Genomic DNA, 142,074 nt, shown 5'->3' on the forward strand with positions numbered 1-142,074 from the left:
GGGCCTTGATCCTGCATCTTCAGCTTTTCCTGCTGGGGTGCCCATAGCTTTGCAGTCAGTCTGGGCACACAGTGTCTGCCTGCGTGGCTCAGAATTCATCATGTCTGTCCCCGCAGAGCTGGGAATGCAAATGCTGCTGTCACTCCATCCACCAAGTGTGTCGCTTAGACCCCTCTATCCTTTCTCTTCTACATTGTCAGAATTTTTGCATTTTAATTTGGTTTTACAAAAGCAATGGGTATTTTTGTGAAGGACCCCACCAAGTTACTAAGAGTTTTTTAAAGTGCTGGTTTTATTTAAATAAAAATATTAAATAAAAATATATATTAATTTTCTAAATATAAGTATCAATATCCATAACATGTAAACATTGTTAATAAGCTCATTAATACCCTTTCAGTACAGTCTTATAAAAATAGAAATTACACATAAATTAGGACACATGGTGATAAATTAGAAAACTGCCTTGCTGTTTGCCCACAGCAGTAAGAGTTTCTAACAGATTTCCAAAGCCACTGATAAAGCTGCTGGGCAGGACCCTGCACCACCATCCCCTTTTGTGTGTCCCCTCCAAACAGCAAGGCCCAACCCTCTCACAGGGCAGCTCCAAGCCCCACTCCCTTCTGTTGTCCTCTACCTTTTCTCACACTGCTGTGCCCATTTTGAGATGGGAGGACTGAGACTGCAGGTTGTCCACTGGCATCACAACACTTGTTTTTATTTGTTTCCCATTCCCTCCTCTTTGCCTTTGACTTTCTCCAAGCATCATGTATGGCACTGCAGAACAATCAGCGCAATTAAGCCAGCATCTCCTCATTAAATTGTCATAGCTCAGAGCCCATTTCTACTTTTCTGTAGCTTCCATTGGTATTAATTTGCATTATCCTTGTTTAGTTTCATTTTTTGTACCATTGCTTCAGTATCAGGCTTGCACTGGCCAATGAGTTTCAATGAGTCAGGTAGTCAAGTAAGTCATGTCTGAGCCCTCCTCTAGGACTTTTGGTCAGTGCCATCCCATACTGGAATTTGGTTGCCATTAATTTTATTTATTCAGCTTAAAGACTTCTCTGCTGATCTTCATTGTGAGAAAATTTCTCAATCTCATCCTTCTTAAAGAAGGGCTTTGATTTGGGAACCTCCATCAATTCCTCTGTAGGAAACAGTGACCCTCATAGGATCATAGAACCATTAAGGTTGGAAAGGACCTCTAAGATCCCCAAGTCCAACCCCATCCCACCTCCACCATGCCCACAGCCACGTCCTCAGTGCCACATCTCTACAGTTCTAGAACACCTCCGGGAATGGTGACTCCAACATCTCCCAGGACAATTACTTCATTTAGCTCTTGAATTCCCATCATTCAGTGGATGGATACACTCTTTTATAGCCTTCCAGCTTCTTATCTTTGGAAATACTTTTTTTTTTTTTTTTTTTTTTTTTAATATATATATATATTCTCAGGAGTTCAATTTTCAAAATCTCCCACCATTGACTTGTTTTGTTGGTTTTTTTGTTTGCTTGTTTGTTTGTTTTTGCCTCAACTGCTCAGAGCTCTAGAAACAGCTTGCTAGTACTTGTGTTTTCTTTGTTATCTCCATTTGAAGATGGCTCACATTTTTGGGATGTCCCTTAAAGCTTTTCTTGATAGAATAAATAATATAATATAATGTCTGGTGAAGTGTTTTTCAACACCTCAAAATACTTACCCTTTTGTCTCTTTATTTTATGCCAATAAAGAAAGCTTTTCTGTAGTTTATGAGATCCATGAGCTCTGTGTGGCTGAAAACTCTCCTGGTTTGTGATGAGAAATAGCACGAAAGGCTGAAAGATGTGGGGTGAGGCTGTGAAAGGCAAATGAGAGCCTTACAGACAGACTTCCAGCCATCCGTATTTATTTTCATGAGGCATTACATCCTTACTGCTCGGCTGTAAGAAGTGAGAAAGGCAATTGCACAGGCTATATGTGATAAAAAATAAAAGCATCTTTTTATTCTGCGAATTCTTGGGCAGTTTGCTGAACTACAGGAGCCCTGCCATGTTCCTGCTGAGGTCTCCTTCTCTCTCTGCGATGTCTGTGAACACCCCTCTGTCTTTTCTGTCAATGTGGTGGATCTCAGCCTCTTAGTATTTTTTCTTTTTTTGTTCTTTTCTCCTCTTTGGATGACCTGGTTCCCTACAGACACCATCTTTCTGATCCTGACCTCTTCCAAACCCCTTCTTCTCATCTTAGCTTAGTTGCTGCCGCATGCCAGCTGCCCCAGACACTCTGACCCTTACGTTGGCACTTTCTGTCTCTGCTGTAACCTTCTGAGATGCTCCCAGGATGGCTCAGCACCACCTCATCTTGCAGCAGCTTCACCCAGTTCCTGCTAGGAGCAAATTGCTCGTGGCACAGCCATGAAGTTTTGGGAGCCCAAAGGCACGTCTTGCTTGTTGCCCTTCAGAAGGAGCCATGAACTGTCCCCACAGCCCAAATCCAGCTCAGAATTTTGGCAGAGGGAGGAAGCCTTCTGCTCATGGTTAGGTATTCATTTGGGCAATTTGCAGGCAGACTCTGAACTCCCTTCCCCACATCCCTGCTGCAGCCCCGGGATCCAACCACATCTGGGCTGACGGTTTGCTGGGTTTGACAATGTGAGCACAGTAAATAGGCTGCTCAGCACTGCCAGCCATTTCCCTCCAATGGCTGCAAAATAAATGGTGGGACGTATTCCAGTGCAGTGCTGCAACCACGCAAAATACCACTATAAAATTCACAGGCACAAAATAGAGTGAGTGCATTAAGCAAGGCTTAGGGGGATTATCGAATTAAATCGGTGCCCTCTCCACCCTTCCCCCAGTCAAAGATATTAGGAATCGAAATACAAAAAAGGGTGTTAAAACAGCACAATGGGCTCCACTAAAACCTATAAAAGCAGAGAAACTCATTGTCGAGGCCGTTGCTTTCTTCCAGGCTCCTATTGTGTTTGGGCACAACGATTCTGCTGGGGATGGGAGGGCTGTGCCTGGGTAATCCTGGGAGCCACCAGAGCCCTAACGCTGTGCCGGTGGCATTCCCCCACAGAAAGGAAACGTCACAGGGCTGAGTGCCCCCAGCACTGCTGCCTGCTGCTCTGCCTGCATCGTCCCTGCAGCTGTCATCTGCTGCCTGCATCGCAGAAAGGCTTGTAGCACCCACGGGTCTGCTGCATGCACGCAGCCTCTGTTAATCCGAACGGGGCTTATTCAGAATTAAAAAATGAAAGCAAACAAACAAACAAAGCGAGCAAAAAAAGCCTTCAAACGTGATCTACGTGAACGGCTTATGGTGGTGCAGCAGAATAGCTGTCCAGCACGCAGCCATAGCTATGCTGTGGCATCACGGAGTGGGTTTTTGGTTAATGTGTGGCCCTCTGTGCCTGCTTTAATTAAAAGAAGTACAGGAAAAAAATAATTTTGAATTTAACATTAAATATTTTATTAACTCAATGATATGAATCACCAAGGTTGGGAAAGACCTCCAAGATCATCTAGTCCAACTGTCCACCTACCACCAGTATTTCCCCACTAAACCATGTCCCTCAGTACAACATCTAAATGGTTCTTGAACACCTCCAGGGATGGTGACTCCAGCCCACGCCTGGGCAGCCCATTCCAGTGCCTCACCACTCTTTTGGTGAAAAATCTTTTCCAACCTGCAAAATATTTTCCAACCTGAACCTCCCCTGGTGTAACTTAAGGCCAGTACCTGTCATGCTGTCAATGCTACTGGGGAGAAGGGGCCAAGCCCCACCCTCCACAACCTCCTTTCAGGCAGCTGTAGAAATCAGTAAGTTCTCCCCTGAGCCTCCTCTTCCCAGACAGAACAATCCCAGTTCCTTTAGCCATTCCCCATCAGACCTGTGCTCCAGACCCTTCATAGTTCCACTGCCCTTCTCTGGACACACTCCAGCATGTTGATATCTTTCTTGTAGCGAGGGGCCCAAAACTGAGCACAGCACTCAGTGCCACTCGGCAGTGCTGAGTACAGAGGGATGATCGCTTCCCTGCTCCTGCTGGCTGCACCATTTCTGATACAAGCCAAGATGCCATTGGCCTTCTTGACCATTTGGCACACTGCCGGCCGATCCTCAGCTGAGCTCTAACCAGCACCTCCAGGTCCATTTCTCCCACACAGCCTTCCAGTTGCTCGGCCTAACAGCAGGACCTGCCGCTTGGTTGTGTTGAAGCTCATCCCATCGGCGTCAGCCCAGCGATCCCACCTGTCCAGATCGAATGACTAGATATGACGAGATTAAATATTTAATATGCAAATACTTCAAATCAAATCTTAATTCCTAGTACATGTACAGAATACCTATCACCCAAATGTCCACAGAACCATTCCCTCACCAGGGAATCCCTTTTCCTCATGCCTTTCTTAATGCTATTACAGACCCCCGTAATGCATGTCCGGCAGTATTTAAAGTCTTTACGTTAGCAGAGTAATAAAACAAATTCACTGGGCCTGGGATCTGCGGAGCAAGGAAATGAGACACCTGTGTGGCAGCAAATGGGATTTACGGGATTCTGTGCTCTCTGGGGCACACACAGGTTTTGTTGCTGCATGTGCCCCAGTGCCTGGAGGGAGAGCTGCAGGCACAGCCAGAGAAGCATTGTTAATAAGTGCTAATTAGTAAAGCCACCGGGTTTCCTTTGACCTTACTGCAAAGCTGCACTGCGAGATGCGGGTGGAAGGATGAGAAGAGAGGAGCATCTTTGGGTGGGAGCCCTGTGCTCCCCCATGGCCCCCCCTCTGCCTGTGTGCTGCAGCGCAGCTCAGTGCAGCTCTGTGCTGGGCTCGGGGTGCTGCCTGCGTGTGACAGCATGGCCTGGGAGAAAACCAAAGCTGCGGCTTTCCAAACACGAGTAATATTGCTATGGCAACAAAGGAACTCACCTGAAAATGAAATGTGTGCTGGAAAGCAGCCCCATGTATTCAGGGAGCAGAAAAAGACAGATCCTGGTTTATTTTTTTTTTTAGCTTTCCTGAACTCTTGACCTATTAAAAAAATCAATTTCTATCTGAGATAAAACATAAACTGAACATGACCCGATCTCTACCACTGAAAGAAGCTCCCTTCTTTTAAACAGCAGCACTGGAGGTCACCACCTGGATCACTCCACGTCCCCCACGCCTTCTCCACATCGATGAGGCTGCCAAAACCCAGCAGCATTTCCATCTCTCAGTCAGCCACTCATTAAGGTTGGGACCACCAAGACGGACCGCCAGCCCCCATGCTGTGTCAGTGCCACACCTCTGTGCTCCTTGGCACATCCGGATTACCACCAAGGACACATTCAGCAGTAACACATGTGGTGCAGTTAGGACCCATTTTTTCCTAGATTCAGTTAAAATATCTCAAAATCCACTTGTGAAACTCCTGTGGTAACAAGGCTCAGCCCATCCATGCTGCTCGCCTGATGGGGAAATGCAGTGGTCTGTCACACTCATTTATAATGATGGATTTTTATCCGTAGTTATGGGTTTTTCTCACACTTAATTGCAGTGAGTGAAGAACTGAGATATTTTCCATAGCACCTTGTACGCATGTTACTCTATGAATTATAAATCTTTCTTTCGAGCTTAGCAGCCGTTCCAACACCAACCAAGCTACAACTTCAGCCTCTTCTCTTGAACGCCGGAGGATTGCTCTGCTCGCACCGGTGCTGAGCCAGGAGGACTTCCCAGCAGCAGTGGGGCAGGATGGGGCACCCTGCTGTCCCCACATCCCAGCATCAAACACGGCCCTGAGCGGGGGCTGCCTTCCCCCAGCTTTTTGGAAGGGAAATGAAAAAAAAGAAAAAACGAATGGTTAAAGCTGCTGCGTGCTGCCCTTTTCCTTTCCTCTTTGGAAGCCTTTTTAACGTGCAGTTTTCCAGCAATTTGAAGGAAAATTGCCCTGAAAGAATGAAACAAAAAAAATCTGTCTTATTTTTTCCAACAAACCCCCCTGTGCCACACAAGCAGCTGCAGAGAATTTCTCTTCCAAACAGATGATGTAATGGGCTTTGTCAGCCAACGCTGTAATGAATAAAAACCTAGACCCTAAAATCATCCGAGCTTTTGATGAAGCCCAAAAGGTTTGTGGTACGGGCAATCCCCAAAAGGATGGAGCAGTGGGTTTTGTCATGCAGATGGCAGTGGGAGGGCAGTGGCACTGGGGCTGTGCTGTGGGGGCACCGGGCAGCACGGAGGGAATGGGCAGAAAGCAGAGCTTTTGTGTTCCCTTAAAATAAATGGGCCAAAGGAAGATGCTGACGGGAGATGCTGGGGGGGGGGCACGGCTCTGCAGGGCAGGAGCACAGTTTCTGCCCCAGCTGCTGCCCACTGGTGCCAAAGTCCAAGGAATTAATTTTTCTTAAAAAAAAAACCCAAGTTATGAGAAGTGAACCATATAAAAGGTGTTAGATTTCAATCAGGAAAGGCAGCTGAGTCGCGCTGGCACGCTTGGAGCAGAAATAGGTGGGGATGGAGCCCTCTCTGTATTCAGCCTGCAGAGGGACCTCCATTGACTGCCATGGGCCTCACCTTCCATATTTGCTTGGATTTCTGCTTTTTCTTACCCTTTGGGCTCACGCGTTTCAGCAAGATGCACAAAGCGAAGCAGGGCACCGACTTGCTCCCCTCACAACTGGATTGGCACTGCCACTGTCCCTGTCCCTTGGGCAGAGGGGCACCTGCATGGGTTCTGCTTCATCCTTCTGGGCTCCTGTGCTGCCCAAAATGCAGCCCAGGGTCACTGGTGGCGAGAAGAGGCGAGCCCCAAGGCTCTGTGCTGGAGGCTGGAGCCAGGCTGAGCAGTGCTGGAACATGGCTGTGATGCATCCCCTAACTGCGGAGCAGCCGCTGCGGTGTCGTGGCACCGAATGCACAGCAGGACCAGGCAGCAGGGACCTGGGGACAACTCAGGGCCCCCAGCACTCCGTGCCCACCGGATTTGGGGATCCATTCGGGCAATGAGCTCCTCAGCTTAATTACGTGCTGCGGGAAATGTGGCCGATCTGCATCTGCCTCTCAGTAATTCTGTGGGGCACCGCTTTGTCTGCTTTGTCTTCCAACACAAGAGCCACCGACCCCTATTCACTTCCCCGTGCCACCGCATCAGTCTCTCCACCTCCCTCCTCCTTGTTCCCCTCTCTGTCAATTCTTTGCAAGACAAAAAGGGCAATTTATTTAATTGTTGCTGATACAATGTGCTAAAACTCTCAACAGTTAATTACACTTGTTAATTATTTTAATTAGTCCCAGGGTAATGGTCCAGGTATAGAAGAGGACCCCACTAGGCTGCATGAGCACAGAGCAGAGCGATCCGGGTTTATCCTGAGATGCTGCATCTCTACAGCGCACAGCACAACCGCCCTCCGACAACATGGGTGGTGAAATAGGAGCAGGGAACGCTTGGCCTAGATTTGCAAATTTCTGTTTGCAGCGTGGAAAGATTTATTGGAGGAGGCCTGAGGGGAAGGCAGCTCTCACAGGGCTTCCCTCAGACTGAGAGCCCAGCCCTCCTCGGTGCGCCTGGTGCAAAACGGAGCGGGGTCCTGACCTGCAAAGGACAAGCGATCAGCTCCAGCACACATCAGCCCTGGCTGGAAGCTGTGGCTGTGTCCCAGCTGGAGTGCACCCACCTCCACTGCAGCAGCACACGGATCCAAGCAGCTCCCTCGTGGTTGTGGAGCAGCATCCAGCGGGATCCCCACAGCGAGGGTGAAAGCAGAGAGCTGCTGCCATCAGAGCCTTCCCTCCCTGCTGCTGCTTTCATCTTCCCGAGGGAAAAGCAAACAGAGGGGAACCAGAAAGCTTTGTGGCTACGAAGTTTCACATCTGGTTTTAGCTCCAAGAAACGTACTCCCACTCCCTCCCTGAACTGTTAGTGTTAAACTAACAAAACCCCGGTGATTTTTCTGGATTTCAGTGCTTGGATCGCTTACAAGCAGCTTTCGCAGCAAATTCCAGGATTGCTCTCACCTCCATCCCTAAGGAAAGCAATGCACCCCTCTTTGCAGGGAAGAAGATGCTGCCAAATGGCAGAACTCCATGGCTCCAGCACCAGAGGATGAGCAGCAACCCAGGGGTGGGCAGTGCCTGGCTGTGTGCAGGGCACACTCTGCTCCTCCCAGCTCCGAGTCCTCACCCTGGCAGCGAGCTCTGGAGCAGCACAGTCCTTGAGTCCAGTGAGATGAACCTGGTTTAAATCTGGTCCTGCCATTCTATTTTTAGGTTTCAATATCACATTTTTGTCTGCATTGTTCCCCTTTACTCCCCCCCCCCCCACTCTGCCCCCTTTTTTTTTTTTAAGAACGTCTGGAAATGTTTAAGATGTGTCCAACTATATTAAAATGCCTTCGAGAGCTTTGCGGTGTCAATTTGATTTCCGCTCTTTTAGAAACGGCGCTTTCCAATTTGCGATGTTCATTTCATATCACATAAGCACCTACTTCATTTCACTTCTTCCAGGTGTCACCTCTCAGTGACAATCTTGGGCTCACTGTAACGCACTGGGCCAACACTTGAGTGTTCCCATGTGACACGTTGTGAGCATCTCCACCCCGAGCCTGGCAGTGCTTCGTTTCCCCGAGACCCTCTGCCATTTGCATGGGCAGCGATGACTTCTGTCCCCTACCTCCACGCTCTGTAGTGACCGCCTCCCCTCTCTGGGCTCTGGGATGCTCTCTGGCCAGCAGCCACGCTGACATTGTTCTCTCAGAAGGAGAGAGGCTCCTCGAAAGCCGCGGACGCAGCCCGAGGGGTGTTCTTGGCTCACTGGAATCCATCCAGCAGGATCAGGTTTCAGAGCAGGGGCTCCTGCGCCAGCTGCATGGAGGAGGAACATCACCATTGGGACAATTGGAAAGAAGAGCCATCCGTTTCTATTCAGGGGATCCAATTTTCTTTCTGCTTCATCAGATTAACACCAGTGTAACTCCATTAACTACCAGGGAGTTGCTCTTGATCTGAAAATCAGACACATCAGATTTTCTGGCTTTTGCATGCAGTTACTTCCCTTAAAGGAGTGAAGATGGACATAGGATGTATCTACAAAGGCTTTCTTGTATGCAGTCTGTTTTTCTCCCCTACCCATTTAAAACACAAGATTTTACTCCTTCCTCCTGTTTTTTTTTTTTTTTTTTTTTTTTTTTTCCCAAGCAGAAGGACCTCACTGATTTCCATGTTCTGTTTGTTTGTGCCTCTTCCCTCCTGTCCCTCCCTCTGTGCTGCCCCAACACATCGCTCACGATGGACCCCAGGAAGAAGTCCCAAGGTGCCTCCTCTTCCTTCAAACCTCTCTTCCCAGGTGCTCAGCAGTTTCTCTAAGCCTGTCATTGCTCTCACAGAGCTAACACTTTCCCACATTCTGCTGAGGCTCCTGTAAGAACAAGCATTACACTGAGGAATGGGAGGTCTCAGCCCTTTATCCTACATTCAGTATGCATGCTGCTCTAGGAGACTGCATCGTAAGTTACATCATAGGGCATTTGTGCACCGAGCAGCGCAGCGAAGAGCCTCGCTTTGTCCAATGATTGCTACTAAATGAAACCGCTATGGAGAACCTCCCTAACAATACGATGGGTCCAAAGCGTGCACACGATCCCTCCAGTTGGTCTACAATGGGTTCATTGTTCCCTGCCATCTTGCTGGGTGGAAGCACGCTGTGTTTCTGTGCTGAAAGGGCAATGTGACCCAGCACTGCTTCACTGCACCCAGAGCACTGCACTGTGTTCCAGCAGCCCTGGCCATATACCCAACTCCTGAGCCCTACAATGCATGAGCATGTGCTCTGCTCTGTGCTCATGCAGCCCAGTGGGATCCTCTGCTATACCTGGACCATGGCAGTGCCTGCAGTCCGCTCGTTGAACTGGATGTAACATTCATCAAACTACCTCCACGTACAGAGTCTGAAACTCGTGATGAGCAGCAGCATTGCCACCTTTCACCAGATCTCAGTGCAAAACACAAGCTGACAGTTCTACAGGTGCCTTCCTCAAAACGTGCATCTTACCTCACATGAAGTCTCCTCTCTTTGCTGAGAACACCACTGTGCCACTACAGAACCATTGCTGTCTTAAGACTCAAGAAGCTGTTTGTCACATCACATCTTGTCGAGTCTGGAATTGTTATCATCAGTAATGATAATCAAACGCCCACAGTCAATTCTGCCTGCTTAGCCATTGTAAGAACCTTTCCTAGTCAGAACTAGAATAGGAAACATGTTTCTTATACCCCAGAGCTCTGCCAGTGGGGAGCCAAGGAGCTCGGTGAAGGGTTTGTCCATGCATTCCGACTGAGCCTGGAATCAGGGATACCCAACCCGACTGGTCGTGAAAAATTCCTCCCACTGAAACCTCCACTTTTTGGTCAGTCATAAACTGGAGATACCTTTGATGCAGTGTCAAGATGTCAAGAATACGAGATGAGGAGGGCTTGGCAGAAGGCAGAAATCTATTTTATTGTGCAACTCACTCAAATATCCCATTGCTCTGAAAAGTTGTGAACTTGAGCAACGAGGTTTGTATGAAAAGTTCTTAAGCAATTTTCTGAGTTTATTTGTAACAGGAATCTGGTTGTAACAATAGTTATAGAATTAAGAAAACTCTCCCCTGGCACTGAAAGAGGAACTAAACAAAACCAAACACTCAATTGTATGTCTCTGTGTAACAGCTTCTGAATTAGAATGGAGAAATGCGACCTAACATACAGAATGACCTCAATTAGTGAGTGATGGGCTGATTACACTTTGGCACATGGATGAGTCTTTTGCTAGGAAGAAAATATCAACCATACTCATACTGTTGGCTACTACTTAAATAACCATGCCCGAAACACTAAGGGAGAATGAAACAGGGAGGAGAGGGGTGTCACTGAGATTTGGACAAAGAGCTCACCTTCCTATTTACACCAGATGTGCTGTTTGAAGCCTCTGCAGAGCAACCACTGGAAGCTGGGAGGAGACATTGCAGGTATAATACGCTTATTCCAAAATGCATTTTATCCTTAAAACTGTGCAGGCCCACTGGTATTTCCCACCAACTTCAAGCAGCATTTGTTCAGACCCTAAAAACTATCGTATCTTGTCTCCGAAACAAACTGCCGTGCTTATTAGCGATCCTTTTTTGATCAAAAGCAAGCTAAAGTCAGTAACTTTCATGTGTAAAAGTGTGGGGATGGCATTTGAATTGTCACTGGGTCCCTTCAATCTAAAATATGCAGAATCTCCTGGTATCACTAAATCACCATGAGCTTTCATACACCGACAGATGCATCCCATAGAAAATCCTAGGAGGGAAAAATATCACCTGAACTTGTGTAATAGCTCTGAAAGGAAGCTGTAGCTCACATACCCTGGCTGCTTTAACAGAGCACATCTACGAAATGAAAGGTAGCACAGCAGGAATAAAAATTGTCTGTGCTTTAGGCCTCGGAGGTTAAATTGCCACTAAACCTCACTGAGTAGCCAGCACCCGGGGTACTGCTCAGGGAACAGCCATTTCATACAGGGCACTACACTGAGACACCAAGTTAGGTTGTGGATAGAAGATGAACTATGCAGCCTCCTGGAATTTCACATTTCTGAGCTGCAGAACAATCTTACACACACACAAAAACATACTTTCTGCATTGCAGACATTTTTCTTCCTATCAAATACATGATAAATTTGGTTATCAATGTGAAGAGACCATAAAGAAGGTGGCTTAGAGAGGAAAATGTGAAGTGTCCCTGAAAAAAATTGTATAGCATAGCTGTAGCAACAGAAATAAGACTAGGTAAAACAAATATTAAACCCCTGTGCATACTGCCTAGTCTAGCAGCGATTCCCAGAACAGGCTTGCATTCATGGAAACCATTTTCTGTATATACACACATGATGCTGGGGAAAGCTAAGCAAATCCAAGAAAACACTCCATAAGTAGAATATATTAGAAGCAGCTATAAATAAATGGTATGTAAGCATGCACTTTAACTGGTACTATGACCATTCCAGCATCATAACGGAAAACTATTTTAACACTACGAGAGGTTTGCTGTCAGCACTGCTATCTCCAAGCTCACCTGCTATTTCTAAGAAGGAAGACCCCTCTTCTAAATTGTTATCAATTACCAGGCACTGAAGCATAAATGAGACAACACCCTCCAGAGTTGATAACACCAACAGCCCTTAAGGCACGTTGGGCAACACCAAGTATCTCAGCTTTTCTCGAGGAAGCAAAGTTTAGAACAATAAGCTTCCATGTGGAAATGCTGGGGTAGTGCCCTGCCGGCGCAAGGCAGCGCGTTTCCTCTGGAACCATCTGTTCCCATTTTGACTGCATGGAGTCGGTTTTGTTGACACAACTGCAGGAGCCAGGGGCCCAAGCACCGGCCGTGCTTTGGATGCCAGGTCCCAGCTGCACAGGTCCCTCCAGCACGGAGCCCCTCCGGGAGAGCTCCAGCAGCGCGTGTGCAGCACAAGCAACGAACCACAGTCAGCTTTTGAGGAGTCTTTTTTATTAAGATAAATCCAGCAAAATTCCTAACAGTGGGTACATACAACCGACCTGCCCTTTTAAAAGAAATGTTTGTATTTCATTTAAAAACATGATTACGCTTTTTTTTCATTATTTATTTATTTTTCAAAACCGACAAAATAAAATTACATTTGGGAAAACAACAGATTTCCAGCTCTTAGGTTTTTTTTTTTTTTTTTCATGAAAATAGCTCACCTTCTTTATAAAAGCAACCCACAGAACCACTGGAATGTTTAACACAGTTATTTGTTTTGAGACCTCCCCACTTTAAGAAACCATACAACACATACAAGGGTAAAATTAAAATCTGAACTCTGTAAGCATGACTTACACAAAAAGGGACACACTGACAGAAGTCAAAAGCTACCACCACTTATTCTTTCCATGTACCATACAAACTATTACAATCACAAAATTTAAAAACAATGATTTTTTTTTTGTTTTGTTTTGTTTGTTAGGGATTTAATTCCCAAGTAACCGAGATGAAGATGTTCCATAATTAAATTCATGCTAAAAAAACCTGCATTTATAAAATAGTTGATAAAAATATTCCTCTCTGTTAACAATACAGCATGGAGGTACGGATACCAAATGATGGAGATATAGGGCAGGGTTAACATTACTCGGACTTGGCTTCCTTATCATCAGATGCTTCAGCAGCTGGTGCCTATAAAAGTGTTTGGGAAGAATAGAAATATTATTTGTAATGCTAATCGGATTCCATTCTAACAAGCATCAAAGAGAGACTACTTTGTTAGCACGCACATGGACAACATTACTCGTGTAGATAAACAGGAAAGCTCAGCTACTACCAACAATATCAACACAACAATGAGTTGGCTGATAATTCTAAAAATTAAACCATGGAGGAGTATTATTTGATGATCGAGTTAATATCAGAATGTTAAGAGAATCCAGAGACAGAAATTTGAAATGTGTTTTAGATAAGGATCAATCAAGTGCCAGGGGATGTTCATGTCCCCATCTCCGTCTAGTCACAAGGAAGTGTAAGAATTACATGCAAATACTTGTGTGTTGTACTAACTTCAGGGAGGCTGATCTCACCTGTTTTCTATAAAACCATCTTCTATTACTTTTTAAGTCAACACATCAAAATTGCCAAGTTCCCATCAGCAATCCTTGGAAGTACAATGGTGCCATATTAATTTTTAGCAAAGAAGCTTGAGAATTGGTTTTTAGAATGAACAAATAAATGACCCATTAACTCTGTAGCGATACTCAGCACACAAAGAGAGAGCACTGTAAATCAAAAGCACTGGAGTACACAACAGGCTAGTCTACGCCTACAGGGATAAAAGGAGCCTGTAGCAAATGCTGCACTTCTATCAGCAACAGGAGTGCTAGGAAAAGGCCATCAGGAGCGGACTGAAGCTTGTAGCTAGTCCTAGCAAACGGCAGCTCTTATGTAAGTAGCTGATACAGTAAGAACCTGTAAGGAAGAGGCTTGCAAATCAAGAGACAAGACCAAGAACCTATAAGAAAGAGGCTTTCAGATCAAGAGACAAGACCAAGTTTGTTTTGAAGAACTCTTGCTGAAATGTTCTGATGCGAAGAATTGTTTTAAAGAATTGTGTAAAACTTAAAACCAGATTTCTGGCACAGTACCAACCCGTGCTGAGCAGAATAGGCAATCCAGCAGTCCAGAGAGGATATGCAAAGTCAGCTCAGGGTTGGACAGCAATCTTTCTGAGTTCTATTGTTCCCCAGATATTCTGCATTGCTCTTGTGCCAACACAGAGAGGGACACTACAATAGCACAGACCACCTGTGGAAGGGCTCTACCACATAGCAGGAAAGAGTTTGAAGGAGAATGCTATTCTTTCAGGCTCTCCCTGGGAGTCGCCCTGCGCAGACACTGCAGCTGGTGTGTCTTAACAGGACAGCAGTGAACGCACCACCTTCCGACAAGGAGGCCCCAATCATTAGTTCCAGCAGATGCATTACCGATACATCTGTGTTTATTCCCATGTTTACTGTAGCTAAGGTACCTCATTAGTTTTGGTATCTCCATTTTCAGAGTGGTTTTCTTCTTTTGCATCCTCTTGTTTAGTTTCATCTTTGCCTTTGGCTCCTTTCTTCCCTTTTGTTGCTGCCTTTTTGTCTTCCTTTTTATCGTTTGCTGCCTTTTCTTTCTGTTAAGAAAAGAAACTGTGATATGGTAAATGCTGACTTCCAACTCGTACGCCTTCATTCGCACATTCACAACTCTGACACTGTCCACACAACCTGCTTCTACACACAGAACTTCCTAGTGACAAAAATGAGATGAAGGTTTCTATGGAGAAGTGTTTTCCTTCTATTCTGCCCCAAACGTGCTACTGAGAAGTGCATAATATAAAAGCAGTCACAGCTGGGGTTAAAAGAATTCCTATTTTAAATAGGCATTCAATTAAATTAGCTAAAAAATGCTGGAATTGAACTGGCCTGTATTTCTGCTGTGCTGCTGAAAGGCATACCAAAGAACAAAAAGAACATGTGCAACTAGTGGAAATACCAGAATACTTCAGATGTGCTATTGAGGCCTATTTAGAAACTGTAACAAAGCTGTAGTCAAAGGACTTTCCCCCTTGTCTGCCCGAAATATTCCTTACTATAATAAACCATTTGTGTGATACACAAGCTGGGGGCCCAACAGCATCACTTCAATAACAACGCAAACTTTGCAGTTATTATTTAACCACAGTTTCTTGTATGGCTCATCAGACTAAATCAAAACAAAGTTTGATGCCACAACTTCTGTAGTAACAGTTTTCTATATAGTAAGGTCAGACTCTGACCCTAACCCAGAAACAAGCATGGTTTCTTATCAGTGTCACTTGCAAGGATCTGCCTCTTGCTGCCAATAAAGAACCAGCAAGCCAGAAACCATCAAAGAATCTAAGCAAATAATGCTTGATAAACATGGTTCCAACAAAAGAACAATAAATATCTCCAAAACTACTACCCAAAAGTAAGTGAAGCTAGGCAGATAAACCACAAACACACACATTTACCTACTCAGAAGATGGAGTTGTCCCAGTGTCTAAAAGTTCTAAAGAGTCTACATGCTTATTTCAACTCCTGGTTATTAGTTCACAAAATTAATTCACATCAAAAAATGAGTTGTTTGCTAATGTCAAACACAGACACAAAATGGTAAGAACAAAGTCACCTGATTATTCAGTAATGCTGATGATAAAAAAACTCACCCAAATTAAAACCAAGTCCTGTAATAATGCAGAAAGCTCAGACAGGAGGTTGTTGGCACCAATCCGGTGTGAGGCTTTTTCCTCTCTATCCTCTCACTCCCCAGCCTGACCTTCCTGAGTGATTTCAGCCTACCTGGAAAACTCCACTACAGTGGCATTAGAAGTCTCCTTCCCCCAGGCTATGCCCACTCTCCAGAACCTTCTCCTCCATTCTGGGGATGGACTTATGAAGGATACACAATGGCTCTTTCCCAGAGTGAAGGAAGAGAATCATCTGCCTCCTCTCACCCTCTTCCCTCAGTTGGAAGAGCACTACTTACACTTTCAAGAGGCAGAGTGGAAGAAGGAAAAGGCTAAGAAAAATAACCGTCAGAGTAACATCAGCACATAACTATTCTGGAAGTGTTTAGGTTTGGAACTGCAATGCTGCTGCGATACTGGTTTGCTCTCTGTCACTTGAACAAACTTCTGTAGACCTCTGAAGCACACAGAAGCAGTCTTTTGTGAAGGGCTCTCTAGCAGCACAGGTGTGTTAGCCACTTGCTCTGCAGACTGCTCTCAGTTGGCAAAGCCTCTTAAAACAAGACTTGAGAAGAATCCAGAGAAATTACTTTCTATGATTGGACTCTGAATGTAGAGAAAGTGCCTTGCAGCATACAGCTGTGACTGGGGTACCTGGGATCCTGTAGAACTCTTACTACAACCCTTCTGCATAGACACTGGTCCTGTATTAGACAGCTTCACAGAGCCAAAGCTCAAGTATCCTAGACTCAAACCAACACCTTAATTGCAAGAAGAACAACACCGCTACTCTGAGTGTGGGGCAACTCACAACTTGCCAGCAGAACTCAACAGTATACAGTCCCTGAGAGAAAGTGCACCATAGAGCTTACTCCAGTCCTGTGCTGCACAAGCCGTAACAGTCACTTACAGTCCTTAACTTTTAAGTGCTTAGCTCTGCAACTCCAAAATTCTGTTAACACGGCTTTTGAGTACAAATCTTGAGATGTTCCCATAAAAATGAAAAATAAAAAAGCAAACCTGAAAAAAAAACAACACCACGCATCGTATGCAATTGCACTGACCTCTGCATGAGTAATCAGCAGAAGCTGACCCCAGCACTTGCAGATCCCAGCTCTCTTTCCACTGGGGCTACATGAGCAATGTGGGCTCAAGGGGAGCAGCCACTAGAGGGAGGTGCAGCGCAGAATGCTAGCGGCTCACACCGCAGGAATGCTGAGCAGCAGGGCTCCTGGGTTCCCCCACCGCTCTGGAATGGGATCTAGAAGTTCAGGCTGCACAGCCAAGATGCAGATGTGAAAAACTTTCTCTGGACACCACTGTGATGGGGGATCCCCAAAACAGCATGCGGGGTTCTCATCCTCTCCTCGTGCCGTTTTTGCTGCTCCACACAGCAGAACTTGAGGCAGAGTAGTTTTTTCATCATCTGGAAGCCCACAGTGCCATGTGCGATTGCAAAGGCTTTTAAATGTATAGAAAAGGGCTCCTGGTTCTCAGGCCATCATACCCTTCAGTAACTAAAACTCTCACCTGTGCTTTGCTCAAAACTACCAAGGAAAATGTATGATGGAAACAGACTAAAAGGAGAATATTTTTTTGTTTTCCCAATAGCAAATGCCTAATGCAATCTGAATATTTACTGACAGCTCTAAACTAAAAGGATTGCAAACCGTGAACACTGGGAAAGTGTGGCAGAAAGGAAGAATAAATACCTCATGGATCACAGAAACAGCCTCCTTTTACGCTTCAAATTGTTGTTCCAAAGCACACAGAATATGTAAATATTTCTTGTTTAACTGTGTTGTCAGACATGCCGGTATTTTTGACATTTCGGAAATTATCCAGCTTAAGGAAATGAGTATGTAGATCCTTATCTCCACTGATAAAAATCTGATAAACTGATAAATGAAAGGAGCGCCTCTGAATGAAAACTCAGTAAGAAACTGCAATTAAAGGCATGATTTTCAATGCCTTCCCTAATTGAATCTCTGATCTCTATTGAAATCAATACAATTTCCCAACAATACATGGTAAGAAACTACAGAATGGCCTTGCAAGGCAGCAGTAAAGCCTCACTACAAGTGACTTAAAATCTGATCAGTTTACCACATTCCTTCAGGAGAATTTGGATTAAATTAATTCTATGTCACAATTTCACATTGTTTTAACCCACAAGATTCAATCTTAAATCTTTAAAGAAAACTATGAAAAAAAAAAATCAGTTGTGAATGTGTGGGTTGTTTCAGTGTTTTTTCCCCCTCTATGAGTACCCTGAAAAATAGAAGTGTTAAGTGTTCACAATACCTTTCACACTTACCTTAGGTGCTGCCTTTTTGGGCTTTGGCTCCGGTTTAGGCGGAGCAGGTTTCTGTACAAAACACACATAAGAAACAGTCAGATGAACTCTATACAAGTTTTAGCATTACATTGGTAACTTTTGAAAACTACTCAAACAAAAGATATTTTGAGTCATCAGCTTCTTTCAGTAGTAGTAAGGAATTAATGTCAGTGATGGGTCAATATACTTTCTTGTTCAAACTCACATTTCCTCATATAACTTACAGTGGCTACAGCACAGATGCTGACTAAGCAGTAGTGAGTGGATCACTACTGTGTCTGAGTGTCACTGTCTAATGCGAAGGCAAGCATCTATCAAAAATGAGATGTATTAACATCTGCACATAACTCTAGAAGTCAACACACATCTTAGCGTTCACTAAAATTAAGTACTTTCTTTTTTAAATAGCAACTGTTATCCACTTGGCATTTCCAAGACTGCTTAAAAAAGGGCTGGGCACACTAAGTCTGTAGGAATGGATACTAAGAGCCCGTGTGAGACTGACTCTGGCTTGAACTCTACCACTCAACAGAGATTTACACCCTCTAGATCTCAGCTTACCCAACACTTGGGCACTGAAAATCAACGGGCAAATTACAAGCTTAAGGAAAGCGTGGGCAATTTAAAGAGCTATGGGCAGGTATTTGTAGTGAGGAGACCTACAGACACCAAGTTTGTCTTAAAATCAATAGTCCTTGAGTCTGGATACCCAACTCCTGTGTCCAGACGTATGTTCACTAATACAGATGAATGAAACGACTTGCACAACTCACGTGAGATGTGTGAAAGTGAGCCCTGTAATGTGCTGCTGCTCAAAACCCAGACATATAAAGTAGGAATTAATTACTCTTAACTACTTTTATACTCTAAACTTGGCCTCTAACAACAGCAGCAGGAAAAAACAGTCTCTCTGTAACTTTCCCCCAGAACTTAACATCCCACGAGATGAAATATGAAGAGATTAGAGAGAAATACTCACAGCAGATAGTCTGGCCGACCTTCTCTTTGGCTGCATAAAGAAAGAGGTGTCACTACAGCTCAGCAAGCACAGAGCAGTGCTTTCCCAGCACAGCACAACACACACCCTGCACACCCCAGGATTTAGGAACCTCTGGACTCAGGGCTGATGTTCAGCGCTGCTCCCCTGCACAAGCAGCCCGACTGAGGTGCCAGGTGACCATGTCTCTCACTGCCCTGAGGGCTGTGTCTGAGCTGTAAGGGACTGGGGGCCCGCAGCCCCGGGCTCTGCAATGCCCAGTGTGCAGAGCGGCCTCCGCGGGACTCAGGGAGGGCGGGCGGCCCCGCAGCGAGGCGCCGAGGGCTCACACCGTAAGGGGAACCTCGGATTTAACCCACGCCACCACAGAAGTCCTGCGCAGAGCGGAACCGAGGAAGGAAATCCTACCTCCTCCTTCGCCTCGCCTTCAGCTGGAGCCTGAAAGAGAAGAAGAGGGGCGGTGAGCGCCGGGCGGCGAGCGGGGACGCGGCCTCCCAGCCCCGCGGGGTCCCCGCGGCCGCCCGGCGGACTACAGCTCCCAGCGTGCCCCGCGGCCGCCGAGCCGCTACGTCACCGCGCCGCGGCGTCGCCGCGTTTAAAAAGTTCCCGCCAAATCCGCGGCCACAACAAGGTCGCCGCCGGCCCCGCGCAAGGACAAAGCTCCGCGCGCGCCCCGCTCCCCCGCGGCTCCGCGCCGCGTCCCGCCGCACCGGGATCCCTTCCGACCACGTGGAGCGGCCGGCAGCGCGCGGCGGCCCGCACCGCCAAGGGGGGCGCGGAACCCTTGGGAGGGGCGGGCGGTCAGGGTCCCCCGGGGCCGGGCGGGGGGATGGGGAGGGGGGGGGGGGGAGATCCCGGCGGCGTGGGCCGGGGGAAAGTTGTTAATGATGGTGGCGGCTCCTTCCCCGCTTCCCTTCAAGGACGGTTTCAAACTCTGCGCCGCCTAATGGCTCCGATTTACCATTGCACAACCATCTGGTATGACAAGAAGTGGGAGAAAAAAAAAAAAAAAAAAAAAAAAAGGAGAACAAAGGCAAACGGCGGAGAAAGGGGCACCGTCCGCGGCTCAGCGCCGCCGGGATACGGCCCGACCCGCGCCCCGATGCCGCCGGCGCTGCCCAGGGCTGGCGCGGGGCGGTGGGCGCCCGGCGGAGCGGCGCGGCGCGGCCCAGGCGCGGCGGCACCATGGAGGCGGCGGGAGCAGCATGGAGACGGCCGCGCTGCGCCCGGCGGCGGCCCGAAGTGAACTCGCGGCTCCGCGCCGCACGGCCCCGGCCCTACGAGAGCGGCCGCGCTGCTGGACGGGCAGCAAAAAATGGAAAACGCCGAAACTCTGCGTGCACACACACACACACACACGGCGAATCGGCGCTGTTTGTGCACAAACGGCCGTAATCCTCCCGCCCCCGTTCTGCCCCGCTTACCTTTCTTTTGGGCATAGTTGCACCTTAATAGTTGATTGCAAAATAGAGAGATCGGGAGAGGTGTAAAAAATATAAAGGGAACCGACGAGAAACTGTTTTCGAGCGTCCTGCGGGATTGCCAAAAAAAAAAAAAAGAAGAAAAAAAGAAAAAAAAAAAAGAGACGTCGACGGGACCAAGAGTTAATTGCAGCAGAAACTGAACAAAAAAAAATCCCCCCCTCTTTATTGCAAACAGTAAAATACACCAACACGCAACCAAACTGCATGAATGGGGAGCGCGAGATGGGCCCAGCCGCGGAGTGACGGCCACCGCGGCCAATGGGCGCGCGGGAAACGGCGCGAGGGGCGGGGCGGGGGCGGGGGGCGGGGCCGAGGCCGTAGCGCGAGAGACGCTCGCACACGGAGGGCCGGCGGCGGCCTTACGCTGTCTGCGCAGCGGAGCGGCCTAACGCGCGCGGTGAATACGGCGCGGCGCCGCCGGCGGCTCCGGCGCGGCCCGTGGAGGGCGGGAGGCGTCGGCGCGAGGCGGCCGCTCTCGAAACGGCTCCGCGCGTCGCGGTGCTGCCCCGCCGGCCGCCGAGCTCCCCCCACCCCCCCCCGTCTCCTCCTTCCTCGCGTCCCCCCAGAGGCCGGGAAAGAAACTTCCCCAAAGTTAGAGCAGGCCGCAGGACGACAACATGGCGGCCGCTCCGTCCCTCGCGGGGCCGCCATGGCGCGGGGCGATCCCGCCTCGGGTCCGGGGGGGGGCGGCGGGGGGGGCCGCGGGAGCGGTACCTGAGGAACGGGCTTCGGGCGGCCCCGCGAGCCGCCGCCTTCGTCCGCAGGGAGCCGAGGTCGGGGCGCGGAGCTCCGTGCGGTGCCGGCGTCGGCGCGGGCAGGAAGGTGCCGGGCAGGGGGCAGGAGGAGGCGGCACGGAGCCGGGCGGCCGCGCGGCCCGAGTGCCTCCGGGACGGGCGGCGGCGGGCGGGGGCTGTCGGCCCCAGCTCCGGCTGGAAGGCGCCGTTCGCTCGGCCGCGTCTCGCCCCAGCGGCCCGAGGTGCCGTTTGGAGCGGGGCCTCGGGTGCGGTAGACCCTGTGCGGAGGTCCCGGGCAAAACCGTTGCTTCGTTTTGTCCCGAGTGCGCGTTCCAGCGGTGTTGTGGCACCTGTTATGTCAGTCTGTCTGGGGAAAGCGCAGGGCAGACGCGCACTGGAGCCGCTGCTTGAGGCACGGCCTTACTCCTGGCAAAAGGCAGTTGAACCTTCCTGAAAGCCCCCAGCGAGGCACGTTCCACAGCCTGCCAAGAGCGTTTCGGCACTTGGCTGTCCGTGCGACTACACAGGTCGCCCTGGCATCTGAGCTGGTTGTGAGTTAACTGAAACTTCTCTGCCCAACACTGGGCTTATGTAAGAGCAATCTGCAACTTACAGCAGAGTTTTAGATCATCATTTCACATAATATTATCACGTCAGTAGTTGAAACTTCATTTTTCTAGCAAATTCTCGTATGCGTTACGTTCTCATAGTTTGTATTTTCTATACCTTTCCTCATTCTTAGGCTGCTCTGGAGTCCTTTCAGCCTTGCACACTCTTCCTTACATCTACATCAGGTTACCAGATTAGCTATCTCAGGATGGCGTTTGCCAACTTTGCAGTGGCATCACCATGTTGGTTCAGACTCTTTTTCTGCTCCCCAGAGCACTTTCAGCAGTGCTGTTATCTGAACTGCTCCCCACATTCTTTTCAAACTCGTAGCGACTTTCTGATTTGTTACTTTTTAAATTACCTCATTCTCAAAGTACATACACGTCAATAGTTTATTATTTCCCTGGAACCTTGGATTTACTCTGAACGGTTTCCCATTCACAAGTTCACCTTTCTTCTCCTTCCTCTAGTCAATCAATGGAGAGCCCACAAATTCCACAATATTTTTTTGTAGCTACACGCCAATAATTTCAAAAGTTCTCTGGCTGGCCTCCTAAACAATTTGGAGTGTGTTTTCCAAGCACTGCCAACCTGTGTAACCACGTAACCACTCCAGTGTAGTGTGTTCTTTCCTGCTGCTACTTGTTGCTGTCACCTCCCAAAAACGTTCAGTTCAGTAACAGGTTGCAAGGCAGTTTAGAAGGCTGAAGAAACTAACGTGCTGGTTTCTGTGTGTGCGTGCCTTCCTTTTCTGTCATCAGTGAACAATATTTTCACTTGTTTTGCTTTTATTTCCTGTGCATATAGATATAACATATTCCTATATCTTTCTCTGGCACTAATTTTGCCTCTCATTTTATTCCTGCCTGCCCATGTTATTCTGCAGTGCTAATTCTTAACTGTGTGCTTGTTTCCACTTTTTGCACAATTTGGAAAGACTGCCTATATGTTTTAACACTGCCATTAGTGCTGCATTACACTCTTGTTCATGTCGGTTGTTAATGCTCTCTCCCCATGTGCCTTCTATGTTAGAAGGTTTGTTGTTCTGTTGATGCCTTTCTTTCAGGGACTGCTCTGTCTGCTTTCCCACTGATCTTGCCGTCTTTATATTCTCAGCCATTTTCTTTTATTAATCAAGATTTTAAATAGTGTTTCCACTTGTTTTCTACATCTTCTAAATAAAAAAAAAAAAAAAAGTCTAAAACATGTTTCAAAAGCCCTGGGTCTTATTTCAAGTCTGTGTCCCATAATAGAAGTTCTCCATTGCTAAGAAAATTTGTGCTTCAGTTGCTTTTGTCAGTTGCCTTGGAAAGTTTCACCTGACTGTAGTTACTGTTTCATTCTCCCTGTATTCTGTGAAAAGAGGAGCAGGAATACTCTCCAGCAGGTCAGCCTGTTTTCCTGATGAGAACAGCTTGCATGACAGCACTTTTGTTGAAAGCTCAGGTCAAAATATGCACTGGAAATTAAGGACAGACTTAAAATTCACTTGGAATTTCACATTGCATGTGCTTTGCTTTTGTACTTTTCAAATATTTTGACTGCTCCAAAAATGTTCATTAAACCACAAACTAACCAGAATAATGATTAATTGGAAGATCACTTCCCTCTCAATAGATAGGATAAACTGTGGCATGGTATCGTTGCACTGCAGCTGTTGTTGTGCAGACCTACAGACGTGGTTATACCTATGGATATTCTAAACACCTTTCCTTCAGGCCAAGTGGAAGGAGCACTTAAATACTCTTGTATGTAATAACAACTGGAAAGAACAGGATGTCACCTATCGAATAAATGGGAAGGTGGCCATGGCTGGTTGAGTTTTCTTCTAAGCCACACAAGCAGCTGTGATTGTAACCAAGCAGCAGGTAAGAGAAGCACTCACGTGCATGGCCACCATGAGGACCTTTACTCTTTGCTGTTCATCTTCCTTAAAGGAGGCCATGCTACCATGGGCGTTAATACAGTAGTACAAATCTGATCCAGATTCACAGATGTTAATCCCAGCACACAGCATGGGGCTTACGCTGGCTTTACGGCTGTACAGTAGCCTTACATGTGTTGTGGGAAGACAAAAAGTACTTGATATGACATGTTAGAATATCAGGGGGTAATACACTTAACTTGGCATACAGCCCGCCAGCACAAAATTACTCGGTTAGGTCTTCCTGACAGATTGGGTCCAGGATGTAAGTTTAATCTGAATCATCAATTTGTGTCACGTGATCTTTTGGGGTCATTTTTCCTAAAACTGGTATTGTAGGTTCAGTACAAAAAGGTGTAAGCCTGAATTTATGTTAGCATATCACCAGACTACAGAGAAATTATTATTAGTTTTCTTTGTGCTACCATTTCTGCTAAATTTTGTATTCAGTGTAGGTAAATGAACCAGGTTATAGACTCACAGAGGCAAAACCTCCCCATCTGCAAACAGAAACATACCATGACTATCTCATAACCAAAACAATACAGCCAGCACTCTGAACATGCAATCTAAACTGCCCACACTAAACTTAGAGAGCAATGCTCACATGCTGACTAATTTATAGAAGGCTGGGAAATTACACACAAGCAATGTTCAAGAAAATGCTTTCAGACTGAATCTATCACAACTATACCCACTTTTTGCCTCTAAACTTTGCAAAATCAAGCAAGACTTAGTCTTCTCTGTTTTTGTCCTGCACTGGTTTGACTCCTGGTTATTCTGTTTATCAACCAGTCACCTCAGGGATCTGTATCTCTCCAACGTCCTCCAAAGTGCTGCTAACCATGTCTTGAATGTTTTCAAAATGTTTGCTGGTTCATAATATTTGGTGAATATTTGTTGCTCAAGGCAGGAATTTCCTGCAAAAAAGAGGTGAACCTCTTCCTGATGTCAGAGGACACCTCTGGTTTTGATGAATATTTTCCTAGATCACCCTTTTGCGCCTAAGCAATTCAAGATGTTTCTGAACAAAGGCAAAATATCCACAGAATCACTCCTGTTTGACTTCTATTCTTCTTGAAACATGTAACTTTGACACACAACCTGCAGAAAGACTGAAAAAGCTTTTCAGTCTCATCAGGAGCAGGAAGCCTGAGAGACATTTTCTAGAGCCAATCTGCTATCCAGGTATACAAAGGAATACATAGAAAAGACAGAATTGCACAGAAGCCCCAAATGAGCTTTTTGCATGTGTTTATTGTGAAGAAGGCTGGGGTAGTTCCCAGACAGGAACTCACAAGCTTGTCTGAGGATCTGTCTTGCATTGAAGCATCAATAAGGGTTAGAATAAATCGACAAAGTGAATAATAACAAACTAACCATTGCCAGATGGTCCTCACCACCCCTGCAGAAGTGTACAAGTCTTCCTTTAAAACTGCTTCCACACAAAGCCTTAGGAGATGGCTAATGCAGCACTAGCTTTTATAAACAGTTCCTGGAGAGACTCAGCACGTGGGAGGGCTGTGACCAAAAGAGCATAGCGAAGATTTTCAAAGCCACACCACCTTTAGCGCTTGTTTTTTACAAGCCTTTCCAACAGTCATTTTGAGATGCCCAGAACACAACAGGATTAGTCAGGGCATGGCTTGGAGCTGGTAGGATGGATTGCCAACGCTGGGTACAAGGATAATGAGAGACAAAACCATAAGAAGGGGTTGCAGCTGGCCAGCCTTTGCCTGGATGGAGGTCGGCAGAGGGACGAGAAGCTTCAGGGGCAGGGAGCAGTGGGAATCTCCATGCTGCTGCTGCTGCTGCTGAGCCCTGGACCTGCTGCTGCATGCAGTCATGTTACAGCCTGTGCCCGCAGCAGTGCAGGGTGCTTTTTTTTCTTTATGTAGAAGATACTGTCTGCCAAAAATGTTTGCCAGAGCTATCCTGTGTTTGTTTTGGCACACCTGCTCGCAGTAATTCTGGTTGTGTCTACTTCTGCAGGTAGTGTGGTGCGATGGGAACGCATCTGAACAGTGACACAACTGGTACAGAGGGCCCCGTGTCCACACAACTGCTGCGGGGTACTGTGTGCATGCCTGGAGCCTTCCTCCAGCCCGGTGTCATCTGTATGTCATGAAATGGGTGCCTGTGGGGCTGCTTTGTGCCAGCATGTCCAAGCACAGTGTGGGAGATGTGCTCCAAAAGCACGCTGCTGACCCAAAGAGCAGCACTGATGAGGGCGCTCCGAGGTGCCCAAAATGGACGTCCAAAATGGAGGTCCAGGAGAGGGGCTCTGTAAGCACCGAACTATCAGAACAATGTAACAAAATAATAAAAAAAAAAAGTAGTATTATCCCCCCCCAAAATTAATCTTTATCTCTGTAAAAGCCTAACTATCGGAACAATACAACATTATTCAAAGAATTAAAATCGCCCGTTGCACGCTGAGAATCAAACCGACGGCTCCAGCGCTGCCCGGGGTGGGACCGCCGAGTGCAGCCCAGGCCCGGCCACTTCCCCCCGCGGGTCCGGCACCGTGGCAGCCGTGCCAGCAGGGGGCGCGCCCCGGCAGCGAGCCGGCCCCGTCACCGCCCGGCCGTGGTTGGGCCCGGCCCGGAGGGAGGGCTCTGCGGGGAGAGAGCTGGTTCAGGGCAGTCCCAGCGTTTGAAAACGAATTGAAATGTGCGCTTCCTCTTAGTGAAAGAGTACGAGGTGGTCTTGCATTTGCAGCGGGTTTCAGGAGCAGAGGCTTGTCAGGGTATCATTGTCGCTAAAGACATAAAAAGCTGTTTTGACTGATGACAAGCAAAATGTTTTCCATGTTGCCTTGCTTTGATCCCACTCTTATCTGTAATATTCATAGTGATGATGTCCAGTGATGCTTTTTGTAATGTAAAGAACACTACAAAAACTTGGTATTGGTGCAAGCCAAAGTCCAGGGAGGGAGGTGGATTGATATTACTTTTGTTTGCTCTACATCATAAAGACACACACCTGTACATTATGAGGGATTTGAACAACTCCATCAGTCCCACCATGGAGGTAATAAGTAGATGAAAAGAAAGAAAAACCTACCCCATGGTCGCATTGTGCTGCCTTACCCGATTACACATGGAGGCACAGAACTGCAGCTCGTCTTCATTTCCAAACGAGAACAGGAGAAGCAGAGCTCCTGGAGCACCCGGCACCTGTGCCAGCATGCTGGCAGGAAGCTTTCACCCACAACAGCCCGGTGGGACACTTCTCAGATGAGGGGATAGAGTGTACCTCAGTAAGTTTGCAGATGACACCAAGCTGGGAGGTGGTGTGGATCTGCCTGAGGGTAGGGAGGCCCTTCAGAGGGACTTAGATAAGCTGGATCGCTGAGCTGAGGTGCATGGGATGAGGTTCAACAAGGCCAAGTGGCAGGTCCTGCACTTTGGCCACAACAACCCCATGCAGCGCTATAGGCTTGGGGACGAGTGGCTGGATGATTTTGAAGAGGAAAGGGACCTGGGGGTGCTGGTTGATGCTTGGCTGAACATGAGCCTACAGTGTGCCCAGGTGGCCAAGAGGGCCAACGGCATTCTGGCCTGCATTAGAAATAGTGTGGCCAGCAGGAGCAGGGAGGTGATCATCCCCCTGTACTCAGCACTGGTGAGGCCGCACCTCGAGTACTGTGTTCAGTTTTGGGTCCCTCACTACAGGAAAGACATTGAGGCCCTGGAACATGTCCAGAGAAGGGCAACAAAACTGGTGAGGGGTCTGGAGCACAAGTCTTCAGAGGAGTGGCTGAGGGAGCTGGGATTGTTTAGTCTGGAGAAGAGGAGGCTCAGGGGAGACCTCACTGCACTCTACAACTTCCTGAAGGGAGGTTGTGATGAAGAGGGGTTTGGCCTCTTCTCCCAGGCAACAAACAGGACCCAGGGAAATGGCCACAAGTTGTATCAGAGGAGGTTTGGGTTAGACATGAGGAAAAACAGGTGAGTTTTCTCTCAGAGAGTGGTCAGGCGCTGGAATGGCTGCCAAGGGAGGTGGTGGAGTTGCCGTCTATGGCAGTGTTCAAGAGGCGTCTGGATGAGGAGCTGCGAGATCTGGTTTAGTGCTTGTGGTAGCAGTGGTAATGTGAAGACGGTTGGACTAGATGATCTTATAGGTTGTTTCCAACCTCATGATTCTATGATTCTATGATTCTCTTTGCAGAGCATGGCAAAGCCAGAGGACACGATCTGAGCCAGAGTTTGCCTTCTGGCTTGAGTTACTGGCAGGCATGGTAGTCTGGGATTGGAAATGAAGAATAGATTTCTTATTTCCTATTGAGAATGCCGAGCTGACCAACTGCATGTTCCTCTGCTTCAGGTCAGACAAATCAAGATCATCTTCTCCAGAAACATTAAAAACAAAATAAGGAAACCTGGTGAATTCTCATGTTACTTGCCAAATGACTAAATTCTGGATTTATTTCTCTCTGTTGTTACAAAGAAGCTGTTGAGCATTTGGAGCACATGTGCTTCCTAACCTTTTGTACAAGAGGGATTTTGCACTTGATTAGTGTAATGTCTTTTATTGCCAGATTCCACTCCATTTGTCTTTTTAAAGGTAGTTTACTTTGCCAGCACTCCCATACTGGTCTTCAGTTTAAGCAAGAAATAAGTAGATCTTTACCATTACTTGCAATATTTTACCTTAAATACCCACATATCCCCTGGATGGCCCATCCGTTGGGTGTTCTGCCTCACTGGACAAGGCAAGGGCTGGTGGTGGGCATGCACTCTTGCTTCACAGTTCATCAAATAACCTACAGCAAAGTTAAATTCAGCCCAACTGAACCATTTTCCTTTTGTGAAAGAGATAGGAATAAAAGATATGACCTGACAAGATGACCTTCTGAAAATGTGCTCTACAGTAAGTGAAAAAAGGAACTGAAGAGACAATTACAGCTGTTATATTCAAACTTTTTTCTTGGCTGCACAAGAACAGTAGATTTTCCTCCTACAGGCATAATATCAAATTTATCCATTTTGAGGTTTTGGTCTACCTGGAGAAGGATAATTAAACACTTCATAGTTGTTTAACAGTGAAAGCAAAAATAATGCCATGGGTTTTACATTAATAGTCTGGGAATAAAAAGCAGTGCACTTTTCTGCCAATAGAGTAGAAAATTTACTATTGTGAGTCAAGAAAACTTGTCATTTCACTAATACCCAATTGGTGCATAACTCTTAACATTATAAATCTTCTTTCATGAAGATAAAATGCCTTTTAAAGTGCACTTTTGAGAGCAATAATTATGGCAGGTTTTTTCTTAGGGAGAAAAGGCAGGGTGCAGTGCATTGCAGAGAAGTTTCAACTCTGAGAAGCTGCATGGTGTTGTGAGGAGAGCTGGCCAGAGGGCGGTCGCTCAGCCTCACAAGGACAGGTAAGCACGGAGTTCAAGTAAATATATCTACCCAGGTCTCCACCTGTATCTTTTCATTTTGGCTGATAAGCTTTAGTTTCTGCCTCTGCTGTTCCTTACTGTTAATCAGATTACAGAGAATCGTGCTTCAAAGGAGGTGGGAATTATGAGTGTACTTCTCAAACAGTTCTGAAGGAAGCTGTGCAAGCACATCTGAAGAAACATTCCTGGAAGAATTTTAATCTGTTTGTTTTAAAAAGCACACCACTTATTTCTATTAAATTTCAAAATTCCCTGAACTAGGCAGCTTTTACTGCATACCATCATCCTAAATAAATATTTTGGCTTACTGCATTTCCAAAACACACATAAACCTTGTGACACTCTCAAAGATTCAGATAAGCATTAAAAGTAATACCAAAATTAGGCATGTCATCTTCAGAATTATTCTCTCACTGTTGAGAAATTAACAACATGAATGTGAGTGATTTAATTCGGACTTTTTAATCCAACAAACTTTTTTAGAAAATTGTGTCTGTGGTAAGAAAAACCATCTGATAATTTGAAATAGGAAGGCTTATTTTGTTTGGAAACATCATTTTGAAAATACCTTCCTCCTGTTTCCAAGAGTAGATCAAACACCTTTCTTTAATCTTAACTTGTAGATGGTAAAATTTCAGCTTGCTGTGTTTATCATGTTAAGCATTTTCCATTTTCTGTGAAGTTGCTATCAGAATGTTTAACAAAAAAAATTAAGGTGATAGTTGGAGTACTTTCCTATAGAAGTAAGTGGGAGACAGGCTGAATATAAATTTCTCTTAATAAAGTGTTACCATGACTATAATAATTAAGAACTCTTTCATGTCTCATCTAGCAGCTGTAATTAATAGAAATGATAAAATACCATGCGGCAAAATTGCAGTGTGTTATGGTTCCAAGTTTCCCATTGGGGCTTTAATCAGTTAAAGCAGCAAAGTCCCTTTCCAAGGCACAGAACTCAAGATGAGAAGCAGAGGGACTGTGGGCAGACTCAGGTGGGGCCTGTGAGAGCACTACTGTCACATGCTTCTCTGATGCTTTGTGTGGAAGATGCACTACAATAATTCTGGGAAGCCAAGGAACAGAGCCTGAACTCTACTATATGCTCCGGCAGCCTTTATTTTGGCGTGGGCCAACATTTTGCTCAGAGAGTAACTTTTATAATGAAACAAAATTTAAAAGGCACTTCAGAGTCACCAAACAGTAACATCTACCCATCCCACTCCACTCCTCTCACCTCTCCCAGTGACAATCCAACCCCTGCAGCATCTAAGGCTGCCCACGGGCAGGAGGCTGGACGCTGGAATGGCGCGGTGCTGCCTCGTGCGCTCACTCCAACAGGACGCGGAGGAACGGGGCATCTCCTGCCAGAAAGAGGGCAATGGCCACCAGCTGATGCTAGAACCTATCCTGCTCCGTGTCTGAGCTTCTCTTCTCCCGACCTCCTGTCTCTCCCCTCCTCTCGCTCCCAGAATAAAGTTCCTGACAAGAGCATCTTCCTACCTGCTGTTCTCTTCCATAACCTTATCTTTAGCTCCTTCAATTCCCGCCTGTGTCAGACAGCAAAACGCCTGTATTTGCACACGGACCATATGCATACAGCTCAATACATTTTCATTAAGAGGGCCTTTTCCTGCTCCCTGTACTGCAGCGCGTTATACGAGTCCAGTCTCTGTCGAACTGGCTGATTTTTGCCTCTGGCTCAACCCGAACCAGGGCCGGTGTGGCAGAGATGTGAGCAGAGATGCGTCTGAGGCTTTCAGCTCCCGAAGCTGCTGCGACAGCGCGCGGGGCTCCGCCGCCATGGCTCTCGGCTCTCGGCTCTCGGCTCACCGCCCCCGCGGGGCTCCGGGCCGCCGTGCAGCGGGCAGCCCCCTCCTCCGAGCACGTCTCGCGTGGTTCGTCGAGAATTCGCCTCACCCATTTCTTTCTTTCCTTTTTATTTATTTATTTGTGACCATATTCCCCTCTTCCGGGCCGGGCGGCGCTGACTGCCGTGCCGGCAGCCCAGTGAGAGCGGCGAGGCGGGGCGAACCGAGCCCAGGATCGTCCTCCCGGCGCCCGGCCTCCCGCCGCCTCCTCAGCGCCAGCCCGCGCCGCGCCGCGCCGCACACACCCACAGCCTCACGGCCACCCGCCCGGCTCCGCGTCCCTGCGCTCCCCGCCAGCATGGTCATCAAGGTGTACATCGCCTCCTCCTCCGGATCCACGGCGGTGAGCAGCGAGGCGGGAAAGTTGTGACGGGCTGAGGCGCCCATCCGGCCGCATCGGCGGGGCTTCTCCTCGCCGCCTCCGTCCGCGGCTGCCGTGTGACACGGCGGGGAGATGCGGGCTGCGGGAGGAGCTGAGCTCGGCGCGGGGATGGCGAAACTGTGGGGAGAGGGCGGCGGGGAGACCGTGCCCGGGGCTGTCAGGGCTGGGGCTGGGCTCAGGGAAGGCTGGGGGGCGGTTAGGGCTGGGGTTAGGTTAAGGCTGGGCTAGGGTTGGGGCTAGCTGGAGCTCCGAACCACCACAAGTGTGCAGAGCTGCCCAGGGGAAAGCTGCCCTCCCAGCTGAAGCAAAACCCGCGTCCTCCTCACCCCGTGGCTCCTCAGCCCTTGGCCCCGCACCGTCTGAGCAGCAGCATCCTGCCCTGGGACGGAGATCTGTTTACTGCAGCCGGTGCTCAGGAACAACATGTCATTTCCTTCGCTGTTTAGCAGCTCGCTGTGTGACTTCTTGCGTGATGCTTCCCTCTCCCACTGTTGAACTATTTTTAATAGAGCCAAGTGGATAGCACGCTTTTGCTCTGTTCTGCACTGGAAAGGCAAAGTGAACTAATTTACTGTTTTTTAGTTTGCTGTGGTTTTGTTCTTGAGGTTCATTTCTGAATTGTGTTATCCCTCGTGTCAGCACTGGGTTCTGATGCTCTCATACCAAATGGTTACTGATGATGGGCGTGCGAGGCTACTGTCCGAGCAGCTGCAGCTTCTTGCCCTGTGGGAGTACTGAGTTTTGTTTTCTGCAGCCCCAACTCGCTGTCGGCATAGCTGGCTCAGAAGACTGTGTTTTTCCAAAGCTGAGTGAATGAAAGAAAAAAAGTGGGAGTCTGTGCCTAGGGTCAGATATACCTCAGCAGCAGCATCCCGAAAGTTGTCTGATTTCTTCTGTGTGACCTGCAAAAAAAGAGGCTCAGAGCCTAAAATCCAAGGGATTTTGTTGCATTGCATGAATATACAAGAGACTTTCAAAATGCCAGTGAATGCAGTTAATGATCAGTGACTTTTGCTGCATGTAGATAGAATCTAAGCTACAGGTTAGCAGTGTTGCTGAAACTTCTGTGAACTTCTGGAGCAGCCTCCCAAACTTTCAGAGGCCAGCGATGTACAGGAGGAAGAAACACCTCTGCCTATTTCACCAAATTCTCCTTCCCTGGTTCAGTGCAGTTGTTGATCTGTGATCTTCAGCAGAAGAAATATTATGTTGGTGAGCTGTGGTGTGGTAGCCCCTTGTTCAACTCTGTTGGTCAGCGGCTGAGCCTTGCCACATAAGAGAGCAGAGAAGTTCGTGCCTCGGATGATGCTGTGCTAACAGTCCCTGTGTTGTCTTTGTTACTCTCAGTGTCAGTGCTAACATCAAAACGCTAATGGTGGAAAGCTGATGATTATCAGATGCACGTCTTGAAATTCGAGTCTTGACATCCTGAGCAGATAGTTTATGAGGGAAATCAAAAGGAATTTCTGCTGGTTTTATAGAAAATAATCATATAGAGGGAAAGAAATGGTCATTAGCAAATAGAAGAAGTAATTCTTTTCTCTAACACAGCTGTTAACAGCTTTCCGGTTGACAGGCTTTGCTGCTTTAGATTCTTATCAGTGACCTCTTAATGGCAGTTATTGATTTTTGGTTTGTGTAGTGGTACTAAGCTCCAGGGAGATGGCCACTGATCTTGATCTCAACTGCATTTTCCTGTTTTTAAAATTATTGGCATAGTGGTTTCTGCGATGCTGCCTTGTCTTTGTGTGAATTGTACATTTCATAAGACTCAGTGCTAACTTTGTCCCAAGTTTTAGGCTTCCTCATGCATCCTTGACCCTGGAATTTGGATCTCAGCATTGGTGTGGTTTGTGTTTATGGAACATGAGTGTAACAGACTCATAAATACCAATTTTATTACATATGTATACCCAGGTCTAAAGTGACTGCAGCTGAAGTGATGTCGAGCATTGAGCAGGACTTGCACGTTCTTGGTTTGCTGAATGCACCCAGAGTGTTTCTGTTGGCCAGGCTCAGCCGTGTACCTCACTGGGTGGCTGTTTTCTCTCTGCTATAAGAATTTTAATTGATGCTTGAACTTAAAGCAAAACAGAGGCACCTAACTGAAGAAAAAGTCTCTGATTCACATGAAATGAGCTCAAAGGGAATGAGTTATTTGTTCTGTGTCTTAAAATGAGCTATTGGTGGGTCAGAAGAGTCTTACCAAGGACCCTCAGGGAGTGGATCAGAGGACCCACTGAACCGAGTCAGAGTTGTTGTCATTTGCTAACATCAGCCCTATAAGCCTGCTCCACCTTGCCAAGATGGCTTTGTTTTGCCAGCAGCATCCTTTGTTACTTTGGTTTCCTTAAGTAAAAACCAGAAACAGGTGGAAAATCACCTCTTCTACAGAAAATGATGACTTGTTCCTGAAAGTTGGTGAAACATTTGTGAGGCTCTGGAAGCATTATATCTGCTGCAGGGAAAAGGGATTGAGGCAGCTTTGCACCTTGGAACCTCGGGCTGTCAGTCTGGGAGGGTGCCCAAGTTTTGTGGTCTTTCACTGGCAAAGCAATACTTTGTTCTGCAGTCAGTTTTCCATATCACACTATAACTGTTTCCCCAAGGCACTGTTCTCCATAATATTTTTATTCAATAATATGTGTCTGTGAGGAAAAACTACCATATGCTGTTGATGTCTAAGCAGGGGCATATCACAGGTACATGTTGAGGGGTTTCTGGTGATGTACACTCTGCTGCTTAATTCCTCTGTACCTGTGTGTTGTGGTGCTTCATTATGGGTGTCACAGCCCCAAGGGTGGGTGCTGAGCTGCCTGTTCTCCAGCACGAGGAGTTGGTGAGTACACAGCCTTATCACTGCTGTGATTCATCGGTTGCTAAGCCCTGTGTTTAATCATGGGTTTTGCTGTATACCCTGTATGGTAAAGGTGACTTTGTGTTCGTCGTGGTTTGGTGCTGCACCTCTCAGAGGCAGAGTTAACTGAATGTACCTGAAGTTTGTAGTTCGAGAGTCTTCAACTGAAAGGTGCCCTTGTCCTTTGATGTTTCTGGTTCTGAACCACAAGCTGGGTGATGGAGCACAGGTGGCTGTAATTATGGAGATGAGCCGTAGGCACCAATGTGGGAATGTGCACGTGCAGCTCCTGTCCAGGAGTCTCAGTGGAGTGCAGCCAGAGTGAACAGCATTACCTAATGTGAGCCAGTGTTGGAGGCTACGAATGTGAAACAACAGACACAAATGCCACATTCAGAAGCACCCAAGCATTGACTTGAATGGGGATTGTGCAAGCTGTGAGACTGAATTTGGCTATAGACTTCTATTCAAATCCTTTAAGAGACAAAAGGAGGAGAGGCCAAGGAGTGATTGGCATTCCAGCTCTGTGAAGAAGTAGCATATAGGGATCGAAGAGGCTGAATTGCATCAGCCAGTGATTTTCTCCATTTGGGTTTTTCATTCTTATTGGGTGAGAAGATTGCCTCATCTTTCCTCCAGTACCAAAAGAACTTGCATACTTCTCCCTGAAGGCAGCTGCCTTACTGTTTTTATTGATCTCGGGTGGAAAGGAGCCAGCTGTTGAAATTCCTCTCACTCTTACAAGCGTGCATTTGTTGCCAGTGACTGCCAGCATTGCTCGTGGTGCAGAACGTGTCCAAGAGGACTGTGTCCGTTCACAGGGTACCCCACTGCCAGCTGCAGTTCTGATGGCATATGGCTGGTTCTTCTCACTTGCAATGCGCTGTGATTGAGCACAATGGCCAAACCAAGAAAGTACTATCATTTCCATGTTATATCATGGATCCTCACTGTTAAGGATGACTTTAAAAAGGAGAGGAAGCTTGAGTTTATTTTTTCATTCTCAGATTAAGGGACGGGAGGGTGTAGGGTTTTGTATTTTCATATTGTTTTCTTGTTTGGGAAAAGATTGAGGTCATCTCCTCCTCGCCCACCAGGAAATGGAGAGGAATGTGGCCTGTCATCTGGAGCACAAGCACTTGGTAACAATGGTGCTTGCTCTTCTTTCCTCCTGTGTCTCCTAAAGAAGCACAAAAGCACCTTCTGGCAGTGCTGGGATGTGTAACCAGTGGCAGGTGGTTTGAGGCAGAGCAGCTTTGTGTGAGACTGGCTGGGAATGAGCAGAGTTGTCTGCAGCCAGCAGCTCTTGCCCCCTGTTTGTGCTCAGCAGCTCAGGGCTGTGGGATGGCTAGTGAAGCTGCATCATTCTGAAGCAATCCCCAGAAAGTAATAAACAGAGAAATGGAGCTTGTATAAAGATGGGTATTTTGCATTTAAATATCTCTGGGGCCTTTTTTCTCTTCTTATCTCAATAAATGCAGGTACTACTGCCCTAAGAGAAGATGAACGAAAGCTACGTGCTTTCTGCTGCTGTGCTGTTCTACTTTGTGGTTCATGAGCGGAGTGGTGCCACAGCACTGGCATTCCTTGCAGCCAACATTTCAGCACTAGGTACAGTAAGCACACCTTCTGCTGCACTCGTGTTCATGGTTGCAAAGGTGTTATCAAAGCTCTGGTGCATATGGTCACGTTTGTCAGCCCAGAAGCTACGAGCAGCTGGAGCACACATACTGGAATAGCTGGCAAATGTCTGCCTAAGTGCTTGGTGTGTATCACTGCTGTTAGTAAAAGGGAGTACTGATATGGATCTTTTATAGATTGTTGTGTAATATAATGCAAGTTCAGGTGAAACCATGTAATGTGGGAAAATACGCTGTTTTTGTATTTTTAAAATCAATCTCACTAGGGTATACAGAGGTTTGTGATACTTTGCACATATTTTGTATGCTGTGGGTGAGAACTGCCTCATTAATAGGTTTGGTATTGATTTTAAATCCCTTTCTTTTATGAACATTACATGCATGAAGTACTTTTTTGGATATCCAATGATACCACACTTCATCTCTCCCTCAAAAAGAATGGTATGAATTGTTCTGAGTTAGAGCTCTCAGGGTAGAAGACAAAATATGTAACATGAGTCTAGGCAGTCAGCTAGGATCCCTTCCGTCCGCCTCCCGGCTGTCTCTTTTTTCAAGTCATTGTTCTAAACTCCAGATAAGTCAAACATTTTTCTTAAAATATTGCATTTAAATCTTTAATGGAGCCAAAGATTAAATTGATTGCAGTTGTTGCAAAAGTTCTAATGTATCAAAATAAAAAACATTCTACTGCGCTTAAATAAAGAGTTTTCTGACAATGTGAGAAAGATTGAAGTGATGCTCTGCAGCTGTGGCTGGAAAAGGCTTTTTGTTAAGACTGCATGTGGCTGTATATGTCAGGATGACAGTGTTTATGTTGGGGCAGTGTGTGGGGATTTTGCTGTCCCTGGGCAGGCTACACTGGCTCTGCTGGCTCCAGGGGCTCAGCACCCAGGGTAGGATCTGGGCAGCCACAGGTCAGTGCTGAGCACTTGTACTTTTTTAGGAAGTATTTGCAGAGCTGTACAAGAAACATCTCTTGTCCTGAGTCATTAAGGTTACACTCAGAAAACTGTAGAAGTCAGTTAATTGGCATGCATACAATGAGTGGAGGATGCCAAAGAGTCTCTGCAACATTGTTATTACAGCTTATTCCTCCCAGAGGAGGGGGAATTGGGGAAAGAGGAGACAAATGGAACTGAGGAAGCTTTGATAGATATCAGCTGTTCAAGATGGAAACAGAACAAAATTTCTTTCCCCTGTATGATAAGAAGAAGGGCTAAAGATGAGCCATCACAGCAGGAGAGGAGTGAGCTCTGCCTTATGGGGCTGCTCTGAGAGTCCCCAGCGCTGAGCTCTGCAGCTCTGCTCTGAGCTCTTGGTGCTAAGCAGGCAGCAGGCTGCATTTGTTATGTTGATCTTCATGACATCCTAGAGCACATCATTTTCAGGAGGCCAACTGAAGAGGCTGCTGAGACCACTTTCAGAAATTCAGAAGGCAGGGAGATGAGATTCAAGTTACTGAAAGAGAATGTAAAGGATCAACATCAAACTGAGCAAAGCTGATGCTGACAGCTGAAGTAGACAGCTTCTTGTTGGGCTTAGTTTCCCCTGTGAGAAGCGGATGTGTGGATTGCTTTAATTAGCTATCTGAAGGTTAATGTTGTTGGGGCTCCTTTTGCATGCATGAGTACTGCCACATTTGAAATATTGAAGGCGCTCAAGTATGAAATTTTAACTATTGCCTTTTGAGGAATCTCCTGTTTGGGTGCTGTGGTCAAAGGCAACAGGATTTTGAAAAGGATCTCAGGAAAGTCTGGGAGCTACAAATACGTTTTTGGGCTGGACAAACTGATGTTATTTGTTAGATTTCCCCAGTGGATGTGCAGACACATGCAACACAGAGAGGGGAAAGCCATGCTGCTGAGTTCCTTAGAGAAGCAGCTGAGCACATGAGTGAGGGTGATCCTTTTCCATGAGGAAACCAAGCCGCCATAGGATAAGAGGAAAGGGCTTTTTTTGGCTTACATAATTGATTACACACCAGTTATATAAAGCAGATAACAATCGAATTTGCAACATACAGGCAGCTCTTGCAATTTACAGAAGTTAGGAGGGGGTGCTACAGAGTCTGTACTGATCAGCATAATCAGAGGCAACTTGGAAGGAGAAAATGAGGGGATGGAGGCTGCTGGTGAAGTTGCATTAAATCAGAGCAGCCTCCTGTGCCTGTCCTGTGTTATTAATGATACACGACCACAGTGCTGTGCAGTGCTGAGCTTTAACTCATACTGCTTAGCAGAGAAGTCTTGGAGCCGAGCTAGGTAATTCTACAAAAATATCATAATAGTGGTCATAAAAACAAACAAGCAAACAAATAAAATATCAGGAGTTCTTAGAAATAGTGAGAGCAAAGTGTAAAACAATAACACTGTAGAAATCTAACGTATGTATCTCTTTTAGACTGGAACAGTTGCCATTAAACAATAAAACAAAGTTAAAAGAGAAAATGGGAAAGGTAATGTGGTCACTGTACGAGGAACAACCAAATAAGGGAGAAATCTGTAGCTGAGAGAGGACTGTAAAGGTTATAGACAGATAAAGTCACATCCGGCATAGGAGAGCAGTGAGGAAGTGGTGGTATGTAACTTTTTGTGCCATAACGAAACTGGGGGAGAGAAAAGGAGACTTGCAGGTGGCAGGATCAGGATAAATGATTTGCAGTGTTTGATGATGTGCAGTGCTTGACAACGTGCAGTTCACCAGAGAAACTCATTGCTAGAGCATGCGTATGGCAAAAATTGCATGGGTTCAGGAAGCAATGAGACAAATTATGGGGGGAAATCTATTATAGTTAATAGTATAATAGCCCTTAATTACTACACCTCTGACTCAAAGCTGCGTGTTATTTGCATCTGGGAAAGTACAACGTGGTGTTGCCCTGTGTGCTCTTGTCTTTTGGTGTGCCTTTCCCTGGAGGAGGCAGGATATTGGGGCAGACAAGCATTGGATCTGACCCAGCAAAACTCTTGTGTTCTTGGATGAAATTGGCTCTGCTCCCAAAATTACGTTAACAGTTTGCATTTGAAGTATCAAAGAATGTGTCATCCAGGAAAAAATGTTTGGTGAAAGAAAATGCACGTCTTTGTTTGGAATGTGTTGGTTTGGTTTTGGTTTGGTGGTTGCTATAAAGGCTGTAGATCTAAAAGAATGGGAAGGGCCTGGATACTTAAGTGTAACTAGAAATATCCTTTGAGTTGTGAAGGGATTTTTTTATCTGTTTTGTATTCAGCCATACCACTGTGATTAAGATCTTACCACTTTCTGCTTTGCAGACACTGAGATGCTTCAAGAGACTGTAGATATAGGAGGAACTTTTAACTGTATTTGTCCCCTGTATCTTAGAAACAGAAAGAAAATAGTGGAAGCTTAATGATAAATCTCCTCTTGGTTTTTTTTCTTAAAGAACTGCAGTCCAGCTCAGCAGCCGAGGATAGGGCTGTAAGAAACATAGCATGGAGTTGTTGGTTATGTGGTGGCAGCGGGCAGACGCTGCCATCTCAGTACTTGGGTGTTGGGAAAGACTTGGCCTTAAGAGGATTTGTTGTTAGAGCTTCTTCTTTACGTTACAATGAAATGCTCCATGGGATCCAGGTTGTGACTGGGGCCTTAGTAACTAGGGGAGTGATAGAATCATAGAGTGGCTTGTTTTGGAAGAGACATTAACAATCATCTCGTTTTACCTTTCCATTGAGGTTCTGCATAGTACTTGAGTGTGACTGGGGAAGGGTTTCCATGATGGAAGCTAGAATTTCTCCTTCTTTCCTGGGCTCTCAAGATGTACCTTTCAGCTGCCCAAAATGTGCACAAGAGCTCACAGGAGCGTGTGGCTGTTCATCTTGTCTTGCTGCAGGTCACCATCTTAGCATTTCTTATACAGGAAACATCAGTGTTTGATGATACAGGCAGCAGGTGATTCCAAAACCATCATGATTGTGCAGCATGAACAGCAGATGCTGACATACATCATTTTTAGACCTAGACAGTAAGATAGGTTTATCAGAAATCCCTACTGCTGTAGGTCAGAACAAATTGGCAGGCCCTGTGTAACAGAAACAGGCAGCCCCTGGGGAAAACAATAGTAGTTTTCACATGAACCCACACTTTTATGAGAGTAGGAATTTCCAGGCAGGTTTATACAGCACATCTGTATTCACCTCATGAGATGATCATCTTGCTGTGTTAATGGCACTGGAGTCTTGCCATAAACTACAGTGGGGCAAGATTTTGCTTTAGGAAATCCTTAATGCTGCTTATCTGAGGTCACTCCTGTGCACATGGTCAGAGTTTACTCAGCCATAGCAGCAGCTCCAGAGCAACCAACGGAATGGGGGAGGAGCAGAATAACTTGGTGGATGAATAAAAGATCTATCCCCAAACTTTTTCAATGGATATGGATAGAAGTGAAGTTCTACCAGAAATCATTTATTGATAAAAGATGTAGGATTTTTTTTCCTTAGGTGGGAAATGCAATACATATATGTCGAAGTACAAAGGAGGCACAGTAAAAGGGGCAGGTTTGCAAACTTGTATGTTAGTGACCCGATAATCCTGATTAGAAACTGGAAATTCTTTTCCGCCCTGTAATGCAGATAAGCACGTCTCATGGTTCTGGTGGCTCAGTCCATGAAACCTTTGTGCTTGAGCAATCTTTCTCTAAATTTGTTTCCTTTCATCATGTCAATTGAGCAATCTTTCTCTAAATTTCTGTTTCCTTTCACCAACTTAGAGTGTTTTGGGACTTAGCCACAAGAGCCTTCATTTAATCTGCAGAGGGCCAAGGTTTGAGCTGTAATGTGAAAATATGAAAGTCAGTTCATTAGGCTCCCCCAGGGTCTGCTTCCTCTAGGAATTCACACCTATATAAACTGAAGAGCAGCTGGACCGACAGCTATGTCTTCCCCATAATAATTTGAGACTGAAATTAGCAGCACGGAAGGCATTAGGATAGCCATCACTTCCCAGTGCCAGCAGCTGAGCATGGGGCTGAGCCTGAAGAACGGCAGGGGAATGAAGCTATTTTGGCTGCTTGCCTGGGTCTGGAGAACTCCATCCTACAGCAAATAACAGCTGGGTCACTTAGTCTTTCAAAAAATAAATGCAGTTCGTATTTGTCTTCATGTTTGTTTGTGGTACGCAAATGCTAGCCTGCACACTGGTAGAAGGAAGCTTGTGGTTTTTTTAAAAATAAAAAAGGCTGATACCACAGTGACAGGAAGGCTCTAAAACCCTAGGGCAGGGAGAGCAGGAGGCTGGGACGTGGCCATGGCTGTGCTGGTGGCTATGGCTGCATGGCATGGGCAGTGTTAGGTGTGGGCTGGAGCTGGCGGCTCCCCATCAGTGTGAAGTACATAGCCAGTGGGTAGCAATAGCTGTTGAAAAATGCTGTTTTTTGCATTCCTGCAAAGGAAGACTTGAGAATGCTACCTGAGCAGTGCCCTGGATAGCAAACCTGCAGGTAAAGGCAGTAGAAGTTGGCTGAGTGCTGCATTGCTTTGGGAGCTGCAAAGCCAGTCTTTGTGAGCTTTCTGTTTATCCCCTTCTCACCGTGCTTCAAGACACTTTCTAAAGTTACATATAAACATTAGCAAATCTGCTCTACAATAAAGAAGGGATTGTGGGCAGTGGGTCGATACGCTCTCAGAAGCAAGCTGCAAACTAGTCATGCAAAGGGCTGGAACCAACACAGGCATTTGTTTGCCAGATCTTTTGCCTTTTAGGTGCTTTGGTGTGAATGCACCAAACTGCTGTTCTGTTTTGGAGTAGCCTGACTCTTTTTGGAGAGAGGAGGAAAACTTATTCTTTAATCCATAGCTTCTCTCTTAATCCTCCCTTCCTTTGTATTATGATAGTTTGGTATTTTAGTTCAGGGGGAAAAAATGCTTGCTTGTCTTGGAAGAATGTATTTGTTTTAATATAGCTATTTTGATAGCAGTCATCCAAAATAGTTCTCTTCTCAATGGTACGTCTAGTGTATGAGTTCTTTGCAGACAGAAAGTAATACAGAACAGAAGCACCTAGATTTAGAGTAGGGTCCCTAAGGTCGTGCTGTATGTCTTCTTAAAGTAAGCTTTATTTGAAAATAATGAATACCTGGCAGTATAAAGGCAGTGAAGCAGCAATTAATGCTGTAAACTTTTAGTCTTGTCAGTTAATTTAGTCTCCCTGTGTGCTAAACTGTACAGGAAATAAACCTTCCTTTTATTGCAAGCCACAGGAGCCTCGTGCAATGCTTCTCTGTGCTCTTAACTCATTTGCTAACCAGAGTTCTGCTCTAGTCAGGCAAATGAAATGTCAAATGTTTTTCTTCTCTCTTCTGTTTGCCATGGATGGCTCCTCATCACCAGCACAAATGCAGTGATTCAGAAAAATAATTACATTAGCAGCTGTTTCAATAAACAGCCCGAACTGCACCCTTCTACTGTTTATGGTGCTGGCCCTCAGGCTGTCTTCTCGGGCTGCTTCTCCAGCAAATCCCAGCACTGTGCAGACACAACATTTGCAGCGTAATGACGCGTGACCTGCGCTGTTGTACCTGGTGGGACGCTGCAGACACCAGTATTCATAGATTGTGGCTGCTGCCAACATTCAGTGAGCTTCCACAGCCTGGAGTCCTGGAGCCCTGTGTGAAAAGAAACATGAAGGAGGATTGTTTTGGCTTTCAGAGGGAGATGGGCTGGAAAAAAAAAAAAAAACAGCTCAAGAGCTGAGGGTGGTGGTGAGATCCAGGTCTGCAGGACTGAAGTCCTTAAGTTCCTGGAGCAAAGAGTCAGTTTTCAATGGCACACACAATGCCTCTTCCCCCCCATTTTTCTCAGTCACATTGAGTACTTTCCAGAACCTAGCCTAGCTATTTGTCATGTTCCAGGGAGTTTTCTGCAACTCACGTGATCCTGAGCCTGACTGTCACATTGGTGATAAGTCTTGTGTATGCTAAATTGCATTATAGTCGATGCGTGCAGCCTGTCAGTGAGACTGGGCTGTGGTGTATTTGCTAGTATTCTACTGCTTGTAGAAACAGCCAAAATGAACCCTAACCCCATTTTCACAAGAAATAAGCAATGATTTGAAAAAAAAGAATGTAGTATTATTGCTGACTGTCTGCTTAGGAGAGGAAGCTTTGAGATACAAAAGCTGCATTCAAAGTTACGTGAGGAGCACGTGGCAGAGGTAGCATAGCCTGAAGAGTTTTTTCTCTTTATTGTGGTATTTCCTATTTCCTGACAACATGCTGTGCTGCAGGTGACATAGAAAAACTAAGGCCAGATGCTGAGATGTGTGCAGTGCCCCAAGGAGTTGTGCCAGGAGGAGCAGGACCTGCAGGCTGCCTGCTCACACCTTCTCAGGGCTGCCCTAAGTGAGCAGGGTGGGCATAAAGTGCTCCATTACTTCCAGGGTTGGAGGACAGGCTGGGAGGAAGATGTGGGGGGCCTGGGTCTCCTCCAGCCTCCCTGAGGCCTGGGCAAGCACAAATCCAGCTGTAAGATTCACATAGATTCATCTGGAATGCTTCATCCGTGTCCAAGTGGGAAAGCCACGCACAGTTTTTCAAAGCTTGTAGCTCCGTACTGTTGTGCCAGACATCTGACTGCAAACAAAAGCAGTGATTAATGAGGGAAAATTCAGAAGCCGTGACAACAGGTTTGTTTTTAGACTTCTGCTTTTTTGCAAACCATAAATTGGTCAGATCAGTGAGACTGCTGGAGATGCTCTGGCTGAAGCACCATGAGCTTGTTCCAAATCCTGGGGCACTTCAGTTTTTTTTTTAAGCAGGCGTTTCCTCCTCCTGGGCAGCCTTAGAAGCCTGCTGATCGCTGCAGAGCACTGCAGTGGGCACTGAGTGCATCTGTCTGCTCTCCCTGGCATTCTCACAGCTCTGACGTGCAGCAGCTAGGTTGATTTTATACCCTTTTTTGGGAGGAGCAGAGATGTTTTTCTTTCCTTTAACCCCATGTGGAGCTTGATTGCTGTTACCAGGGGCACATAGATGTTCAGGAGAGTACAGTCTGCCAAGTTCCAAGTCTGCAGCACAAAACAACTGCATGTAATAAATGAGGAGTTCACATTGTGCCACTGCTTATGCTGCATTAATGGATAACCAAGATAATGGAGCCTGTATTCCCGCAGTAGGAAGCTGTCTCTCTGTTGGTTTTGGACTAGGCAAGCAGTTTTCAGTCTTATAAAAGTCAAATGCCACAAAACTGACTTAGAAAATTGCCAAAGGTCAATTTATTTTGTATTGTGATGGTGGTGTTTTTGTTTTGAAGAGGACAGCTCTGGGTGCTGCAGTGATCTGTGGAAGGTGCCAGTGCACAAGGTTGAGGCTCTGGCTCTGCAGTACATCGATGTTCCTTTACATTCTCATCTAAAGTGAGATAAGAGGAGGCTTAGGACTGGCAGCTTGGCTTTGCAAGATATATTCATTTTGTCCTACTTCAGCTGTCTACTCACAAAAGAAATGATAAAAAAAATTCCTGATATGTGAAGATCTGCACCAAACAGAGCAAAGGCCTGAGATAGGGATGACCTGAGGCCACAGTACAATGTGCATATTGCTGTGGGACGAGACGCTGCCATGTCCTCTGGCTCACTTTCTTCTCTGCTCTGTGCTGGTGCAAGCACAGAGAGCTGCATCCAATCACCAGACATCCCCACTGTGCTGTTGGTGCTGCTGGCACAAATCACAGGTAGGGGGAACTCGCTGGGACACCAGGGACTGAGCAATGCTGGGGCATCCCCCGTTTTCCAGATCTCTTTTTTGAGTGAAGTGCAAGTCTAACACCTTTCCAGATCAGAAATGCCTCGTACAATATTCAGCTTCATTTGCATGTCACTGTTTTCCTCTTCTCAGGCTGACAGGCTTTCTAACAACAGCACACACAGACTGGGGTTTGGGGCCTCTTCTAATACCAGAAACCTAGACTTCCAGTGCTTTGCTGTGTTCATGCATCTGCTGCATCCCTCCTCCTTTTCTGAAAATGGAGTGAGCATCTCTGATCACACCAGTAAATTAATTCTGCTGTACTGAAGCATTCAGCTCTTTCCTCTGGAGTGTGTTACCTGTGGCTGCATAGCCTTTAACTAGGGAAAACTCTTCCATAAAAAAAGTGAGACACATGAGAGAAATGTAACACAATTACCTAATTCATATTTGTGGTAAAGCTTTGAAGTGATGCTTTTCTTGTGGTATTCTAACAGGCTGTATCTGCTGTAGGGAAGAGCGTTTGTCATTCTGACTTTTGCATTGCTCCCACTTGGCAATTGTGATTCTTTAAGCACTTTACAGGATGAATAGATGCATGTAAAGCAAGCAGTGGGCCATGGCAGGACAGGGAACATGAGACTAGTGGCCAGTAAACTCAGTGGGGTGGCAACTGAGGGGAGAGTAGAAGGAGTATACTCAGTGTCATCCTTCTTTTCCTTGGAGCCAAGAAAGAGGAGCAAGATTTCCTTCTGAATGTGGTGGCTTCAGGAGGAAAAGGGTTGGGTTTTTTTCTCGGACAGAGATCATTCTCTTGTTCCAGAGCAAAATCTGAAGTTTATGAAATGGTACTTTATAAATTGTCTTCAGGCCTTTCTGTTGGTGAGATGTTCTGTGTGTCAGAAACCCAGCAGCAACACAACAGCCCTCTGAAAAGCAGGTACAAAAGGAAAAATTAATTCTCTGCCTGCTCTCCAAGTGCTCGAATATTATTTGTTAAGAACAGAATTTCATGCAGGATGTGCTAATGTATTAATCCATAAGGTGCCTTCATAGAAAGTAAGCTTAAAACACATTAAGAAGTAATCAGGGCTTCATTAGGCAGTGCTTCTGCAGCTGCTTGCCAGCAGCTGAGGAGATATAAATAAAGAAATGTTACTTGTCCTTGCACCTTAGTAACGTCTGGAGGAATCTTCTGTGGGCTGGAGGAAGGGAGCTAAGCAGATCTCTGAAGTGATGCAGATGTGTTTGTGGCATTTTAGGGTCTTTGTTATTAGAATGTGATAGTAGAACTGGCTGATTTCTGTCTGATACAAAAATAGTGACACTTGGAAATCCTGCTGCAATGCAAAGTTCAGATCTTGCCTGCATTTGAATGAAAGGAGTGATGCCTTTTGGATCTAAATATTTTAACTGCTGATACCACGCAACGCTTACAAAAGCACCCATCTTCCAGCTTCACTTCTGTCAGCTGCCCATGGCACAGTTAAGGGCTGCTTAATGTGCTCCAGCCAGGCCCCTGTGGGGGGCTTCATGATCTCAGCACTCTGCATCAAAGCATGAATAAAATTCAGTGTGTCCGGAAAGCTGCCTTAGACCCTATTGGGAATCCCAGTCTCCAGGATACCATGGCATAGAGGTAATGCTTGTGTTGGTATCTTACTCTGCTGAGAGGAATGAAGCTGTCAGATGCACTGCAGCCTTTTGGTTTGGGTTTTGTTGTTGTGGGATTTAGCAAATTTTTAGGCACTGGGGTATTGAATGAGTGCACTCAAAATGGCATTATAATCCATAAAAGAAGCTTTTATTTTTGTTCTCATGAATCAGCTTTTCCCCTTACATAATTTTCTATAGTTTCTGGAGAAAGTCGTTGTCTTTCTTTGGAAAGCAAGGACTTCACTCCCTGTTCAAGCTGTGTTCTTGGCTTGTGGAGGCTAACCAGCTGTGTAGCATGGTACTTTATGCCTGGATCACACCCTGTTGCAAGCAGACTGTGTGCTTCCAGATGCGATGCAACCTTTAGTTAGGTTGCAAAAACATTTCACTAGCTCACATTTTTCCCTCAGCCCTGCACTGAGTGGTGGTTTTGCATCTTTTCAGTCCTGGACTTCTTCCTTCTTTTATCTAGCGTCCTCCAGAGCCACGGGTGAGAAGCAGGAGCCCAGAGGTGAGCTGCAGCCAAACTGGGCTAGTGTGCAAGTGGCCAGTGGGGAGAGCAGCACTCATACAGGAGGCTCCTGAGTTGCTGGGACAAAACACATGAAGGCAGCTCTGCTGCAGCAGCTGTGCAGGACACGAGCTGATGTGCCCTGGGCTTTCCCAGCATGAGACAGTGAGTACATATGGAGCCAATCTGGATGCTGCCTCACTTTGGGGGAAAAAAAAAAAAGAAAACAGAAAAAAGAAGTGCCAGTAAAGCATGAGCTTTTCCAGCCTACTGTGTTTGGTTTAGGTCATGTAAGTTCATGGTGGTTTTACTGTGTTTGTCCTCAGTTTTCTTCCATACAGACCAGTAACTGAGCATTGGAAAAGATAATGATGGCATTGCTACATGTCATGCTTGACTTAAAATAGTTAGAGCGAAGAAGTGGTTTGAGTTCTGTAATGATAATTGCTCAGACCTAAAAATAGGTGAATGTTCTACCAGGCAGAGAGAAGTAAAAGAGTGGGACAAACCAGTGGGGGACACTTCAGAGACATCCTGCAGAGCTCTCATCAAGCACTGCTGGGCTGTAGGGGCCTGCAGTTCTCAATCCTGTCACCACAGCTGATGGCAGTGGTGGCCAGCAGCACCATCACAGCTGACACCACAAAGGGAAAGAACAACTGTTTTGTTCCTGTGAATAAAGAAAAGCAAACAACAAAAGCTTTATACAAACCCCTGGGTCCTTCAGTATAACAGCACCTCGTGGAGTCCAGGAAGGAGCCTTGTCAGAAGGATTCTATCTGTGGAAGGAGTCCTGCTGCAGTGTCCTGGGGTGGAGAGCAAGTCTCCAGGAATTCCCAGTATTTAAATGCTTGGGTGAGCTGCCTGCTGGTTGGCTCCTGCCAGGTGCGTTGTATGGGAATTGGAAATCCAAGCAGGATTGTCCTGCTGGGTGCTATCTCCTTGGCTGAGCTAGAGGAAAGGTCTGTTTGCTGTTTGCTGAAGACTTTCATTGCTGTGCTTTTTCCATTCACAGCTGAATTTGAATTTGAATTTCATCTTCAAAATGCACCAGTTTGAATGGGCAGTTTGAAGATCTAGTGGTTGAGTATGACTGCAGACAGGAATGTCACCTGGGGGATTGAACTTTTCACCTCTCAAACAGATATGCTATATGATATAAGAAGTGGCCCCTCAATGATGAAGCAGCTTGTTTAAAACCAGCAGTGCCTTGAAATGCAAGCCCTTCCAAGATTTGACTGCTTTTTCTTATCTCAAATTCTGGCAGAATCCCAAAAGCTAGAATTGAAAATAGTAAAAACCTTTTAAAGCGGTTTTTATCTTTAAGCCAAAATGAGAATTGTGCAAGATCTAGTTTCACTGCAATGTCTTTGTTCTCTGCAGTCCTGGTGCTGGTTTAGAAAATGAAATAAAACAATGAAGCAGCTGAGAGGTGGAGAGGGGCAGTGCAAGTTGGGGCTGAAACTGATGATAGAACCATGGCTGAGAATTTCATAAGAAAGCTTTTAAATTCCTTTAAATCCTCACAACAGCATAAGAGCCATGTGAAAGTAACTTTGAAAAAAGATGTGTAGATATATATATGTGTTTTCCCTGCATGGAAGCGGGGATCCATGCCCGCCAAGCAGCAGGAACGCCTCGTGCCAGAGTGGCAGAGCCGAGCGCTGCCAGCAGCAGCGGGAAGGTCGGCGTGGGGCCGGACCAGCAGCGCCCAGACTGTCAGCTTGCTTTGGGTTCCTGTGGTCCAGAAATAGATTACCAAAACACATCCATTGTCCAGCAGGGAGTTTATTTATAAACTGAAGAAATAGCAAGACTTAAAAGCAAAACCCTTCTTGGCCAGCAGAGCATACAAGACTGTTTTGTATGCTTCTGTATACCAAATAAGACATTTCTTTGAAGCTCTTTTCAGTAATGTGTTACAAACAGCAGTTTCCTTGCAGTGGGGTGGTGCTGGTCCACCTTGCGTTTGGAGCCCGAGGTCCCCAAGCACTGCCCTGTGTTCCTGTGGGACCTGCAGAAAGGAAGTTCCAGCAGGCCTGGTCACTTTTATGTCAGATTCTTCCATTTTCCTTCTGCTGTTGCAGGCGTTGTGATTGCTTTTATCAGAGAACTTACATGGGCAGCTTGTTAGCATCTTACCCCAGTGCTGCTAGCAGTCTGCTGATCTGGACAAATTGTTTTAGGTGAAATCACTTCCTTGAAAATGAACTAAAATAATGTGAACATATTTTTACTATATTTGGAAGTGTTTGTCAAAATAACCAAATAGCCTTGAATCACAAATCGATACGTGCCTTGGTCAGCTGTGGTGAGAGTGAGTGCTGGACACCAACTTGGTAGCTGAGAAGCTGGGAGGAAATGGAGTTTGGCTTGAAGTGTAGCAGTAGTGCTGCAGGTTCCTTAAAGACTTAAACCTGTCTCCTTGTCTCCTTTCCGTTTATTATTGTTTGGTTACATCTTGTGTGTGTGTGTGTGCATATGAGTGAGCAAAAAATGGGAAGAAACAAAAATATTTTGATAATGAAGTGTCGCACTCTGTGGGGAGTGTTGCCCATTTGGGAGTTGAAGTTCCATTTTTGGTGGACTGCCATTTGTTGGACAGCATCACTCACCTCCACTCCCAGCAGCTTGACGTGGTTTCTGTGTTACTGACAGCATCCGCTGCTGCAAACTGGACCCTAGAACAAAAACACTCACTTCTGGTGAGCATCCTGAGGAGGGACAGTACTTGATCATAGTCCTAAGCTGCTCATTTTCATGATGTATTTCTATGCGTGTTCTCTGTTGAAAGGCTGATAATTCATGGCTGGCTTGTAACTGCTGAAGAAGGTGCCTGTGCTCCCACAGCTCCGCGCTCCTTCCCAAACTTGGGCAGCAGGAACCATCTCCAGGCTTCTGTCCTCAGTGCTGTGTGTGCCCATCTGAGTAAGACAAAGCACCCCAGAGCGGCAGCAGGCGCCTGCTGCTCTATTTCAGGCGCTTCCCTCCCAGTGATTCTCCAGTGCCTGAGATTAATAGTGGTTTTCTAAATAAAATCACAGTAAATAATGCACTCTGGCAGCCATGGATGCTGTGTTTCTGGAGCATTCAATGCTCTGTGTTCCCCCTGTCTGAGGAGCCAGGAGGGGGATGTCCTGTGAATCTTCTAACTCATTTCCTCAGCCAAAAGAAGAGGGTTTCCATGTGCGTCAGCATAGTTCATTCTTTTCAGGGCATTCCCACTGCTGTGCAAGGAGAATTGTCTCCTTTGCCCATAGATGGGCAGTGACCAAAATGCTGCCCTTGCTTCCCGCACGGTGCTTTTAGCACAGCCAGCTCCACTAGCTGCACTCAGAGCAGCAAGGAGGGTCACCTGCTGCAGTAGTCTTCTGAGCCCTGAGTTCGAGCTCTGCTGTGCTACCTGTGGCTGGAAACAGCCCCAAGCCTGCCAGAGCCTCACAAAGCTGGGGGGATGAGCAGAGGTGGATAGTTCACAAGTTAAGGAACTGACAGTAATGAGAGTTGGCTTGAACTGTAATTCACAACTGGTGGGAAATGGTTAATTGAAATGTAATTAGGGAGAAAAACCCTTCCATTTATTCCCAGGTCAGCATGTGGCCTTAAAAGTACTGGCAGAGCAGTTTACAATTACAGAGACCTTTCCCATATTCTAGTCCTGTGGAAGAGTTTATGGAGGAAGTGCTGGCTCTTTTTTCTTTGACCTTTGTAACGTGATGGAGGAAAACTTTCCCTGACGGCTCCCTCCCGCTATGACCCTTGTTATTAAAGGCAAATGAGGAAATCTCTTACCAGTAAATCTGAGTGTGCTGAGAAATGTTCTTATGTATCGCCTGTAACATGAATGACCTCCTTGGGGCTGTATTAACTTGTCCATTTTATTTATTTTTAGCCATGATGAAAATTTGCTAATGCACAGCAATGATGCTTGAGGCTTTGCACTCACATTAGGTGCACTGACCCCTCTGGGAGGAGCTGTGTGGGCTCTCGTAGGATGGATCATCACTCTGCATAGAAAGGGGTGCTGGATGCCAGGCAGTGCCACCGCACATCATCTTTGGGATTGCAGGGTTCTGCTCCTGCATGCTGCTCCCTCCCTACAGCCATCTCCCACATGCAGGATGCAGAGCTGGCAGTTGCACAGCATCGGCATGGGGTGCTGCCCAGGGGCCTCACTGGGATAAAGCTCCGTTTGCAGTGAAGGGAGCAATGTGAAGGGAACAGATTTCCCATTAATCCTCATTTTTTCATTGTTTGCCAGGATGCGCATGGTTATAATTTCCTTTTTGGTGGTAAAGTCATGCAGAGGAAGAGCAGAGCACAACAGAACATCTCTGCATCAGGAAGTTAATAATTCAAGCATGACAGTAAGAAAAACCACTTTTCCTGTAAATAGCCAGCATAGTCTTTGCTGCAGAAATCCTGCTTTTTGCTGAAGTTCTTCTGCATCCATGTGGGATCTCTGTTAATGAGGATGGGATGAGATCTCTGTCTGGAAGTCCATATGTGGGTTAGGGACATGGAGAGTGCAGGCTGCACCTTGCATATCCCACCAGCAAACTTCACTGCTCCTGTACTGCAGCATTCTGTGAGTTACTTGCCAGGCTCAGCCAACACAGCCGCTGCACAGGAACTGCTTGCACCTTTGGTTTGGTGGAAACTTAACATTGGCAGCATTTGGCATTTGCAGTGTGTATAGAGGGAGCCTTTGTACTCCAGCCTATTTGGTCATACAGGAACCAAGCTGAGGGATTCCTTGTAAAGAAACCCGTTCTGTGAATTTTGCTGATGATGAGAAATGATGAAAAGAAACCTTTTTTTTTTTTTTTTGCTAAGAATTTTTGTACAGTTTTCATTTTCAGTCTGTTTTGCACTCCCTTGTTCTTGTATCAAACCCGGGAACTGTATAATCGGCAGCAGAAATCACTTGACTGATTTTATTTTTCTCTTCCTCCCTTCCTTCTTTATGACAGATTAAAAAGCAACAACAAGATGTTCTAGGCTTCCTGGAAGCCAATAAAATAGAATTTGAGGAAAAGGATATTGCTGCCAACGAGGAGAATCGGAAGTGGATGCGGGAGAACGTCCCTGAAGACAGGCGTCCAGCCAGTGGGAACCCGCTGCCACCCCGGCTCTTCAATGACAGCCGCTACCTCGGGGTAAGGGCAGCCTCTGGTTCCCTCCTTGTGCTCACCGCCGTGCTCTTGCCCTGCTGTTGTCATCAGCAATGCTTAATTCTCACCATGCTAACACTTGGCAGTAGTATGGTAATGATACATCGACCTGTAGCAAGTTCAGAGAGCTGTCCACGTGGGTTTTGCGTGTAGATTTCAGATAGCTCCAGTCTGTTCCTCCCCAAAAGACTTCTGGGGTGATGCATCCCGTGTCAGTACACGAGTTTTGTGCTGCTTGCAAAATGAATGCAGTTGCAGTCCACTTACTCCAATGCCTTGAAAAGATTAAAAATCGCATTGAGAATAAAATACCTCCTTGTAATTATTTTAATGCTTGATCAAAAGTATGCTGCCCTGCAGCACTTCTACACAGCAGGCCATGCTTGAATGATTATTAGATTAACTGTTAATTTTATTTTTAAAACCTCATATCATCTGAAAAGGGCTCACAGTATGGCTTGCTTTCTGCTGTGTGTTCACTTCGAAGTCATTTTGCTGCCTGGTCCTGAGCTGGAACATCTGTCATTACATCTGCCAGTGCTGAACCTTTGAGAGACAATCCTGTGGCCACTGGAAAAAATGGTTCTCAGTGCACCACCATTTTTTCTTGCTTGTAATAAAAGCAGAACTTGAAAGAACATCCAGTGAGTCATTGTACCACCCGGCTTTCAAAATTTTACTGACTGGTTTTGACATGGAAAGAGTTTGGTTTGGAGTGACAAACATAGTGATTGATAGTTGTCTGCAACCAAAAGCTGAGAAGGGACTAGTCATGAAGAGCTGAAAATCTCAATTACCTGTATTTAAAAAAAATAATTCTGTACCAGTAGAAGTCCAGTTGCAAGAGAATCACCTTTCTCCTTTGGTATGCAGAGCTTTAGATAGCAGATGACCGTGCAGTTGTCCTTGTTGCCAAATTCCTGCTGCATTGCTGCAGGTATGCAGTAGAGCAGGGCTCTACTATGCAGCTGGATGGGACAAGAAAAGTGTGCACAGCTAAATCTGGATGTTTGTGTATAGGAGATGCTTCTCATGTATCCCCAGCTGCAACCCATAAGAGTTTTGCAGTAATTTGGGGTAAAGAGATGTATGTGCTTCAGGCCTATGTGTTTATTTCATTCCTAAACCTTTGAACTTTTGAAGTTCGGTGAATTTGTGTAGCTGGGTTCAAGTTACTAGTTTTGCTCTCAGAAAGGCAGAAGTTAATTCTGTATACACATCTTTTTGTCTTTATCTGTTTCTCCTCAAGCATGACCTTCTCTCTTTGTTTCATTAGATGCAGTATAACTGGCAGCAGTATAAGCAAGCTGAGTTTTACCGGCCCATGTGTGGCATGGAGGCTGTAACTGTAGGTGCTGTCTATCACCAGGCTGGCACAAACCCTCCTCCTTAGGCACAGGCATTCCTTTCCTAGTGGATGCTCCAAAGCAGCCTGCTGAACTATGCACAAGCAAGATAAACAGCTGCTTTGTTATCAAGCAGCCCCAGCACATAGCAAGTGCTGAAGGGCCTCAGGAGATTTAACATACTCGTACACATTTTTATCAAGGTAGCACCTGAGTGCTGCGTGTACAAATCAAGCAGTAACTTTTCAGACCCTCTGTTCCCTGTAGTTCCTCTGTTCCAGCTGCAACAGCCTCTGGTGAGAAGCACCCCAGCTCTGAGCACACTGCAGGTCCTATAACATTTGCTGTTTCTCAGGCTTTGACCAGGCAGGCATGCAGAGCCCCATGCCCTTAATGGCAGCTCTCTGCCTGACTTCAGCCCATGACTGAGCCTGCTCTGAGCTGCTGCCTCTTTATGGAGTTCTCTGCCAGGACTCCTGCAATAAAACATTCCCCAGTAAAGCTGGAGAGAGTCAGTACTGTTGTTTCTGTTAAAAAGGGAGAAAAGGCAGGGCGTAGGTCAGACGTGCTGCGTTTGGAAATCAGGGAAGTGTGTGGTAACTTGGACAGCAGTGAGCTTGCACAAACATTCCGGGTTCCTTTGGCTGGTGTTTGGCAATGGCTCTTGCTAAGCCACAGTGTGGGGTTTTTGCTTGCTATTTCCTCACCTAGCAGACAACTAAGCTGTGTTGTTTGTAATCCACACAGAACTGTATTCTATCTCAAATATGAAAAAAGGCAAAGAAGGAAGCATGGGTACTTTTCTATTGCTTCATTTTAACTTTAATTTTCTTGGAAAGTGGCTGTGTGCATATTTAGAGCAACTGCAATGCACTTCTTAATACAGTGCCAAACAGTACAGGGCTGAGATGTGCACTTTTTTACTAGGCTCATGCACTAACAGGGCTTATGCTGAAGCAACATCTGTCTGCATGCAAGTAGGTTGGTTTTACATTAGTCTCACCTGACTTAATTTGTTTGTGTAGGCTAATCACTGAAGGCAAAATGTGGGGAGAAAAGGTGAAGTCTTAATTTACAGATTTAAATTTCACTTTTGACAGGTATGAGAGTTAATATTCATAGTTGCCCATCTGTCATTACTGATGAGTAATTAGTAGTGGCAGCTATGGGTATCAGTGCTTCTGATGCCAACAAAGAGTGGGCTCAGCCTGGTCCTGCAGGAGACAGACCTGTGACAGCAGCTACGGAGGTTGTCCCTTTGGGAAAGAGTGAAGTACCTTGCAGCAGCATCTGTTACTACAGATCCCAAAATTCCCAGCCTGTCACTTTTCAGACAGTACAAACCCTGCAGCATCAGTGCCAGTGATAAAAGTAGGAGATGACACGCTGAGGTCTGCATTAGGCTGCAGGAAGCAATTTGCTCAGTGTGGGTTGGGTAGCACCCCAAATTGAGCTCTGATTATTCCTGAAAAGTAATAATTACTTTGTTTTGTTTTCCCCTCAATCCCATCATGAAGGATTATGAAGCTTTCTTCGAAGCTCGAGAGAACAACGCAGTATACGCATTTTTAGGCTTGACTGCGCCACCTGGTTCAAAGGTAGGTGTGTACATTTACCACAACCTATATTTTATACCTTGTTCTTTTCTGCTCATGGCAGGATATTTTACATGTTCTGAGGGTGTCACAGTGAATCTACATACTGGACTGATATTCACTGTGTCCACAGGCTGGCTTTCAGACTTTAACATCACAACAACACACTGTCATTATGTGCTGCTTTATTAGGAGAGTGCTGTGTTCCCTGGAGGTATCTTCCTTTCCCTCCTTTTACCAGAAAATCTGTGTTCAGTACTGATGTCCTTTTAGTATCCTCAGTGTGGAGCCACCCTGCTCTTTTCCAACTTAATGGAGAAGCTTTTGTTGGTTAAAAAAAAAAACAACAAAAAAGCTTGGTAGAGTTCTTCACTAGTATAATTGTCTCTTACCATGGGACTTTTTTCCAAATTCTCACTCTGGGGAAAAAGTGAAAGATCAACTAATATTTGCACTGAGGAATGCACATGCAGTCTGGATGAAAAGATACTGCCACACCCACACACAAAGAATTATTTCAATTCAATGTAAAATAAATAAATACTTAAATCACGTAGCTTTAATGTACTTAAATCATAAAGCTTTGTTTTGTTCTAACAAATACCACGAAACCAGAATCACTGTTTTTGAAATAATGTGCTCTTATTTCAGAGCAGTTTTATCTCCAGCTTGTTATCTGAAGCCTTGTTTTCCCTGCCAATTACAAACTGGATTGCTGCTTTGCCGATTCAATGGGCTGGAATTCTCCTTTTGATTTAGATAGGATAGGACAAGCCTGCTTTATACGTTTCACTGGAGGGCAGCAGGATCCTCCAGGTCACTTCCAGCTTTCTTGTTCCAATGGGTAAACACGCCGTTTCCTTTCAACTTTATTCATGTAAGAGTTGAAGGTCACACTGTGTGCATCACTCAGAGACCTAATTTTAAAAGAGGATGATGATCAGTTAGTATTAAGCATTAGAACTTGCAAGTCAGACTGAGACAGTTTTGGGCACCAAACTAATTTCTAGGGTTAATTCCACTAATGAGCAGTGTAGTGAGGAAAAGCTCTGCCTTGTATGGAGTTTCAGAGAGCAAACCCTGTGATACGTGCCCCAGCACAGTGCATTGCTAGCTTCAGAAGGCCAGCCCTCACAGTGCAATGGATGTTCAGATCCTGTTTATTTCTCAGAACAGCTGCACAATGTTGCACAAAAGAGTGAACAGGATAGAACCAAGGAGAGAGAAGGCATGCAGGAGAGCCTTTGCTTTTCCTCTTACCTGTGAGGAAATGCAGCTGGTGCCCTAATGAATCAGATCACCTCTCTCCACAGCAATTACAGATGCTGCTGCTTATCTAACCTGCTAGATTGTTGTTTTGGCAGAAACAGTCTGTGTGGCTGTTAGTTGCTCAGATTTGTCCTAGGGGGAAAAGATGAGTTTTAAACAAGAGGAACATTAATGCAGTTGTACACTGCTGGATTCTCATATTATTTGCTACAGCTTGCAATATGAGCTAATGAAGATAACCTTTGCATAAGTGACTTTGTACCCCGTGCTTCTTGCTCTGACTTTTGGTATCCATTTTGAAATTACATTATGCCAAGTCAAGTTGATTGCCTGTGCCATGGAGAAGGAACTGATTTGTTGATGCTGCAGTTGATATTTACAGGATGGCTGTAATACTGTAATTAATGACCTTGTATTGCTAGATAAAGTGAAAGGAGTCTGGGATCAACCTGTGTGCCAGCAAGAGAAGGCCTTGGCAGCAAACCTCCTTTACATGTCATTAAGAGAGATTTGGAAAGGTGTTTGAATACAAAGTTCCAACATTAATGCTAAACAAAATTAAGAGATGCTCAGAAGTGAGCATAGGAGATGCAAGTAACTGTTTGCTGAGCCTTGGTGATTTGCTCCTGGAGACGAGAGAAATACCCTGAGTCCCCTCCAGCTTAGTACTGCATAAAAAAAAAAAAAAAGGCCAGGTGTCACTTCTGTACTGCCAGCAACAGCCTAATGGAGTTGTTAGAAAGCCAAGAGATCCATCTCCTCTTGTTTCTATTCAAAGAGCTGCATGTCTTCCAGACAATTTACACCATCCTTTTTTTCCCCCCATGTTTTGTTGTCCTTTCTAATCTTCCCTGTTTTGTCACCTGCTTTTTGTGCTGCAAACTGATGGGCTGCCCTTCCACGAGTGCCATGCCTTGCTAACATCCTGGCTCCGCTCTGTTCTGTGGTGTTTGTGCAGGGAGCAGAGCAGGGGAGCAGAGCTGGCACGCAGTGTGGGGCCATTCCCACGGCCTCAGGCAGGCAGCAGCATACTGGGATGTGTGTGGCAGTGTGCCAGCAGGGCCAGCACAACCCATGTGTGATAATGGAGATAAGTGTGGGACTGCTGTCCTGCAGGCTGGGGTCACTGCCCACATCCCTTCTCTGATGAGTCTTACTGGCTTCTCAGAAAGTCCTTTCATAGTCCTTCCTCCTTTTATTTATTTACTTGTTTAGCATACTGTCTCATTTTAACAATGATTCTGTTGAGTCTGTTATCTTCTGGTATTTCTGTGCAGTCACCAAAGCAAACAACTCCACTACATAAAAGCTATGTTTAGCAGATTTCCTTTAAAATAACTGCACACTCCACCCTGAAGTGAGAGCACGATGACTGTTCATCGTTCTGTAGGCCACGTTGCTACTAGCAGGTAATTAAATTAATCTTCACTCAGAAGTATGCAGGCAGAAACCACTTTCAGGAAAAAAATCCTTTTGCATTTCTTCTATAATATCATTCTCTCACTTCTGTGGTGACTTCACAAAAAAACAAAAGAGTGAAAAATGTAGACTATCATTTTTTAATGATCCTCCTGGTACGTACTGATACATGCTAGAGATGAACTGGTATGCCTGCTGAACTGCTTCAGCTGCTCCTTGATCATCTTCCCAGGTAACAGTGACAGTGCAAGCACTGGTGGCCTCAAGTTGCACCGAGGAGGTTCAGGTTGGATATTAGGAAAAATTTCTTCTCTGATAGAGTGGTGAGGCACTGGAATGGGCTGCCCAGGGGTCACCATCCCTGTCAAGACACATGGATGTGGCACTGAGTGCCAGCAGTCCTGGTGCCAGGACAAGGCCCAGTGCCAGCCCTGGGATGGAGCTCACCTGCAGTTCTCCTTCTCTTTGACTTCTCAGGCTACTCTGGAAGGCAAACACTAAACGGTGGCTTCTGGTTGTTTGGTAGTGTTTAATTAGAAAAGTAAATTATGTCTCTCCCAAGGCTTTCCCCCCCCCCCCCCTTTTTTTCCCTTTGTCCAATGTAAAGTTTTTTATTAATATATTATATATATTCATATATATGATATTGTCATTTATCTGTAGTTTTTCAAATAGTCGTTGATCTTGAAGTAGTTCTTGTGTCCTAACAATAAACAAGTGACAACTCATCATATCTGTTCTTATTCTGTTTTAAACTTACACGGTCGATCTTGCTTTGTGCATGCATAGCAGAAAGCTGAGGAATGGGAGCAACCAGGACATTTTTTTACGACTCCTGCTTGGGGTGGGTCAGAATTGGAGGTGAAGCCAGTGCCTTATGGGACTTAATGTAACTGTAGGCAGTAGAGATCCTTTGAGTTGGGTTCAGTGCTGTTCACTTCTTAACCACATACGACTGCATATTTAAATGACATATGTTGCTGCCTAACATAGGCACGTGTACATTGTTATCTTTCATAATGTACTAATACATATATTTCTGTTCTGTTTCAGGAAGCTGAAGCACTGGCAAAGCAACAAGCGTGAATTTCAACTGCCTTAATGTTCTGTAAAGGGAATTTCCACAGCTTTTTATAAAATAGTAAAACTGTCTCTGCTTCAAGAAATATAGATGTGATTTCTAACATTTGATTGGTGCTTGCAGCATTCACCATACATAACACAAATTTGAACACAAGATGAAAATGTGAACATAAAGGTAGAAAGCATGGGTGTACTATTACAAAGTTATAAGCATAGGAAACTGAAGCAATTGGATATGAATGGCTTTCACATAGTTTAAATTGTCTTGGCAATCTGTCCATTTTGTGTAAACTTCAAGAAGCTATTTTAATACAGATGTGGTTATACCTAGGAATCCAACTATTTAAAATATAGGGAAAAAAAAGCAACAGTATCTAAAACCTTGTCAGATACTAGCTTTAGCGCCTGAGTTGCCTCAAAAACATTACAGAAATACACAATTTTTCAGTGTCTTTAAATTCTGGTTTCAGATGAAATTGTAGGTGGTGGTGTGTATTCTAACCATTGTAGTCACTGTTGAAAGTTATATGTTCTTTTGTAGGATGGATATTTAAGATTTGTAACACACTGTACAGATGATAAAAAAAAAAATGTCATGTATTTCTCATTTAAGTGATTTGTGAGGGCTCTTCTGACAAAGAAAAAGAGATGTGGGCACTGGACAGCCCTTTCGTTGGCAAGGTCATCACACAGCTGCCTAAGCATGACTTGGTTACACGTTTATGTGCAAGATTCAGTGCACTTCAAAGAAATACATGCTGATTCCCAGGCAATGTTGCAATTAAGCCAAAATGGCCAGAAGTGGCATTTCCTTACCTGTGTAAGGGTGAACGCCTTTAATGTATTTCTCTACAAAAATACCAGTTCACACTGCTTATAGTGTTAGGCATCTTAATGCATGCTCAAGTAGTCATTAGATTCATATAGTATTTTTTCAAATGAGTAAAGTTAAATGTTGGAATAGCAAGAACTATTGCAATTATCCAAGATTTTTTTAAGGTTTAAAAGCTTATTTCCATTGCTATTGCCATATCATCAAGCTATTATAGGAATTATGAACCCATTAAAGTGTCTTGTATTGGTGAATTTACCATGTGCAATATTAACCTGTCTGTTCTCCCAGTGCTCATGAGATAGCCTGAATTTCTTGGCCATGTTCTGCAAAAATGCAGATAATTACAAGTGCCCTGAAGGATAAGAAACAGGTTTAAAAAATGTGTGAGTAATTTAAAATGCATTATGCACCACATAATGGACTTATCCCCTCAAAGCATCAAAATACAAGAAAGGTAATTAGTCCTTGCTGTAGTCAGAGGATCATTTTAATAGCTCTGCGTACACATATTTTGATTTTCTTTGCTTTATGAAGAAACAGGTGGTACAGTTCAGCAAAAGACTGCAGTGTATCATCGCGATGCGGTTATTTCCCATTTATGCTGTGAAATGTATGCAGTGCTTTTCAGAGACTTGACAAAATGGTTTACAGTTCATAGTTTTAAAGTCTCCAATTAGGAACAGGATAGAAGTAAAAACTCTGGCTTACAAAGACGGTTTAAAGTGCAGTAATTAAATACTTCCCTCACTGATGTCTCTTTGGGGCTTTTGTTCATTCACTGAAACCAATGATTTTGTCAACATCTGTTAAAACAGAAATGCAGCTACTTGCTGTGTTTGGAGAGCAGCTCTGCTTCTGCAGAGTTCGTGTTGAAACTTCTGGAGATGTCAGAGGGAGCAGGATCTACCACGGAGCCAACTTAGGTACAATTACATTTATTTCGCCTTTCATCTTTTCTGATTTGGGAGCCAGCAAGTTGGCTTACAGCTTGTGCTTAAAAATGCAAGCACACTGTCAAGTTACACACGGATAGATTAATGTTGCCTTACCTTCAGAATTTACACACACATTTGTGCTTTTTTTATTAACAAGCTTTATCAGTAATTACTGAATTTCTGTGAAATTTATTTTTAAGATCTTTTGACTGTGGAAGTACTGTTCTAAGTTTAGTGTCTTATTTTTGTTCACTGTAATTTCATCTTTCAAAATGGAGGTGGTTTTTCTTTCTTCATATTTGTGTAATCTTTTTCTGTGTCTAAACTGAAGGCCAAGTTTTTGAGAAAGTATTTAAGAATACTAAGTGAAGTCTTGTGAAGAAAGTGGGATTTGACACGCAAGTCAGTATCCTCATTCCGATTTCCTGTGTTTCCTGTGTAAGGAAAGTAAGTTTTGTGAATTACAGTCATTATTTTGAAGAAGCTGTAATTGAAAGTCACCGCCAAATCTGTCAGTTCAGCGACCCACAACGTTCTGAAATGAGGTCAGTCTCTGTTTCTGATGGTCAAGAGAATTACCAGGTTAAGAAAGCGAACTCACTTTCCTCGTCTGGTCCCCCATCCTTGCCATATGGTAGCATTCAAACTGTATCAGCATTCCTAAGAAAGCTCTGTTGAGACAGACTGAATTACTTCTTTGTCCGGGGAACAAGGCAGCAACACAAACTGAAAAATACCTAAAATATCTTTGTTGGGGGACTGTGTGTGACAGTGTTGATGCAGACATCTTGTTTGAATTTGGCAGTGCTAGGAACGTGTTGCCTCTATGCTATTTTTCTAGTTCACATACCTGAGTTAATGATGGGCACAAGAACTGAATTTGTTTCTCATTTTCTGTTTTACTATGTAGATGGCAGGCAATGAGGACTTAACCTGTATTACTAACCACTCCTGTATCATTCCAATAAAACTGTTTTAGAATGCTTTCTCACACTATTGACTTTTTTGCATGCTTTATTTATGGTTTGAAGTGGACCTGTAAGGTTAAAGAAGCGGAGTTGTCAAATGGAAATACGAGATTTTGAAGGGCAGCACCTAAACACACACAGTCACATATCCATTGCTGCTGCATGTGAAATCTGCTGGATCTCTCACCTTTTGCAGCTAATGGGTTTTTATTACTTGGGATACACCTACATGAAATGAAATCCTTGGAGGTGTTGGGAGAGCAGGGAACACTCTGTAATTAACTGCGTTCCCACTCATTGCCTAAGGCAGTTCCAAGCTGAAAGCAGGCCGGGCCAACCAGCTGCACCCCGTGCCTGTAAAGCTTGCCCAAAATTCGGAGTTGCTTTTTTGAGGATGTGTAATTAATTAGCTTTGTGCCGATTGCAAGGGGTTCTGAGTGCGTGGTACGACGCTGTGCTGTGCTGCTGAGAAAACCAGTGCGGGTAACACACGGCTCCGCTTCTGTCAGAGAAACAAACCCCGTGCGTGCGTACGTTTCCCTAATTTGCTGTTTCACGTTACAAAGTTGTGCACTGCAATCAACTTTCCTACCCATTAACGTGGGATTTTACCCGTATTCTCGATCTGCATCTCACGAGAGATGCTGCGCTCCGACGAAACCATTCGGTGCCATCGGCAGCACGCGCCTGCCTCACTCGCAGCCCCAGTTTCACGCCGAGCTCCCCGTGCGGCGGCGCGCTGCACGCACCGGAATGGCGGCGCCGCCCCGCTCCGCCCCGCGGTCGCCTCGTGCCGTTGCCACGGCGACCAGCCGCCACTCAGCGAGCGTGGCGGGCCCGCCCCGCCGTTCCGATTGGACGTTGCCTTCGTCAACCGGCTCTTCGCCCCGCCTTCCGGCTCTTTCAGGCTGCCAGGGTGGAGGGGAATGGCGGCGGCACGGGTTGAGGGGTGCCGGCGCGGTCGGGTGGTTCTGGTCGTTACAGCTCTCAGTGCCGCCCGTTACAAAGCGGCCCCGGAGCCGCGTGCCCCGGGCTGAGGAGCTTCTGCCCCGAGTTCAGCAGCGCGCCGCAGCAGCGCCCCCTGCCTGCAGCGCCCCCTGCCGGCAGCGCCGCGACCGCGCTGGGGACAAAGCGGCGCCCCAGGCGTGGCACCGCCGCTCTGCGTCCGGATGGGAGGAGCGGCGCAGCCTGTCAGATCTTAACGCTTCCTAGTAAGAACAAAAAAAGCCCGCTTAGCCGCTTGTTTGCAGCTGTGTGCTGCGACTGGAGATGGAAGACGCGTGTAGCGGGGAGCAGGCAGGCAGGGCGAGCGGCAGCAGGGAGCCGGAGCGGGTGAACAGCATACAGTTAAACAGATGTGCAGAAAGGAGCTTGGAAACGGGCAGGCAGTGCGGCTGCTGGAACGAGGCACTGCTGGTTGCAAGGGAGATGAACGGATGCAGTGGCTGTGCCTGGAAAAAAATGCATCAACTCCTACTTCATGTTTGTATGCACGGAATGTGTATGTTTTGACCTGAAATTAGGGACTTCGTTTACGTGCTGCTGTGGTTATTGTTAATGTAGGCAGGTTGCTCTGAAAGCAGTGCCCCCTATTTATCTCCACGGAAACTACAACAGATACAAAGAGCACAGTAACACTGGTAGAGCAAATTCTCGGCTACAAAACGCTGTTTTTCGACACAGTCACCACCATCAGCTGTGCATTTTCACCTGTAATGAACCAGAGCCTGCGTGCCGTGCTCATACAAATGGCACCAGGGGAGGTGAGCCAGTGCTGCTGTCACTGCTGCTGAAATGCAGCACCTGCTGCCTCACTGGGCCACATCCGCTGTTGGTATCCAGAAATGTTCACCGAGTGTCAATGAATGGCAGTGGGTGCCATTTTCTGCATGGGGGAATTAAATTCCAGCCCTTTGCTTCAAATGCACTTCAGTGTCAGATGCCATTCCGTCAGTCTGCCCCTCTGCTGCCGTCTGTCACGGGGCAACAGAATCTCATGGGATATTGGAAGGAAGGTTCGGCCTCACTGCCATCCCACCAGCATCTGCCTCTGACGTTGTGGGCCAACATCAAAGCTTAGAAAGCCTTACTTTCAGAGTGGCCCTTGCAATGCTGTAATTGTGTAATCTTATTTTTCCATGTGTGAATGAAACATCAACATTTCATCTTCCTGTAATCACTGTAGTTCAGATTTAGCCTTGGGATTATGACACACTCATCTTGTTGACTCTGATTCTCCTGACTGCGATCTGCATTCAACTTCCAAAGCAGCTTTCGTTCTGTCTTGTTCTTATTGTGTGTTTGCAAATACAGCTTTTTTCTGATGTAAGGTGATCTGATGGATAAAGATACAGATTTCCAGCCCCAGGGTAGAACTGAAATGAAGGATGACTTATTTTAATCATTTCTGACTAATTTGGCTAGCTTCAGTTCTTTCTCTCCCCTTCTCCCTTACTTTGGTGTTTTGTTGAAGCTGCTTCACAAAGTTGTCAATTTCTTTCCACCAGGAAGAGTTCACAAGGCTATAAATTTAGCTGTTTGTTCCAAAAAAAGAAACGGTATAAATAACTAAACTTACACAGAAGTGGTTCTTGGAATTCAGTTTCAGTTTTGAACAGCCTGATGACACACAGACTGACCTTTTAGTAATCCTTGTTGATTGTAAGCGGCGCATTTTGGTACTTGCTATCCGGTCAGCATTGCACCTCAGTCAGAAACATCTCAGTTCGTGTTTATAACATCCTCTTTCAGACTTGCTGCCATTCTTTACTCAAAGACTGCACACTTTTTCCAGTGGGATCGCTTCTGTTTTAAAGGAAAACAAAATGGGGAACTGAATCACACGCACTCCAGTTATTGCTCACACAGCAGTGAAGAAAAAGTATGGGAGACTGTTCCCTTAGAGCAGCTGTAGTCGGAGACGTACTGGCCATGTAACAATTCAGCTTTCTAACTGCTGGAATTGGTAAGTCTGAGCTTGTTGTACTTTTATACTTTTATTCACCCCCTCTCCCCCACTATGGTTTGTTCCAGAATGCAGGCACTATTTATTTAAAAGAGAATGTAGTTTTTCTTTTTACAATGACCACGTTTGAGCTTTTATATTAGCACTGTAAGCATTTTCAAAGCAATACAGCAACATTTGTAATCGTTGATGTTCAACAAGCTTTAGATTGCTGAGTGCCTTTGTCTTTTGAAAACAATACTTAGTTTCATAAGTCCCATAAGAGCTTAAGAAAATGTTGTCTTGTTTTTTTTGCATATGTGAATGATTCTGGAGAGAAACTAAACAGTTCTGCTTATGTAACCAGGAGAAGGCAGGGTGTACTGTCTGTCTTTGCTTTGGTCTCACTTGGAACCATTTCACAATTGCAGCACTAAGTTCAACTTTTGGTAGGGATCAATGAAATTTAAGCTAAAAAAACCCCACACAACACACTAGGGATGTGTGAAGGTGCTTTAAATATGCAGAAATTAAAAAGACATTTGAAGCACAGAGGAATTTTATTGCGTTTCCCATTCTTCTATAACAAAGTGGTTGCCATCTTTCCCTCAATGAACTTAGGTCAGCTTTAAAGGCAGTTTGCCATTGATTTTAACAGTAGGTGAATTGAAAAGCAACGATAAATAATCATAAAATGTATTAGATTTTTTTCTGAAACCTGTCAGCTAACTTGATTATTTCTGTGCATTTTGTAAATCTGTAAATTCAGAATCAACCTTTAAGTCTGACTTGGATTTTTATTTCTTTCCAGTGTCAGCTCTTGAGCTCATAGAAATTGTCTTCCAATGGAAAAAGTTGTTTTGTAACTGATGATAATGATGTAGCCATCAAGTGAAATCGCTTTGCTGGCCTTTATGTGAATCCTTACCCACTAACAACTCGTGAGTATCATCTCTCTCAGCTAGCCACAATGCAGAAGAGATACCTGGGTACAGAAGTGTGTTACTAGAGGTGAACAACCTAGCGAATGCCCTTCCTGTATCTCCCCACCTGAGTATGGATTAGATCCTTAGAAAAACAGTTTGCTTTTTATTAAAATAAATATTCTAGAGAAAAAGCAAAATCACAGTCTGTCTTTATGAAATATACATTCTTCATTTTATACTGTAATTAATATTTTTCAAATGAGCTTAAAGTATTTTTCTCATCTTTCTTTCACTCATAGAACTACATGGAATTCTGGTGATTAGACTGTTACTCACACTTGTCATCATGTTGGCAGAAGGCATCTTAACTAGGCTCATATATAAAGATATCTGTCATCAAGATAAGCCTCACAAATCTCATGCAGCCAAAAAGGATAAAGAAGGAATCTGGAGAGAGAAACTTGTAGACAACCCAAAAATTAAAGGATGTGATGACGGACTTGAGAATCCGGACAAGATCTCTGCTGAAAGTAACCAAATGGAAAACAAGAATGGTCTTCAACAGAGAGCCACAACACAGTTACCTGCAAAGAATCAAACTGCAGTGGTTAGGAGAACCGTATCACGAGCTTTGCGTGTCCCCGAAAGAGAACAACGTGATGAACAGGCGGATTTGTGTCGATCCTGGTCTTGCAACAGCATTTATCAAAACTACCCTGACTTACATATTGGGGGAGACCACGTGGGAGACCACACATGTGATTCAGGTTGTGTTTTGGACCATGTGTGTGATGAACTTTCTGACGGCCCCGTTATACTGTCTGTAGATATTCCTCTTGGTCAGTCCCCCCTGTGTGAGCATCCTGAAAAGCCAGGAGTAAATTTCCTGTCCGGAGATGAAGCTGGAGAAAGGAGCATGATGTTCTGTGAGGAGCCTCTTTCAAACTCTCTGCTCAACAACTATATGGAAGCAAAGGTGGCAGAGCTCTATAAGCAGCTTTTTGAAGAAATCTTGACCAGGTGTGGTTCTGTAAGAAACCTCCTCACTTGCAGTTTAAGAAGTAATGTGGATCAGATAAGCTTTCAGATATCACAGGAGCAGAATATAGAAACATCAAAAGCCAGAGAAGTGCTCTTACAGTCTTTAGCTTTGTTCAGTTTGCGCAACGCTACCAACAGAAGTAGCTCTGAGTTTAGTACTCCAAACTTGCAAATATCAAACCCAGCAGGTGTGAAAAAATGCTGCAGGACGTGGTTTGCGTCGTGTCTGAACTGCTCAGCTGAAGAGATGAATACAGGTCGTATACCAGTGTTTCATTCTAAGGATTAGATTGGAAAATGAAAGCATGTAGACCCCACAGACTTTTTCAACTGTTTTCATGCTTAAGCCATACTTTGTCTGTGATGATCATTAGCAGAGTAAGTAAAGGTCACTGTTCTCTTTTTTTTCTCATGCAGAATTTGAAACGCATTCATCTCTAAAATTCTATTTGATTTCCCTGTAAAAATGTGTATGACCTCCTTGTAAGACTCTGTCTGAGTAATGTACTCATGTTTCATTGGATTTACTCCTGCAAGAGTAATCAATCAAGGCAGAAGTGCTGCTAAAACTTTTGTCTAAGAGACTGATCCACCCACCTGTATGTAAGAGTCCTTGCTGGACTTTGGATTGTGCTGCAGAGCTGAAGCTCAAGTTTTGGATATTCAAGTACAAATTTTGTTCTGCAAAGTTTCATCACTCACAGTGGCTGGGAAAAGATTTCTTTGGTTTGAAAATCTTTCAGCAGATGGAGATGCTCGGGACTGAATTATTTTGTGTCTGGAATCATACACAGGAAATGTATCAACATGAAATATCAATCAAGACACTCGTTGCATATGTATGTTTATACTGCATAGATAAAGTATGTCACAATGAAAATCTAGGTGAGATAGCTGACCAAGAATTTAAAAATATTTTCTATAAAAATGTTTTTCTTTTAAATGAATTTTACTTCTCTGATTTCATCCTCTCAGCTTTCCTTCAGCGTATTATATATTCAGTTTGTATTTTTGGTAAGTGGATTCTGTATTTCTTTGAAAATGAAGCTCGTGCAACCTCAGCAAGCTAACACTGCTGCAACATTCCTGGAAAGCTTCCTTCATCTTCATTTGGAAATTTAAATGTACTTTTTGATATGAAAATGTCATTACTTAGCATTCAAACCTATTTTCTTCTTTTGTTTTGTTTTGTTTCTTCATGGCAGGCATTTCAACTGGAAATTAATCACTGTGTCACCATTATAAAATAGTACATTAATTAGACTAATAATTTGTCTGCAGAAATTTTCTTCTAGTAAGGAAAGCTCTTCACATGCACTATGATTTGACACACCTACAGTTCTGGATTTGCAATCATGAAATCCAATTCCAAAATATACCAACGAACTTCTAGAACTACAAGCTTCCAAAACATGTGTTGATGTATTGTTAAGTCACTTCATCCGGGTCATGGTGGCACTCAGTGCATCAGTATGGGATGAGTTACACAGCAGAGCTTCTCAGTGAACTTGCCATCAAACAGCTGACATAAACCAAAACCATCGTTGTTTTTGAGACATCTCTTAAACTCTGATGCAAAATATGCATTTTTTAAATCTCTGTCAACCCTTCAGGAGAATATGAAAGATCTTGTGATCTCTAGGTAATAATACATCAAATGCAAACACATTTGTGTTTGTAAATCAAGGCCCTTGACATCTGATCATTCCTTTGAAGAGATCAAAGTTGGTGTTTTTTTTTTTATTTTTATTTTTTAATCCAGCATCTTCAGTTCGTGGTCTTTTTTAAAATTGAGTGCTGGATTTTATAATGAAAATACCACTGAGCATGAAAGTATACCCCAGAACACTGAGAAGATCTGAGTTTGCAAGGGATTAACCTTGGAGCTCTTGAATTCAAGTAATTTAGCTTCATTAGTTGCTTTTTTTTTTTTTTTTAATAGAAACTGTGTGTTAGGGCTTAGAGTTAAAACTGTACCTGTTTTGGCCTATACAGAGAAAGAAATTTGAAGGAGACCCAAGCAAGCACTCTTCTCTCCAGATGAAAATAACAAGTAAAGACAATCTCTACAGAGCATGTGGCAAGTAATTAAATACAATTAAACTCATACATGAGAAGACCTGAAGTGAATTTCCCTTGCCTGATCAAAAACTCCCATTGACGTTGGTAGTGTGAGAAGTATAAGTCACAGTGAAGCTGGTTCCTGTTTTCTAACAGGATGATACAGAAGTCACTTGGCTTTTAGCATGCCTTGCCCTGATCCTGCACGTCTCATTAATCCCTTTGCAGCACTCACAAGCAAGTCAGAAGTCCAGTGGAAGAGGCCAAAGGACTTCATTAAATTCTGGAGGAGCCCAGAATGGGCAGCACTGAAGAGTTCCTTGGTAGAGGTGCAGAGAAAAAGTTAACTGAAGGTGAGGTGAAAAATTTTCAGATGGGTTTGCAATTAACTGTGAAAAAAAAGTGCTCTATGGCATTTGTGCTGCCCTGGCCTCATCTTTAGTTTTCCCTGGAACGTACTTATAGTTCAGTCCAACCTCCTGAAAGAAGTTAATTGCACAAGGTTCTTCCTTGGGATGTGTAGAAGTCAGAGTTCAAAGCTGAGGTCCAGGTCCTGGTGTTCTCTGTCCTTCCTCCCAGCCCTGGGTAATGGGTTAGAGGAAAGCTGTGCTTCTCTCCTGCCAGCCTCAGGATGGGGACCCTGCATCTTCAGCTCCAACACCAACAGCAGCACAGCAGGAGATGCAGTGTTGTGAGCTGCTGCATCGGGACAGGCCTTGCTGGGCCCGCTCCTCTTGTCAGCGGAGTGGCGGAAGGGAATATGGAAATGGGTGTTCTGCAGTTGGCCAAATCCAGCCTTACCACGAAGCTCCATCGATCCCAAACCATTTCAGGGCTGTTTTCAGGGCTCTTTTTTGAGTCACTTTTCTGTGTGGACAATTTTAGCTGTAAAATTTACAGTAATGTAATTTACAATAATGTAAATGTTAGAATGAAAACACAAGGCAGCAAGCCATGTTGTGAGAAAAGCTTGTTATCTGTAGCTTTTATTAGAGTCTTTATTATAAGCTGATGGAGGCAAAGAGTGTGTCAGATAATTGTGGCAGCAGCTATACTGAAACCAGCCCTGCTGTTGGTGCAGATGAAGCTGCTGTAAGGGAAATACATGACATTTTGCAGACATGCTTTTGAGTTTTGTTTTTCAAACAGAAGAAATATAAGATGATTTGTTTTTTAGAATTTAAATAAACACAGAAGGTAGAGGATGGAAAAGCAAAATGTGTTTTCAGCTAATTTATGTAGCTACTCCTGTAGGAAACCTGCAGGTAAATTTGCATTGTTAATATACATTACCATGGAGTAGGTTTTGTTATTGATGTTATACAATTCTGCCCATGGAAAAGTATTGTCTGTGTAGTTTTCCTGATATTTCTTACTCAGATTTAATAAAAAATGGAAATAATGTCTTTGAATTGCGACTTACTTAAGAAGACTTACTTAAGAAGAGATCCCTGTGCTGTTGCTGCAGGATACATTTTAGGAAAAAAATCGTATAATTTCTATAAAAGACGAGACAAATACAAACTTACAGTTCACTTAGATACCATCCTTAGTTCCATTTTATTTTAAGTGATATATTTTAATTCATGGCATGCTTCAATTTATTTATTTCTTTATTTATTTAATAAAGATGTTGAATCACAATGTAGATTTAAATGAGTAAATCTCCATCAGCTGTGCTGGAGCTCTGCCTGTTTTCACTAACAGGAAAAATGGCTCCATGAACTCCAATTACACAGGAAAATCACTTACAAGGTGTGCTTTTCCAGACTGCTGGAGGACAGCAGATGGATTTCATTACCAATGAAAGCAGTGCCTTATTTTACAGGTCACACACATGGGGCCAAGTTCTGACTGGCAGCTCTGTTTACGTGTGCGCCAGAAAATCTGAACTGGAAGGAGAAATTGTGGCAGGGAATTTGCAGCTTTCGTTTCCAGTTCTCATTCAGCATTCCCACAGAGAAGTGTTCATTGAGTGCTACGACCCTGAAGGTCTGCTTTTTTATTTTGCACGTTGCTCCTGTTCTACCTACAAGCTTCTAAAATGTAGGTATTTGATATAATTCAATTTTTTTTTTTTTTTTTCTTAATCAGAAGAACTCACTGCTGAATTCCTGCCATATCTCCATGGGGTTAATTTGTTTGTGACAAGCACAGCCCCCTGTGGGTACCACTCTGAATGCTGCTGCCCTGGTGCGTGCTGCCTGCAGGTCTTGTGGGGTTGTTAGAGCATTTGGTATTGCTCTTTGGATCCCAGGAGCTCAGGGGCCCTCCTTCCCAATGCCTCCCACTGGCACGCTGTGCCACATATGGGCTGTAGGTATTGCCCTTCTTGTACAAAACTCTGCCCTCTTTTGTCAACCGTGTCTATCAGGACAGTATTTTATTTTCCTTCTGCTGGTCACACGATGCTCCAAGCACCAGCTTTGCTGTGAATGTGAGTCTTTTTCCACTGAAGTTCTTTGCTTTGCATTAACCACAGTGGCTGGAATTCCCTCCCCAGGCCTTTGTATCAGGCTTTTCTGCAACAACTCAGGTTCTGCTGTATCCAGGTGTAGGAAACCCCGTAAGGAGGGCTCTGCAAGTCTGAAGATACAATATAGAGCTGAGTTTTCTTTCGCATAAATAATAACACCTTAAGTTATGGGAAATGGCTGCTTTACAAAAGCAAGATAAAGCTGGTTGTTCTCAGAGTGCTGAGGGCAGTTGTGGTCTCAGAAGGCTGTTGGCTCTGTGGCAGGGTTGGTTGGGTTATACATGCAAATACACTTGGTATCAGAGGATTTACAAGTAAACAGCTCCATACTTCTAAATACGCCATGGAATGCTGCTGACGTGTAAGTTCTGACTTAGGTTTTAGGGATCCTCAGAAAGATTCTTGTTTTGTGCAAAAATATGACTCCTTGACACACTGTGCTGGTGGGTTTTTTGTTCTTATTTCCCATCTGTGCTGACAACATACTTCTGCTTTCCATTGCTGAATTTCTACTGCATGCTGTGCTGCTGACCAGCCTTCTTCAGTGCTCTTTCCATTGCTCAAACCTATAAAACTGCTGTTTCTGTAGTTACGTACTACTTTGGGATGTGATGAAAGCTAACGAAGTCCTGAGCAGGCTGAGGGTATCTGATGGAAGCTTTGATCTCATTTTGTGTTCCAGGTCGTTCAGCTCTGTCAGACTGTCCCTGTGGGTGAGCACAGTGTGCCACACTGCCCAGTGGGTGACTGATGAAGGTACTAAGATACCACTTCATAAGTAATATAAATACTGGATTTCTTTTTTCTTTTTAAACAGTTCCTTCTTGAACTTGCATGCATAAAGCTCTAGGAGGATAGCCAGTTACTGCTTGCCTGATGAGCAGTAAGGAGCAAGGCTGCTGAGATTTGGGCTGGGTTTTTTTCTGAGGCTTTTGGGGAAGTGCTTTCGTTTCACTGTGTGCTTCCCTCACTGTCACTCAGTGCTGCAGTTGTTCATTGATCCTGACACAGCTTTTCCTTGTCCAAAGACCCCGAATTCTGTTTCATGTTGGAAGAGTGAGAAATCACAGTTGCCTGCTCGCAGTTTTTCACGTATATGAGATCAGTATTACTGTTCTGTTTCAAATGAAGGAAATTTGTGACTTGGGAACATAACTGCAAACTGACTTCCAAACAAGTCCTGGCTTCATGTCTTAAATAAACAGTTGCTTTTATTCTCCTTTCCTTTTACTTGAATTAAAGAAAAATAACTTCACAGCTCTCACTCTCTTTTCCAAGAAATGTTGCATATGCAAACGTTGTGCAAGAGAGGCTGAGGGAAGATGTGTCTGAATATCTGCACTGGTGGTGTGCTCAGAAAGGAACTGACACAGTTTCCCTTTTCTAACCATTCACCACTCGGCTATTGAGCATGAAATGTGGAGCACCAGTTGCAGCAACACAGCTGCACTAACCCAGCTCTCAGAACGACTCGCTGAATGTTTCTGGGTAACAAATACACCCCAGGAGGTAGCTATCTGCTTATGTTTATTCCCCAGAAAGACACCCCAGGCTGCATTCAGCCACTGCAGGACCTTAGAAGTGTGTGTCCCCAGCAGCATGGCTGGCAGCGAGCCCACCCATGGGCGCTTCAGCCTACCAGGCTGAAGTCTCAGGGTTAATAGATGGTAAATAGATGAATTTCTGGAGACACAGTGTGCTCCACACCTCCAAAGTGAAGAATTTCTATACTACTGTATAGTCTTGGAGCTACCATGTGTTCTTGGATCTACTAATTTACAATGCCGAGCTTTAGTGCAAGTGATGCTGCATCTTGTCTGCTCCGATTGCTTCGTGTTCCTCTTTGGCTCTTGTTTTATTTTGTGATTGCAGAACTGTGATGGTGGTGAACCATGACAGCAGTTATTTTCAGCATTTGGTTTGTCTGGACTAGTGTATTTTCCTGGTGGGTGATCTGTGGTTTGGTCAGGGAACAGACAGAGCTGAGTAAAGGGGCAGAACCCAGTGGGCTGGGAGGCTTTCTTCCATTTCCCACACAGCTGTGTCTGCCACCCACCCCGCAAAAAGGCTGAAATGGTGGCAGAACAACACTAACAGTAAAGATGCAGGCTTTCCCAGGTAGAATGATGGAGAAAAATACTGAAGGCCATTTAGCGTACTAGTCGTTTAAGCAGTTGCTCAGAGTGCTCGAGCTCTTACTGACAAAAGCGGTATCCAAACAGAAGCTGGTGCCAAAATGATTAAACTGCACTCCTCCTGTAGTTGCCCTGTAGGAATTCATTAATTGGGAAGTTGTTAAACTCGAGGTTGTGTTGCAGTGAGTGCATAGCAGTGTTGCTCGGAGGGCTGTGTGACAGGTCAGGGTGTTTGCAGTACGGCAGATTCACCAACTTGATGGTAGGTGGATGTTCTTCCCTGTGGGCTGCAAATCAATCTGTGGTGTCCCTGCCCGTAGCAGGAGGTTGGAACTAGATGATCTTAAAGGTCCCTCCCAGCCCAAACCATTCCAGTGAGCCTGTGTATTCGCCCAGCTCCCTGCAGCCTGGAGTTGTTTCTCAGCACACTGATGCTCTGTGATAGGCTGCAGCAAAAACCAACGTGGTATGAATTAAATGTTAAGGGGTTTTGTATTTCTGCTTTCCAGAAAAGCTGGGAGTGTGATCCATCCCAGCAGTCAGTGTGATGAGGGTTTGGTCTTAATTGTGGTTTTGACTAAATCTTGCTAAACTCTGTGTCTGCTTGGTGAGCTTTCTGTGTTTGCTTGTAGGCTTGCATATGGATGGAAATATGTACTTTTCCAGCCCTGGTTCTTCAAGAAGATCAGTAGCTTATGCACAGCCTTCAGTAAACATTGAAATGTAACAAAACTGTAGGCAATGAGAAGTGCAAAAAAAGAAGGTGACTACTTGTGAAATCGTGGGCAGGTTCCATCCTAATCAGGAAAAAGATTTCACTCATTCATAAACTGGAATGACTGTCTTCAAATTTTAGACAGTGTGTAAACAAATGGCTGTTATTCTGCCATCAGCTGGAACAGGGGTGTTCACAACAGCAGCACATAGCTCAAAAGGCAGAAGAGAGGTAAGGGCTGAAGAAGCGAAGCACCAAAGCCTCACAGCTTACAGCAGAGCCTTGCTCTGAGGTGTCCTGGGGTGAACTGTTTGCTAGAGGGACTGCAAACGAGTAATAACCCCAAGCTTTTGAAAGAAGAAATATATCTATGCAGATCAGCTGCCTTGTGCTGAGGGCTGGCAATCACGGGCTCACAGCAGTGGGAACTGCAGTGTTGGGCTGAACCCATCCGGTGGGTTTGCAGCTTGGCAAATTACTTACTGCTGTAATATGAGATTCTATGTGCTTGGTGTATATGGGGGGCTCAATCCAACGTGGGATTTTCCCGTATTATCAGCTACAAGCTCTGAAATGTTGAGTACATATAGTTAAGATTTACATAAATACTTTACTGAAATATCTCCTCATTTGAGGCCCACATGGTACCTCAGCTGAAACGTACATCACAAATTAGTTCTCTTCTCCTCCATTCCTCAAAGGCACAAGGATATTCCAAGTTTACTTATAAATTTCAGTAGTAGATACATGAATTTCAGGAGGTGATGGAAATTGAGATTTGGTTTAGTGTATTTATTTTCTCATTAAGTGATGCATGCATCAGTAGTTTTTTTTTTTTTTTTTAAAAAAGGCATAAGTTAAATTAGAAAAAATAACAAGACAGAAAGATAAAAAAAAATCACATATTTCACTTTTAAAGTAAGGAAAAGAAAAATATTTTGTTGCCACTGGTTAAGGAATATAATAGTAACGTTCTAACAAAACACTTTTGTTCTGGGGTCCTGAGTTCTCATCACTGTTACTGTATTACACAATTTCTTCTCATAACGCTATCTCTTTCATCAGGGACCAGTCAATAAAATTATAGGGATCAAAATCTAGCCCTGAAACCTAGAAATGGGGAGGGTACATTATGCTATAAACAAAAAACACCCCAAACCCCATGTCAGTAAACATATGATCAGATGGTATTCACATTAAAAAGTGGTTCAATAATATCAATAGCCATTACAAGAGGGACAACAAGTATTGTGTCATCGTAGCACTCGGGAAAAACATTTTGCCATTTAGTTATGAACAAACCAGAAACAGCACGTAATGAAACACGAAATATAAAGTTAAGGGAAATAACAAGATTATTTAATTGGAACTTAAGAGTGAAACAACTGAAAATGTAAAAATGAAGGAAAGTCCTTCCTTAAAAGTAATGAGGGATCTGATTCCTCATTCCTTTTCCCATCCCTGCCTCAGTGGAATGGAATGATTGAGAGCAGAGGGAGAGAATCTTGTGGGAATTCTGTACTCCAAGTGTCTGCCCTGCAGTTCTGCTAGCTTCTTGAATCTGGTGCCACTTTCCTTTGTATATTTAAAAAACTTGGTTTACTAAGATGGCTCTAATGGGAGATTTGGTTTTGTTTTTTTTTTTTGCTTAAAAGTCAGAAAGTGTGCTAACGATGTGATTAATACACATTAACAGTGGTGACTTAGAAAAGTTAATGTTAGAGAGCTTCACTGCATCTCCCTCATACCCCAAAGTTTATCTTTCTCCCTACAGGTCAGATCAGAAGCAGCACATGGGATGCTGAGAGCTGTGGGTGTGTGTCTGTATGATGGGTTCTGGCCTCCTACAGAAAAGTGGGTCACCAGCATCTTGCTGGCAGCTCAATTTTGGTGTCATTTAGGCAGCTGCAGAGAAGCAAAGAGACCATCGATCAGTCTAGTAACAGCCTGGGGCCTCTGTTTTAATTACATATGTGCTTTGGACTCGATTCATCCCTGTTGAAGCATTATTAACTTAAATGAAACTCCACAATGGAGGAATTTGACCCAATATGTTGGTGGGTTGTTTGTTTGTTTTTCCCCTCTTTGATATTCCTACATCTAATTCTTTTGAAAAGTCTTTCCCCAAACTGGCATTTGGCTTTATGTGAGCAGCTGATGCTTCGGAGTTGTTGAGAACCACTAAGACCAGAACTCTGTGTGTCCCTCAGTGTGGCCCAAAGCCATTCCAGCACAGAGAGGTCAGATGGGTTTTGTTGCCTGTCTGTGTGTCCAGCTTTTCTAACCTTTCTAACTTTACTCAATTTTCAGTGCCGTTTTCAAGCAGCAAAGAGAAATAAAGATAACTTCTCCTCTTGGCTCTTGCTGTAGGAAGAAGCTTGAAGAAATTGGTTAATTTTATTCTTTTTCAGGTGTCCTCCATCCACCCAGCACAGCTCTGTATTCAGCACAAGAAAGATGACTGCTTTGAATAACTAATTGGAATTGGTGATTATCAGCAGCATTGCTGCCAGTGTTGGGCTACAGACAAGGAGTCTGGTGAAACGCAGCAAGGTGGGCCCACTTCTGGCTGCTGCTGTGCCATGTAGAAGCTGCAGAGGCCTGCAGCTGGTGCCCGAGGCAGCTGAAGGGTCGGCCCATTTGGGCACGTGGCCCTGAAGAGCACAGATCTCCAGCAGGTCTCCCATCCGGGAGCTGATGGGCAGGGAGGAGAGCAGGCTGAGGGCTGAGCTCTGTGGCGAGAACAGGAGCAGCCGCGACCAAATACATGCAGTGGACAGCCCTGGGGCTGATGGAGAGGCAGAGGGCAGGGAGCAAGGGTACAGCCACTGTCCTGGCTGCCCTGCTCTCCTCCTTCCTGCAAGCTGCCGGGGTGGGAGCCCTGCACAGTTCTCTGGTGGCAGAGAATGGCAGCTGGGCTGCTGAGGAAGCACAGGGCAATGCGTCTATGGAGCACACGTTTTTCTCTCTGGATTATCAGCATGTCCAAGTCCCCTTCGAAATCACGCTCTGGATCATGCTTGCATCCTTGGCCAAAATAGGTGAGGTACCTTGGGAAGGTGAGGAGGGATGGGGTGGGCAGGGAGGGGCTGTTCTTTCCTAAGATAGCCTTTATGAGTAGGATCAGGAGGAAACAGGACAGGTTGAGGTTTGTCTTTGGAGTTCAGAGCTGTTTGGGGTGAAACAGGCGATGCTGCGGCTGGAGGTAACGTGGCACATTGTATGTCAGATGTGTGTGTTACATGGCAGATGTACTTCCTGCTGAATCCTCAGCTCTGCAAATGTACCTGTGTGTAATGCTAATCAGACCTGCAAGTGGCTGCTGTGCCCTTCATGGAGCATATTCAGCTGCTGTGAAATTCCTGTGAGCCAGATAAAGCCAAAGGAAATGTGTAAGGCAAGCAGATGTGTGTTCATCTGCAGGACTGGATAGAAGAAAGTGGAATTTATATATTCTTTATTTGTCCCCCACACAGGAATTGTAATCGCTTCTGTGAAATTCCTGCCGTAAAGGTTATTTTACCACCTTTTTCTTCAGAAAGGAAAAGTCTCTGAGATTCATTTTGATCAGAATTTAATTTCTTTCAGATAGAAATGGCCTTTTCTTTTTGCTTTTCTGCATCTTATGGAATGAGGTCTCAACTCCATCATTAAATATGAAGAAATAATAATCATCATTTTTTTTTTAATGTTGTTATTCCTGTTCCAGTTTAATTTGTTTCAATTTCCTTCTTCCTTTTAATAACCCACATCTAGTACTTACGGTGCGTGCCAGGACTTCTCTCTAGCAGACACTGGGTGTTGCACAAGGCTGGTCTGATTGATTCCTTGATCTTTTTTTCCATGTTACCTTTAATTTTGTGTTGCTAATTACAAGGGGTGACAGTTTCCATACTATTTAATAAATGAGATTCTTTTTTTTCTTTTTGTATGTATGGAATCTGTATTGTGTTTAAAATTAGCAGTTGCTGTTTATGCTCTTAGTGCTAAAGTTGGCATGCTAATTGGATTACATTATCCCAGAAGCATTTTTACTTACACAGATGATTTAGTTTATTTTCTCCTTGTATATTAGCATGACATTAAAGGTGTATTTTTAGGTATAAGGAATTGCAGACTGAACGTTTGATATCTTTTAGATTTCTTAGCTAGTTTCTGATTGGGCAGCTTTACCTTAATAACATAATTTATTATCATTGTTTATTTGCTTTGATTTATTATCAGTACTCCGAAGTGAAGGTAGGAAGGTAGGAGCTGGTGAAGCTTCCTCACCGCAAGGGGTGCCTGGTTTTCCTTGGCCAGTTTGGTCAGTAACAGAGATTTTTTCTGTTCATCCCCCTCCAGCATTTCACCTATACAATAAGCTGCCTTCTGTGGTGCCAGAAAGCTGTTTATTGATATTTGTGGGACTCATCATGGGGGGCATCATCTACGGCCTGAACGACAAGTCACCTCCTGTCATGGACAGCGATATCTTCTTCCTCTACTTGCTGCCACCCATCGTCCTCGACGCAGGGTACTTCATGCCCAGCCGCCCTTTTTTTGAGAACATCGGCACCATCCTCCTCTACGCGGTGGTGGGGACGATATGGAACGTGTTTGGGATCGGCTTTTCGCTCTATGGCATCTGCCAAGTGAGAGCTTTTGGGCTGCGGGACGTGTCGCTGCTCCACAACCTGCTTTTCGGCAGCCTGATTGCAGCAGTTGACCCCGTGGCAGTGCTGGCAGTGTTTGAGGAGATCCACGTCAACGAGAAGCTGCACATCCTGGTCTTTGGCGAGTCGCTCCTGAATGACGCGGTGACCGTGGTGAGGAGCAGGCTCTGTGAGAGCGCCTGGTGTCCAGAGGAAGGGCAGCGATGTCTGGTGACAATTTTGTTAATGGTTGTTTTCCCCTTTTTCACCCAGGTGCTCTACAAGCTGTTTCGATCATTCTGTGAAATGCCAGCCATCAAAACGGTGGATGTGTTCGCTGGAGTTGGAAAATTCTTTGTGGTTGGGATTGGGGGAGTGTTGGTAGGTCTTACCTTTGGGATGACCTCTGCCTTTACCACGCGATTCACCAAGGACATCCGTGTCATCGAGCCGCTCTTTGTCTTCCTGTACAGTTACCTTTCCTACCTCACCGCAGAGATGTTTCACCTCTCTGGCATTGTGGCGTAAGTGTGCCCCAGCGGCTCGTTTCTCTAAGAAGGATTTTTGGTTGTATTTGCTAACAGGTATCAAAAAATTGTTTTAAAGTTAGCTGCAAATCTGTCTGTGACAGCGAATAGAAAGGATGAAAATCTATGAAGTAGCTGAGAGGTGTAACCCCATTGCACACATTACACTACTGCACATAAACAGTACGATCTGCAGCTCACAAGCAATCCAGATCACTATGCCAGGCAAATTTCAAATGTCCGGTTCATTTAAGTAGGCTATTGAGGAATGGTTACTTGAGCCCCATAGGGGTTAGGCCCAGCCAAAACCAACATTTGAAAAACAGCAAGGATTCTTTAATCAAATCCTCATGACCTCAGAAAAATGTGGTCATTAGGTTTACAGCATGTCTGTTCTAGCTTCATCCCTGATCGTGCCTTACCAGATGGCATCTGGGGCTTGGTATCCAAAGGTGTGCTGAAAGCAGAGCTGGTAGTGGCACAGCAAAGTGATAGGTGGTGGTAGCTATTTATCCCTTATAGAGCTGAAGCCTGGAAATATGCCTTCTGTGTGAGAGAAGAGGGCTCTAATGGGAACTTCTGCCTGGATATTTGACTTGGAGGTTCTGACTGACCTCCAAAAGATTTCAGCCAAAGCTCATGTGCTTGTCTTGCATTTCTGTACTTGGTGTGGGTGGGCCCATCCATCACCTCCCTGCCTCTAATGGCATTGGAAATCTTCTGACCAAATTCAGCCAAGTTTGTCAGAGAGCAAGGTTTCAAAAGTACTAAAGCCAAACTGTTTGCAATTTCATAGAGCACAGTTAGTTCCATACATTGATGATTGACTTTGTGCTTACCTCACTGTGAATTTCACCTGAGGAGCTGATGCTGAGAAAAATAAATAAATCTAATAATCCTGGTGGTAGCAGAAGCCTTGCCTTGGAAAGCAGAGTCAGTTTAAAAACAAAGCATGGGTGATTCAGTCTTTCTGATTTCTGTGGGCTGATATTTGTTGCTACAACTTGAAATAAGTCAGCTGCTGCTGAGGATCACAACTGACCATTTAATATTTCCCTAAAGACTATAAACTGTACTAAGGCTCCATTGATAGCTACAGTGTAAACAACTGTAAATCTGATAATGAGATAAAAAGAAAATAAAAAATTTAAGTTGGGTACCAGCTAGACACAGGAGTGCCTGGGAGATTGATTTGAAAACTAATGGTACTTTTTTGGCAATAAACTATTCCTGTATCTTGCAGATTTTTGTTCTTTGAACAGTTAATACAAGCAATATTCTGGCATTACTGACAAAAATTCTAGCTCTGGGAATAGGTAAGAGAAAATCTATTTCTAGGAGCAAAAGACAGAACAGTGAAATAAATGTGCTGCATAATCATTATGGAGCAGAAAACATTCAATCCTAATGGTGTCTCTTTCTATCAATCAAAATCTACTGTACCCATTATGGAACCCATTTTCTATTCTTTTGAATAATGTATTGTTTCTAAAGGAAAACAATTGCAAAGGCAGCTGATTCCTGCAATACCAGTCTTACAATTGCCAAATTATAAATGCCTCTTCTATATATCTTGATTTCAAACTATTCATTGGTGATCAGGGAATACTGTATTATGAGAAACAGACCTTGGCAATTGTTTCTTTGAAAAATAATCTGATTGCAAAAATAAATAAATACATTCTACATAGTCCAAAAACCTTTTGAGTGCAACTCGATCTGCTAAACTTTTCTGCTAATGTTTTTTAACTACATATACATACATTCATATACGTTTATATATACATATATATATACACACAAATACTTTTTTCTCCTTGTCCCACTGGCAGCACCCATCTTTGAAGCTGTGAGGGGAAAAAAAGGTCAAATTTATTCTTTGTGAATGATTTGAACCCATCTCCTTTTTTTCCAAGAAGGATTTCCAAACCATGGCTCTGGAAGTTGGTTGCCCATATATCCCTGTTTGGTTTCTTAGTTGGAATTGTTTTATTCCCTCTTTATTGAGGCAAACTGAAAAATGACTTTGTTTTGCTGCACTTTAAGGCAAAGTAGATCAGTCTGACAGGGATAAATCAAAAAGTTCAATTTTGGAATATTTTTAAATAGTGATACATTTTTCTTATTAGATGAAAGATATAAACTTGGGTACTGGATGAAAAAGAGATTTTTGAATGTTGAGTCAGGTAAAACAGGCTCTCCTTTCCCAGTGAGAACATGGAGGCATTTCTGTGTCTGACCTTCCATATCCTGCACCTTTTCTCCTGGTCCTTCCCTTAACTCCAGTTTTGATTTCTGATTGGCAGTGAGGGAAAACGAATAATTATTTTAAGATGAAAGAAAAGCAAATATCTGTATTTGCTGTTGTCATTCGTTTGAATGCCAAGCCAAGTAATCAGCAACTCACAGTGGGTAGAAGTGCATCTTCATCTGAAAAAGACTATTTCAGTACTTCAGGTGAAGAAGAACAGCAGAGTTACCATGAAATCTCCTGGGAAGGGAATTTGTCATTGGTAACAAGGATGGCCTTACCAAATGCCAGGGAAAATCAGATCTCAGAAATGTAGAACTGTTTTACCACTTCTGGTACCAGTTTTAGAACAAAACGTTTCTGTCTGGATTAAAATATAAAAAATGGAACTTTGATTCTTTGAGAGCCCAGTTGCTCTGACCTTCTAAGACTGTCGGCCTGAATATGTATTGATTTGTAAAGCTGATGAATTAGACTAACCGCATGTACCCTGTAACTTAAAGAACCAATTAGCCATGAAAAATTGCAAGGCAGAGTTTTAATTGGTGCTGTGTGCTTCCTAAGTGACCTTGGGTACATGATACAAGGAAGTCAAATGTTCCGACTCCAGCAACACTCTCTAATTTACTTAGGAGGAGCAGTGAAGCCATTTCTTGGCTCATTGTGCAGCCTGATGAGCGTTCATTAAGATTCTTTTTACCACTCGAGCATTTTGTTGTTTTTTGGTTGCATATTGGATGGCTTCCTAGCTATGTCCAAAGAATGGACAACTCTGGATGGACTAAGAAATATGCAGAATGAGGTATGTTTTGTGTTTGTGTTTCCATTCAAGCTGCTCTTAAGCTACTATGACTTCTAGTCCTACAAGAGACTCCTGTAGTGACCACATAGCCAACACTTCAAAATAGTCCTGTTTGCACATAGTGCTCTCCCTTTCTCTCAAATGTCTTTCTCCCATGCAGGAAAACAGCTCCTAGGAATTAAACTCTTCTGCCCAGATGTGTTGAGATAGGTACAGTTAGAATGCTGAGAGCAGAGTACGGCGATGGGAAATGTTGTTGTGTGATACAGCAGGAGTGAATGAAGTTGTTTATCTGTGAAAATATTTGGGCAGTCTGGTCAACCTATATAGTATCTTACAGTCTTGACTGTCTTGCTGATGTTAGTGGGCTGTAGGAAGTGAATCACTAGCATTGTAAACATCTGACACTTGATAAAGCTGATATATTTTTCTTTAAATAATAATGTGTCAATGTTGTGCCCTTATGAAGAATGTTTCATTTTAATTTCCCCAGCATCATTGCTTGTGCCATGGGCATGAAACGTTATGTGGAGGCCAACATCTCCCTGAAGTCCCACACCACGGTCAAATACTTCATGAAGATGTGGAGCAGTGTTAGTGATACCCTCATCTTCATCTTTCTTGGAGTGTCTACCATTGGAGAAAATCACGAGTGGAACTGGCCATATATTTTCTTCACTGTCATTTTCTGTCTGATTTGGAGAGCACTAGGTATGGTGAAATGATGCTCTTTTGTTGTGGTTGTTGTTTGAATGGAACTTTATGATTCTGTTAGATGAGAGAATGCTTCTGCCCCTGCCATTACGTCTCCAGTTTCCCCATGTGTGGTGGTTATAGATATGAGTCATAGAATCATTTGAGTTGGAAGGAACCCTTAATGATCACCTAATCCAACTCCTCTGCCATGAACAAGGACAAGAAATGGGCTGTAGCCCTTCAGCACTGCTGTGGGGCTCAAAAGCAAGTCAGGCACCCTCCTGCAATTTTCTAGTCTGTGCAATCACCACAGACAGCACTGGTGCTAAATAGAAATTCTCACGATACCTGTAGGCCCTTCTTTGATTATCACGATCTCCTCTTCCATTTCAGTGTGTCATGGTCCCTTGCTATCTTCACAGCTGGAGAAGGAGTGTAAGCAAAGACCCTGGGATCAGGGCTGTGTAAAACCCTGAGGCCTTTGGCTGCATATCCTAAATTGCAGAGATGTAGGGGGTTTAATTCATAACAACTTCTGTGTACAGCAGTATCCTTAAATGGAAAACTGGAGGAACCGTTGGACAGCTGTCCCTGGAGATGCTTTATGCAGATTATTTGTGGGTAGATGAGAACTAGGACCTAAAATGGAGGTTAAAGGCAAAAATATGAGGATATTGTGTAACAAAGATTTAATTACCATGTTTAGGAATATAAGTAGCACCCTGCTATTTTTTTGTTGTTTGTTTGGGATTACATAAAGAACAAATCTTCGTGATGTGACATGGAAAGGAAATATGAAGCAACACTTCGCTGTCTTCTCCCTCTGTGGGAATGACTGTGAAATGCTGCTAGGAGAATGATATCCTGAAACAGTTTGAGAACTGGTCTGCAAGGCACAGAAAATGAGCTGTTCAAGGCAAGCTGTAGCTTTTCAGCTGCTGTTGTCCCTGTTTGGTCCACACACCCTGCTGAACAGGGTCAGCGGGCTGCTCAGGAGCTCCATGGAGGGGACTCTACATCCTCCGTGGGAATCCATTGCAGTGTTTGACCACACTCACAGTCAAAAAGAGACCAAAACTTAGTGGTAGCTGAAGAAAGAGTGTTGTACTTTACTGGTAATCTTTGCTAAAGGTGATCTTGTTGAGATTGGCTACAAGGAAAACCTGAGCTCTGGTGCCAGGACTCTGGGGTCCCATTTTTATGACTTCTAAGTGACCAGATAAATGTTTTAGTGTTGTCCTCAGGTGTACCTTACACTAATCCGGTGTTCTGAGCGGCTGTTTCTTTATTGTGTTCTGTATTATTGTCCTCATCTGAGTGAGTGCAGAGTGCTCACCTTGTCCACTGAATATAGGAGTACTAATATCATACAGATATTTTTTTCAAAGGATAAGATGATACAGATGAACTCTGTGACATCAATATGTTGCCATCTTCTTCATTCTCTATCTTTCTCACCTGTGAATGTTTTTATATATTAACAATATCTGCAGATACAGCAGAGCACACGTTTTTGGCAAAGACTTGATAGCTACAAAACATTCAATGGGATTTATGTTTACAAACCACTGAGTCAAACAGAATGGTAATTTACTTGAACTCAAATTTGATAGGCACTTCAAGAAATTGCTTAAATAGGCTAAGCCATGATTAGCAAGACGTAGCAGAATCTGTTTTATTTGCTGCTAATACATGCCAAGGTTTGTTTTAATAACTGCGCTGTAAATGCACTTAGAAACACAGTTATTGGTTGTGCATACGTTGAAATCTTTTATTATGATTAAACATTTCTTTTAAGTTATTTGCTTAGATGAGAAGAAGTTCTGAGTTATGTTGACTTTTATTTAGTTGGAAAATTCTTCATTGCAAGAGGTAAGGAGCGTATTACTGTTACAAAGCACCTGGCAAAATCCTCCGGCTCTGTCAACACAGCCATTCTGACTGCACTCAAATTACACCATACGTTAGAGGAGGGCTCAGTGCTGCGACCAGCAAAGAAAGCACTCTTTATATTCAAGGTCCCCCTGAATTAAATAAGAACACACAAACTAAGGCTGAAAATCATCCTGCATGTGTCACCCTGAGTGGGGCTTCCCATTGATCTTCGTGGCTGTAAATCTTCAAGAAATAAAATGTTTGTCCTATCAGTTGGCATTAAGATCACAGCTTAGAGCTTTAAGGCCAGACTTTTTGTATCTTTCTGCATCTGTCTTGTATTTGCAGATGACTGAAAATTATGTCAACTGCTGTCACCTTATATAGTCTTGAAATTGAGCAGTATAAATCTCTTACGTAAAGGTTTGTCATGTTTATTGTATTCCCCTAAGCCAGGAATGACTGAGGCTGGAAGAAAAGCCCTTCTCCAGGGCTCTGGGGTTCCAATGGCAGTGGGAAGGTATCCTGCTTGGCCTAGTGCTCAGTGTTCAGTGATGTTTTACTATGGAATATATCATTCAATCTTGAGAAAATTAACATATTGGATATATTTATGACAAATATATTCATTTTCTTTTTGTTTGAGATGTCCCCACCTTCTTTCCTGCTTTCAGGGGTTCTGGTGCTGACCTTCTTTGTGAACAGATTTCACGTGAACACCGTCACCAGCAAGGACCAATTCATCATTGCCTATGGGGGGCTCCGTGGTGCCATTTGCTTCTCTTTGGTCTTCTTGCTTCCTGACTTTCGCAGAAAGAAGCTCTTCATTGCAGCAACCACTGTGGTGATCCTCTTCACTGTGTTTGCACAGGTAACAGTGCTCAGCCCAAAGGACTGTCATGAGCATATGTAGAGAATGACCACGATTTCTGTCTTTTAGATGAGTGACCAGAACTAAGCATTAGACCTGGTGCACAAGCTAATGGATATGAGAATTTACTGGTCATTAAAATTCCCTTTGTGTCCGGTGTCCAGGTGGATAAAGTTTAAAAGTTGCTACTTAAAGAGGCAGAAGGTGTGATGCATTTGTGATGCATTTGTGAGACTGATTGTATTTTGTACAATTAAGTCGTATGCTGTAGCCTTTTTGGTGACAACATGTCCCATTTCTGATCTGATCCATCCTCATTGGGGCGGCAGTGGTGGAAACTGGGAGGAATTTTCTGAGAGTGACTCCCAGTTTATTGGGTTTCCAACAGTTGAAGCAATATCAATTGTTAGTTGCTGATCAAAATGTTTTGTATGTATACCTGAGAAGTCTTCATGTTCATGCAGCACAGCAGCTGCAATTATTTTATGATGATTCAGCAGCAAGGGGCTTGCGCTAACTCTTCTGCTGCAAAAAATGTGGGTGTGTTACTTGTTATAAAAGCAAGGAAAATCAAAAGAAATAAGTCATAGCGCACTTGATTTATTTGCCTCTGATTTTTCTTCCTTTATTTATTTATTTATTTTTAATTAATCTTTGAGTCCTGCATTCCCATTCTGCCCTAGAACTTCTTTAGTTGTAGTACAGAAACCTTCTTGCACGGAAACTGCTGCTTTGAGTCCGCTTATTTATGGCAGTGTTCTGTAACTGCTGAGAGAATGCAAAAAGGTCCTGAATATGCCGGTGCCCTGTACCCTAACAGATGAGATGCTGCAGATGAGATGAATGTTTCCTTTCCTATTGAGCATCTTACTGGGTTTGCAACAACATGAAGGTTTTGTTTCGGTGCGACAGGGGATTCCTGAGCGCGGGCACGTGTCTGTCTTGCTCCCAACAGAAGCCTGTAGGAGCTCCTATCGAAGTCCTTCCGTACTGGACTTCGCCTGTGGATGTGCTCCTGCTAGGACTGCTCTCGTTGCAGACAGACGCTCCGTTCTCGCATTCTCGGATCGCCCCTCCAGGTGCTCGGCAGCTTCCCTCCGCCAGGCACTGCTGTGACATCTAGTGGTCAAAGCTTCCCTGCACGCCTCCGGGAGGCGCGGGTTGCGGTGCTCCCTGCTGTTCTCTCCCCGGGAGCGAGCCTGTCACACTGGGGCTGCTTTCAAGGTTTCTCAGCAGAAAGCCACCTTTTGATTCACCTTGCAAATGCTGCCGCGTTCCAGCGAGGACGTGGTGGAAACACTGGGGTCGCTGGGTCCCGAAGGGAGCGGGGCTGATGGTGGGGAGGTGAGCAGCTCCATGTGGGGCTCAAGTGTGTGGGACGGGAGCTGGAAAAGCTCCCTGGTGCAGGATGTCCTCCTCCCCGTCCCAGGATGGGGCTGCAGAACAGCTGCGGGGCCTTTGGGACACGGGGTTACGGTGTCAGCTGCTGAGAGGCCCCATGGCTCAGCATCACCCAGGGAGAGCTGATTCCTTCCGCTTGGCCTCCCTGAACCCTGCAGTGTGGGCGCTGGGTGCTCAGGCAATGCAGGAGGAGCTGTGTTCATTCCTAAATCCTCCTAATCCACACCAGGAACTGAAAAAAAATCTATAACAAGTGCGACGTGCTGTGGGCTTGCAGGTTTCAGGGCCTTGTTGCATGCTGAAAAGAGACAGCGGGGGGCCTGGGGGTGGGGAACGTGGTTAGGTGAGGGTGACAAGTTTTAAGATGCAAATGTGGGTCAGAAATTGAAAAGATACGGTCATTAGGCATGTCTGCTCATGCAGAGACACTCTTGAGGCTCAGACAAAGGTTGTTCTAAGACAGCAGCTCCATTCTGCTGAGGCTTTGGGAAATCCTTCCCAGGACCAGGAAGGGGCTTTTGTGTAACCTCAAAGCTCAGCTGGTGATGTCACTCCCATGCTGATGGGCGGGAGGTGGACAGGATCCCCGTGGGGTCACTCAGCCCTCAGTGGGAGCAGAGCAGGCTTTGCTCAGGCAGCATCGTGCAGCTGGGGCAGTCATGAGAACAGTGGGGAGAAAGCAAACTTGCTGCAAAGCTGAATCTGAAAAGTGCTGTTATAACACAGCATGGAAAACATCAGTAAAAATAATAATGATAATAAGAAAAAGCAGGTTTTAGTGGGAGCCTTCAGCAACTTGGGTTTGTATGTAAGTTCTCCAGAAGTCTGAGCACTGCTGCAGCAGATTGGTGGATGTAGGATTGAGGAGTAAATATCATCCAATTCCCCACATTCTTCACATTGCTTTGGGTGGAAAGAGCAAGCGAAATATTGGCTACAAACAATTTCTGTTGACTTTTTTTTTTTGCTGCTGTTGTTTGTGTAATGTCTTTTTGTTATATATTTACAGTGATATCAGTAGTGACGTAGGTCTTAGTTTGTGTTTAGAGTGTTCAGTAGGTAGGGCACAGAAAGCAGGGGTGAAGCTGGTGAAGGCCAGCAAAGCATCTTGTTGGAGCGCAGATCCACTTCATTTTCTTGGAGATCCTGTCCACGCTGTCTGGAAAGCAAACCAACAACCAGTGTGTAAACAGCTGGGCTTGCCCATACATGGGTCTGTCACTGCTTTATATAACCCAGGAAATGTGGCTATTTTGGGCTTTCTAACTTGGTTGCATAAGGCCCTTCCCCCAAGAGATTTGGTTAATAATTTTGGGAAGGTTGGCTGAGCAATTGTCAAGTCCTCAGTGCTTGCAGGCGGGCCTGGCTCAGTGCCACCCAACCAGAGTCCTTCCAGGGGCTGTGGGCTCATCTGGAATGCCACAGAGGGCACTCACTGTTCTGTCTGTGTGTGGTTTAAAAACCAAATACCGTACTTTCCATTTAAAAATCACTCTCAGCCTTTTGGCCTCTGACCTCTTTGATGAAATTGTTAGCAAATGTAATCATCATATAGAGACTTCTGTATTTTCTCTTTGTTTGCTGAATATTTTTACCCATTAGCTACTGGATTGCTGTTGGTAGAAAACCATTGTGTGAGCTGTGCTATAGCTCATGTCATGTCATAGAATTGTATTGTGGTGTTGTGTTGGAAGGGACCTTAAAGCCCATTCAATTCCAGCCCCCCCCCATCCCTCTGCTGATGCAGTCCAGGGTACTGTTGGCCTCCCATCAGCATCATGCAGTGCTCTTTGGGCAAGCTGTCCTTGGTGGGGGGAGGTCATGGGGGACCTACAGGCATGACACAGTCTGGTGGCCTGAGAGACATGTAGGATTCTCATAGTTCTCCCATGGTGAGGAAGGACCTAAGGAACCCAGGTAAGTAGGTGCTTCTAAGTCTGGGAGTCCTGCTCACAAATCTCCAAAACACCATTTTAAAATGAACACAAATGTCGCTGATTATCCATTGAAGGCAAGAGTCCAAACTGTGTTGTCTATAGTTCATTTTTGTAATATCTGTTTGTGAATTTCATATATTTCTTATTTACTCTGAATAATTATGCATTTCAATTGCTATTAGCTATTAAAATGGCACATTAATTGTTTTTACTATAAAAATGTGTTCGACTCTCCTCTGTGCCAACATTTGTGACGTTCAGAACTCATAAACATTAACTGCTCCATTATTCTTATTGTAAACATGTCCTAGAAAAGAAGTTTCATATGGAAGCCTGACTGGGAAATGCATTACTGCAGCATTTTCAAAGTTCACTCACAAGGCTTAAAGGACATTAAAATTCTTCCCTTGACCTTCCCACCAGGTGTATACTTTGATTAGTAAACTTAGCCACTGGCTGATGGTCAAAGATCATTGGAGTAATGATCTGTGGCACTTAAATAGTGAGCAGACGTCACCCGCTCTGGTCTGGGCCACCCCTGGCAGGGGCTGTGTGCTCGGATGTCTCCAGGACAGCCATCACTCCAAGCATTTGAACTTTGGACATTTCAAGCCTCTTTATATCTGGTAGACTACAGCAATAGCAAACTTTGGGCTTGACCTTGAGGTTATTGGTTGAGTTTTTGTGATCTTGGAGATGCTGGAGGGCAGGTGAGGGGGGCAGAGCATTGCTCCTCTCTGCCACCCCTATCTAAAGGCTGCGTGTGAGCTGCTGTTGACAAGCTACTACTAAGGCTTTCTGCAAGCAGACAAAATGTTTGGCTTTCAAACATTAGCATATAGCAGGGTTTCCAGTGTTGTCAAAACTTCCTTTATTCTGCCTTAAAACACAGGTGCTAGCTCAAACAGCAGGCCTTGTTCTACCAGAAAAGCTACTTCTGCTGCAGTGGCTGTGGTTTGTATAAATTCCTGTGAATTTGCTCCAAAAGAGACAATGCAAGCACCACCAGAATGCTTGATGTGAAGAAAGCCTGACTTTTGGTTGTGTGATTTTGCTGCAGGGAATGACCATCCGCCCTCTTGTAGACTTGTTGCATGTCAAGAGGAAAAGAGAGAGTGCTCCCACGGTGGGTGAGCAGATTCACATTCGGGTAAGTAAGGAATCCAGCAACACATGGCTTGAGCTTCTCAAGGGCTTTGCTGGTGGGCATAGAGTCCTTCTGCAATGCAATGTGCCTCCGGAACTCCATAGCCTTGCAAACTCCTCTTGATTTTGCTTGAGTCCTCTGCAGGTCAGACCCTTTCCAGGTTTAGAGTCCTCTGCAGCTCTCTAACACAGGGTTATTATTTCTATTGCATTGGCAACCTTTCACAGAGTTGAGTGTTGCACAAGGTGATGTACAAACATGGCAGGCAAAGATGGTCGCTTGCCCAAAAGCTTGTCAGAAAATCATAGAATAGATTGGGTTGGAAGAATTTAACGATCACTCAGTTCCAACCCTGCCATGGTCTGGTTGCCCCTACCAGGTCAGGCTGCCCAGCACTCCATTCAGCCTGGCCTTGGGCATCTCCAAGGATGGGGCACCTGCATCAGCATCATCAGTTTGGATATTTAAAAAACAAACAAACAAAACCCAGGAAGAGTAAGACAAACACTATATTGGACAGGATCACTGAAGTCCCCGTAGCCCAAAGGTGCAGTTTGGTTCACCTTGCTCTCACCATCCAGACGTTGGCCTTTCTGCTTACAGAGACTTCATTGCAGAGTGATTCAACTCCAGGAGAAAGCAAGGATTTCTGCACCCTTCCCCAGGGCTCTGCATGGCTGAAGGGAAGCAAGGCTGGATCCCACTGCAGCTGCGATGCAATCTGGGGAACAACTGGATCTTGTTCAGTTTGATGCTTACAACCCAATAGAGAACTGTGGCGTGGGATGTCTAATTTGATGATGTGCCATGTCCAGTACGAAGTACTGCTCTGAATTTAATTGCTTATGCCCAGTCACACTTCCATAAGCATGTCTCCTTCTGGAATATTTTTGCCTTCTTTTTGAGTAGCTAGAAATAGAGATGTTAGGTCTGGGGACATGTATAAAATGTTTGGCATCCTCACAATTAGGTTGTATTACAGGGCTTTGTCTGAGGTTAACAGAACAGTTCAATAGGCTGAGGAGGCTTTTCCTATAATGAACAGAGAATACTTTCTTCTTTTGTTAGTGTCTGAATAGTAAATCATCTCTGAAAATGTGTTTATTGGGAAATGTGAGCTGAAAATGGCCATGTACCAATTAAGTTAAGTAGACAAGGTAACAATGCAGATAGTTGGAAGGCAGGCATGCAGGGAACCAGAAGCAGCTTTTGTCCTCGCATTTCTCAGTCCCCATAGCTGAGACATTCAGCGTGAGGCCCTGTTTGTGCAGCTCTGGCTGGGAGGTGCCACCCAGTGCTCACAGGAGCACTCATCAACCAGGATTCTTTAATGCGTTTTAAAAAATAATAATGTTTTTGAATAAGGCACAGTATGGTCAATGATTTTATTTAGTGGGAAGTGCCTGGGGGAAGGCAGTACTTATTATTCAAGTGGAGTATTCATTTGTACATTATCTCTGTTTATATCCTGAAGATACTGTTCTCCTGAGACAAGCTGTCCTCGAAACACGTGGCACGAGCATTACTGAGGCCCGGTGTGCAGGATGTGCCAGCCATTAGCCAACCTGCACGTATCATAAGGAACAGATCCCCGTCCCCCAGCGATTAGTCTTTGCTTGCACAGACCTGAAAGAAAGCAGCCAAATCTCTCATTGTGCTCCAGAACCAAGGGATACATGTGTAGGGCTGAATGGGGAATTAGGCTGACAGCCCCTCTTCTTGTTTACCAGAGCCGTGTACCTTGCTGGAAATGTCCCCCATTCTGTCTGCTGGCTTTTGATGTTTGCTGACTGAGTTCATCACGTATGCAATACATGCAACCAGTGTATAGCAAAATCCTCTCTTCTGTTTAGTTCTTGGATCACTTGCTGGCTGGCATAGAAGATATATCTGGACACTGGGGACAGTATTACTGGAAAGACAAGTAAGGATTTGCCAAAATACAACTGTGTACATGTGTAGAAAAAAATGAGTCTGGTTCCTATTCTGTAAGTTTCTGCTGTGGGCTGCTGAGCCTCATTCATCCTTGTGGCACGGCACAGATGGGAAGGGGCAGCTCCTCCATCTGCAGCAAGGTGAGACCAGGCTCCTGGGGCACTGCTGCTGAGCAGAGCAAAGCCTCTTTCCTTCCTTGCAGGAAGCATGTTGTTCTTTGCTCTAAAAAGACTCCTTTCTCCCTACCTACAGTGTTTGCCCCTTGTCCAGAGAAATTTGCTGGAAACACAAGAGCTGTGGGTGCCATGGTAGATTGTCCATGTAGAAGAAATTATTGTTACTTTTAAATAATAGCTTAACCTGTAGTAGTAACAATCTACATGGTTTAATTCGTTTACAGCTGACTTCATGATAATGGCTTAGATTGTGGCAGCTGATGGGTATTTTCTTAGAAATGTCAGTGCTTGGAAGTGCCACTAGAGGGTATGGGAAGCACTACTGCTGCTCCTTGAAAGTGGGTTTTCATGTGGCTGAGCTGCAGCATCGCTGTCTGTTACCGGATTTTTTCCAAATGTTGTGCTGCATTTGAGCAGAAAGTGGGAAGAAACAACTCAAGAGGGCATCTGGAAGTGTTTAAATCACTAAATCCTGTTGTATCCCTGGGGCTACTGCATGTACTTGTAGCACTTACTGGCCTTTGTAATAAATTTGGCACTTTGGGGAGTTTTTATTGTATTTGAAGATGTTTTAATATCTTAGCTTATGTACAGAAATAAGTAGGGACTGGCCTCTTGGGCAGCAGGTTTCTAGAAAGCAGGAAATGAAATATAATAGAGTATGGGGCAACTGTTGACTGTGAAGCTGCTGGCTTGCTCAGACCCACAGTAGTTGTAGGGAGCAAAGGGCAGGAGGCTAAGAACGCCTTGCTTTGTTCTCAAACAGGTTGGAGTATTTCAACAGCAAATATCTGCAGAAGTTCCTGCTCCGAGAATACGACCAGCCCAAATCAAGCATTGTGCTTCTCTACGAAAAGCTGGAGCGGAAGCACGCCATCGAGCTGGCAGAAGCAGGGCAGCTGGGCCATGCCCCATCTCACCCATCCTTGCTGTAAGTGCTCCCCAGCCTGTCTCCACAAATAGGGTTATAGTTATAATATAGCTGTGTCCCTGTTTGGGAAAGCCAGCAGATAGGGTTTATCCTCCTGTCATATGCTGGAAAGAATCATGACTGAGATTTATTGACTTTTCTCAAGGAAAGAAATCTTCTTTTAAGAAAGATATAGATAGATAGATCTGGAAAGATTTAAGTACCTCCAAGTCATTGGACATATAGCTGGGAATATCAGCTTTGTTTTAGAGCCTTTCAAAATCACATTAGGTGGAAGTTTGGTTTGCATTGGATTCCAGGTAGCCAGATTACTGTCTCTGATGTGCCACCTTCATGGAGTGCTATCTGCAAGGGAAAGGCACTTGCTCAACTCTGTAGCTTCATGTGGAATAAATACGAGATAAATCTGATGTGCTGCACACCAAGAGGCTGCCATTGTCCACATCCCTACCACCAGAAGGAGCAGTTACAGAATCAAAGGATCACAGAATGCTTGGATTGGAAGGGACCTTACAGCCTCCCTAGCCTCAACCCCTGCCATGGGCTGGCTGCCCCCCACCAGTTCATACTGCCCAGGGTCCAATCCCACCTGGCCTTGAGCACCCAGGAATGGGGCACCCACAGCATTCTGGGCAGCAGCGCCAGGGTCACTGCCCTTGGAGTAAAGAATTTCCCCCCGGCATTTAATCTGAATCTCCTCTCTTTTATTTTAAAGCCATTTTCCCTTTATCTCTCACTATCAGACCATGTAAAAAGTTCCTCTCTCTCTTTTTTTTATATGCTCCTTTTAAGTATTGAAATATTATGAAGGTATTTAACAAACTTCTCAGCCTCCTCTGCTTCTCCCTGCCCCAGGCTGTTCCATAGAAAGAAACAGCATACTTTGTGCCAATGCAAAATAAACACTATTTCAAGATTAGGAGGAGGATATTCACAACTTACTGGTGGGTGGCTGGGCTCCATCTGTAAGGGCCTGCTAGTGGTCATGTCTGCCTGTTCCGCTTGTGGTGCCCAACAGAGATACTGGGCATTGGTGACACACCAGCTGTGCACCTCCTGAAGTAAGGTGCTTTGGTTTTCTTTGCAGTAACAGTGACAGGACTGTCATCTCAGAGAAGAAATCGGAGGATGCTTTGTGTCCGGATGGTCTGGAAGACATACAGGAAATACTGGCAAGGAACTTGTACAGAATCAGGAGAATGGTATAGCCCTTCCCTCCATCCATATTTTACATGTCCAATAACAAAAGTTATTTCTGTTATCCCAGCAGCCTGAGCAGATGTTGTGAATATTTACATAATTACTAATGATGTGGCTTTGTGAGCAGAGAATAGTTGGCTGTGTGAACAGCCAGATCCAGTTTCCAAGTCAGTGGCACGTTTCTGTTTGCAGCATGACAGCTTTTGAAAGGTTCCCCCAGTCAGCCTGTAATTTCATGAGGTATTTTAGGCATCAGCACCCAGCACCAGAAGCGAAAAGAGCACATGGATCCTCAGGCATCAGGTTAGCTCATCCAGCTCCTGGTTACCTACCAGAGCTGCATGGTTGCAGCATTACAGCCATCCCATGCCCCATCATCGTGCCATTGCAGCCTGGTGTGCTGTGACCTCAAAGCAATACCAATACCATACCAATACCAAAGTAAACCAATACCGTAATTTTTACTACAAATCTGGTACATCAGGGGATGACATAAAAGCATTTGCTGTTTACAGAATATCTCACAAATAATCCCTCTGAGGTTTGACACAGAGCCTAGGAAGGTGCATTCTGATTGCTACTCACGTGCTGATACATGGAGCCTTATCCTTAAAATCCACCTAAGCCTTTGTTTTGTGGATTATGCACGAAATACTGAGTCCTTGGGGATGTGGCTGGGGTGGGCATCTCAGCACAGCAGAAGCAAACACCCCCTTGCTGCCACTTTGCTGAGCTGAGAGAAAGAATGAGATAAGGCTGGGCAGAAACCTATAGAAATGGTAGAATGCTCTCTACAACTCCCTCAAAGGAGGTGGTAGTGAGGTGGGGTTGTCCTCCTCTTCCAGGTAATTGTGATAGGATGAGATGTAATGGCCTTAAATTGCCCCAGGGAAAGTTCGGGTTGGATATGAGGAAAATTTCTTCTCTGAAAGAGTGGTGAGGTGCTGGCACAGGCTGCCCAGGGAGGAGGTGGAGTCACCATTCCTGAAGGTGTTAAGAAATATGGAGATGTGGCACTGAGGGACATAGTGGGTGTGATGGGGATGGGCTGATGGTTGGACTTACTGATCTTTTCCAATATTAATGATCCTATGATTCTCTCTGGCCACCTCTGGGGCTGAGTGTCCCCACGTCTGGGGGACAACTGAGAGCTGTCCCATGCTCACAATGCTCTGTGGTGCACGGCAGGGCCCGGCATACAGCAGGCACACGCTGCCCGGCGAGACGGAGCCTGTGGAGCAGGCCCAGGAGATCCTCATCCTGCAGCGCCGCAGCCTGCGGGTGGATGCAAGTGGGAGCGACGGGATCAGCCCCAGGAAGGAGGTAAGGGAGTGGGGATGTGCCCGCAGCAGCAGTGCATGTACTCTGTGGTGATGGGACCGCAGGTATCACAAGAACAGGGAAAAGGGCTCTTCCCTCCTCTCTTATCTTAAAAAAAAAAAAAAAGAAAAAGCAATAAAAACAAAAAGTCTTCCTCAATCCAAAATGGCATTCCAGTGAGTAGGGAAATAAACCTACCCAATTCCTGACAAACAAATGAGCCATCCTGTGTGCAGCACCGTTCAGCTCTTTGTAAGCTGAAGCTTCCACCCATACCAGGAAAGTTACTGACTAAGCAAATATTATTAATTGAGCCTCAGCTTGTAGATTTAGAGATCTACTTTTCCCATGTTTTCTTTTCTGGGAGATTTTGTGGCAGGCTGGTGTTGAGTGCATCCATTGTCAGCACTCCAGATGCTCTGCAAACATTTAAAATTGGTGGGTTTTTTGACCCCAAAAAATCCTTGTTTAAAAGGACAGAAGTGTTACTGTGAGTGCTCTTATTTATTTTGGAGGTGATTTTTTTGTTTTTAAAAGCAACTACAGTTCTGGGCAGACTCAAAGGAAATAAAATGGAAGCGTTGCATGCTGGATTGCTGGAGAGCCACACAAATTCCAGGTTGGCTGGGATAGCTCCCTGCCAGCTCATATTCTGAGCGAGGGGAGAAGCAAGGTGAATGTGACGCCTGTGTGCCCGTGGCTTCTGCTGGCTTCTCTGCCATTGATGAAAGGAGCTGGGCAAGTGTTCCCTGTGGAAAGGGGGAATGGTCCAGGAGCAGCATGTGAGGAGTGGGCTCAGTCCTACTAGGCTACTCTAGTCCTTTGTAACTCTTCATCTGCAGGAAATCCAATGAAGACCCCACAATTTGCCCCCAGACCGCCGCCACAGCACAGCATCAGTAATGGCTGAGCCATCCTAAATTTCACCTCCTTCTTGGAGGCTCCATCACTGAGGAGAACAGGGTGACCTTTTAAAGAGATACTTTATCTTTCTTTATTTAGATAGTGATTTTCCACGGCAGCACAAGATCTCCAGGCTGCCGCGGGCTTTATTCCATTCTGATTTCTTTGTTCAAATGCCAGTCATCGAGGAGCCTGCCGAGAGCTGCAGCGATGCACCAAATGCTACTGTTTCCCAGCTCTCCTTGCAGAAAGGTGTTCCGGCTCTTGCAAACAACTTAAAAGATTTAATTTGATCATTTGCATGCTGATTGGTACTTACAATTCAAAATAGATAGGGAAGAACATGGCATGTTCCTGTAGAACATTTGGTATAATTAAACTTCAAAAGAACAACATCAAACTCGCACTGATTTTGAGCACATTATGTACTTTAAGGACATTTGATTGTTAACCCTTGTGCTGCCACATTCCTGCCCTCTGCTGCTCCCAGCAGTGATATTAAATAGGGAATCTGGCACCTCAGTAAGACCTCCATTTCTCTGAGCACTTAGAACTGGCCTTTCTGAGGAAAGAATGCTCTGGTGAACATTCCCCTTCAGACAGATGCATGGGACTTGTCAGCTGCTGTCAGTGGCGCACAACGAGCACTTGGGTGCAATGCAACATGCCAAGCTGATACTTAATGCAGCTGTCAAAAATATAAAAAAAAGATGCATCCAGCAGGACTAGGGAGGCAATTGTCCTTCTGTGTTTGGCACTGGTGAGGCCACACCTCGAGTGCTGTGTTCAGTTTTGGGCTTCTCACTGTAAGAAAGATGTCAAGGCCTTGCGGCATGTCCAGAGGAGGAAGGTGGAACTGTGAAGGGTCTAGAGCACAAGACTTATAGGGAATGGCTGAGGGAACTGGGACTGTTAGTATGGAGAAAAGGAGACTTAGGAGAGAACTTATTGCCCTCTACAACTCCCTGAAAAGAGGTTGTGGCAGGGTGGGGGTCAGCTTCTTCTCCCACATAACTTGTGATAGAACTAGAGGGAGTGGTCTCAAGATGGTCAGGGAGGGTTCAAGCTGGATATTAAGAAAAACTTCTTCTCTGAAAGAGTGATCAGGCACTGGAATGGGCTGCCTGGAGAGGAAGTGGAGTCACTGTTCCTAGAGGTGTTGAAGGGAAGGATAGATGTTGCACTGAGGGCATGGTTAGTGGGCATGGTGGAGAGGGATTGGTAGTTGGCCTAGATGGTCTCAGAGGTCTTTTCTAACCTTAATGGTTCTGTGATTCTATAATTTGAGGATACCCTATCAGTGGAGGTGCCTGAGGTCAGTTTGGATGAAGCCTTGGGCAAACTGATCTGGTGGGTGGCAGCCAGCCCACAGCAAGTGATTGGAACTAGATAGTCTTTTAAGAAGCCTTCCAACCTAAGCCATTCTATGTCTCGTAGGAGACGTCTGGGAGTGCTCATCATATCTTTACAATAGCTACTTCTCCCTTGCCCAGTCTAAATAGAGCATGTATAAATGCTGAGAGACATCACTAGAGTGAGCCTCAGCCCAAAAAGCAGCACTCTGAAACCTAAACCAAAAAGTCAGGAGGATGTGGTGTGATCAACACTTTTATCTGTTATCTTGTAGAGTATCTGCCTCATTTTGATTTGGATAGAAGTAAGACCATCCTCAGCCTCAGAATATCAGCGTGCAGTAGGGAGGTGTGTGATGGCAGCGCTTCCCACTGTAAGAGAAAAGATTGTAGCACTGGAATTTGCAAGCGGAAAGAAGAAACACTGATAAAAAGCAGTTTATTATTTAAAAAATAAGTATTTTAAATTTTATATTGGATAAAAATAAGGCACTGATTTAGAATTTCATGCCAAATTGACAAGCAAATGGTCTTTAAAATAGCTGTCAGCAGAAGACTGAGGTGGCTGGCATTGGAGACTTTATATCTATTTCATACTCCATTTTTTGTAGTCCCTGAAAGGAGGGTTTGGCCTCCCAGGCTTTGAGTCAGCAGCAAAATCCATTCATCCCCATGCTGCACGTTTTTCTATTCTGCATTTCTCCACAAGATGGAAGCATTACAACTGTGTTTGCAAACCAAGCTGGAAAACAAGGAGCAGAACCAATCTTCCAGCCAAGGGCCCTGCAACCCTCCAGCGGTGGTGCAATGTGTGGGCTGTCTTCCTTTTCCAGCCTATGTGAAAGGAAGCTTTTGCTATACATTCAACCAATTACATGTGATGAGCTGAGCAAATAATTAAAAAATCCCTTTGGCTCAATAGAAATACTGCTTTTCCTGCTCAGCGGCTGTCAACATGTAGGGCTTTTTCTTTTTTACTGAAATTGATTGTTCTTGTGCTATTAAATTATGAAGCTGTAGTAGCTCAATTAGATTAATCTCATAGTTTATTAGGGACTGATTTCTTTCTTCCTGTATCAGCCAACACAAAAATAAGGGCTGCATGGAAATGTGTCCTTCTGTAGGCCTCCATCAGCCCAAGGACCAGCAGTGGAGCTCCTCCCGCCCAGCTTTTGCTTAGCCAGCACCAGTCCCTGACTAGACCAGTCCTGGTCGAGTATTAAATGTGGAGGTTGGTGGCCCTGCCTGTGGCTGGGGCCTTGGAGCATAATGATCCTTGAGGTTACTTCCAACCATTCTATGATTCAGTCCCTTCCTGCCTTTGTCCTGCCTGTCTTCAGGTGTCAATCTTTTGGCTTTACTGTGGTGTGAGGTGGCTCCTGGCTGTGCTAGGAACCATGCTATGGGTTTGCCAAGTGAATAGGTGAGAAGCAAGGAACGAACAACCGTTGTCCTCTGAGCCTGTAGTGCGAGTCAGATGTTTTACACCAGGCTCAAAAATCTTGGCAAGGTTGAGAGGTGACTTCAGATCTGAATTGCAGCCCAGAGGATTAACTCCAAGACACTATCTATTTCCAACAGAAAATTTGCCTTCCTCCGCCTAAGGACAAAATTCCTCCCGAAGGCCACTGCTTCCTGTGACTATGCATCACATTGGCTCTCAACGCTGTGTGTGTTTTAGGCTTGCCTTGTTTCAGGCAAGGAGCCAACACAAAGTACCCTGGCACTGTGTTTTCTGAGACCCGGGATAGCTTTTATTTACCATGGAACACCCAGAAAATCCTTGCACCTGTAGCCAGGCAACTTGGCTCTCTTTTCTTCTGCCAAAACACAAGTGCACTCCCCTAGAAAGAGCTTATTTGGAGCTGCCCATAAGCCGTGTGCGTAAATGACATACTGCCTTTGGTAATTATGTCGGAGCCCTGTCATGGAGCATGCTCTGAGCAGTATTAAATGCCTCTGGGAATGGCTTTCCAGGGAGCCAGGCTGATGCTGCGGAGCCCGGGAGGCATTGTCATGAAAATGGTCAATAAAACCGTGTACAATGAGCAGAGGGCATCGGGTCCCTTGTTAAGGGAGGGGGGAAAGGGAAGGGAAACAAAACAGAAAGCCAGGTTGGGAAATGTCCAGAGTTATTTGGCAGTCCAGATTCCTGGCCCTGGGTGCCAAATCACAGCTGCACAAGAGGCTTATTCCCAGTTCACAAGAAAACTGAACAGTGAGGGCAGGACGGTGCTACCTGCTGGTTTCAGAAAGGTGGTGGTGGGCTCACTGCCGCCTTCGTGCTGCATTTGTGTCCTGGGCCTGGGCTTGGTGTCCCCATGGTGGTCAGTTCCTCCTGCATTGCGCTGCTGGAGAGCTTCCACCAACCCAACCACATTGGTGTCTGTAAATATTTCCCCTTAGAAATGCCTGCCATGCACTGGGTCTATTTTTAGAACTAGTTCTTCTTGTTTTTCTTGGCAAAAGTAAAACAAATGGAAGCAGAGTCCTTGGGGATCGCAAATGGCTTGTTTATGAAGCATGAGTGTCATTAACAGACTTGCTAGCAATCTTCATAAATGCATTAAAGCACTTTTCTTCCTTAATCACAGAAGGAGGGCTCTTCCCTGGTGCGGGGTGACTCCGATGTGCAGCCCCGGCTGTGCCGCTCCCTCACTGGTAAGTGGAGATGGGGGTCCCTTCTCACCCTGCCCTGCTGGGGACATCTCAGCAGGGGATAAGGAGGGCAGTGCTCTGAGATGTGAGTGCTGTGCAGAAGGGATTCCGAAAATTAACATCCTCGGTGTTTTGTTTTGTTTGCTGAGTATTATTAAAATGCGCCATTAGAAGCACTGTCATGAATCTTTGTTACAGAAGGACCAGTGGTTCAGAACCTCATGTGTTTTTGTATGCGCAAGCTCATTCTTTAGACACATGAAAGCTTAGATTTCACGCTTTAAACAAATGGTTTAATATGAAGGAGTATAGCTGATCAAAGCTGTAAAATGCATCTTCCCAAATGTAGAGGATGGTCTTGTTTTAGCCTTGAAATCACAGCATTATTCAGTTTCCATCTCTACCAGAGATGTAGCAGGTGGGAACTGGGCAATGAGTCTTTGAGTACTCAGCAAACACCATCAGCACAGTCACATCTGTAAGGCTGAGGATTAGAGAGATGCTACATTTGTCAATCCTCCAGGTGGGAGGAGGTTCCCTGGAGGTTTTCAAGGAGAGGGAAGATGTCACACTGAGGGTCATGGATTGAAGTGATCACAGCCGTGGGTTGATGCTTGGACTAGATGAGTTAGTGGTCTTTTCAACATCACTGATTCTATGATTCCATGATTTTGTGATTTACTGCCTCCAAATATGGGCTGACCTGGACTGAGGGTCTGGGTTAAGCGTTAGTATACAAAGTATTTCTTTATTAGTTGTATACTTGAAAAATATTTAAGAAAAGAGAAAGTATATTTGTTTCCTTTCATTATTTTTTATGTCATTCTGATTCTAATGTCTTTCTTTGCAGTTTTATTTAAAAGTTTTAACTACAAACATATTAAGTAGAGAGTTGTATAGCTGGTGCTTTATCTGCACAAAGGTGCCTCACTGCAGCTTTGCACAAGCAGGTGGAGGGAACACAACTCTGTGGCATTCCTGTGTTCATGGCGTGGCCACCTGCTGTGGATGTATCTGTTTTAGTCCATGGTTTATTACAAATGTTTAACATTTGTAAAATGTTTAAATGTTCTTGAAGAAGAACATAAGTGTAACCAGAGCAGAGTGCCAAAAATACAGAAATTCTGGGTTGTTTTTAAATTATTTTTTATTAAATTCTCTCGTCAAGGCTGTGCCCCAGGGAACACGTGGGCACAGGGCTGATGGGGCTGCACTCCTTTCATTGTGCCTTTGTGCACCCAGACAGAACGTGGCATGGTTTCATTGATCCAGACACATAGCATATTTCAAGGTACAAAGTAGGGCTCACATTCTGCTTTTTCCCCCTCCCCTCATCTACCCAGACGCTGATCTTTGTCTTCTGTTTCGTAATTGAAAAGTGATCTTCGCAGCAACATAGCTCATCCCCAATGAGCCAGTGGTCATCTCAATGGCTCTCAGTACTGCTTCATTACTGCTGACCCACAAAGGAGAACATCCCTCACCCGTGCCTCTGCTTTTCTCTTCTTGCAGTGGAGGATGCAGAGAAGGTTCGGGCTGTGAAGCAGAACCGGTCGCAGTCTGTGTGTGTGATCCCTGCCCACAGCAAGCAGGAAGGAGCAGGGAAAGAGATGGCTTTGGATATGTGATGCTGCTGGCTGCGTCTCACTGCTTTGCGGGTGTCCATAATACAGTCTGCTTTCTTTTCTTTTTCTCTTTTTTTGAGTCTCTCTCTCTCTCTCTCTCTTTTTTTTTTGTAATGGTGACCAGCAACATGATCTTAATGTAAATAAGATGCGTATTGAAAAAGACAGCATGAGCATGGACTATGCAAAAAAATTCTCAGTGATCTCCATCACATCATGCTCTCGTTGTGCAGCACTATGTTTTGAAAGGGAGGCGAGGAAAAGGCCAATATTGGATATTAGGAAAAACTTATTCTCAGAAAAAGTGGTGGGATATTGGCACAGGCTGTCCAGAGGGATAGTGGAGTCACCATCCCTGGGGGTGTTCAAGAAAAGGGCAGATGTGGCACTGAGGGATGTGATCTAGAGTAGTCACAGGCACGGTGGTGGTTGGATTACATGATCTTAGTGATCCTTCCAACTGCAATGATTCTATGATTCTGTGAAATGATGCACAGACAAGAAAGTGCAAGAAAAAAATGTTTAATAAAATGAGATATTGGGTCTTCTCAGTAGTCAGCAGGGATAGAATAAACAGCAGGGAGCATTTAGATTATATGTTAGGAGAAACTTTGTAATCTCAAGGAGAGTTTTATTAAGCGATGGAGCATGCTGCAGAAATGACAGCAGAAAGAGCAAAAAACCTCTGCTGCTTCTCAGGAATTGGTGAGTCCTCAGTGTGAGCATTAATGTGCATTCCTGAGTCAAATCGTGTTGTTCAATCAGGTGAAGTGTCTTAGCAGAGGGAACATCTCACAACAGCACGTGGGTCTCTTAAGCGAAACTTATTACGGATAATAAGTGTTAGAAGGAGTACAAATATTCTTTTAAAATTTATTTAAGGATTAACATTGGAAAATAAAATGTCCTATGGAGAAGCCTGTCAGTTTTGATCTCTGGGGCAGGAAACGTGCAAACTCTTTGTGCAAAGAGCAGTGCTGGAACGGGAGAGGGGCAGTCGCTGACCTGGGGTCACTCCTCTCACGTGGTGCTGCAGTATTGCTGCTGGGTCTCCAACATCTGCTCCAAAGCAGGCACCAACCAGTGCAAAGGTTGGTGCCTGCACCACGAGCAGGACTGCAGAGGATCTGAGAGGTTTTCTGCTGCCATTACTGAGACTTTCAGTGTTGGAAGAAGCTTGAATTAGTGTCCTAATAAGTAGAGAAAGAGGTCCCTATCCCTCTGCTGTCAGAAAAGGCACAAACCCTGCAGCAAAGCAGGTGCAGAGCTGCAAGGATGTCACCTGAAGATGAGAGACACTTTCACATTTGGGTCATTTTGTCCAAAGGTGAAGGTAAGTAAGTGTCCAAGCCTTTGCATTCTTATCCAAACCCAAAAGGCTCAGTTTGGTACTGCAAACATTGGTGTTTTTCTTTGTCTTCCCTTCTTCTGCAATGAATTCAAGAGCATTTTTAAGTTGCACCAGGGGAGGTTCAGGTTGGATGTTAAGAAAAATTTCTTTTCTTAAAAGAGTGGTTTGGCACTGGCACAGACTGACCAGAGAGGTGGGGGAGTCACCAACCCTGGGGGTGTTCAAGAGCTGTGAGGACGTGGCACTGAGGGACGTGCTTGGTGGGCATGGTGGGGATGGGCTGATGGTTGGACTAGATGATCTTAGAGGTCTTTTCCAACCTTAATGATTCTAGGATTCTATGGTTTAATCTGAACAAGTGGCAAAGAAACTCCTTCTGAATTAAGAGTAGAAGTTAGAGGAATTTGCATACTTCCCTCCATGATATTTTTGGACCTTGGGAGCCAATCTCCTGTGTACATGAGTGCTCCATGAGGAGATCACTGCCTGGTACCCTGCAGCATTCATTCAGAGGTAAAGACACAAAAATGTATGTTTGCTTTACAAAGATGTAAGGGCCTCATTTTTATTTGGATAAACTTCTATAACACTGTCTCGGAATAAATTGATTAATTTAATTTCACTTGAAGGCTACTCTTCGCTGCCCAACATTGTAAATTTATCCAATTGCAGACGAAAATCAGCCTTGCATTAGTTTTTGTGTATGCATATGTGTATATGTGCATATTTACTGATTTTTGTATAATTCCATTGTCATCACTCATTGTCATGAGTTCTCTGTAACACTGTTATGGGTTACCAAGGCCCTTATCGGGTTGTGGCTGCTTTGGCACATCTAGATTTCTTCATAATACTGTAGTAAATGATAAAAATGGTTGGAAAAAGCAGGATGCTTCCAGAAAATGGGGTCTTTGCACTACCTATATTTTCTCTGATGATGAAAAAATGGACAACCAGGCATCAGCCTGATCTTGCATGGATCCCAGTCCATTAACCCCTCCCAACCTATTAATCCCTCCCAATGCTGCTCTGCAGTGCTGGGACCCAAATACCTCTCTGCTGTATGAACAATTTGCTTGATCTGCAGAGAAGACAATATTCTGTGCAGTACATACTTTCCCAATGAGTCACTCTGCCCCAAATTTAACCTCCTAGATTTTATGGATTTTTTTAAGAAGTTTCTTTACAAAATATAATAGCACAGGCAAAGCTTTCATGAAGTATTTTCCAGCTGCTTAGTGGCCAAGCCTTCTGCCTAGTGTGTATTTCAGCCTAGCATACATTTGATAATCTATGCCAGTATCCAGTGTTGGTGGTCTTAAAATTCAACAACTGAGTGGAAAACTGTTAAATGCTTGGGCCTCAGAGCATGCCTAATTAATTCTTTGCAGGGTTTTAGTCCTTTAAAAAGTGTTTAAAACATGGATTCGCTGTATCATTGAATATTGCATGCTTCTGTGGAAATAAATTGCATCAGCTTGATTCCTTTGGTAGTTCAGAGAGTTATGGCTCTGCACTCACTTGGGAAGTTTGCAGGAGTCTTTTGAAAGTTCAGGTTAAAACAGGAAAAAGTTGCTAATGATGTGGAGTAGCTCAATGGCAAAGGGAGAGCCCAAACTGGCACCTGGGCACAGCGATCGGCCACGCTCAGAAGCGAGCTGTAAATCTGCCTTGCTCTCAGCCCTACAGAAAGAATTTGCATTCAGCGTGTGGACTTTTTTTCTTTTTTTTCCTACTTTAACCAGAAAATCATGCTTGTGTTTATTTTATTTCATGACTGCTTAAGGTGATTATAACAGCTTAATCCTGGAAAGCGCTAGTAACTCCTGAGAAGCAGGTGAGGCAAGCTGAGCTTTCTTCTCTCCTGCCATCAAGCACTGGGGTATCCCAGAAACACCAGGCATCTTTCAACGTCTGGGCTTACGTGCTTCTTCCAAGAGAAATGTAGATGTGGATGGAGACAAACCAATGATTATGTTCTTCATGCAGAATTAAAGGGGCAAATGTCAATGCAAATATTTATTCCTCACAGTCCATACCAGGACTTCTCCAGAAATCCCAAAGCAAGCTGGAAAGGGCAGCCACCATCTCACCTGTGTTCCCAACCTTGCAGAGCATGGTGTGGTGTGCGTGGGTCTTGCCCATTAACAAGACTGTCTGTTGATTGTATAAAATATGAACAAAATGCTTCTACAAAAGGAAATGAAAAAACAAATTCAACCTCTGAAACCAAAGTAGATCTGAACCTTAAAACTAATAAAGATGCTTTTCCTGAAGAGCAAAGGTACTAATTTTTCTATTAGTACAGTTCACAATACTAAAAAAAATAAAGCAAAAAAAAAAAAAGCATTCCTATTATAAGAATTTTAATATTATCTACTGCTTTTCTGCAGAGGTGGAGAACACATCCACGGCGTTGAGCTGAGGAGAAAGAAACTCACTGGAGAGGTGCTCTGACCTTGCAAACTCCACAGCTGAAGAATCTGGAAAATGTTTGGCTGGGCACAGAGCAGCCCATCAGGAGCCAGGGCCGGGCATGGTGATGCTCTGCTGCAGCCACACAATGTTTTGCTGCCAATGGGACTGAGAATTGCGCGGGACGCCTTCCAAATGGCAAACCATGCTAACGTGCAAATATGCATTAGCATAAATGCAGCACTGCCAAATACAGCTAGCTAAAAAGCACACACCTAAATGTGGAAGTGTGCATTAATCCCCCCTTCTTTCTTTCTTTCTTTTTTTTTTTTTGAATATACAAGTGCCCACTGGTGTTGTAATTCCATGTGGTTGCACTGCTATCTGCAAGCAGTCCTCGCTGCTGGTATGTCATGCTGTGGTTTCATGGGACACCCTCAGGCAGAACGTCCCCACTGATGGGCTCAGCTCTGACCTATGCATCACAAAAATAGAGGGTAACCGATTTTCTCGGCCACTCCAGACAGGTTTCACTGGTATTAAATGTTTGTTAAATGGAAACCGATTGAAATTGCACTTATTGGAGATTAATTAGGTGATAGATATATTGCACTTTGTATTTAATTAACCGTTTTGTGTTCGATAGAAGGAGATCACTTTGCTGCAGTAGTTGTGTACCACTAACCTGCTGTGACAGTGAGGAAGAGAGAACTGCTGTATTATTTAACAGCCACACCAGCCTGCGATGTTTAAGAAACAGGAATACAGAAGGTATAATCACTTATTGTAATTTGAAGTCCATTACACTGAGGTTCATCAGTCCACATGCACTGGCAGTTGCTTGAAAGTGTGGTCAGAATTTCACCCGACTCTTTCCAGTTCCCTTGGCAGTCGGCAGCTTCTCTGCTATATCCATATGTGCACAGTTGCCTTCATTACATTGATTTAGAAATTAATTTGGCAATTTGGTTGAGGAAGTGAGCGTTTTCCTCTATCCTCCTTTTAGGCTGGGTCATGGCTTAGGCTGAGGTCTGAAAATCAGCACTTGAATTTTCACTGTAGTTTGAATTTCCTCCCCTAGACTGCTGGCATGCCACAGGAATATAGTTATTGCCCTACAAAAATTGCAGTTTTCCTGGTCTGGCATCCTCTTGCTGGCAGTGATCTACAGCAGATGCTCCAGCAGCAGACAAAAGCATTAGGAGCCAAATGGCAACAGAATTCTGCGCAGGGTTGTCCTCATGCCCGGTGAGACACTGGAAGGGGACTGAGTGCCATATATCGCCTGCCTTTGTGCAGCAGCAGGGAGATCCCCATTCCAGGTGTGTAGGAAGGATGTGCAGGTGCAGACAGCTGAGCTCTGCTCTGTGCCTTGCTGGGTGCAGACATACTGATGTAACTGTGTGTGTGTGGGATGATCACATCGCTCCGAGAGCACCGGGGCTTTGAGAGGGTCACCAATATTTTAATGCATCGCTTGGACCCCTGGGGTTTGTGTGGGCTTTATTCTGCACGGTGCTTTGGCAGACACAACTGAAGATACCGCAGTGCCGTGGGCTCTGAAATGGTGATATCTGTGGGCTCAGGTTTGCTCGTCCCATGCACAGCAGGCTTTAAGCTCTCTGGTTCCCTGGGCTCGGCACCACGAGTGCCCATGACCCATGCTCACTGCTCACCGCGCTGAAGTGAGCAGCCACGTGTTTTTTTGGAAACTGTCCCGCTCTGTCTCAATAGCTGTTTGTCATGTTCCCTTAATGCCACAGCTGTTTGGCTATGCCAGGTCATCTGCTTTTATTAGTCCCTTTCCCGCCACCCCCTGAAACTCACACCGGCCGCCCGAAGATCCTTATCTGCATCCCAGAATAGCACTTCTCTCCCTTCTCTTCCCTCAGTGACTGGGAAGCTGCAGTGTTTTCCCCTTTTCCCCCAAATTCTGCTGGGCCATGAAGGCTGGTGTCGCCGCCCTGACAGCGGGCATCCTGGGCAGCACGGCCATGCTGCTCTTCCTGCTCGCCTTTGGGACGGACTACTGGCTGCTGGCTGCGGACACATGCGGGGTCATCAGGGACGGAAACAGCACGCACCAGTCCAGAGAGGTAAATCCCCAACCAGGTTATTCTAGGGAAGAGAGAGCTTTCGTTTAAATAATTTGCTCTAAAACTGTCGAAAAGCGGCCCAGCTACCTTCAATTTAGGTGTTGGCAGCTTCAGATCCATGGTGATATTTATGCTTATTTAAAGTGACCTGTTAATGCAAAAAGTCATCCTGAGCTCCCTTGGATGCCCTATCTCTGGAGGTGCTCAGGGCCAGGTCGCATGGCCTGATCCAATGGAGGGCAGCCAGGCCACGGCACGGAGTTGGGACTGGATGGGCTTTGAGGTTCCTTCCAACTCAAGCCATTCTATGATTCTGTGAGTGTTTTGACAGTAAAAATGTCTAGAAAACATGAAAACAGTGCTTCTGTATTCTGGCAGATATGAATGTTAGGGAATGAAAGGCAAAAATGTAAGAGCTTTACTTGTTGACAGCCTTTGCCTCGGAAAACAAAAGATATCTCCTGATATTTTCTATTAAAAGATTTCTCCACCTCATTTGTTCATTTAAAAGTAGTTCATATTTTCAAGTGTAGAGCTTGGCAAGCATTTACATCTGAAGTGAGAGAGCTGTGTTACAGACAGCAAACAGGAGCGAGCAGCAGGTGCATGGCAGAGCCAGCAGTGGTTCCTGCCCATCTCACGTGAAGAGGTCTATTGTCAAATTAGGATTTGTGTAGGGTTTCTGTTAGCAGGCAAGATGATTTTGAATGCTTCCTGTTTTTATGACAGGTGTTTTAGTGCTTAGTGCTCCTATCACATGTTTATAGATCCTTCTGAAAGTGTGCTGTGAGCCGAACTTGCTGCTGTCTGTCTGCCCAAGCAATCGAAGCCGGCTGCATTCCCGGAGCCATCCGCTCTTCTGAAGTATTTCCGAGCTGATCAATGCGTGGCTGCAATTAAAAAATGACAGGAGGTTCCTTGTTGTGTGCAGACTTTTTGTTACTCCAAAGTTCAATCCAATTAGGTTTGATGTTTTCTGGTGTGGTGAGTCACACCGGGTAAGCATCATGATGCCAGCAAGAAATGCTGTCATTTCAGAATCTGATTGTCAATTGTGGGGTACTGTTTGAGTCATGTTTCCAAATGACTTTTTCCACTACTGCTACTACTACAGGAAAAAAAAAAAAAAAAAAAAAAAAAAAAAAAGATAGATAAAACTGCCTGGCAAAAGATAGTCTTTTTTGTCTAAAGCAGTGCAATAGAACCCAAAAGGAGACAGAGTCACAGCCAGAGGAGTGCAGCTCTGGTTCTGTGCTTAGGAAATGACAGTGTTAATTGTGTTGGATTTTGTTACTGCTGCTGATCTTTAGAGTGAAAGACAGGGATGGCATGCAGCACAACACAGACACCACAGACACAAAGGTGTCAGGAACACTCCTGGCCATGTGTTGCTTTGCCAGTTGCTGAGGCAGGGTGATTCCAGTACCATCAGGAAGAAGTAGGCACTGCTCTCCTTCTTTCCTCTGAGCTGTTTTGTTTCTATTTCAGATGCTACTTCTATGATTCTTAGTTCAGGCAGTAGTTGCCTACAGTGGGTTTTACCTTATCTGTCTTTTCCTAAACTGGCAAACTCTATCCCTGATGGATAAGAAGGGTTGTTATCTGCCATGCAGCAATTAAATGTGCACCAGGTCTGCAGCTAGGAAGCCAGCGGGGTCTGCATGACACCATTGCCATAGCTGGCATTTTATCCTGAAAATAAAAGGAGAGTCAGAACTCTGAAAATGGTCATAACTTGATCTATGATGACCTCAAGGTGAGGGAGCATCTCAACACCTCTTTGCTGAGTCCCATCTCCTTTCCCCAGTGCACTGCCATTCTTCTGCAGAGCTTCTCTATCTCTACAAAACAGAATTTTCCAACAGTTGTGTTTTCTTAACCAAACTGAGCGTGAGAAAGATAAAATGGATTTTGGATATGGTTTCAATAAGCTTTTTGGTAATTAGTTTATGACTCAGCACTGCAATATTCTCCCTTCTGGAAAGACCCAGACCTTGCACTCGCAGTCTGGTCTGTGGTTTGAAGTTAGACCAAAAAAAAAGAACATTTGTCAGCATCCTGAACTGGGCCATGAGAAAACTGGTGGGGTCAAAGAGTAATTACCATCTGACATCAGGTTATCATAACCTCTGCAGGTTCAGCAGCAGGAGGAAAGCAGGAAACTTTTGGGATGGTGAGCAGGGGCTGGGTGTGAGTGACAGCACTGGGCTGCCTTCTGGGGTCAGGTGAGACCTTGCATGGATCCTGCAGAGTGCGAGGGCATCTGACCTGTTGTGTTGGTCACCTCTGAAATTGCTTACCTGGTAATCCACCTGCTTCCAACTGGTTGCAGCAGCAATAGCGCTTCCTTAGGGAAATTATTTAAGAAGGGGTTTCCTTGGCATACCTTTCCAGCTCCGGCAATCAGAGCTGTAATGTCTTTGGAGAGAGAAGATTGTCTCTGAGGATCTGCAGGATCCTTTTTTAGGATAGCTGTGATGATAGAAATTATTTCAAGGGACTAAAATATTTGTTTTGTAGCGGTGATATGGCAGAAAATCAAGGGCAGCAGCTGTCCCTTGACCCCTCCAAAACCAACTTAAACAGCAGCAATGAATGCACAACCATCCAAGCTAAACACACGTGCTGTAATCAACATCACATCAGCTTTTCCTCCACTCCCCACAGGCAGACACACTGGCAGAGGCTGGGACGCAGATCCTCACTTTCCATCACGAGGGCTTCTTCTGGCGGTGCTGGTTCTTCGGCGAGGGCCAGTCCACAACCATCTGGACCTTCTGGTACAGTGAGTACCCAGCCATGCTGTGCCTCTTGGTGCTGCTGCCAGCCTTGATGCCTCTGCACTGTGTTTTGTTCCACTTTTTTTTTTTTCATTCTCATCATATGTCCAAAAGCAGCTAGCTAACTTGGGGCACTCTTCATGGGTTCTTTTTCTGGACTTGTATTTTGCTCTTACTGGGCACCATCACACAGGAACACCATGTTGCCAATTAAAATATAATGCATGAAGATTATATCCATCCAACCATGAGCAACTCCAAGTGCTCCCCTTTTGGTTGAGCATTCCCCCTCCCACTATTTTCAAGCCAGAAGAAGTCAGGGAGCACCCAGGAGAGGGCAGGGGTAGCCCATACAGAACCAGAACCAAGTGGGTCTGTGCTCCTGGGCACATGAGACCTTTGCTTTCAGATCTTGCCTGTTTTGCTTTTTAAGGTCATAGAAGTCACAAGTGTGAGGATTTCACTGCAAAGAAGCAGAGTGATGCAAAATCATTATTTTCTGAAAGCATGTTCATGTTTAAGAAAAAATCGAAGAAGGTGAAATATATTCAGAGGCAAAAAAAAAAAAAAAAAAATATTAAGGTCTGCCAAGGTTTTCAACATTACAAAGGCCCCGACCCTCTGCTCGCTCTGCTCAGAGATGCTTACAGGCTCATGGAGCAGCAGGATAACCTTACTGAGGGATCTGGCTGAAAACAATGCAGGTTCCCACAATCTGTTTATTCCCCAGTGGTTAAAATTTCAGATGGTTTTGCTGTCCCTCAGACCCTGACCTCTGTTTTCTGTAGAACTGTTACTGGCACTGTTCAGTAGGACAGCGCAGAGTTTTTCACATGGAATTTATTTGATGAAAAAGGCTGGAGAGAGGGAGCTTGCTATCTAACATTACACAGGAATACATTATACAATACAATGTTACCTGAAGTAAAATGACTCTTTCTGATAGCTGGCAAATTTTTATTACTTCTTTAGGTATTTATTATAATAGGATTGATCATGGCAAATTAATTTGCTGCTCTCATGGATGTAATAATTAATTCAATAGGTATTCCATAGTCAATTTAGCATGAACTAATGTCCACCTATTATAAAGTGTTCCTTTGAGCTGGGGAACATATTTAAATAAGTGTCCAATCATTAATTAATTCATTTAACATTCATTCTATTACTGTTAATCACGATAAGTCTCAGTGGTATTAATATTGATGGGGCACGTCCATTCTAATTGTGCTTTCCTTTCTCACCAACCGAAGAAAGGAAAGGTACCCTGGCTCTGGTACCCGAACCCCTTCTCCCCTTCCTTGCAGGTGGTTTCTGGAGCAAAATAGCAATGGGAATATTGATGTCAGTTTGCCATCTGAACAGCGTAATTATGGTTTTGCACAAAATTAAAGCAAATCTTTCGTTGTTCTTTTGCAGCCAGCCAAGCGCACCCCAAGCACTGCATGCACGGCTACCTGTTCCCCATGCCCATCGTCCTGGGGCCTTTCCCACATCCCTCCTATGACACGACTGCAGGTGGGTCACTTCCCAGCTCCATATTCAAGCCGTGGGGCTGGGAAGCATGTTGTGTGCTATGTGTGTCCTATTGCAAATCCTCATGGCCAAGCATGACCAGGGAAGCTCCTTGCAAAGTGGCCTCGAGTGGCTTTCTGGGAGAGTGCCAGCATTGATTTGTTGCGAGACAAAATAAACAAACACTGGAAAATCAGTTAAAGACCAAATTGTCAGAAGATCCATCGCACTTATTTTTAATACCTCGAATACGACACAGTTGGAAAGCTCTCCTTTCAACTGGTTCCCTTTTTATTTATGTTTCTCTGTATTTTCAGAGCTCTTTAATGAATCAGCTGCTGCTAGGAATTTTAATTTGCTAAATTGGTGGCAGCAGCTAGAATTAATTCCATGATCTTTTTGGAAATGAATTGATTTCTTTAAATAGTGTGCATCACTCTGCGTTGCCTCTGGGGATCCGGGGCAGGCATACTGCACAAACAAACATCTTGACCTTTTCCTTAGCCTTTAGCAGTACCTTTTTTTTTTATTATTTTTTATACTTTTTTTTTACGAGAAATTAATTAAAAAAATATATTTGTCAGTTGGAGCATGTGAGGGAGAGCATCTTGCTCCTTTTGCTGTGTCGGATCCCTGCCTCGGGGAGCAAGCTGAAACGTGAAATAGATGGCAGAAAGAGAAGCCCATTGTGGGCTGTATATGGCAACATGGGCAAATGTTGGCTTATTTTTCTGCTTAGGAGGGAGTGGTACAACTTCAGTTTTTGAATGATCTCAATGGTAAACACAGGGATTTTTCTGTGCTAAATAAAGGGCCCTTCAGCCATCTGTCGCTGCCCATCAGCCTGTGCTATGCAGCCTCTGCAGCTGCCTCCAAAATGCCTTTTGGGGACAGCCCCGGTGCTGAGGCTGCTGCGGTCCTGCTGCTGAACTGGTCTTGATGAGCTCATCCCTGGGGAGATGGGGACACGTTGGCACAAGATGAGGACGTGATAGCATGGACATGGGGACATGTCGGTATGGAGATGGGGATATCTCAGCACCTTCATTCAGGGAACTGGGATTGCACCAACCGTACTGCAAAGCGTTGGGCAATCTGCATGGAGCAGGCTTTTCTGCCATACACTTTTATTTTGTTCCCAGCCAGTCCATACTTAGATGCAAATTATGACAAAACAGGAGGCCATCCAAGAAGTGGGTCCTCCAGCTATTACCTGCGCCAGAGATAATTCTGCCTTATCTGCATCCTCTTAGGCTCCCTGAGAGAAATGGGTGACGGGAGGTTAAACATTAAAATGAATTCTGTGGTTTTGGAGAGTTCAAGATACTTATCTCTCCCTAAGTGGCTCTCCTGACAAAATGGCTTAAAATGAGCAAAACGCATCTTCTCTGTATCATTTTTCTTTCAAGTGTGAGTCATTTCAGCATTGCTGTTTGCTCATGCTCAGCTCAAATCTCTCTAACTCGTGCTTCTGAGCAACAAAAGGCAATGGGAGCAGTGGGAGGTGGTGGTCTGAGCAGACCAGATAAACTGGGGGAAATGGGAGAAGGTTTGGAGAGTTTGTACCTGAAGACCCCTCACTGGGGGGCTGTCCTCCCTTCTCACATACTCTGTGGTGTGGTTTCCTTGCAAACACTTTCGGCCCCATGTTCTCATTCCAATCTCAGTGTTAAGTCATGACACACAGCCCAAACTTGCATTCTGCACCCAGACAACAACATACTGGCTACAGCTCTGCTCAACACCAGCAGCAGCTCCCTGCTGGAGAAACTGCTCACGACCTTAGTGCTCACCATCATTTTGTTGCCCAAGCTGGCACTAATGCAGGACTTCCACACAGCCTTCTAAAAGCCCACCTGAGCTTCCCTTCCTTTTCCTCTGACTCTCTTCTTTTTGGCTTTCATGCAGTGTACAGAGGCTTCTGGACGGCGTTCATCATACTGGCCGTGGCTGCTGGCCTGGTGGGAGGACTGCTGCTGGTGTGTGGTGTGCCCTTCGTCAGCGCCAGGTCCCACAAAGTGGGCGGCGGGTTCCTGATAGCCTCAGGTAAGCCAACAGTGGTAATCAGACACACGGGACAGAAAGGAGTGTGCACAGCCTACTGCATGCAAGGGAATGGGGTGGCACCCAATGATGGGGAGGCACACAGTGATGGGTGGCAAACAGTGATGCGGTGGTCTCCAGGGATGCTGGGGAGGGATTGGTTTTCTGATGGGAGCAGTGGTGAATTGGAATAAATGTTCCCCTTCCCCAGGTGGAAATAAACTTCTACGCTGAGCCAAGCTTTAGTTCTTAGTCCTACGGAACCTGGGAATTGGGAAACATACTGTTTTTCTTCTACAGCCTCGTACGACATCCAGAGCCTTTTTATTTTAGTAATGTCTGTAGTTGCATTTATCCCAGGCAGTGATCAGCCACACTCTTTTCTGCCAGCATGCCTTCATATTTGAGCCTCTTCTGTCCTTGCTCTGCTAGAACCTGGAGAACCACCATGCAGTGAAAGGCATACCCAGCAATTCAAAACTGGAGGGCTGGTTTATAATAAAATCTGTAAAGATAAAGCAGTGTCACAGCAGGAAAATGAATTAAAAATAGGCATTGATTTATAATCCCCACTACCATTACAAATTAGTCCACTGAATTATCACTTGGGCCTTTTCTGTATTTGAGAGGAAATAACTAGAGAAGTACTTGATTTATAACTGTGACTCAAACTTGGAAAAGAAGCTTTTTTTTTTTTTTCCCTCCCGCCCCCCCCACAATGCAAGCAGGTAAAGGTTGGAGCTCTGAGGAGTCCTGCCAAGTGAATAACTTTGTAATGAACTCAAGCCTTCCTCTGAAATTAATTTTGCTTAATTATGGACCCTGCACCAGGTTCTGATTCCTCAAGCACCGAATGAATCAAACACAAGCTAGCATCTTTTCTCCCATTTTGGGCTTTTTGTAAGCTTAAGCTTTTTGGACTCAAAAACATTCATGAAAATGACTTAACAAGAAAAGTCCCAAAATGAAGTCTGGAAGAACTCCACCCACATTCCCCTTATTATCCCTTTATTATCTTCTACTTTTTTTCCCTCCTGTTATTTAGCTTCCTTTCTGTTTCACAGGCTCTTTCCCAGTTTCCATCTTCTCCAGATGTACTAATAATTAACCACGTGATTCCACCTGAGATGGTTGTTAACACAAAGCTAGATCGCATCTATCTATTTGACTAAAAAATCTGGGAGGCACTAAATCAATGTGGCCCTACCTGCCTCTGCTAATTTGCTTTGCATTTTGTCCAATTTTCCATTTGCCTCTGGGTCTTCAGTTATTGAAGCAAGCCCAGCAAGCCTGTGGGTATCCACTTATCTCTCTCTTATACAGTTTAATAAATGCTCAGTTGGGTTTAATTTTTTTTTCTAAAGGTAAATTTTATGTGGTTGTACATGTAGAAATTTCATTTGGGAATGCAAGATATCTTGCTCTCAGACCTTTGTTAGGTGCCAGTGCCTTCTGGTGATCAGTGCTGGCAATCTGACGTGTGCATGAGCTGAAGTGACTGAGATGGGGCTCGAGTACCCAAATCCTCCCAAGTTATGTTTTTGATCTCAGTGAAAGCCAGAAGAATGCAATATCTTGTCAGGAGAGTTTGCTTAGGGTTTCAGCTGATTATTGTAATTTTTTTTTTCTTTTTTGTTACTGAACTCAAGCTTATCAATCCTGCTTGAAAATAATGTCCAAATGGGTGTAGGATGCACCCCTCATTATTTCCTCATCACCCCTTCTAAAAACTGTCAGGTGACAATACACTTATCTGGCATCACAGTGACATTGGGCAAATGCTGCATTGCATCTGTATTGAAATTCCTGGGTTGCAGTCCCTTGTGCTCTTTGGTTTCCTTTGGGTGTTTTAGCAGCTATGCTTACAAGTGAGAATAGACTTCACCAGCCCTGGGGCAGCTCAGCTGCTGGAGGGAGGAACTGTCCTGCTGTGTCCTGGGTGATGCTAAGGAACACAAACAGGAGCTCATTACCAGCTCCCCTGGAAAGGCAGAAATACCAGTAAATATGCAATCCATGCTTTTTCCAGCCACTGTGACCCCCACGCTGGTTCTCCAGCACACCTGGCCCCAAATCATTTCAGCAAGTCTCAGGCTTTCTGTGAGCAGCAGAAACTGATGGATGGGGAAAGGCAGCTGAAGATCACTTCTCCATTCCCTTATTATGAACATCCCAAAGAGGCAAACGAGTTGCTGATTGTCAAAGTTCTCACAATTAGGAGATTACGTGCAAGTTCAGGAGCTTCCACAGAATAAGAGTTAAAGACTGAGCTCACTCACCTGTCCCTACACTTAAGGACTATAAAGGTATCACAAGGATAAGAAATGAGAGAAAGCAGAAGGCAGACTTCCATTCACCCACCAGTAGGATGCAGCCCTCCCAGGCTCAGGTGGCTTGTAATTAGCCCTGGATGGAGGAGAAAGATTGGATGCCCCACTCCAGTCTGCCTGCAATTTACCCCTTCCTGCAAGGTGCTACTGACCTTGTCAGCCTGGAGACTGAGTTTTGCAGTTAATTTTTTCTGTACCTGCCTAAGGAATGGAGTCAAAGAGGCACACTGGGTTTGCTGCTTGACAGAGTGGTACTGAAAAAAAAAGGCTTCTTTCAGTTTGCTGACCAAGACTCCAAGAAAGCTCTTCCTGCATTTAGGAAGCCATTTGGGGCAAGTGTGAAACGAAGATGTCTTTCTGCTACAGCTGCTACAAGAAGCATCCAAAGGTGGTGGCTTTTGGTTTCCTTTTTTCACTGTGGAGACTGTACAAATCCCAGGGACTCCTTGTAACTCCAGAGTGATTATTGTAGGAAAGAAATCACTCTGCGTTTTCTTGTCTTAATGAATTTTGGTGCCAAGTCTGTGGCTGTGCCATCACCTCCACCACCTGTTTAATGACAAAGCAGTGACATTCTTTGAAGATTCCTCAGGAGCTGCACAGGAGCAGGTAGGCTTTGGTCTGCTTTCCCTAGAAAATGAGCCCCAAACAATCTGGTTTGCCTAGGGATAAAACAGCAAGAACAACAACAAAATGTTACTTAAAGAAAAACAGAAAATTCTGGAAAAAAAGAACCACTACCATGCCCGTGTCCTCTGTCCCTCTGGGACTACTTTTTTTTTTTTTTTTTTTTTTTTTTGTCTCTTACGGTAGGTATTATAAGTTAATGAAATATAAATTGATCTTTAAAAGAGCACTTTTCAAGGTTCAGTTGCTATCTAATTAATTTAATTTTAAATTACATCAGTAATAAAGGCTTAATTGCCTTCTTATCAATATATTGTATTTTGTAAAGAACATGTGACTATTTAAGCATTCAATCATTTTCTTAAAGTAGAATAATTGGTATTTTAAACATACAACTATCATATTAAGTGTAAAATATTTATTTGTGCACGTAATTTCAAGTGGTATCACAATCTCAATGAACATGCAAATGTTACACCAGCTGCTGTTTAACTCCTAGCCTGCCTCTGCAGTGCCCATGAGGACTTGTCTGTGGGAGGGAGAACGGTCTGAGATAGCAGTGTGGTGATGAGAAGTGTGTTGATACAGTTACACAGATTTTTAAGATTCAATTCCCAGTCCTACGGCATAGGAGGCACTTTAATAAATACGACAGCTTAGGATGAGTAGCTTCAACTTCTATACAACCCCTAGTGAGGACTGAGGAATGTTTTGGACCCTCATTCTAGGCTACAAGATGTGAAGCAGGGTGTTATAGCAACTATATGTGCTTGTATCACTATGAGCAGAAACACAGCCCAACACTGCTGTGTGTCCTCTGAGCAAAGTTTCACTAAGCTCCATTGCTAAGCAGATAGATCAGTGTCAAGCCATACCCACAGCCTTTGCCTAGCATGAAAGCTGGATTTGTAGTGCATAATATGCTGGGGGGAATAATTAAATATAGTACAAGCTACCTTTAGTTTAAAAATTGCAAGAGGAGGAATGAAGTCCTGCAGAAGCCAGAACACATCCACAGAACTGTGCAATGACTTGTCAACTGCATTAACTTCAAACTGTTCACTTCTATTATGAAAATACCATCATCTGTGATGCATTTCTTCCATATATGTATGCACATGTGCTTCTGTCGATATGTTATAGGGCACTGTTTAAAAATGGCAAGCTTCTAGCTGCAATGTGGTGAGACAAGATATTACTGATATAGGTTCAGATCTGTCATCATGCCATCACCATTTAGTGTTAATATATGTTGACTTTTAAATGCATTATATATTTTTTTTTTTTAATGCAGTGAAGCAAGTAACATTGGGACCACACTGTTTTTCTGTTGTCTGCTTCATGCAGATCCTCATCACTGTGAGTTATGGGGTGTTGCAATCAGAATAGCAAAATGAGGTTCCTGCTTTCCATGTGCTTTTCAGACATGAGAGGGATAACCTACAAGGCCTCTATGGGGATATGTACAGAAATAAAAGGCACTGGGTCTGATGGGAGAGCTGCTGAGGGAGATGTTGACCTTGAGCCCTGGGGTGCCTTCAGCCCTTCACCTCCTGGTTTGTGGAGGGTCTCACATGCTAACGTTGGGTCATAAAAAGACTCCACGGCCTCTGGAATGAGCTGCTTGACTTTGCTATTGAGTTACTCACCTGAGGCTGATGTATCGTGGCCATCAGGACATGAAGGGGCACTTCTGTGAGCTGGGGCAACCAGCCAAAATCTGTGGGGCTTTGCTTGCAGTAGGTTCAGCAACAGGTATGGCTTGCCACCAGCAGGACCAGTCCACAGGTCTTGGTATTTCTGCTGGAAATAGGATCTGATACTTGGAAGAGCATCTCTTTCCTCTCTTTTCCTGCCTCCTTTGTCAGGGAGAACCTGACAAATGTCACCATTCTACAACACTAGCCCGAAAAAATAAGTGGGAACCTGTTGCAATTTTTTCTCACTTCTAACCTTTTTGTATTTCATACACTGGCTGTAACTGGAGAATAACCACCTCTGTCTCTCTTCTCAGGAAGTTTATTTCTCCTGCTCATTTTCCTCTTCGTGCTGTGGAAGGAGTTTGTGGCCGATTTCCAAAAGTACATCCTCCTGGAGAGGAGCGAGGTGTGCCTGCAGGAGGCTCCTGTACACGTGTTCTATGGCTGGTCCTTCTTCCTTGCTGCCGCCGGCGTGCCCCTGTCGCTGCTCTCTGGGCTCCTCTTCTTCCTGATTGGCAGAGAAATGGCAGAGTCACTTGAGTAAGAAAAGGTGCTGAGGAACTCTTGGAGAAGATTATTGATGCTCCTTGTAATGAAACATACACAAGTTTTGAAGATTATGTCATTTTTGTAGCTGTAACTATTGGCGTAGGTGCATGATTGAAGTCAGTGTTATGTGGAGGCAGGGGTGGAGCACTTAGCATGCAAACACTCTCAGTCCTGTAGGCATCTCTCTGGACTGTGCAGCAGTTTCAGGTGGAGGACCAGCCTTTGCTGTGGCCGGCAGCCACCACGGCTCGCCGCTGTCAGCGCGGCCCCGTCCGTGTTCAGCAGCACTGGAGGTTCCCAGCATTCCCAGCATCCTCGTTTCCTCTAAGAGGTAATCAAATGTGGCTGTGGGGGTGTATGCTCTGACATCTTTTTCTGAGAAGCAATTAAGAATGATTTTTTTTTTTAGCTAGCTCTAATTGACGTCAAAGGACAACCATTTTAATGGAATGTCTGGAAACATGAGAGTTCTTTTCATTAAAAGCCCTGATTCTGAAGATATGAATGTACCTGTGCCTAACCTAACTCGTAATAATGACTAAACCAATTTCTGTGGTATGCAACATGAGATGTATTAATTAGTATTTCTTTAAAGCACTGTGCTACAATGCACTTAAGATTTTCCCTGAACAGAGAGTTGTGGAAATTTGCAATCCAAAACTGAAAATTGGAGCTGGGGGAAAGAAAACGGGAACAATGATGCTATGATTTTTTTTGTTTGTTTTTGTGGTAGAGTGTGTCAGCCAGCTCAGCATGGGACCCTGTTATATTCCACCTAGCATAAGAGCCAGCTCTGAAAAGACTTATTATATACAATTTATATATTTTTTAATTCTTGCAATTGCTCAAGTGTACATTGTCTGACAGGTTAAAGTGCTCCCACTAAGAGTAATGCATACTAATGCTATACAAAATGATTTAAATTCAGAAGGTGATGTCATTTATCCTGTGTACGTGAAGGTTTGTAGACACTTGAGAAATGACAAAGAGTTGATCTTGTGTTTTTCAGTCAAGATCTTGCTACTTTGAAGTAGTTTGTTGGGCCCTTGCTTGCTGAATTCATCTGCATAAATTTTAAATTAAACTTACTAAAAATACATGCTTTTCTCATGGATGTCAAAGTTTATGGTAAACATATATTTCCAAAGCTTTATGTCGTACTACTGACTCAGTATATTTAATTAATAATGTAATGTAAACCTCTTCTAGAAAGCAGCGAAGACTCTTGGCAGTATAAAAATGTTTGTTAATGCTCTTCCTAAAATATTATTCAAGTCTGGCATTTCTTTCCTTTTGGAGCAAGTTCTAATTACTCTTTTACAACACTCATGGCATACATAGAGTGAGAAATCGTAATTCCCACATGTAAAGATGAGTTCTTTCGTATGAATAGCAGGCTTGTTCTATGGTTCTTAAGTAAAACTCACACTAATTTCTATTAAGGGGAATTTTGTTTGACTAGAATTGTTGTGTACAGGTGAAAATCAAGTAGATGTTTCATGGCACTACAAACACACTGATATTTCAGTGTTTCAGCTGGCATTTTTAAACTGCTTTTTTTTAAATTTCTCTCTCTTTGGGTTATGCCTGTGCCCCATCAGTTCTTCAAGTGATCACTTCTCACTATAAATTCTCTTTGAATAATTTTTGTCATGTAATTATCTATTCAGTGTAAAGATGAACACTTACGGTCACAAAGAATAAAAGTATATAATCCAGGAGCAGAAGAGGTCAAGATTTACAGTTACTTGCCTTTCACTGATCCCATAAAACAATCCAAGCATGCAGAAATGATGATCCCGTAAGAGACACCAGGGCAGAAGTATGAGAATGCAGCAAGAAATCCATCAGACTTATTGATATCTGTGAAGCTGAGGATCCCTGAAGTTGTGAATACAGAAGTGAGTTTTATATTACAGAATGAAATATTTATTAACTTTCTCCATCTGTTCTTTAAAAAATTTAGTTTAATGTCATCAAGGCATTTATGGAATACATTTAGCTTAATCATGTATTCATGCCTTAGGGAGTAAACCATCCCTGGAGACTTGCTCCTTCTGGATCAGCTCTAGAACAAGCAATAGTTTAAAACTCAATCATTCTTTTCAAAATCATGACTTTGAATCATTCTTGAATGGAGGGTGTTTTTTTTTTTTTTTTTTTTTTTTTTTTTTCCATAAACTCTAATAGCAGATTCTAATAATCACAGCAATAAGGATATAGCAAATGATACTATAGACTGGCACAATTAAATTAACTAGCACCTATAATAAAATGCAACATCTGTAGTCAGCACAAGATTGAACAGATCATGTCGGTGGATTAAAAAGTCTTTCGGCCTCATGTTTTTCCTGTGGCAAGTATGCCTTATACAGACAAAATTTTGTGTGAGAATCATTATTTCTGGAGGAGAAGCATAAAAAAAATAAGTTGATGGACTCAGCAGTAGGGTTTGAAATTGTGGAAACCACGGCCTCTTTCATCTGTTGCATGTAAAGAAGTCTGATGAAAGGATATTATAGAGTACTGACAAGGACCTAATTCTGATCCAAGTTTTGTCATTATAAATCATGAGTAATTCCAGAGACTGCAGAAGACTCTTATCACTGTTAAACATCTGTAAGTCAGATCAGTACTGAGACTAATAAATACATTCAAAAATGCATAATTAAAACAGTGATTTCACATCACTGATGAATTTTAGTCAAGGATTTCTTCAAGGATGCTTTTCTCACATTAGCATTTGACGTTAGTAAGCAATGAATTATTCCATTTTTTCTTCTCAACATCTGGGACACTTCCTGCTTTATTTGCTACTTGCTGAGCACTCTGCAGGAAATATTAATGAATCCTGGGTGTTAAAGTATAGGCCTTGTGGATCACGCACACAGGCAGTGTTACACAGTAGACTCTATGTGCCTTGAAATTAAGAGACTTGATTTTGGTGAAGTAAGATAATGGGAGATTTGTCAAATAGGTGGGAGACATGGGGAGTTGGGATCACCCAAAGATGAATTCTCTGCAGCTCCCTCATTCAAATTGTTCCTCTGCATCACTTTCTCCCAGGAGAGGCAAAAAAAATAGTGATAACAGGCTTTTCCTTGGCCGGATCCACACTTTTACTGGTGACTGAGAAAACTAGCATCCAGGAATTCCTTAAGTAAGGTGCTAGGTGAGGGGCAACAGCCTCAAGAAGAGATGGACCAGATCGCCCCAGCATGACAATAGCACTGCTGTGCCCTGCAGCTTGCTGGCACCACTGGCAGACTGGGATTGTTTCATCTTTCTTGACAAATGCAGTGATAAAACTCCACATTCAGAGAGGTCTGCAGCTCTTTGGAGCAACCTGCAAAGATCTGGTTTGAGCAGCAGAGGCAGGAGATCTTCCTTTGATGTTCCACATCTGGCCACGAAGGTGACAGTAGTGTTTCTACTTCAGAAAACAGGTGTTGTCTTCCTTGTGCAAACAGGTAGGAACAGAGAGTCTCCATTCTGAGAGCGAGGGTGTGAGCCCAACTATGAGCTGGGGCCCATCACAGACAATGCCAAGGTGCATCCTTCCTTTCCCTCCTGCCTTGCCCAACTGCCACGGCTGGGGTTGGTGGACTCAGCAGGGGACATGATGCAGGATGAGACCAATGGGACACACTGACACCCAAGCATAAGGCTGAGGATAGGCCTTCATTGTGCTTGTGACATGCCTGTAAGCACTAGCTCATGTCTGGAGATGGTTTTTCTCTTAGGTAATGATGGAGATTGAGGATATTAACTATAAAATAACCAAAATGCCACTTAGGTGTATAATTTCACTCTGGAATGGCTTACTTTCACCAACAGGACTTACAAAACATTCTGCTTGTTCTGTGTGTCCAGAAGAATCCAACAGGGAGTGCTTTCACCTTGGTTATGCACTCTTCCAACACTTTGATGGATGCATGTACGAAAATGTCTGCAGAGAGAATGTCTCTTACACTCTGCTCCTTGTGTCAACTGGGCATCACCAGTATCAGGGTCCCAGCCTTGCAGCCAGCCCATGGCACACAAGGGAAGAATGAGATGCTCAGACTTTACCTCCCTCTGGACAGGGATGTAACAGGAGGAAGTTCCCACAGACTCTGCCCTGTCAGCTCTTGCTTGGCAGCACAGCTCTTATCATGCTGAGTCAGCGTGTTTGGAGGCACCTCAGCACTCTCACCGAGTGCTGCCTGGGAATGAGAGGGCACAGATGTGGCGCGGCAAATGAAGGCAGGAACAAAATCAAAATAAACAAGAAAATATAAGCTAGCTCCATGCTTGGTGCGCAGGGCTGTACATTACCACAGGATTAAGTTGTATCAGCCGGAGTACATTCTACACGAGTGCACAGCACCTCAATCCTATAATCAATAAGCTGTACATGCCGCAGCACAAAGAGCTCTTATCTGGAATACCACTTTGAATTTAGTGAATTTATTTAATCCCTGATGCCTGCAGAGCATCAGTCCTCTCTTCTGGGTTAATTTATTTATTCCGGTGATCTATTTTTAGTCTTTCAAGTACTTGACATTTGAGAAGTACATTTTTTTTCCCCCTACTTCCTTAAAAAAACATCTGAATTGAAAAAAATACTTCACCTACAGAAATGCATTTTGTTTCCTCGTTCACTTCACCACTCTTTCTCTTGGGACACAGAGCCCCGTCACCATGCACTGAAAGGATCAGGGAAGGCTCCTTGCCACCCTGCTTGGCTGAGCCTTTCTCCACTTCAACGCTGAGTATTCACAGGATCTTCTCTCTTTCTTCTCATCTCTTTCCCATGAATACTCTCTCCACCTCTTCAAAACAATTATCTATTTTTAAGGTGTATCCAAGGTGCTGCATTTAGCTCCAGAGTTGTAATGAGTGCATGTGATGCTCTCATCTTCTAGAACTTGGCATTTCTTAGTTGCACAATCTCTTTCCTGAATCCAAAAGATGCTATGAGGGTACAACACTGATTGTTATCAGAGCTGTAAAGGATGAACTCTAATTAACCCAAATGGTAGACACAGAACATTTGGTTATGGAAGACTGGACTGAAATTTGCTAAGTGTTAGGGTCTACAAAAAAGAAAAAATATTCTTGCCTGACCTTCACTGAGTAGATTAATGATGGCTTCATAAAAGCAAGAAAATAAATAAGTAAATAAAAAAGCAAGCGACGAATGCTGAGAAGAAAAACAGTCTGTGGGAGGAGTCATTCACCAGAGAACACAGCACTGTTGCTCTGATGGCACGCAATGAGCTGCTTGAGGAGCTGGAGCCGAAACCTTGTCCTTTACAGGCTGGAATGATCGTGGTGTGTGGTGAATAAATGGTGTTGATTCTGAAATGGAGGCATCAATTTTGAATCTCTCCTTGCAAAAAAAAAAAAAAAAAAAAAAAAAAAAAGTAGGGAAATGTGTTAATTTAGACAAATCAACCACTGAATTAGCCCCAGTGATTGCTGAGGTGGGTCCTTCTCTCACATACAACGATATATCAGATCATCTCTCACACAGAGTCTGCCTCCCAAGCCACACACAGCGATCAAGGTCATTACCAAGTGAGCCCAGTAATTAGCTCCAAAACCCAACCGTTAATCACATTTATTGCATTGTTCTTGCATCACATCCCAACAGCATTCTTTCCACTAAGAGTAAATCCCAATGCTGGAAGAAATATTTCAGTCTCTCGCTCTTATAAACAATAAATTCATCTATAAAATGAGCACCAAAGAAGCACTTTTCATGCTTTCATCTGCAGCTGTCTGGCTTCACTCACCCAATTTACACAATTTGGGGTGGGAAGAACCCATCCTACCATGACCCCTCGGAGTTTTTCCTGCAATTTGGTTCTGCAGGTCAAGAACTCTTCCACAACATTCTCTGTGCATTGTGAGAATCGGTTATGCTAACACAAACACCCGCACTTTACACATTAAATATATATAAAATGACTGCCTTTCTCTGCAGAGAGCCTTGCCTGTGCCACAGCCACTTCAAAGGCTTCAAAGCAGAGGTGCCTGCAGCGAAGGCTGCAGCTGGGAGCAGAAATGCTGCTTTCAGCTGACACCAGAGCTTTCAGGATCTTAGGGCATGACGCATTTTTTTCATTCATTTTAAATTAATTTAATTGGAAAAAAAAGATTTGAAGGAGAAATAGGGTACTGGGCGCCGGGCAGCAGCTCCAGCAATTCCTGTTGGTGCCACTCCTCCATGATAATGCATTGGTTCTGCAGGCAAAAATAGACAGCTTTGCTCTGAGATGAGCCACAAAGCTGTCTGCTGGATGGAAAGATCCTCGGCATATCACAGGCAGGAGATGAGGGCTGTGCTGCTGAGGGCTGTGCTGCTGCTGAGGGACGTGAATGCAGTTTTATACTGGGATGCAGCATCCCATGCTGCCTATGTAACAGTAACACACAGGAAGGAAATTCTGCTTTTTTTTTACGCCAGAGTAGAGCTTCCCTATCCCATCCCATAAAAGAAGGTGAGAAGACATGCAAGCTTAACACCATGATTTACATAAAAATATAACCCTCGATATACACCGATGTGGGTGCCTCATACCTGGAGGTGCTCAAGGCCAGGTTGGATGGAGCCCCGAGCAGCCTGATGTGGTGGGGGCATCCTGTGATGTCAGCTGCAGGGAATCTTGCATTTCTCTAGGCCTGGCTGGCAGCCCTGTTACCTCCTGGCTACACGCCCTCTGCATGGCTGCTTACTCTGTCATTTAGCCAAAACATTGGTTAGTTTTAATCAGTGGAGCATCACGACTGCATTGATTTCATTGATTGTGAGTCCTGGGCTCTGCCCAGCCTCAAGTGCCTGCATCACTTGTGCTTCACGTTCTCCCAATGGCCAGGCTACAGCAGATTTTGGCAAAAACATTCTATGGAAATATAAAAAATTCATACAAAAATTAAATGGAAAGTTGTGGACAAGTCTCCAGCCGAGGCCGTCACTGAAAAAATAGATGTAAAGACATAAAAAACTGAGCTTGGGATGGAGTGTTGGGAGCATCCTCAGCAGGAAGAGGGCCTGTGTTTCGCTTCACTGGAATGTGGTTCTGACCTAAATTATAATAAAACTCAGGGCAAAAGCTGAATCAGTCATTTAATTTAGCAGTGAAATCATAAGCGAAGCACTACACTACCTGGTGAAGGGTGCAGTGATTTCTAATTATGGATTATACAGCTAATCAGCACCAATCAACATTTTATGATCTTGACTTAATATTTAATATAATGTTAATTATAATTGCTTTTGCCATAAACTGTGTCAAACACTGGTCGTGCTCCGCTCCCGGCGTGCCGCGCGGCCGGGGCTGCTGGGGAGGGAGCAGCTCCCCCAGACCTGGCAGCCCCCGCCCGCTGCCTCTGCCATCAGTCCTGGTGCTAATTAAGTGGCAGTGAGACTCAGCCTTATTAGAATGGAGTTTTTATCTCACATAAGTACCTTCCAGCTACAAACAGGGGAAGTTCATTTAATTAAAAATAATTTTAGTGTAAGTTAATGTGAGCACAGTTCAATGACTCTGAAATATGTTTAATTTATTTTTTTTTTCTTGCAAAGCATGGCAAGAGGCGGCAGGAAAAAAAAAACAAAAACAAAACAAAACCAAAAAACCACCACAACAACAGATAATCTGGACAATACATTCAGACCGGATCTCTGCATTTAGAACCCCACAGCTTCCTATTCAAATTCCTGCCCCAAAATGCTGGATATCACATTTGGAAGCTTTGTTTTCACTTAACCTGAAAGACTTTTGTCAATGCGAATTTGCTTCAAAGATTTTCTTCAACATTACTCTTTTCAGAAAATCTTTTTATGACCCGGAGAGAAAGAACCATACAGTCATTAAAGTTGGAAGAGACATCTAAGATCACCTGATACAACCATCCACCTATCATCAATATTGCCCACTAAACTGTGTCCCTAAGCACCATCCACAGTTCTTGAACATCTGCAGGGACGTTGATTCCCTCACTTCCCTGGAGCAGTCTGTTCTAGTGCCCAACCACTCTTTTGGAGAAGAAATTTTTTCCTAATGTTCAAGCTATTGTCCCCAGTGACCATTTATAAATGATTTTCAGCATCCCTAAGAAAGATGTATCAGGAGAAGCTTGGCTCACTTAAAGCACACCCAAATCTTACAGCAGAGGACTTGTAGGCAAAATACAGCATGAGAAATCCCTTCCAACTTTGAACCTTTCACCATCCCACTGGATAAATTAGGAACATTTATGAAATTTGGAGCTTCTGATTACAACAGAAGCAAGGGATACTGAGTGGGTATTTTATAGATGACTGTGCTTTGGCAAAGGGATATTGTCTCTATAAAAAGGACAGATGTTTTTCTTGCACATTACTTCATCAAAGTTTTTCATGTTTTTTAAACTCATCCTCTTTTAACATGAAGCTCATCAGATATACAAAACTGTTGGTCTGAGGAGCAAAATCCCATAACAGCCAAGCCAACACCACATGCATCTCTGGGACACTGGGCTTATTACAAATAAAATGGATGTAGTTGTGTCAAACAGTCCTATGTGCTTACAAAATGATATGTTTTAAAGGAGATGATTTGGAAATATGTTCTCCTCTCCATCTCATTATCAAGCACCAGAAAGTATGTAAAGGGCATTTAAGCTGTACGTCACAGAATATGTGCATACCTAATCCAGAAGTTCATCCCAGCTCCCAGAAGCATCAAAAGTGGACAAATTCCTCCCCAGCCCTGGGGCTACTTTACATTCCCTTGCCATTTTACACAGTTCCTGTGTCTTCCCAGGCCCTCTGAAGTCCTTATTCCTACTCTTTAGTAGTTTGGCTGAACAAATAAATTGAAGTGAATAATTCATCTACCTGATTTCACCTCTTTTTCAGTATGCAATTTCCTTTGATGGATTCATTATTCACAATTATTTACTGAATAGTTTTAGTAAGCAATTCTCTGGCTGTAAATGGGCATTGAGCATTTTGCTGCAATTATTTAATGGCTGAAATGTAAGCTCTGCTGGTAAGTACGACCGCTCACAAGTTGCATCCCTAACCTCATGTCCATGCTTGAGGTCATTAGTCCCACCATGTACAGAGCACCAAAAGTCCTCTTCACAGCCCTGATAGACACAATTTAAATGTGGGGAAAAGCACCATTAGCAGCACTGCTGGGGCTAATACCTGAGCAGACTCAAGGGATTCAGTGACCTCTGAGTTGGCCAAATGATGGCTGATCTCAAGTCAACAGAATGAGACCTGGCCATCAGTTCCAACCTTTTCAGTTATGAGTTCATGCAGAGCATTTTTCAGTCTGCATTTTTTGCTGTCAGGTGTGTGCCTAACTTCTCCTCCCTGAGGCAACAGACCACTAATTGGAGTTAAAAATATATCAGTTTCTCCTTAAAAAATGGGTATGTTTGGTTTACGTTGGTGTGACTGCTTAGCCAAACCTGCAATGAAGATGCAAAGCCCCTTATAACTGGGACACTGCTTCTCACCTTGCTCAAAACTTGAGCAAGGAGGCAAGATCGTCACAGCTAATAGCTAAACCCATCAACTTTCAAATGCAATGTATCAGACTTTTTAATATATATAAATCTCCTGTGCTGCTTTACCTTCTCACAGCTCCCATTAACTTAATATTACCTTCAAGGAAATTATTCCCACCCCTCTCCCCACCCCTTAGCAATATCCCCATCAGTGTAATTTGCCATCACTCACACAGTTATGTAAAGTAGTTATACCACCACATCACCTCTGGTACTGCTACAGCAGGGTCCAAGAGGTAAAGACCTTTCACAGAATCACAGAATTACTAAGGTTGGAAAAGACCTTCAAGATCATCCAGTCCAACCATCCACCTATCACCAAGAGTACTCACTAAAATCCATTATCACCAATAGTACTCACTTTCATCCATTAAAGAACTTCACTCGTCACGTATGTAGTTACATACAAAGTCCAGTTTCCAGACAAAGTTAATTAAAGCCCATAACTCTGGTGTGAGTTGAACATGGCTGGGGTCAGGCAGGAATTTCTCCAGTGCACAGCACCACACATCCCCTTAAGCTTTGCTTAAACCAAGAACTGACCTCCCTGGACGGCTCGGAATCTCACATTCTCATTTTGAAAGGGGATATTTATCAACCAGCCACTCTCCGTCCTTGTGCTTGCATGGCACAGACTCAACTCACCCTGTGACCACTGGGACAGTGCTGTGCCACGCGCACTGGCATTGTGTATGAAAGCCCTACCACCAACGAGGCTGCTCTGATGGGAAGGGTGTCACCTGTTTGTTTGTGAGAAATGAAGGCGGGAATTCTGGAAGAGGAGAGTTCTCAGCAATATCTGCATGCAGGCGGGCACGGTGCGAAACACTGGAGCCAGAGGAGCCCAACATGCTGGGAGCACAGTGTGTGCAGCTGCTGGTGGCGGAGGGAATGTGCAGCGCGTGCGATAAGCGTGGCCGTGCAGTATGCCATCAGTGCTACCTAAAAGCAAATGAAACTGGCATAAATAATTGTGCTGTAGAAAGCCTTTCTGTTGCACCTTGCCTATCACTGACAATTTACATATCTTAGGAAAACCTTTGTCAGCTTCTGTCATTTCTGCACTATTATGTGCCTTTCTGGATAATTACCAGTTAATGTGAAAAAGCAGATGGAAAAAACCTTGAAATTTCTGATAGAGAATCCTCAAACCTCTCCCCTTATCTGTGCACAGCAGCTTCCTGATTTCAAAAGAAGTTTGAAAACCTTTGTTAAAAATGTCCCTGATTCCCAGTTTGAATGAACCAAATGACATTCAGCTAAAATTATTCAGCTTTTTCCACAATTAAATTCCATTATCGTGAACTGCCAAAGTAAAATGGAAGGTCTCTTAACTAATGTGGTGGTTGTTTGCTTGTATTTTTCCTGGTGCGTATTGTATAAAACTGTGTAAAGTAGACATAGGAGGATAAACACTAACTGTAATTTTGCATCAATGAGTGGGGCATTTTTAGACCCATCATTATGGGAATGCATTGGGGTTGGTATGCTTTCTCTCTTCCTCTTTCCTTTTTTTTTTTTTCTCCTTAACCCCTTTTCCTGAAAAACCTCACTGAGACTGATTGGATATTGCACCAAACGTAAGGAGCCATGAGTGGTCATGGTTTGTGTTTCAGTCTCATATGTGATTGCTTTATGACATTTCTGGCGCCGAGCAGACGTTTACTTCCCCTCTCCCTGTTAATAAAGTCAGTATTTAAGGGAAAGAATTTTTTTTAAAAAATAGTGTTCCAATGGGCAAGGGAATGGTTCTCATGGTTCCTCCATTGGCTTTTCCCTCACTCTTCTCAGCGGAAGACTGCTAGAAGGTCCTTATAGCCTTTTTTACGATCAAAGAAATATATATTAGGTGATCCGAGCAAAAAGCCTTCTCAGAACTGTGTCCTTCAGCTAGGGCAGAAAATGGAAGTAAAGAAGTGCCAGTGAGGCAGTGGGAGATAAAACAACCTGGTGCCATGTTGTTGTCTCAGGGAGCCTCATAGACAAAAGCCTATGGCTGCCTGACAGTCCTGCTGGTGGTGCTTCTCCTCCTGCCTGGCGTGCTTCATCCCCATAGAATGACATTTCATATACTGATTAAAATCATTGTCTTTCATGATGGGAAAAGTTTGTTCTTCAAAGTAAAAAAGATTAAAAAAAATGCTGTTGCAAAAAGTGATGTAAAGCAGATGAATAAAAACAACAACAACAAAAAGGTTTTAATTCCATTATTTTCAATTAGCTCTTTAATTTGATTTAAGTCATTTGCACTTGTTGCCTGTTTTACATCTCTTATTGTCCAGCATTTTATTTCACACATCTAACAGTATTAAATCAAACTGTTTTCAAGTCTTTGCCTTCTTTTGAAGCCTCTTGAAAGTCTAAAGCAGACTTAAAAAAAAGAAAAAAAAAGCCATATTAAAAGCGAACTTTCATCTCTCTGCAGGTTATTTGTAATCAGACCTTTCTCATCAAGGGCTCATTTCATATATGCTTGTGATCAGGGAATTATTAAGACCACCAGAGCGTCTTGTTCAAGATATCACCCAGGTTTGTTTTTCCAATCTTCCCATATTTTGCTCTCCTGGCACTACAGCCTACCAGCCTGGCTCAGTTCTTGGACTAGGCTTGGTGCAGTTCTTCCTCTGCTCAGCCCCTCAGCATGGCCCCAAGCAGGACTGGCAACTCATAGTGCTCTGCAGCAACATGGTTTAGTGGGACCAGTAGTGATGAGAAGGTGTTTGGACTAGATGATCTTAGCGGTCTTTTCCAACCTTAATGATTCTATGATTCAGCTATTTTGTGTCCTGAATTCATGCCCAGACAACGCTCCAACATTTGCATTGTTAGAACTTCATGATAAGGAACTCAAGAGCTTTCCTGAATGGGAGGGAAAAGAGAATGTGTTTCTCACTGGCTGAACTTGAAGTTTGCCCTGGATGCCACAATACAGATTTCCCAGCACTCTACCCAGACCCATTACACTGAGAGGTTTGGCCCGTAGCAATGACAATTTTGCCCAGTACAACCAGCCCCCAGCCCTGTGTGATGATGGCTGGGACTGATTTGTGAACATGCAGTGTCATTTTGCCTGAAATTGCACTTCTCTTTTTTGTCCTAGAGAGGCAAGTGAAATAAAGCAGAAAGAAGAAATGCATTTAGGCTGTTAAGAAATGAAGATGTTTCTTTTTACGCTCAGTTCCTTGAAAACTATCCATGGATTTTCACACCTGCAGCTGATAAGCTCAGAGGTGCAGAGTCTCCATATTTGATAATCATTTTGCACATGTCAAAATGAAAATGCACATTTTGTAGGTAGTAGAAAGATATTTTTCTTTTTTTCTTTTTAAGTGAATGTGGGAGTGTTAAGAAAGGCTCAGAATACTCTGCCTGTGGGAGAGATGGAAACTTTCCTTTTATAACTGAGAACTTGCTGAAAGAAAGTTTGCCATTGAAAATGGCTGTGTGTTCCCATCTGAGTAACACATGGGGAGATTCAGCTTAACTATTGATAAAAAGGTATTTCTCTCAGTCCTAACAGCAGCTTAACCTTAGGGAAGCAGCAGCATCAAGCCACCAAGCTTCAATAATGCTCTCAAGAGTCTCAGGGAGTGCTGGGTTCTCCTCAGCACCAGCTGTTTGAAATATACTCCTCCTTGTCATGTAAGCTAGAATTAAAATATCTTTGGTGAGGCTGATTGGTATCATTAGTGCAGTTTTATGTTTGAAACTTCTGATCCCAAATGGGATTCCTTTTGCCAGCACTGGTTCACAGACACCCCCCCCCCCCCCCCCAAAAAACATCTTGCACCATGTATGTGCCTCTTCCCCTTGGGATGAAGTTGCCATTTGTTTGTACGCTTAAGAGACCAGCAAATATATTCTGTGTCGCAAACTGCTAATGAGATTCCCAAAAATGCTATATTAAAAAGCAAAAACAAACCCAACCAAACATGGTACTCCTTGCTGCAGTCTTCCTTTTTCCTTACGGATGCTGTAAATGTAAGGTTTGTTCTGAGTGTTTTGAAGTTCCAGCACAAACTAATTTCGTTATCCTTCTACAGAAACCCTCAGCAGCCTAAAGACATTCGTGTGGGTTTTCTTTCTCTGCATGCCAGGACATCACCCCTGTTATTAAGATTGATTTTGATTGTACTAACTGATGCAGATGGGGAGAGTTTGCCTCCTGTATTATCAGATTTTACCCAAGTGCCCACAATTATATTAAAGTACAAAAAGTTTTCACCACCTTGATGCATCAACACTGGAAAGCAGAGTGAGACAAACCTGTTTAAGGGATGCAGCCATGACAGATCTGGCACAAAGTATCACACTGATACAACCATCCACAAATTCAGCCTTTTCCCCACAAAACTCTCTGAGAGCAGACAGTGGGGGCTTTTCCTTCTGGTATCCCTCTCAGGAGGTGGCCCATCAGGGAGACATCAACAAGCAGGTGGATATCCCACCATGGGATTCTTGCACAAAGGAGAAGCCCTTCAAAGCTGAGCCTGCTTATCTCAAAGGCAGCATTCGCTCTCTGATCTCCCATCAGCAGTGCTGTATCAGGCCAGCCTTGCTCTTATGAATGCTTCTCACCATGACAGGTACATCTGAATAGATGCAAGAGTTTCCCTGGCCAGCAACATTAGGTATTTTACACAAGAGGAAGAAATACTAAGATGCCCACCTCAAACACTGCAATTCTCCCAGATTGTGCAGATGACTTTTTTTTTATATATATACATATATATTTTTTTCTCCATGATGTGAGGAAAAGCTCAGCAACTACAGAAGCCATCACACTACTGCAAAGAAAACTGTGCGGTATCTCAGTGGGCTCGCCAATTCCACCAAAAGCAAAGCATAAATGTTACTTTCTCCCAAGACATCCCCACTCCTTCTGTTTCATTACTGCCATCTATAAAAGGACTCTGATTAGAACTGTGGCCTGTTGTTTGATGAACCAGGAATCCACACTTCCTGTAATTTTCCTTTCTTCATCCTCTTTCCCTGTGTTTATATGTCATATTCAGTAAAGTCTCTTTTATTGAACATCTGTTTTGTACACTGCAAGCTTATTCAAACTCGGCAGGAAAGCACCTTTACTCCAAAATAAATTAAAACAATGTATGTGCCTCTGGCCAATAGATCACTGGATGGGAATCATGAATGTATGTTTGTGGATATTTGATGGGAAGTTTATCATTTAAATGATGAAAATACAGTACTTCAACATATGGATCATTCAGAGCTGCTCTTTTTCCTTTCCAGTTGAAGAATCATTGTGCATTTAGAGAAATTAGATAAAATTAAGAATTTAAACTGGGCTGCTAGTAAAAGCCATTATCAAAAAGTGAGAATGTAAAAGCAAGATTCAGGGATGCAATCTGACTTTGAGATGTTTGCGGATGCCCACACTAGATTAGACTGGCTAAGATTTAGATGGTGCAAACAATGAACAGAGTTGCATAACAACTGAGAATTAAAATAAAAATTAAAGCACAGAGAGGCCCTCTGCAAAGTACACCAGTGACCATATACACTTGGGATCTTATGATTTCATGTTTTCCCCGCTGTTTTTTTCTGATTGCAAAAAGAATCTAGCTGGCCTCCTTGGTGATCCAGAATGGACCATTTCCATGGCTCTGTAATGTTTTTCCCCCCTTTTCACACATCAGCTATAACAATTTCCATCACAAGAGTTCTCAGCTCTGGAGATGTGTGAGGTGTTCTAGCAGGGGAGTCCTTCTCCAAAGCAGATCCTAATTTGTGAAGCAGTTTAACAGCAGTGAACTAAGTACAATAATCAGTGAATAAACACAAGTATGTTGAAGTCCAAGAAGTCATTTAGGGTACCAAAGGAATTACAGATCACACTTCTGCTTAATTTTCAGCTATTAAAACATCTTTCAGTACTTGGCAGCACGGAAGAAACCTGCCTCTCCACACCCAACTAGTTCATGCCAGTGTCAGCATCACAACGTTGAAACACAAAACGCGACTGCTTAATTGACACCACGAGTTTTAAAGCAGACTCATTCAGGACTTATTCACTAGCCTGAATTTTCTGCTGAACACATTTTACAGACATCAGATCCAGACTGCTTGCCAGAACTCAGTAAAACATACTCCTTTCTCAGAACCAGTTCCCAGCAATTTTTCACAAATATCCTGTAATGTGAGATTTATGAACTACATTTCGCAGCTACATTTAAAGTATAAGTTATTACCCTGTGTTCTTTCAGTGAACTTAGTCCATTAAGGAAGCAAGTTCACTGCAGAGTATGTCTACTATGGATAAATATATACTTATATATGTAAGTGTAAATTAAATTGCTACCATGGAAAGAGAAGTAATAGTACAATGGGCTCATAAAATCACACATCTGTGTCATGAACAGTGCTGCTAATGACAGAAAACAATATCAGAGACAGAAGCAGAAAATACATGTTGTATTGCATCTTTCTCCTTAATGTGCTATAATTTCCAAGAGACAATATGTCAAGATTATTTTTTGCTCTGCAAGAACATGGAGCCAGAGGCCCTCCATGTTTTGTCATCCCTGTGTGCACTGAGGCAGGACCCCAGCCCAGCAGGCTGAGGATATAAAGGGGCGTCCGGTACCACAGCCCTGCTGGGAAAATGCCCATTGTGTTTTTGTAGTGAAACAACAGTTTTTCCTGGCAAAGTACAGCAATTTCAGGCCATGTGTCATTAACGCTCTGCTGTAAATTTGTGTTTGTCTCCCACATACAGCTCTGCCTCAGCTGGCACCATGGAAAGCTGCCTCGCTGGCATGGCTTTCCAACTGGATTTATTGTCAGAAGCAAAAGCTACCAGCAGCCTTGTAAAGAGGACCTTGTCTGGTAGACATCTCCACTGTAATCACTTGCATGAGAGCAATCACACCTCTGTGGGGCAGACACTTAACAATCTATTATATCATAATTAAGTTTGGCCATGTTTACACTGCTTGATGATGATGCATAAAGATTAATTTACCTCTCCGCCCCACTGCAGGAATGTACTGCTGCAGCACCCCATTAAAAATGGAAAGAGCAATAACATCTCCAATTATTTTATATTGCCTTAAGTCTATCAGAATTCATCACTTATGCACCATTACTTTAATTTATTGGTTTATCACGTATTGATGTAGTAGCAATTATCACAAGTCATTCTATATATGTTTTTAAATATGATGATGACGTCTTCTATGGAGAAACAAGCCATGATAACACCTTATTTACAGTTCATCAATTTAAGGAGGATGAAGAAAGCTAAGGAATTGCTTCTGGCTACAATAGGTGCAGAGAGGCAACTAAAACTGGGTTCCTCTAACACTTATTAGAGCTCAAAATTAAAGAAGCCTGAACTTACCAGCTCCTGAACATTGCAATTAGAACAAAAACACAAATGCACAGGTTGATCTTCATAGTTTGATTTTCTTTAAATATTGATTAGAGATCTGAATATTAATTAAAGATCTTGGCTCTGATTCAGCAAGAGACTGCAATTCATAACCAGCTTTTGAGCATATTCATTCTCTCATCGATTTTCAAGGGTTTGCTGATTGCAAGCTTTGCACGGGTCGCTTGTTCAACCAAGCGCCGTGGCAAGAAAAGGTGACGGTCACATCTGCCATAGGGAGCTCCTGAAGGAAGCGCTGTTCCAGATGAGTCCTTCAGCTTGCAATTGCTGAGGAACAAATAGTAAGTTCACCTTGACACAATTACAATGCTGAGATGATCTTATTTATGTCTGAGTTTTCTGAGAGGTTAAAGAAACTGCTCCTGGCAGACGCAGTCTCTTCTTTCTCACTCACAGCATTTTGAGGTTTTTTGAGCTCTTTTTGTTTCTGGTCTGGGAAATCTCAGCAGAGTTCAGCAGGGTCTAGCTTGGGAGATCCAAAGCCACAGAAGGATGGAGCTGTGAAGCATTTTTCCTGCCCCAGCTGAGGCTGTCTTAACTCCGTAAGTACAGAATAAAAGGAATACTGCCACGTCTAATGGTGTGGTCCCATGTAGTTAAGCAACAGCAATGAACATGCCAGTTCAGCTGGTCAGTGGGTTTAAAACTTCTGTGTTTAGCAGGAAGGACAAAACCCTTGGAGAAAGGAACACCATCAGCTCATATATTTTAATGCTCACTGGTCTTTCCTTTCCTGCCTTCATCTCTCATCTAACAGCACTCATGCTTCCTTCTCCTGTGATTTTTGCAAATTCAGGTTGCTCAGAGAAATGGCTCAAAAACTGTCACTTCTGAGTCCTCCCATGTTCTCCCATGAAACCCACATTTGCTCCACACCATTCTGTGTTCTTTGTGATGGAGATTGCCAGCTTTCTTCCACTTCTAAAAAATCTGATTAACAATTGTGCTAAGTGTCATAATGGTGATTGGCAAAGTGTTGAACAGAGGAGAAAAATACACAATACAATGCAGGCTGATTATGAAGAAACATTTACACCACACACCCAAAATCTGTTATCCAGCCACTATCTCACCTCATATGCCAGTCTGAGTTCAGGAACTTCTGTAGATACAGTTTGTGAAATTGTCATGCATAATACTGAAATATGATTAAACTTAAGAAAGATGTAGTTGTTTCAAAGCATGTGTTTTCCTCATTGACTGGAAACCTGGAGGAGTCCATCTCGGTGTTAGCAGAGTGAAGCAAATGCTCACTATGCTGGAAGCAGCATTCCTAGAGGGACAGGTTTCTTCCATTCACCACCTTGTGCTTGTATGCATAATTATTCTGCTGGAAAACGTAGGAGAAAGCTGAAGATTTAAGGCCCTTTCAAGGCTGAAGCAACAAGGGTTGCCCAGTGCAGATAAAGCTGAAAGAGCCTTACTGATGGAAAAGAAGAAAGGGAGATGTCTGTGTCTAATGGAAGATAACACTAGCAAGATATCCTAGGGACATCAGACAGTCATCTTGACAATCTCTATTGCTTATCTGCATGAAATATGGGGCTTGAAGTCAAGGTAAGGATTTCCATGGCCTTTAGAATATATCATTTATATATCCTAATATAAAACAAAGAAAAGTATGCACATTGGCTGCTTATATTTAGGGTCCTGCTCCCTATAACCTCCCCTTTTTGGCCACAGGATGCCAACTACGAGATTTCAGAACAGGTCAGGTTATTCAATAAGAAAACACCCTAATCAACAGCCTTTACGCATGTTATCCTCAGTGCTTTATGGGGTGGACATTATGTCCATACATGGACAATAAACTTTTTGACCATTTCTCACAGATGTTATGGACTGGTACCATCAAGTGCTATGTCACCTCAAGCAATCCAGCAGCAGTAGCACACAGCACCTCACCACTACCCTAGAAAAACTGAAGCATCCCTCTGTTTATCCAGCCCATGCTTTTTTCACCATTAAGTTAGAAGTCTTGCTGCCCATCATGCGTGCAAGAGAGCACTTCAGGAATGTGGACTGTTAACGTTCCCAGTCCCACTGTTCCTATAGCATCACTGGATGAATAACGACAGCCTCATCTAGGAGTTTCTGTGCGCACACCCATTGGCAATGGGCAGGCGAAGGTTCAGCAGCGCGTTCCTCACCATGATTACAGCTGGGAACTGCCATCATATAATGAACAGGGAGGCAAAGGAAACATAAAATGCCATCTACAGCATGCACAGTGGGGTAATAAATCCAAGGTGAAATAGTAAATCTCCAAGGAGTTACAGGAACCCAGATAGATACCCTGGTGGAGGTGCATTTATTGTGAAGTGCTACAAGGTTTTTCTCTTATCTCCAATTTTATAGATCTGTGCAGCTGCAGCAGTCCTTGGATAGGGCACATATTTGAAAATACTATAAATTTCACCACCATTTTATTTCAGATTCATTGGCGCTCCCTGTCTTTACTATCTCCTGGTGTTTTATGCCTCAGTACTTGAAGAAAAAATGCTTTGTTTGCACTAGATCTAATATGAAACTCTCTCTGACATTTAAACTTTAGTATCAGTTTGCCTACAGTGTTAATATCACTGAAACTGCTTATATGGATTAAATTGCCTACAGTATATAATGCCAAAATATGAACATAGCACATTTACAGATTCAAGCCCTTGAAAGAATTATTACCATTAAAATATTTAAGGTCACCTTTACAAATGCAATAAATCAGGAGGATGTCAAACAGTGAGCATTTAAAGCTCCCTGACTGGAATAGACCAGTGGGAGAACAACAACATGATTCATCACTGCATGCAAAGCGGGGCTGGGGACCACCACTGTCCATCCCTCCGGTCAATCCAACACCACCACCCAAAGCCTGCTGTTGAAATAAGGGGGCTCTGAAATCATAGAATGGCTTAGGTTGGAAGGGACATGAAAGATAATGTTATTTCATGGGCTGGCTGCCCCTTATCAGATCAGGCTGCCCAGAACCCCGTCTAACCAGGTCTTGGAATGGGGCAAGGGATGAGGTACTCGTCACCTCTCTGGTCAGCCTGAGTCAAGGCCTTGCTGCTCTCTCTGTTCCTTCTGACCTCTAATCTAAACCTCCCCTTCCTTTAGTTTAAAACTATTTCCCCTTGTCCTATGGGCAGGACAACATGGGGTAACACAAAAAGGCTGAACTATCAAAGGAGGGCCTCCAAGCTATCAGGAGGTTGGAATTCCCTGGTTTTCCTCCCTCAGTGTCTTAATATATTTTCTTGTCTTATAAATCAAAATATTTCTTTTCCAAGTGTTACCATGCAGAAGCAGCCCAGCACCGGAAAGCAAGCAGTTTTGTGTTCACTGTTAGAGGGCACTGTCACCAAGAAGTAGCATAGAATCATAGAGTCATGAAGGTAGGAAAAGACCTCTAAGATCATCTAGTCCAACCATCCAACCACCACCAATATTGCCCACTTCACTATGTCCCTTAGTGCCACATCTCTGTGATTCTTAAGTACCTCCAGGGATGGTGACTCCCCCACTTCCCTGGGTAGCCCATGCCAGCACCTCACCACTCTTTTGCATGCAGCGACCCTGATTTCCAATCCTGTTGCTCTTGCACAAACTCTCTCTCTGGTTACAAAAAGGCTTTGCAGGAGGAAGGAACAGCATAACCTCATTTTTATCATTAAAGTCAGATGCTGCGGCTGAGTATGCCCCCAGGAGGCAGAACTGATGAGTAAGAAGATGCCATTTTCATGCAGTGCCTTTTCTGCACAGAACAGCCTATTCATGCTACGGGCCCAGTTCTGCAAAAATCCTTATTGAGGTCAACACAATTTACTGATAATTGAAGTCAGTAGAAAGTTTTGCTTCAGTGAAAACTGGCAAATCAAATCTATCAGCCAATTCTTTAAAAAAAAAAATCACCCTTTATTATGCTTTCATCTTTAATATTAGGATTCAGCAAATTTCCTGAGAACAACCACTGTGTAAAACTTTAATCTTTTGAGAATGGATTGTGACTGTAATTGCAAAAACCAGCGTCCTCCTCCTATACCACATTCCCTGCCTCTGAATGTCAGCATTTACTAGCACATTATGTATGGCAGATATATTTACATTTGGTTAGCACTCATACTTCTTTTTTTCCAGGTGACTGTTCTTAACGCTCAGCACAACATTCGTCCAGAATCATCTAGAGCAGCCAATTCCAACTTACAGCGTGAGACAGACTAACTCATCATCATTTTCTAAGGCAGACCAATAGACTTAAAGCTATGACTGTTAAAAAATCCATACAAGCAATTAAATGTAATAATTGATCAATACCTCATATATATATATATATATATACACATACACACACACAAAGGCTTGTCAGGACCAATTGGTGGGAGGTATCTTGGAGCTTTCTAAGCCAGCAGCTGGTGCCAGCTCTGCAGACATGTTTTTTTATGAGAACTTTCATACAGCCACACACATAAAAAAGCTGCGAAGCTGAAGAGGCCTTATAGCTTAAGTTCATAATTTTTTGCTTGTGCTGGTTGGCAGTTTCATTATGCATTCAGCAGAGTGCAGCAGTCTGCATCACTGACTGTCCTGGTGCTTCCACTCCACTTGACAGGCAATCCCTTTCTTCTTCCTGCTGCTGCTAACGTCTGTAATGGGGGCAATTAAACTAACAGTGCTTATTAAGGACAGGCACTCCTGTTAGTAGGTATTTCCACCCACCTAGCTACTGCAGCTCCACAAGCAGAGGTGCTGGAGGCTGTCATTACATACCTCTTTCATTTTATGCTGTAATGCTAGAGGTGTTTTCCTCTTTCATTAACAAAAAATATTCTCAAAATTCTATTTTTTGTTTTTTTGGAAGGCAGAACAGGCAACCCTCTCTTACTGTACTGCAGATTTCTCCCCAACATAATGAGCCCATTCCCACTGCCAAGGGATGCCACCAGTCTCTGGTGGCCTCTTCAATATGGTCCCATCTCCTTCCAGTTGGGCAACAATTCTCTACTTTCTGCTTTTCTCATAGAAACTGACAAATCCCTCAGCAAGGATTTCCTAGAGAGCACTAAACCTCTAAACAACTCAGCTGTCACAGGCCAGCAAAGAACAGCTGAGCAGCTCCTGAGTTTTAGCAGATGCTCTGCAACATGAGCAGCCTAAGTGAGCCATGGTGTCCCTGGACTTCTGACTGCGCCCACTGTTAGAGTGAACAGTTGGCTAACACATCTGATAATCAAGTGTGTTAATATTTTGCAAGAGTGACTGACAAGCAGATTGTTGTCAAATCACAGATCCATCAGACTGAGGATATTGAAGTTGACAGTGCCCAATAATTTGCAGCTTTCTCCTTCAGCTTCTCATAATTTACATTCCAACCACTGAAGGGAAACCTACAACCAAAGAAAATTGATGGACTCATCAACCCAACATGACATCCCTGGAACTTCGGATTGCTCGTTTATACACATGTTGCAAAAAGGAATGATCAATGGGAGGTTATAAACTTCTCATTCACAGAAACCCTGCCAAAGCTGGAACACTGCACCTGAGCTGTCCCTTTCTGTGCCCTACAGAAACTCGGTGGAACACTGTGGAGATGAGGGATTTTTTTTGTGGGTTGATAATTGGGCTAGATCACCTGAGGAGTCTTTTCCTATCTTATTGATTCCATAATGCTCAGAATA

General features: G+C 44.2%; 5 protein-coding genes and 1 long non-coding RNA gene across 10 annotated transcripts; 4 read left to right on the forward strand and 2 right to left on the reverse strand.

Moving 5' to 3' along the window:
* Positions 1 to 12,484: 12,484 nt before the first annotated feature.
* Positions 12,485 to 21,426, reverse strand: LOC116229687 (non-histone chromosomal protein HMG-14A). Of its 2 annotated transcripts, XM_090150234.1 has the most exons (7): positions 21,290 to 21,426; positions 20,516 to 20,622; positions 19,500 to 19,529; positions 19,074 to 19,103; positions 18,074 to 18,124; positions 14,536 to 14,679; positions 12,485 to 13,193 (listed from the first exon to the last, which is right to left on the reverse strand). In XM_090150234.1, the coding sequence occupies exons 2-7, from the start codon at positions 20,528 to 20,530 to the stop codon at positions 13,146 to 13,148; spliced, it is 318 nt and encodes a 105-aa protein (XP_090006360.1). In that variant the 5' UTR covers positions 20,531 to 20,622; positions 21,290 to 21,426; the 3' UTR covers positions 12,485 to 13,145. The 2 variants fall into 2 exon arrangements, with proteins under 2 accessions (XP_090006360.1, XP_031450189.1); XM_031594329.2 differs by lacking the exon at positions 21,290 to 21,426 and having other exon boundaries at positions 20,516 to 20,798.
* Positions 21,427 to 31,217: 9,791 nt separating this feature from the next.
* Positions 31,218 to 61,513, forward strand: SH3BGRL (SH3 domain binding glutamate rich protein like). The gene is made up of 4 exons (XM_031594328.2): positions 31,218 to 31,463; positions 51,838 to 52,023; positions 54,902 to 54,982; positions 58,721 to 61,513. Exons 1-4 carry the CDS (start codon positions 31,419 to 31,421, stop codon positions 58,751 to 58,753), a joined length of 345 nt encoding a protein of 114 aa, XP_031450188.1. The 5' UTR covers positions 31,218 to 31,418; the 3' UTR covers positions 58,754 to 61,513.
* Positions 54,990 to 62,269, reverse strand: LOC149916013 (uncharacterized). The gene is made up of 3 exons (XR_016471073.1): positions 62,101 to 62,269; positions 56,240 to 56,380; positions 54,990 to 55,896 (listed from the first exon to the last, which is right to left on the reverse strand). It is a non-coding gene; the product is annotated as an uncharacterized LOC149916013 (long non-coding RNA).
* A 109-nt stretch (positions 62,270 to 62,378) lies between these two features.
* On the forward strand, positions 62,379 to 66,708 carry LOC116229685 (TLR adapter interacting with SLC15A4 on the lysosome-like). Of its 3 annotated transcripts, none has more exons than XM_090150237.1 (4): positions 62,379 to 62,699; positions 64,240 to 64,453; positions 65,244 to 65,373; positions 65,658 to 66,708. In XM_090150237.1, exon 4 carries the CDS (start codon positions 65,705 to 65,707, stop codon positions 66,686 to 66,688), a length of 984 nt encoding a protein of 327 aa, XP_090006363.1. In that variant the 5' UTR covers positions 62,379 to 62,699; positions 64,240 to 64,453; positions 65,244 to 65,373; positions 65,658 to 65,704; the 3' UTR covers positions 66,689 to 66,708. The 3 variants fall into 3 exon arrangements, with proteins under 3 accessions (XP_090006363.1, XP_090006364.1, XP_031450187.2); XM_090150238.1 differs by having other exon boundaries at positions 64,283 to 64,453; XM_031594327.2 differs by having other exon boundaries at positions 62,379 to 64,453.
* A 9,845-nt stretch (positions 66,709 to 76,553) lies between these two features.
* LOC116229684 (sodium/hydrogen exchanger 2-like) lies at positions 76,554 to 103,864 on the forward strand. 2 transcript variants are annotated; one of them, XM_031594326.2, is made up of 12 exons: positions 76,554 to 76,827; positions 78,131 to 78,594; positions 78,694 to 78,944; positions 82,494 to 82,711; positions 85,246 to 85,442; positions 89,841 to 89,930; positions 91,781 to 91,851; positions 92,805 to 92,969; positions 94,057 to 94,171; positions 95,358 to 95,492; positions 100,339 to 100,405; positions 101,915 to 103,864. In XM_031594326.2, exons 1-12 carry the CDS (start codon positions 76,554 to 76,556, stop codon positions 102,028 to 102,030), a joined length of 2,163 nt encoding a protein of 720 aa, XP_031450186.2. In that variant the 3' UTR covers positions 102,031 to 103,864. The 2 variants fall into 2 exon arrangements, with proteins under 2 accessions (XP_031450186.2, XP_090006362.1); XM_090150236.1 differs by lacking the exons at positions 100,339 to 100,405; positions 101,915 to 103,864 and adding an exon at positions 99,326 to 99,559.
* A 2,676-nt stretch (positions 103,865 to 106,540) lies between these two features.
* LOC116229683 (transmembrane protein 182-like) lies at positions 106,541 to 121,324 on the forward strand. Its single transcript, XM_031594325.2, has 6 exons — positions 106,541 to 106,564; positions 107,686 to 107,889; positions 110,557 to 110,674; positions 112,089 to 112,187; positions 114,093 to 114,230; positions 119,199 to 121,324. The coding sequence occupies exons 2-6, from the start codon at positions 107,737 to 107,739 to the stop codon at positions 119,426 to 119,428; spliced, it is 738 nt and encodes a 245-aa protein (XP_031450185.1). The 5' UTR covers positions 106,541 to 106,564; positions 107,686 to 107,736; the 3' UTR covers positions 119,429 to 121,324.
* Positions 121,325 to 142,074: the final 20,750 nt, after the last annotated feature.

This window comes from Phasianus colchicus, chromosome 14, assembly GCF_987193195.1.
Source record: "Phasianus colchicus chromosome 14, bPhaCol1.hap1.1, whole genome shotgun sequence".
Lineage (NCBI taxonomy): Eukaryota > Metazoa > Chordata > Aves > Galliformes > Phasianidae > Phasianus > Phasianus colchicus.

Excerpts from the sequence above, each read along its gene's own strand:
- LOC116229687 (XM_090150234.1), bottom strand. Across the intron at positions 19,104-19,499 it reads AAGGCGAGGCGAAGGAGGAG|CCAAAGAGAAGGTCGGCCAG; the intron begins GTAGGATTTCCT and ends TTCTTTATGCAG. Across the intron at positions 18,125-19,073 it reads GGTCGGCCAGACTATCTGCT|AAACCTGCTCCGCCTAAACC; the intron begins GTGAGTATTTCT and ends TGTTTTGTACAG.
- LOC116229685 (XM_031594327.2), top strand. The coding sequence starts at position 65,705 with ATGTTGGCAGAAGGCATCTTAACTAGGCTCATATATAAAGATATCTGT.
- LOC116229683 (XM_031594325.2), top strand. The coding sequence starts at position 107,737 with ATGAAGGCTGGTGTCGCCGCCCTGACAGCGGGCATCCTGGGCAGCACG. Across the intron at positions 112,188-114,092 it reads CTCCTATGACACGACTGCAG|TGTACAGAGGCTTCTGGACG; the intron begins GTGGGTCACTTC and ends GCTTTCATGCAG. Across the intron at positions 114,231-119,198 it reads CGGGTTCCTGATAGCCTCAG|GAAGTTTATTTCTCCTGCTC; the intron begins GTAAGCCAACAG and ends CTCTCTTCTCAG.
- SH3BGRL (XM_031594328.2), top strand. The coding sequence starts at position 31,419 with ATGGTCATCAAGGTGTACATCGCCTCCTCCTCCGGATCCACGGCG. Across the intron at positions 31,464-51,837 it reads CCTCCTCCGGATCCACGGCG|ATTAAAAAGCAACAACAAGA; the intron begins GTGAGCAGCGAG and ends TCTTTATGACAG. Across the intron at positions 54,983-58,720 it reads CTGCGCCACCTGGTTCAAAG|GAAGCTGAAGCACTGGCAAA; the intron begins GTAGGTGTGTAC and ends GTTCTGTTTCAG.
- LOC116229684 (XM_031594326.2), top strand. The coding sequence starts at position 76,554 with ATGCAGTGGACAGCCCTGGGGCTGATGGAGAGGCAGAGGGCAGGGAGC. Across the intron at positions 94,172-95,357 it reads TGTACAGAATCAGGAGAATG|GGCCCGGCATACAGCAGGCA; the intron begins GTATAGCCCTTC and ends GGTGCACGGCAG. Across the intron at positions 95,493-100,338 it reads GGATCAGCCCCAGGAAGGAG|AAGGAGGGCTCTTCCCTGGT; the intron begins GTAAGGGAGTGG and ends CCTTAATCACAG.